Below are 144,179 nucleotides of genomic sequence, written 5' to 3'. Positions count from 1 at the left end.
TCGGCCAGTATAAGGGATATGTTCTTGTAGACAAAGGTATCCTTTACTGTACCCGTCATCTGTCTTCTTATTTCTTCCTCTCCCCTAATATTAAGCAGCTCTCTTATCTCACTGTCTGTCCAACTATGGCTAGACATGGTTTGCTGTCCAAATACCTGCAGTGCCCAGCGTTGTAGGTAATGCTGTGATGGCTGCTTGGGCCCAGCGTCGCAGGGATTGTGGCTGTGATGGCTGCTTGTGCCCAGCGTAGGTAGGAGGCAATGTGCTGCAATGGCTACTTGTGCCCAGCGTGGCCAATGTGCTGCGATGGCTGCTTGTGGCCAGCGTGGCCAATGTGCTGCGATGGCTGCTTGTGCCCAGCGTGGCCAATGTGCTGCGATGGCTGCTTGTGGCCAGCGCCGGAGGAGCTGCTGCTGGGAAGCCTCCTCGTGGTCAGCGTCTCCCAGCGTCTTCCGGCGCGTCTCCAGCAGATGACATCATCTTCTGGTGCCCCTGAAGAACCAATTACCGGCCTCAGAGTGTTACCCGGATCTAAAACACGGGTAATGTGTGTTTACACTGCGCACAGACCCGTGTCATTGCCGTGTTTTACCCTGGTAGATACCAGGGTAGAATTCCCTGGTCTCTCTACCCGTGTTTTGTGAAAAGGACACGTTCACACTGACAAAAAACCCGTGTCGGTGCGCGTCCTCGAGCAAAAACCCGGGTAGAATTTGCTAGTGGAAAAGGGGTATTAGACACTGTAGATATATTAAACAGAAACTCCCCAGAAGCAAACACAACATATACTGTAGGTGGGTATTCAATGTTTTGGAACGTTCGACGATACATGTGTATTTGTTCAAAAATGGTCACAGATTCCACAATCCATCGCCCATTTTTGACAATGCAGATTTGTCTTTTTAAAAAAGTAAAAAAAAAAAAAAATTGAACAGAAATCTATGCCTGCAAAACTGTACAGAAAGCGTTCAGCGCTGCGGAAAATCAGATGCATTGTGTGAAAAGAAAGCTAACAAACAAATAAATATAACTACACTGCAAACAATATTGTACAATATAACTCCTCAATGATTAAAAACAAAACTGCAACGAGCGGAAATGCAGTTAGCATAAAAAGACAAAAAACATTTAATGAACAATTTAATTAGCTTCACATTGTTGAAAAACCTAATAATGTCCATTATGCAAATGCTGCGTATATGTAAAACCATATATTACTATCGTGTTACAACACTTCTTTGCAGTGTGCAATTTGTTAAAAGAAAAATTATTTTATATTAAGTATCTTAAGACAATTAAAATCCAATTAAATTTATAATTACGCGGAAAGCAGATTCTTGCCACTGAGTTCATTACCACTGCTGGCAAAATTAGCAATGGTAAACTAATATAAGCATTACTGCAAAGGGAAAGTATTTATTATTATTATGACGGAACTTGGGAGATAAAGTTATATTTAAAGAGACACGAGAATTATCCTGAAAAACCGAGTTGTTTTTTCCTCCCTTTCAGATTAAGGGGGTATTCAATGTGAGGGTCACGGTGGTCGAGCTTGCTCAACCGCCGTGACCCAGTCCCGTTCTCGGTCAGCTCGACCGAGAACATGCAGACGGGATTCAATGTCCCGCCTGCCGGGAAGCAAGAAGGGGGCGTGGCCGCGAGTTGCGGCCGGGAAGAGGCGAGCTGCAGCCGGCAGCTCGTCACTTCCTGGCCGCTCTCGGCAGAATGAGCCCGACAGCTTGTGAAACCCTGCTCAATGCTGTCGGGGAAGACAGCGTTGAATAGGGCCCGGTGATTGAATATCCCCTAAATAGAGGTACTGACATGTTTCAGAGAGTTTTTACAAAACATAATTAACATTTCGGGTTAGATTGGCATTTTAGTCTATGGATCGGCATCTTGGTCATTGTTCTGTAGACCGTTTATATTAATTGAGTTCTTAAGTTTTAAAAAGTACATAATTAGTAAATAAATGATATAATAGTTTGGAAATTATGTTTGTTTCAATGTATCCAATGTACCGTCGGCACCCCTGCTATGCCAACACCTCCAGCACTCCTGCACTGAGGACACCACCGACACGTCGTCGACCCCAGAGTAAGTGCAGTGTTGGTGTATCTAACCTGCAAATTATCCAATCTGAACTGTTTTCATCCCACACTGTATCCCATCCTTTATCCGACCTGCTCTGTATCAATCTTGTCCTGTATCCCACATTGTATCTGACCTGCACTGTATCCCACACTGTATCTGACCTGCGCTGTATCCCACACTGTATCTGACCTGCGCTGTATCCCACACTGTATCTGACCTGCGCTGTATCCCACACTGTATCTGACCTGCGCTGTATCCCACATTGTATCTGACCTGCGCTGTGTCCCACACTGTATCTGACCTGCGCTGTATCCCACACTGTATCTGACCTGCGCTGTATCCCACACTGTATCTGACCTGCGCTGTATCCCACACTGTATCTGACCTGCGCTGTATCCCACACTGTATCTGACCTGCGCTGTATCCCACACTGTATCTGACCTGCACTGTATCTGACCTGCACTGTATCCTGTCCGAACTGTATACTGCCTGCACTGTATCAGACCCGTAGTGTACCCTGCAGTATATCTGGCCTGCATTGTCAATATCAGGGGTGCTGACAGGTTGGCCTGGCCCCGGTAAAATGAAGGGGGTGTGGCCACTGGATGTGGAGGGACTCCATGAGTGGGCGGGGCCACACCCCCGTGACAAAAATTAAAGGAGAGCGAGAGAGATGACAGGCTGCTGCAGCTTTCCATCTCTCCAGCTCAGCACACGGCACTGAGCAGCCTGCGCTAAGCTGGGGAGAGAGGCTGTGCTGCGGTAACAGCTTGTCATCTCTTTCCCCACTGCCCGGCTTCCTGCAATGGGGGAGTGGGATCTGCCTGCACGACCGCCCCCCCCCCCCCCCCCCCAGCACGCCGATTTTTCCATACGCATTTGAATGGATGTTCAGCATAAACATCCATTTGCGGTCTGGCATGCGCGGGGGGGGGGGGAATCATTAGATGGTCAGGGAGCAGATCTAAGACACCTCTCTGGTGTCTTAGAACTGTGGCTTCCCTGTGCGCAAAGTGGATGGGCAGCTGGCATCAGCTGTCGCTCCCCAGCACCCGCGTCAAGGGCGGATTTCCATTAAATGCTGCCCTCGCTGCCCCCACCTGCACTGCTGCCCCACACCCCCATAAGTCATTTGCTGTGCCAGCTCACGCCAAGCGGCTGCATATGCGCATAAATGTTTAAGGGTACTACTGTGTGGTATAATATGTATAAGGGTACTACTGTGTTGTTAACATGCATAAGGGTATTACTGTGTTGTGTACCATGTATACTGTATGTGAACTACTGTGTTGTGATACATGTATAAGGGTACTACTGTGCTGTGTAACATATATGAGTACTACAGTGTGGTATAATATGTATAAGAGTTCTACTGTGTTGTGTAACATATATGAGTACTACTGTGTTGTGCAACATATATGAGTACTATTGTGTGGTATTATATGTATAAGGGTACTACTGTGTTGTGTAACATATATAAGAGTACTACTGTGTAGTGTAACGTGTATAAGGGTACTACTGTGTTGTGTAACATATATGAGTAATACTGTGTGGTGTGACATGTATAAGGGTACTACTGTGTTGTGTAACATATATGAGTACTATTGTGTGGTATAATATGTATAAGGGTACTACTGTGTTGTGTAACATATATAAGAGTACTACTGTGTAGTATACTGTGTATAAGGATACTACTGTGTTGTGTAACATATGTGAGTAATACTGTGTGGTGTGACATGTATAAGGGTACTACTGTGTGGTGTAACATGTATAAGGGTACCACTGTGTGCTTTAAAATGTATATGGGTACTACTGTGTGGTGAAACATCTATAAGGATACTGCTTTGTGCTGTAGCAGAACTAATGGGCACTATTGTGCAGTGTGCTGTGGATTTGTGCCGCTGCTCTGTCACTTAGGGCCTTATTCTTGTTGAACCGGATGGACGTGTCTGTCCATATGCCTCGCTAACTCGTTCAGTGAGCGTGAGTACGCCCACAAAACATCAATCAGAACAACCCCCTTAGTGTCACCCGCCAACTCACTGCCACCTTTGAGCATATTTATGAAACATAGAAAACAATATTGTGAGCTGTGAGGTGTTCAAAATAGACTGAAAAATAGTGGAAAATAATGTTATTGAGGTTAATGATGCCATAGGTACAGAAACCGGCCAAGATGCTGTGATTTTAGCAGTTTTAATGACTAATGCAAAAAAAAAAATACAGATACAAATCGAAACCAATGACGGACAGTGCCAGATTAAGGTGTAAATGGGCATTGAGCTGAAAATTATCAAGGGCCTATTATGCGCAATAATAGGGGTTGCGGCCAGCACCTAATAATGTGGGGGGTGTGACCAGTGTTCTGGTTGGGTGGTCTGCTCATGGGTGTGTTTCTATTTGTGTAAACACTTTCAACTAATTATATATGCCTGGAAAAGGCAGGGGGCTGGCATACAAAAAATGCAGGGAGATATATTGGCGGGTGCACTCCAAAGGTACACACGCAGGACGCCGATGTCCTAAAATACTTGCGGGGTGAGGCAACACTCCAGTCATAAAAAAAAATACTGAAAGCCAAAACTTGGTAAAACTTAGCACCTTTTATGTGGACACCTAAGTTTACTACATCCTATACCCCTTATACAAATCATGCAACACAATAGTAACCCCCTTACTAACTAAGCCAAAATTTATACTATGGCACACATAATGAGTCAAAATTCACGTTATGCCACACAGATTAAGGCTAAATCCACATTTTGCCACATGGATTGAGCCAAAATACACACTATGCCAAACGTATTGAGCAAAAATTCACAATATGCTTCACAAACAGGGGTATTGCGCGCCAAAGGCACGCATTATAAATTTACCCCATAATGCCCATTACATGTTAAGCCACAGACCATAATGTCCATTACTTATTATGCCAAACACCATAATGTCTATTAAAAATTATGCTACATAAGTGCTGCTTACCTACATGCTCATTGCCAGGGGTTCCATGCTCTTTGCCAAGGGGGAATACATGTTCGCGGTAACTGGGGGACAGCTGCTGCCGGGCACAAGTGACAGCTATTGACAGCCGGGCAGAGAACAGGGGGCTGCCCGGCTGTATTCAGAGCACTGCAGGTCCCGGCTATTTGAAATAATACCCCTTACACACCCGAAAATGCAGGGACTTATCCAGGAATATGGTCTTAGGATCATGCAGGGACATTCCTGAGCTGGCCCCTTTTACATCAGCCTAGTCCCTGCATTTTCTGGTGTGAGAGGGATAGAACCCCCCCCCCCCCCCCCTTTAACCAACCGGCTATATCTTCGTAACCAACTGACCCATATACAGGTACATGAGACCAGTATAATATTGAAGAACTTTTGAGTTGGCTTTGATTGATTTTGGTCCCGTGAAACTGGGCTGTTTGGTTCCAGAGAAATCTGCCCTCAAACATGGACAGCCATGAAATTACATTTCAGAAATTAAAAAATTGGTTTTCCCACAACATCTCTGGAACCAAATAACCCATATGGATCCAGCCTGGTATCAGATTGAAGGCCCAGCGATTTGGGTTAGACTGAGATCAACCTCGAGCTTCTGTGATGCCACATGGGGAACTGGCAGCCTTTGGAACTGGGTGGGGGTCGGAATTAGCCGGTCCCATGTTATCCTATGGGGAAAACTTTCTAGATTTGCCCGGCAGTATCTCTGGTTCCTAGGGGGCTAGCGACACAAGGCTGGGCTTGTTGGAAAGCCCTGTTCCTCAGCTACAAAATGGGTATATTTGGATAGTGGGCCTGGAGCTACAGCTCCATCAGGTCCATTGTTAATCCGGCCCTGATGACGGAGTCTGGCGCATATCAGCAACAAATGCACCTATTACTGTAAAATCCTTTTCCTCGGTAACAATTTATAATCATACATTATTGACTTACTGTTCCAACTTCTGCAAAAGAAACAAAAAGTCTCCATCCTACAATGCAGAATCCCTGCGTGAGCTGTAACTGTAACCTACAGGTGTACGTCTCCGAAAGTCATATGTTCAATCTCAACAAAATATATCTGTGTTATATTAATAATCTTTAATGCTTCCGCGCAACATTAAATTGAATTATCTTTCCACTTTTGATTAAACACCTTGAAAAATATGTTTTTATCCAGCTATCAGCTGCGTGCGGAGGAATGACAGGATTCTCCTTAATGGTGTCTCAGATGTCTGTCTGTGATTTTAAATGCCAGCCAGCTGACCTTGGGAAGATTGGTGGCAGCGCATAAAAACTGGCATTTAGTAGCCGTAATTCTGAGTATCTACGGGGAAACAAGAATGCAGCAGGGTTTTATTTAATATGTGCTGGATACAAGGCTGTTTGACGATAATTGCAGCCACTCTCCAATTCCAAAGCACAATTAATTACAAATATCTCAACAATGGCAGAAGCTGAATTTTCTCTTTTACTTCAAACTTATTAGAAACAATATTCCTGCCTCCGCCCGTATCCACGAAACGTGGACGGATTAGCATTATATCTGGGATAAGCACGGCACGAGGAAGCACTGTTACATTGGCCAACTGTCGGACTTGCAGTGGTTGTCGTAGAGGCAAAAATAAGCGGAAAGTTCTGGGAAGCTCACAGACAACTTTGCTCACGTGGTTTCGATCCAACATAATGGGCACACAGTTAGTTTTTGTTACTTAAAGGATGGAATATTTACTCTGATCTATGCAGCAAATTGCAACTAAAGTCAGGACACTAAAAGACATTCAGATGGACCTGTGAGAGACAATGCTCCCAAAATCCAGCCCATAATGTAAAGGTAAGCAGTGCAAGATAGAATTATCTTTACACCCACCTTTGTGTTTAAAAAGACTTGTACAGTTTAACAAACCAAGCACTTCAGCAACAGGAACCACCTTTTGTGGCTAAAGTGCTTGGTTTATTTGCAGGTGAGCGGTATCTTCTGTTACTATGAGGGTTATTCTGCTTGGTACGGTGGGACCGTATACGGGCGGATCTGTTCTTTTTTTCCATGTGCGCATGCGTAGCTTTCGCAATGCACATGTGCGGTGACCTCACACCGCTCACGGGCGGGTCTCTCCGTGCGAAAAAACCTGTCCGCAAGAGCACGGTCATTGTGGGCGGCAAGTGGGCGGTTTTATGGGAGCAGCTGGAATAATGAGGAAAACTGGGCATAAACATGGGCGTACACGGGGGTCTGCACACAAAATGCACGGTGCCACAACCGCCTCCATCGGCGAACTCACCATGCATTTTGGCCCAAAAACAGGCGGACGCCAAAGATAGCTCCAGACCACCCCTAGAGATACCGTATGAGATGCCTGGGTCTGCTAATTAACGCTGATTACTACACCTGAATGTAATAAGCAATGCTGCAGGCTATTAAGTGGAAACCATTATTTCACTACCTGCAAGCCACACACAGCCCTCAAACACATTGGAAGCTTATCTTTCTACACTTCTCTACATGTAAAGGTTGGTTTAATTTTAGGTAAGATTCATTCTAAGACCTGCTTATATATGCCCAGATAGTTATTTTATAACCATCTACACCCAATCAGAAAGTGTTTTTGCATACTTTAAAAAGCAGGACACTCAATTCACAGAAGTCGACATGTGTCAACTTTTTCACTTTAACACATACATACCAGTTTTTTCTTCGGAAAAATACACATAAACCACTTCTAAGAGCAACAATGATGTTTTTGGACTCAATTTCTACTTGCACTGTGGCGTACGCTCAGATATACGTAAGGTGTCGGTGTGAAAACGGACGAGACCCATCCGTATACGGTAGCGTACGCTCTGATGTACGCCAGGTATCGGTGGCTAAGAGGGAGATCCGTCCGTACACGGTGGCGTATGCTCAAGTGTACGCCACTCCCCATTGTCGGTGTCTGTGACCGTCCGTGTGCGGCTGTTCAGTGGGCGGACTTTTGCTTACCGCGAGCGTATGGGAAACGTAAGGTGAGACAGACCGTACATACGTTTCACCGACCTAACCAGAATAAGGCCCTATGACCAGCAATTTTTCCACAATCCCCAGCCGTTTTCGTCGATCCACGGACTTTCCAACACACCACCATCAGAACATTGTTTTCCGACTATCGAGTTACTGTCGGATAATATAAAACCGTCCCGGATTCCGACTTTCTGGGAAGTACCGACAGTCAGAATTTCGGATTGAATACCCCCTAAGAATGGATAAAGAGGAACAGACAGATTTTTTTAATGATCTTTCTGTGGTTTTTCTGCTAAGTGTTGGTGGTTTGGCTGGCCGTGGGGCTTTGCTTTTTTAAGGTTCAATGTATTGCTGTGACTATGGAGGTTATTCTGGTTGGTGCAGTTATGTCCGCGTGCGGTCGGCGTGTTTTGTGTTTGCCGGATTGACATTGCCGGATGTCAGCTGCCCACCCAGATCCCTGCTTTTGCAAGGAGAAATGCCCGAGTGGTCTGAGCACTCGGGTGCTGCCTGACCACTGCGACCATCGAATGATGGGGGAGGTTCCCAGAGATGGAGGAGGTGTTCACATGAGAAATTCACTCGTGCTCCGTGCGGTCATCGGCTTACCGCATTCGGACACAGTGAGCGATCCGTACGAAAGGCGGGGTTTAGGACGCTCGGTCCTGGCCGCATATTCGGATCCGGCCGCACCAACCAGAATAAGGCCCTATGTTATACAATGGTTGTTTAACAGTTAATTGGTTTAAAATGACATTGAAAAATACAATTGGGCTGGTGCAATATATATATATTTTTAAAGTAATTCAATGAGAACATCTAAAGATAAAGAGCAAATTCCAGCCGTATCATTCATCAAATTTGCACAAACAAAGTGTCAGAGTTATTCTTACTCCGCATCCTGTTGCAGAATGTCAGCCTGAGTGAGATGAATGTGTGCAATATGCAAAGATCCGGATAATGCACAACGCAGACTGTGAATACTGATTCTGTAAGTTCGCCTGCCCGAGTCTCTAGTTTCTGTGACTGTTAGGCGGGCAGCCCCCTGCAGGACACATCGGGGAACTGCAACTGGCATAATTTTAAATATTAATTCCCAGCTTATTAAAATCAGTCTGACTATTTTCTATGTGACAGCAACGTACATACTGTACATGGTACACGGGTTCTTCTGTGCGGGATGTCTGGGGCTCACTGCTACTGTAAGTACTATATATTTTTAGAATTTTTTAGGACTTTACATGCTAAGTTCATTATTAAAATGACAATGTAAACAAACATTGTGCAACATTTAATACATTTAATAACATAATGCCATTGACTGTAGAGATGTATGGGTTTGAGATGATCCCAGTCCCGTCTTCTTTTCCAGGTGTCGGACCTCAAGTCGTTTGCTTTCTGTCGGATCCAAACAGTGGATGCTACCATGATAACAAAATCTGGTTGGCTGATAATGGCTGTCTCTCCGCAAATCAGCTCTTCCACATTGGCCTTCAGTGAATACAATGAAGATTATGAGGATGCGCTGATTGGCTGAGAGATAGCCAACCTCAGCCAATCAATGATCTATGATCATGGTAGGAGGCACTGATTGGTTAGCAGAGTGCCAAGTGCAAGATCATATGTGAGTTTTGTCCCTATTGGGAGCAGTGTTACAGTATACATACAGTATGTACAGTACATATATATATATATATATATATATAGATATATATATATATATATATATATCTATATATATATAGAGAGAGAGAGAGAGAGAGAGAGAGAGAGCACTGCTATGTACACACGGTTTGAGTGACATTCACTTTATTTAACTCACTTTGGATTCCCTAGAGGAAAGGACTGATCTCCACCTTGCATTCTACTGGACAAGTACACTGACCGATGTCGGTATGTAGAGTGCGTGTGAACGAGCGGGTGAGTATGCATTAAAGGACTCATACAGTGTATCAATAGGTCATTTGTTACTGCTGTATTAGGCTATGTAACATGTATAGGAAACAATAAGTAAATTATAGATGAAATATGATATCTGGACTTTAGGTCAACAGTAATAAGGTGGACAGCCAATACGTTGACCCATGTTGGTCGCTGTCAGGTGGCTATACACTACTGCGAGAAGTGGAACCAGTGTACTGCCATCCGATCCCCCTTGAGATGCTCGGAACCTTCACATGCGGTGCTTTGACATGTGATGTTTTGCATGCAACACCGTTCCTCGCCGCCGGGAGGGGTTCATCAGAGGTCGGACGTGCAGGCAGATGGCTCCGTTCCGATGCACACAGGGCCGCACATTGGATTAGATGGGATTGCAAACAGGTGATTTTGGCCTGTTTCACGTGATTTCTTGGCCCGATCTGTTGGAATCGGGTGAAATCGGCCCAAATCGGAGAAGTGCATGGGGGCTTTGTGGTCAATATGGTCAAAACCTCAACGTGGTCAAAAGGTCGTCATGAAAATGGTCAACACAGCATATGGTTGACAATCATTTTTTGCAATTTGTTTATTTTTTTTTTAATTTTTCATACCATCCAATCAGCCAATTATGTGCCACGGACAGCTGTAGCTGAGAAAGGCGCCTTGCGCTGAAGCAGAAAGTCAATAAAGAAGAAGAGAAGGATTTGCGCTATGGATGCAAACCTAAAAAAGAGGTGAATTTAAAAGAAAATACTTTATTAGGTTTTCTTTTAAAAGATAAGGAGGAGTTGGGTCTGTGTTCTTTTAATCTATAGGTCCACGGGTACTATCTCTCCTTATGGGTTGTGAAAATGTTTGAGAGGTTTAAGATTTTAAGACACACATTGGACAAACATACATATAGGGCGAAATGTAATAGGGTGTGATTTTTTAGACATGTGCGATTTTTGGTCAAAAACGGCCGAAATCGCACATTTTCCGAAAATCGCACATTTAATAGGTTGAAAATCGCGGTAAAAAATCGCACTTTTTACCGCGAAATCGCACTTTTAGAAGTGCGATTTTTAGTCACATTTCAATTCGCATCCAGATGTTTTCCCATTATAAAGTATACAACTCGCAAATGTAATAGGGTGCGATTTTTGGTCAATGTTACCAAAAATCGCAAAACAAATAGACCAGGTTCTGACAGGCGAATTTGACAGAACCATGCACAGATCATTGAGATCTGTGCATGGTTCTGTTAATAAAAATGTGTAAAAGTGTTTTTATAAAAAAAAAAACGGTGTGGGGTCCCCCCTCCTAAGCATAACCAGCCCCGGGCTCATTGAGCCGGACCTGGTTCCAAAAATACGGGGGAACAAAAAGCATAGGGGTCCCCCGTATTTCTGAAACCAGCCCCGGACTCTTGGACCGGTCCTGGTTCCAAAAATACGGGGGACAAAAAATCTGGGGGTCCCCCGTATTTTGAAACCAGCACCGGGCTCCAACAGCCCGCGGTGTCATTCCACAGCCGGGGGACACTTTTTATACAAGGTCCCCCGGCCAAAACATGAGCACCGTGGCTGGTCAGCCTTGGACGGGGTACCTGGAGGAGTGGGGACCCCCCCAATAAAGGGGTCCCCCCCCCCCAGGCTTCACCCGTCCAGGGCTGAAGCCCGGGGCTGTCACCGGCGTCCGTGGCCAGTGGACGCCGGCCTGATAGGGTTAAATCCATCATACATATCATTACATTGCTTTTTACCGGCGAACTACAAGTGCCAGCAGACCTCCCCCGCATGCTGGGACTTGGAGAACCACAAGTCCCAGCATGCAGGGCATTAATGGGCCCGCTGGGACTTGTAGTCCACCTGTAAAAAGAATGTTTATAAAAAACACACACACAGAGAAGTACAAGTTTATTACACACACACACCTCAATTTTACACCAGCATACTTACCATTCCTGGATCCAGCGCTGGTCTGGCTGCTTCACAGCCGGCTCCCCCCGCACTGACAGGCAGCGGGGAGAACCGGCTTTCTCCGTTGCCTGTCACCGGCTTTCTCCGTAGCTTCTGTAGCGCTGTCCCAGTGCTACAGAGGCTGAGAGCGTGACTGGCTGAGCTACAGTATGCGTCTCCATGGAGACGCATAGCTCAGTCCTGATTGGCTGAGCTATGCGTCTCCATGGAGACGCATACTGTAGCTCAGCCAATCGCGCTCTCAGCCTCTGTAGCACTCGGACAGAGCTACAGAAGCTACGGAGAAAGCCGGTGACAGGCAACGGAGAAAGCCGGTTCTCCCCGCTGCCTGTCAGTGCGGGGGGAGCCGGCTGTGAAGCAGCCAGACCAGCGCTGGATCCAGGAATGGTAAGTATGCTGGTGTAAAATTGAGGTGTGTGTGTGTAATAAACTTGTACTTCTCTGTGTGTGTGTTTTTTATAAACATTCTTTTTACAGGTGGACTACAAGTCCCAGCGGGCCCATTAATGCCCTGCATGCTGGGACTTGTGGTTCTCCAAGTCCCAGCATGCGGGGGAGGTCTGCTGGCACTTGTAGTTCACCGGTAAAAAGCAATGTAATGATATGTATGATGGATTTAACCCTATCAGGCCGGCGTCCACTGGCCACGGACGCCGGTGACAGCCCCGGGCTTCAGCCCTGGACGGGTGAAGCCTGGGGGGGGGGGACCCCTTTATTGGGGGGGTCCCCACTCCTCCAGGTACCCCGTCCAAGGCTGACCAGCCACAGTGCTCATGTTTTGGCCGGGGGACCTTGTATAAAAAGTGTCCCCCGGCTGTGGCATGACACCGTGGGCTGTTGGAGCCCGGTGCTGGTTTCAAAATACGGGGGACCCCCAGATTTTTTGACCCCCGTATTTTTGGAACCAGGACCGGTCCAAGAGTCCGGGGCTGATTTCAGAAATACGGGGGACCCTATGCTTTTTGTTCCCCCGTATTTTTGGAACCAGGTCCGGCTCAATGAGCCCGGGGCTGGTTATGCTTAGGAGGGGGGACCCCACGCCGTTTTTTTTTTTACTTTTTTTTTTTTGCACAAAAGCGCATTTATAAAAATGCGCACATTTTCATGACTGAAAATGCGCACATTTTCATGACTAAAAATCGCGGCAAATCGCGGCAAATCGCATTTTTTTGCCGCTAATTCGCATCTCATTACATATGCGAATTCGCGGCAAAAAATGCGATTTTTAAAGGTGCGATTTGGTGCGATTTTTTTTTAGTCTAAAAATCGCACCCTATTACATTTCGCCCATAGTGTGAAGTGCCACCGCACTTATAAAGATTTGGAAAGGTGTGTTTATAGATTTAAGAAATAGGCCTTTGGTTCTAAGTCTGTTAATCACTGTTTGCCACACAGTATCAATTTACCTCTATTCCTCTGTGATTTATACCCCTTTCACATCGCACTTTTAAAACGGTATATTGCTGTTTTTTTTCCATTTTAAAACGTTTAAGGCTGCAATGTGAAAGTGCCAGAGTTGATTTACCGGTTAAAGATAACCGGTATTTCAACACGGTTAAAAAGCAGAGTCCTACACGTTTTAAAGCCGTTTTTTGGCAGTTTGAATGGCTCTATTTCAATGGCTTGAAACGTGTCCCTTGGGGGTTAAACGGGTTGAATGTTTGAATGGTATTAAATGATTTTTAAAACGGTTTTCACCTGCAATGTGAAAGGTCTCAAGGCTCAGACCCGTTTTAAAGTCCCATTTAAGAATACCGTGTCATTACCCATTTCTGCAATGTGAAAGCAGTATTAGAGTAATATACTGTTTTTAATTGGTGTTATGCAGCTCACAGGAGTGTCTATTGTATTATTTATACATTTAGATACTTTTGCCTTAACTTTCTTGTTGCTGTTTATTTTGTAACAATTTTAGCAAAGTGTGACGTTCATATGGGCATTCAGAAAAGGTATATATATATGGAGATTGCTCACGGTGTAGTTAGGTACATTACATACACCGTGAGCAATCTCCTGTATATATACCTTTTCTGAATGCCCATATGAACGTCACACTTTGCTAAAATTGTTACAAAATAAACAGCAACAAGAAAGTTAAGGGAAAAGTATCTAAATGTATAAATAATGCCCCTTTCCCACTGCAGCTAAAAAACGGTAATTTGCTGATTTTCAGCGCAATTTACCGTTTAAGGCTGCAGTGGGAAAGTGCCAGAGTTGAAATACCGTTTAAAGCTAAATGGTATTTCAACACGTTTTTAAGCAGAGTCCTACACGTTAAAATAACGTTTAAGAGGCAGTGGGAATGCCTCTTAAACGTTATTTAGCCTCCAGGCAGTCCCAGTGCCTGATGAGACCTAGTAGTTCTCACTTTGTGCACGTGTAATGAGTGCACGTGCATAATAAAGAGCTGCTCATTACATATGCGCATATGTAATGAGCGGCTCATTAGTATGCACGTGCACTCATTACATATGCGCAAAGTGAGAACTACTAGGTCTCATCAGGCACTGGGACTGCCTGTATCCTGCATGGACCCCCGCTGCCTCCCCACTGCCCACAGGTAAGTACAAGGGGAGGGAAGGTGGGGGCACAGGGCAGGTACGGGGGGTTAGGCACTCTTTACACTTGGGGGGGGGGATTAGGCACTCTTTACACTGGGGGAAGGGGGGGGGTTAGGCACTCTACATTTTACACGGTTCACTGCAATGGGAATGGTACTTAAATGGTATTTAAAACGGTAATCTGCTGCAGTGGGAATGCTAATACCGTTTTAAATACCATTTAAGATTACCAGTACTTTAAACTGGTCTGCAGTGGGAAAGCAGCATTATACAATAGACACTCCTGTGAGCTGCATGCCACCAATTAAAAACAGTATATTACTCTAAATCACAGAGAAATAGAGGTAAATTGATACTGTGTGGCAAACAGTGAATTAACAGACTAGAACCAAAGGCCTATTTTATAAATCTATAAACACACCTTTCCAAATCTTTATAAGTGCGGTGGCACTTCACACTATATGTATGTTTGTCCAATGTGTGTCTTAAAATCTTAAACCTCTCAAACATTTTCACAACCCATAAGGAGAGAGAGTACCCGTGGACCTATAGATTAAAAGAACACGGACCCAACTCCTCCTTATCTTTTAAGAGAAAACCTAATAAAGTATTTTCTTTTAAATTCACCTCTTTTTTAGGTGTGCACCCATAGCACAAATCCTTCTCTTCTTCTTTATTGACTATACCCAGCGTGCCAGGATAGCACCCCCGCCACAGAAAATGTCTAAAACAGGCGGCCTTAAAAATCCCACAAATTAGTAGGATTTAAATCAATAGTGTGCGGATTATCACTCTCCCTCCCCTCGCATCCCTTACAATGCTGAAGCAGAAAGCCATGCAAGGGGACGCGGTAACGTAATTGGGTGTCCACATGCTGCGAGATAAAAACTGACACCCCAAAAACGTTTTAAAAAACTCACGTTGATCTTTTACTGTGTGGATTATTTTGAAGTGGGCTTTTTCTCGTGTTGACCTTTTTTCCATGTGGACCATGTGCATTTTGACCTTTTAACGGTTGACCTAGACATTGTCGACATTTTCACTGTTGACATAACAAACCATCTGTGAGTGAGATAATTGCTATTGAGACACAAAATACAACAGAGGGAATTTACTTTGATGGAAGATCTGTTTCAGATGGGATGTTGCCATGGGCAACCAATCAGATATTATCTATTATCTTCTAGAAGGTGCTAAATAAATGAGAAGTAGATTCTGATTGGTTGCCCATAGCAACACACAAATAGAATTCCCATCTTAGTCATTTTCCACCAACAAGTCTTCTTCTTCATCCTGGAAAGAGTTTCCTTCAGGTACTGATTAAGGAATGTGATAATTTGGTCTACAGCAAGTTGTTCGACAATCATTAGGTCGACACCATTATATCAACATGGGCATAGGTCGACATGGCTCTAGGTCGACATGGCTCTAGGTCGACACAAGCATTAGGTCGACATGGTCTAGGTTGACAGTCAAAAGGTCGACATGGGGTTTTTCACAGATTTTTTAACCAAAATGTTGACACAGTCGACATGGACACTAGTTTAAGTGCACCGCGTCCCCTCACATGGCTCACTGCACTCGGCACACTATTTTATTCTCCCACCACGCCCTAGTGGATGGTAGGGCAACAAATACTGTGTCGACATGGACATTGCAACGTAGCACTGCGTCCCCTCACATGGCTCACTTCGCGTGCTATGCTTCGGGCGCGGTGCCTCGGTATGCTCAGCATATTATTGAATTCTCCCACCATGCCCTAGTGGTGATGGTAGGGCATGAAATACCACCTTTCGGCACATGTCGGGTCAAAAAACAGTCAAAACCCCATGTCGACCTATTGACTGTTGACTGTCCTAGACCATTTTGACCTAATGCTTGTGTTGACATAATGACCTGTCGACCTAAAGCAATGTCAACCTAGAACCATGTCGACCTTGATCCAGGTTGCCCTAGAACCATGTCACCCTATCCCCATGTTGGCCTAATGGTGTTGACCTAATGATTGAGGACTAACTTGCTGTAGACCAAATGACCGTATCCCCCAATTAAAATGTGACGAAAACAAAACAGTTAAATATGAAAAAAAATAAGATTTAAAAATAAACTGGTCCCTGTGTCAAAAAATGGAACACGGAGGGCCAGTTTCATTAGTGATTGGTCCCCAGCTTATTGGCACTGGGGACCGATGGTGCGGCTCTGTGAATGCGTATGTGCCTATTTGCGTGTGTGCAGCGCCGCTGTACGGATGTCTTTGGCAACTGTCACAGTTAATGAAGCATTCGTACAGGTAGGGGAGGGGGGCAGGCAGGGGGGCGTTTGGAGGGGAAGGCACAGCGTATTATGGGCATCACCATGAAAAGGCTAGGCATTCCCCTGGGGGGCGGGCGGCTGACATCGGTGGACACCGATAAATTTCAGTATAGACTGACTTTTACTTCCATGGATATCATTTCATGGTTGGCGAAACCATCTTTCAATGGTGTGTTTGCGTGCATCCCCTCGCATGGTACCGAGGGGGTGGGCGTTCGGCCGGGCGGCGGGTGGCGTGAAGCCTCTCACTAAGCCGTGAATAACTGCTGCTTAGCGAGCGGTCCTGAATCACCCGCCGAGTCTGCAAATATGTCTGCGGTTAGGTAAGATTGGTTGCAGATCAATATTTTGCTAAAAAAGTTTCCAAGTTTGTTACTAAATATCCGTAATATGGGCTGGAAACATGAATCCTACATAAATAAATAAATAAATAAATAAAAACCTAATGCTGCTCCTTGACTCTATGGTACAAATTCAAGTGTTTTGTGTCCACTCGATGGCACAGGAGAGAGCAGAGACATCACCATTATGTTGTTAAGTCATTATGACGGGCTAGTAGCTACTGATGTCATAATGAACTGTTACTTCCATCTGCCCCCTCCTCTCCAGTATTGTGCCTAGATCATATTGCGCTGTAATTATCCTAGAAGGATCTGCAAACATTTATTTTCAAATAACGAGCAGCTCCCTCATAAATCTAACAATGAATGATTTTACAATTAATTAAATGTATGTTTACATCAAGGAAAAGTTCATCGCTCTTAGAAGGAAAATGTCAGAATCTTTCTGTAGCTAAAAGCTCTTTGGACAAATCTAGATTAATGAAAAACAGGAGGAAACATTAATATTTACAAATCCCGGAGAGAACAAAACACATTTCCAACATTTGCTGCATAGAAAATCTTCATATTTATACAAGTTTTAAGACCAGTGGTAGGAACCCGAAGCCTCTGGGCGCAAGAGCTCACACTTACTGCGGAACTGCATCTTACTTTCCAGAAGGAATGATACACAGTACATGAATATTATATTGTTGGTTTGTATTTGCTTTGAACAGATTCTTATTGTGATACATGTACAGTATCTGTATGACCGCTGGTAGGTTAGCAGCAATGATAAATACACTAGGAGTGGGGAGGGGAGATCCAATCAGCTGCCATCATTTTTATCTGAAAGAAAAGGTCTCTTTCCATTTTTGCCCAATGGTCATTATCGACACATTCAATGCTAGCCAGTTTTTTCTTTTCAGGAGAAAAGGGTCCCATTTTCGTCCCCCGAAAACCCCTAATGCGAACACACTCTCTGAGCCTTTTTGGGGATGCCTGCCCAGGCTCGGACGCCATCTTCACTCCAGACAGGCTGGAGAAAATGAAGGAGGAGCTAAAGGGTGCCAATTCCACAAAGCATGTAGCTCTTGTGGAGGACGCCCTCCATACGCTTTGCCAGGATACCAGGGTGGTCAGTCTGGTAAAGTCAGAGCATTACATGTTGGCCACCGTGCTCGATCTTTGGTTTAAAGTGTATGTTGTGTCTCTGTTTCCAGCAGACACAAGTCTACAAAGGTGCAAAGACAATGCTGGTCAGGTGATTGTCATTTGAAACGGAATTTTCTCCCACAACTGGGACTGCGGGGAAATAACTACAAGTCCTGCTGGCGGGGATGCAGGGCAGGCAGGAGCATGTGTGACCTCTAGTCCAAACTGAAGGACCTGCCAACAATTGCTGACATGTCTACTGTCGATGCATTGGATGCTGTCACCATTGAAAAAATGATGGAGGATTACTTTGGTGACAGCATCCAAGTTGACATGTCAGACAGTCCTTATCTGTACTGGCAGGAAAAAAAGGCAGTGTGGAGGCCCCTGTAAAACTGGCACTATATTACCTGAGTTGTCCCCCCTCCAGTGTGTACTCTAAAGAGTTTTTAGTGCAGCGGGGAACCTGGTCAGTGATCGGCGTAGGACGTTGCTTCCGCAAAATGTGGAGAAGATGATGTTTATCAAAATTAATTATCAATTCTTGAATGAAGACACTGAAGGGGGGCGAGGAATCGGAGGATGAGGATGACATCTTTCCTCTGTAGAGCCAGTTTGTACAGGTAGAGATGATTTGCTTCTTTTTTTTGTGGGGGCCCAAACAAACCAATCATTTCAACCACAGTCGTGTGGTAGACCCTGTCGCTGAAATGATTGGTTTATTAAAGTGTGCATGTCCTATTTACTATACATAAGGGTGGGAGGGCCCAAGGACAATTCCATCTTACACCACTTTTCGTTGCATTATGGGCCTTATTCTATTTCATTTTTTCTGACAAAATTCTTCTTAGATGGACAAAACCATGTGCACTGCAGGGGGGGGGGCAGATGTAAAATGTGCAGAGAGAATTAGATTTGGGTGAGTTATTTTGTTTCTGTGCAGGGTAAATACTGACTGCTTTATTTTTACTCTGCAATATAGATCTCACTTTGAAGTAAAACCCCACCCAAATCTAATTCTCTCTGCACAAGTAACATCTGCCCCCCTGTAGTGCACATGGTTTTTGTCCATCTAAGAAGAGTGTACAGAAAGAGTGAACCAAAATAACCCCCTATGTGCTCTTTGGGGCCTAGTTTTTTTCAAACTGCCATCCTGTCTGCTGCTGCAGTGCCACTCCTAGATGGGCCACATGTTTTTGGCGCCCACTTGTGTGGCTTATCATAGTCATCCAGCTACCTTGGTGCAACCATTTGCCCTAAAAACAATATTTGAGGTGTGAGGTGTTCAGGATAGACTGGGAATGAGTGGAATTTAATGTTTTTAAGGTTAATAATAGCACAGGAGCAAAAAAAATTTTTTTATATTCTTAAAAAAATGTACAGATCCAAAAAATGAAACACGAACAGATCCAGACCCAAAAATGGTCGGAGATGAGACCTGAAACACAAAAAGTGGTCCAAGTGGTCTGTGTGGTCTGTGCACATGCCTAGTTTTCATGCAATAACACATTGAATCTGGGATATGTTCCCGAACTCATGTGTAATCACTGAGGGCTGATTATTGTGGGTTATAATCCCCAATAAATGCAAGTGACTACAGGCCGCATGCATACCTCCAAACTTTCTTGTCGCCGGACCCGGGACACTGCTGATGCGTGCCGAGGGCACCTCGGAAATTTCGGGGGGGCCGCCCTAATTTAGGGGGCGTGGCCTATAATTGCGGCTCTCCCACGAGGCCACGCCCCCATTTTGCCGCTATGGGGGCATGACCCAGAGGCTCTCTGAGCCTCTATCCATGCCCCCAGGCTGCGGTAATAGACGCTTTGCGCACGCGTACAGCGTTTATTCCCCGCTGCTTAGCAGCCGACAGGGGGGACCCCCAACAGCCCCCCCCCCTCACCACGGGACACTGCCGCCTGCGGGTGGGACAGCGGGACAGGCCCTAATAATCGGGACTGTCCCACTAAAATAGGGACTGTTGGGAGGTATGCGATTGCTGCAGGGGTTGTGGATGCTGCATGGGCAGTGGGTCTGTATTTCAGTGGTGGGGAGGGTGGGTAGCAGGGTGGTGAGTAAGAGGGAGCAGCAGCACAGTGGGGGGGGGGGGCAGCTCAGGTAGGAGAAACAGGTAGCAGCATGGTAGAGGGACAGTAGGCATTGGGGGATAATTGTTGCATCAGGGCTAATAGGTTAACCCCTGGCATTCATTGGCAATAGTAAATTACTGTTGCTAATTGGATACACCCCATAATATACAGGGTCTGCCCAGAAAGTAATGAGACTAAATCTAGGAAACATAGGGTTACATAGGGTTAATAATCTTAAAAGTATGACCCTTGGGCATCGATATACACCATTGCCAGAGTGTCTTCCAAACTTGGTACGCCTCCTGGAAGGCATTAATCAGAACATCCTTGAGTGGTGATTCCACTTGAATGGTCTGAAAATGGTGTCCTTTCGGTCAGCATTTGAGCAGGGGGAACAAAAATAAATCTTCCGGGCCAGATCCAACTCTAGATTGGTTGAGGCAAAGTTGTCACGTTGTGCTTGGCCAAAAACTCCCTCACTTGCAGTGATGTGTGCCTTGGAGCAGGGGTGGGATGTAATGCCATCCCGGTTCGGCCTCAGTGCAGACGATATTTTAAAGAGGCAATCACTGTGTGTTTTGAGGCACATGCCTCTGTCCTTTGCCGTCCCCGGGTACTCTCCATGGCAGGATCTGAGTGACATTACCCTGAATTTTTGCCAGCGTCCCACGCTGGTCCCAGGCCAGGCCCACGCCACATGGGCGCCGCCATGACACCTGCAATCACATGACTCTGTTGTCCAATGCTTTCCCTGTGACCTTGATGCTCTGACTTTTGCACTGACCCATGTGACCAAAGGTGTGCACAGGTACTTCCTGGACTTAATTGCTGCTGCAGCTTGCAGCCAATCATAGGCCAGCAGGGGGGATAAAGCAGAGGCCTCTGGCACATTACCCCAGCCTTGAACAACTTGTCTGATTCCTGTGTATATCCAGTCCTCAGCATTCCAAGGCTCCAGGATCCTGTCCAGAGTCCCTGTGGTTACCCTGTGTAAAACCCAGTGCAATCTGCTGCTGTCATCTGCTGCTCCCCGGCTCCTCACCTGCCAGGTTACCTTCCTCACTGTCTACTATTTCCAGCTCCCAAGGGAAGAGGATAGAGCACTACATCATCCCTCAGCAGAGTTTGCTGCTGCCCTTAAAGGGCCATACCATCTGCGACTCCCAAGTCAACACAGGCATCAACTCTGCAGTTCTTGTATCTCCCTTGTCGACTCCCAGGTCATCAACAGCCATGTTGGCTCCCAGGCCGTCAACTCTAGTGTCGACTCCCAGGTCATCAACAAGCTCCTGTTGACTCCCAGGTCATCAAGACCCCTCTAGCTCCCAGGCCATCGACTTCCCTCTGGCTCTCAGGCCGTCTACAGTACCATGTCGACTCCCAGGTCGTCAACACTCCATGCCGGCTTCCAGGCTGTCAACCCTCCATGTCAGCTCTCAGGCTGTCGACTACCCATCGGCTCCCAAGCCACTGTCATCTCTCTGGCCTTCCAGGCCAGCGCAGATCAAAGTTCCAAGCTCACTGCCACTAGTCACTCTCCATCTCAGGTCAGAGGTCAGCAACCTTACCACCGAAAGCAGCCAAACCTCCTTGCGGGGGTCCCTGGTGAAAACCATCGGTGGTGGTAGACTCTGCGCCGCTGACCAGAGTCTCGTCAACTCCCCCCACCTAGCTGCGCCCGCAGTGTCAGTGTTCCTCCTATGAACTGTCCTTACCTAAAGCCTCCCGTGTTCCAGTTCCCAGCATCAACCACTGGCCCACTGCTGCCACAGCCGGGAACACCAGATACCTGACACCTCGTAAGTGATTGCTCCTTTAAAAAAATGTCCGACTTAGGCCGGCATCCTACACTGCCACCAAACTCGGGGGGGGGGGGGGAGGATTTCATTCCACCCATTGTCTTGATGGAGGACCCAGGTAGTAGCAATCTCCTTGCTGATGCGGATGACCCTGTTTTTTAAGCAATTGAGCACTTCCGTGTAAAATGCACTATATGTAACCTGTGCAGAGAAAGTTAGATTTGTGTGAGTTATTTTGTTTCTGTGCAGGGTAAATACTGGATGCATTATTTTTACACTGCAATTTAGATTTCAGTTTTAACACACCTCACCCAAATTGATCTCTCTCTGCACATGTTACATCTGCCCCACCTGCAGTGCACATGGTTTTGCCCATTCTTGTATCCCAATCTGCCAAATCAACACTTCATACCTAGATGGGAGGCCTTCTGCCATCGCATCATACAACATCCAAATGATCAAACTCCCCTCCCACTGATACAAGACATAAAGCCCACCAGGACTGGTGGAGACGTTGACCCTAGTAGAGTAGAAATCAGCCTTGCCCATTTATTGGCAGACATTCTTTCCCTGACAACACAAGTCAACAACTAGCGAAGGAGGATGGGATGTCCAATAGACGAGGAGAAATGGTATATTGAAGACACTTAGGGCCTTATTCTGATCGGTGCGGCCAGATCAGAATATGCGGCCGCAACCGTGCAGGCGAATCCCCGCCTTCCATACGGATCGCCACCTGCCGTCCGTACGCGGATATGTGGCGATCCGCATGAAATTGGACGGGGATACGCCTCCTCCGTCTTGGGAGCAGCCCCTGCATTCGATGGTCGCCGAACATCGAATGCAGGGCCGCACGCTCCACCAGGTCCCGCAACACAAGACCACACGGACACTTGTCCGTGTGAAATCATGTATGGGGGCGGGCAGCTGACATCCGGCGATGTCAGATGCCCGCCCCGTACCCACGCGTCACGGCCTCATTACCATGCATACGCCCCGCGTTTGCATGGGAACGCCCATGAAACGCGGGGCGTATGCATAGGGTAATGAGGCTAAGTAGCCCCTCACGCCCCCTGTGCGGCGTATAAAGAATCCGTGCGGCGAAATCGCCTGCACATGCGCAGAGTGACATCTGCACATGCGCAGACGATCAACATCGGCGGTCCGTCCGCATGCGGGAATATCCGCACCGATCAGAATAAGGCCCTTAGCCACATCTCCACCTCTGTAGCATTCAAACAATTGCCAGGAATGTAAATACAACTACAATAGAACCATCATCCCAAATCTTCCCTCTGTGTTATCCATGACAGCTGACTCAGACTAATGGGTTCTACAAACCTTCTGTCACTCAAATAACTGTGGGCCTGATTCAGGATCGCTCGTAGTGAAGTGGAATTCAATTGCCACAAAATCCATTGGCCCATCCAAACCAGCACAGCAATAGCCGCACTGTACGGAAATCTGCTACTTTAGGTAGCCAAATTTGCACTTTTGTACAAATTTAGCATTTGGGAAGCCGGGTGGCCGGTGCGAGATAGGGTGACGTTGCCAGCATTTAAATGCCGCGGCTACGGCAATAAGAACCCTCTTCGCCCGGAATTGAATCCCCCCCTAGGCTTGATGCATCCTTCCTCCATTTCTACTGCTCATTGCTAAATGTCATTGATTTCTCCTTTCTGTTGCTGTTGGCAGAGCGGTTGTTTAGTAACGTACCCCAGAGATAATAGGGTGAAAGGCCCAATCAGAGGTTGCAGGAATATTGCTTCTTCGTAAGAGGTCAGCTGTATGTTTCCTGCAAGACGGATGCAATTGAATTACACAGAGATGACCCTGTGTCTCTCATTTCCTCCAGAGACACCTCCTGCGTGCCGTTATTACATGTAATGGTCTTATATTTCCCTGGTAGCTTCTCCTCTGCGCCTGACAGGGCCGCCGGCTCTCGGAACCCGCAGGTTGATAAGTGAGATACACATTTAAGTGAACTTATCACACTTGGCAAGTGCAGATTTACGGAGTGGAATAGACCGGCTCGGGTTTTTTTCACAGGGAGAGATGATTTTCATTCCGACACCCAGTCTGGGTATTTTAAATCCAATAAAATGTGATGGAAAAGCCGGGTATAATTTTGTGCTCCATATATTTCTTCGTAGCAGACATTTAACATAGCAAAAGTGCCAAAAAGAGTATTTGCCATCTATTCAGTTTAGTCCCCTGTCAATGTTTTTTAGGCGATATAAAAGGATGTGAAATGTGTAGAGGAAGGTGGGTAAGCCCGGCCGTTCATACTGTCAGACAGGAGACTCGCACAGAGAATTCCCCCATCACACTGCTGTGAACCGATGAAGAAGTCAAGATTCCGGGGCTGGGCCTAGCATTAAGAAGCTCCGGAGGGGCTTCTGAATCTGAGGGGCGCCCCTGAGCCTCACTATCACAGAATGAAGGATGACTCTGAGAGAGACTTCCTTGTTAAAAATTACTGCAGGGATTGAACTTCTAAGACGCCACCTCCACACGATCACCTTAGGTTCTGGTAAGTCAGTATCAGTATGTGGGTGGTGTTGGTTGTAGTGAGCTGAGGCTTTGCCTAGGGTGCCAAGAAAACCTTGCACCGGCCCTGCGTAATTATAAGAGAACCCAATGCACACCCACTGGGAACCTATGCATTGACCGGACACCTACCTTTTCTCTTTTGCAGTTTGTGAAGCATGAATAGGATCAGTTCCTGATATTGGGGTCCTTCCAATGCCATGTTGGAGGCTCGTGTGGTCCCTCTGGATGAGTTGGCTCTACATTTCAAAAAACATACTGTATGACCCAGTATAGGTAAGTGAATACAAGGAGGTAAGTGGTCATGATGATAAGTAGAGGAGTCAGTACATTGGGAGAGGCCAAGAGAGAGTGAGGAGTTGGAGGCGCCAGAAGAATGTGGACTACCTACAGTGATGTTCAGGCAAGGATGGGTGGAATATCAGAGGTTAAAAGATGAAGGGGCCGGACAATGAAATGTTGGTGTGGCTCAGGTGTAGGATATATCACAGCAACAGTAATATTCCAGCCATTGGTGCAGCAGGTGCACTGGGGCCCCTGAGGACTGAGGGCCCCACTGCTGCTCAGACCAGCAACAACTTACCCCCTAGTCCTCTCGCACACCATTTTGAGCAATGTTGGATGAGTGGCCCAGTGCAGAGAGCAGGGTGGGCCTCATTGCCTGGGGAACTGCCCCTTACCTTGGAGAGGAGGGGCTAACTAGGAGGGGGCGGGACTGATAGAGGATTCCTGCCACCTATGAGCACTGATGATCACAGTCACATGCTGCCTCTGATTACCAAAGAGCTGGACATTTTTTTCACTGCTGTCTGAGAATTAAAGGCAGCTGCTCACAACCTGTGTAACTGGGACTGGAAGAGTCTGTCTGACCAGGTGCAAAACTAAGGAGAGCCAAGGGGTGGGGGCCTGTCACAGACAGAGAAGAGTGTTCCTGCCTCCACCAAGGTACATGCCTCCTTTTATCCGCACCATGCAGGCCATTGTGCTTGTACCCATCACCCACCGTCTCTCCCTGTCACACCTGGCAGCTCTGCTTCTTGTTGCCTTCCATCCTCTGCATATCTATGTTATACTGTCTCCCCCTGCTTTACTCTGTCACCCAATGCCCCCCTGTCACCCTCTGCCTCCCCTGTCACCCTCTGCCTCCTCCTGTCACCCTCTGCCTGTCCCTGTCCCCCTAGGCCTCCTCCTGCCTTCTGCTGCCACCCTCTGACACCCATTGCTTTCCATTGCCACCCTATGCCTCTCTATGTCTCCCTCTGCTTTACTGTCTCTCACTGCATCCCAATGCCTCCCTGTCACCCTCTGCCTCCTCCTGTCACCCTAGTCCTCCTCCTGCCACCCTCTGACTCCTGTTGCTTTCCATTGCCACCCTATGCCTCTCTATGTCATACTGTGTCTCCCTCTGCTTTTCTCTGTCACCCACTGCTGTGCGGCATATTGTGAACTTGGGTTGGGTCTGAGAAGGGGGCCAATGTATATTTATGCACCTGGGCCCGCCACTCACAAGTTCCACCACTGATTCCTGCTACACCTTATTTGCTGTTTCTAGGCCTGGAGGGGTGGGTGAAGCGGAGTCCACCATCTAGGCTGCTGGATAATTATAGGTGTGTAAGAATCTGCATAGGAGTCCGTACAATGAAGGCTTCGAAGACCATAACCCACCCACCTATCCCCCACTGACACCCTCCTCTAGACTACCCCCTCCCCTCAGGTGCATGTTCATCTTGGATTTCTATCTATCATTAACCGGCTCCGAGTTATCTTTATATTTTACTTTTTTTTTGCACAAATTCCCTTTCTAAAAAATAATGTGATCTGCATTTTCCACTCACAAAAGTGACCAGGACACACAGTGATTGCAGTGAGTCATAACAATAATAACTGCTCGTTCCCTAATTCTGGATGTTCCAGGCTGCCTTCTGACAGCCGAGGGCTCCATTGTTTTAGGACCTCTCTGTAAAATGTCCTTAGCGTTTATTTACATTGGACGCGGCAGCAGATAAACTGGTTCCAGCTAGTTTTAAAGCTTCTCAATCTACAGTAGTTCATTATTATTTCCTGGGTGCTTTAATGACGGACTCTGCATTGCCCGACTGTCTGCTGAGGCATCAACCTGTGAATGACTTGAGATCAGGCTTCTAGATTACGCTACGACTTTCATCCATTGACCTTCGTCTGGGCAGCTGCCAGTTAGTACATTGTGCCCTGGTCGGGGCTGTTCATCAATATCCTATACTGTGGTATAGAGGGCGCTGGATTTCAGCCATCTAGTCTTGACTCAAGGACGGTATTTGCTGAATCCAAATAGGAAGGTTTCTCGCTTTCCCCTCCAACCACAATGCCAAAGTGACTCCCGCCAACCATGCCAACGTTTTTGGAGCCATATTTGAGTCTACAATAGGTTCCACCTGCTAAAATACATGGCTGCCTGTGTATGCTTATAGTAATGAGAAGCTTGTCTGGTTCTAAAGCTCTGTACACACCAGGATATAAAAGGAGCAATAGCGCTCATTATATCACCCAGGGGGTTATTCTGGTTCACTCCGGAAGGCACAATCACTCTCTAATATACAAAACCATATGCACTGCAGGTGGGGCAGATGTAACAGTGTAAATGTGCAGAGAGAATTAGAGTTGGGTGTTTTATTGTTTCTGTGCAAGGTAAATACTGGCTGCTTTATTTTTACACAGCAGTATAGATATCAGGATACTTGTGTATTATCACGGCGACCGATTTAAACTAAATCGCATACGATTTAGCGGCCGATTTGCGACTGATTCGATCCGCGATGCGAATTAGCGGCCGATTTTCTGCTATTTCCTGCCGATTTGCATGCTATTCCATTCTTGCACACACCCACTATCCAAGTTAGCCCGAAGCGGGGCGAGCGGACGCGGTACGTGTCCTCCCAACCTGTTCAAACCCCCACTATTCACGTCGGCGTGGAGTTGATTTTATAAAGCGTGGCGAGCCTGAGCACGAAGCGTGGCGAGCGCAGCGAGCCCTGCAAGGGGACACGGAAAACGATCCCGAAGCTTGGCACTGCGCTCGCCACACTTCGGGATGGTTTTCCGCGTGCGATCGCCACACTTCGGGCTACGTGGCTCGCTGCGCTCGCCACGCTTTATAAAATCAACTTCTCGCCGACGTGGAGAGTGGGGGTGTGCAAGGATGGAATAGCAAGCAAATCGGCGGGAAATAGCGGAAAATCGGCCGAAAATCGGCCGAAAATCGGACGCTAAATCGCATCTGATTTTTGCATGCGATGGCCTACTGTGGCATACCGGCTGTCACTCAGCAGCTGCTGTAACACATAAGACACATTAACTATAAAAACAAGTTTGTTAACTTTGTATTTAAACCCCCCGTACGCTTCTCATTTTCTCATCTTTTGTATTATAACGATGTAATTATTGGTAGTTTGAGTCACACGCAGATAAAGTGTAATTATACATATTTTTCTTGTGCATGTTTTTATAATTTTCCAGAATAATACAGAGATTAAACCCAGAGTGAGGATAATTAGCGTCACGCTTCCAACGAAAAAACAAAGCACATTGCAACAAATTGGAGCCTTCTATTGCCGGATAAAAGATTGAAAGTCACGGCAGAGAGAATCAGCTGAGACATACTGTACAGGTAAACTTCCCTGACCCAGCCTCCCACTGTGCCTCGTGCCTCCAATCCTTTCTGTGAGGTGTTTTGTCCTGAAAATAAAATGCAGAAATTGCCTTTCCTGGGAGGCGACAATGGGCGAGTGATATCCATTTTTACCCTAAAAGCATCAAAGAGAATACTGCAAAGTGATGCTAAGAGCAGGGTCCCCCAGCAGCACAGAGTATATCAGGAGATGAGGGATGTGTCAGTGAGGACAGGGCTGCATGTGACAGGGGCAGTGACATGATGTGAGGAGGGGAATGGAGGCAGCAGGAAGCCACAGACTGAGAGTTATATAGTGGGAGGAGCAGGGTCCCCGGCAGCACAGAGTATATCAGGAGATGAGTGATGTGTCAGTGAGGACAGGGCTGTATGTGACAGGGGCAGTGACATGATGTGAGGAGGGGAATGGAGGCAGCAGGAAGCCACAGACTGAGAGTTATATAGTGGGAGGAGCAGGGTCCCCAGCAGCACAGAGTATATCAGGAGATGGGGGATGTGTCAGTGAGGACAGGGCTGCATGTGACAGGGGCAGTGACATGATGTGAGCAGGGGAATGGAGGCAGTAGGAAGCGACAGACTGAAAGTTCTATAGTGGGAGGAGCAGGGTCCCCAGCAGCACAGAGTATATCAGGAGATGAGTGATGTGTCAGCGAGGACAGGGCTGCATGTGACAGGGGCAGTGACCTGATGTGAGGAGGGGAATGGAGGCAGTAGGAAGCCACAGACTGAAAGTTATATAGTGGGAGGAGCGGGGTCCCCAGCAGCACAGAGTATATCAGGAGATGGGTGATGTGTCAGTGAGGACAGGGCTGCATGTGACAGGGGCAGTGACATGATGTGAGGAGGGGAATGGGGGCAGCAGGAAGCCACAGACCGAGAGTTATATAGTGGGAGGAGCAGGGTCCCCAGCAGCACAGAGTATATCAGGAAATGAGTGATGTGTCAGTGAGGACAGGACTGCATGTGACAGGGGCAGTGACATGATGTGAGGAGGGAATGGAGGCAGCAGGAAGCCACAGACTGAGTTATATAGTGGGAGGAGCAGGGTCCCCAGCAGCGCAGAGTATATCAGGAGATGAGTGATGTGTCAGTGAGGACAGGGCAGCATGTGACAGGAGCAGTGACATGATGTGAGGAGGGGAATGGAGGCAGCAGGAAGCCACAGACTGAGTTATATAGTGGGAGGAGCAGGGTCCCCCAGCAGCACAGAGTATATCAGGAGATGAGTGATGTGTTAATGAGGACAGGGCTGCATGTGACAGGGGCAGTGACATGATGTGAGGAGGGGAATTGGGGCGGTACTTATGTATTATCTGGGCTCCCATGTTAAATGCACCCCATTTTTTCATACCCCTACTATCCAACTACGCATGGAGTTGATTTTATATAGTGTGGCGAGCGGACGCGGTCTCATAAGAAAAATGGGAGCCCAGATATTACATAAGTACCATTGGGGCTATTGTAAATAAGTAGAAAGAGTACAATAAAGTCATATGGGGCTTACTACCAAACATTGACACTGTATGACTGTGGTATGAAACAAACTTCAGTTATCAAACACTCATATAAAAACAGTGGGGTATTAAATTGCTGCATTCTATTATTCTAGAATAATAAATGTCCCCCCACAGACAAGAAAAGCTAACAGGGAAGTTAAAAAGAGAAAATGGCATTTCTGGGAATTTGTGTAATTCCCACAATTGTATGCCAAACAAAAATAAGATAATTAATAGTTGTAATGTCAGCGGAGGTTATAGGAATAGTTCTGAGCATGACATATATCCCCCCTCACAGGGAATACATTTATCTGGCGTTATTAATGTGTGTCCTCTTACAATCACAAAGCTTAGGTAAAGTGTAGCGCGGCAGAGATGAATTTGGGTATTTATGCAGGACGCAAGCAGAGGACAAAGCTGTTACATTTCATGGTAATAGGCCTCTTATCCAGACTGATCATCTCCACCTCTGATTGTAAATTCTTTGCACACTTTTCGGAGCTTTTTTGATTTTTTTTTCTTTTCATTGATCTTCATCTCACCCTAACAGTCCACTGACCTTGCCAGCTCTGCAAACAGGTGTAATAATTCAGCAAATAGGTTATAGATCCCCAGACTCTCCAATGAAGAGAATTAATACGACCTGCTTCGTGTTAGTGCCAGAGGTCGGGTGACGTGCATGAAATGAACTGTCTGCACCCTGGGGAACCATCAGAAACGTTCTCACTGGTAATGAGGTATTACCTACAGTATATAGTCTATATGGCCTATATAATAAAATAACCATTTTTGCATTAACACTGTGTAATTATTTTTTTTTTGCAGCCTCTCAGAGCAAATGGTCCTTGTGTAGTTTCTTGGCGGCAGTTACGTTGTTAGCAGGGGCGGATCCAGGATAAAATGACAGGGGGGGCACCATGATAAAAGAGGGTTTAGGTGGGGGAGGGGCAGTGTTAGTGCTGGCAGTGTACATGCTAAGAGAGTGGCAGAGAGAGGGTGAAAATGGGATTAAAAATAGGCCCTGGCATTTAAAATACGCAGGCCCACCATGGTGACAAAAGTGAAGGATGTAGTTGTACGTGCGCCAAAGGCGCGCTCCAGAAAAGGGGGTGTGGCCACTCAACAGGGGGCATGTCCTTGAGTGTAGTGTACAACACCATATACAACTTCTACACATTATGCAACAAAATACTAGACCCCATTATACTTGCCCCTTACACATGTTGCCAAATGGATTGAGCCAAAATTCACATACAGTAATGCCACACGGATTGAGACAAAATTCACATAATGCCACACGGATTGAGACAAAATTCACATAATGCCACACAGATTAAGCCAAAATTCACAATACGCTTCATAAACAGGGACATTGTTCACCAAAGGCGCGCATTAAACATTTACACCATAATGTCCATTACACGTTAAGCTACACGCCATTATGTCCTTTCCTATTAAAAATTATGCTACATAAGTGCTGCTTATCTACATGCTCATTGCCAAGGGTTACTTGCTCATTGCCAGAGGTTCCATGCTCGTTGCCATGTGGGATTACATGCTCATTGCCAAGGGGGAATACATGCTCACGGTAAATGGGGGACAGCCACCGCAGGGGAGAAGTGATAGCCACTGAACGTGGCAGAGCCTGGCTGTATTCAGAGCACTGCAGGTCCCGGCTATTTGAAATAATACCCCTTTCACACCAGAAAATGCATTCCCATTAAGACCCCTTTTACACCAGCCTAGTCCCTGTATTTTCTGGTGTGAGGGGGAGAGAAAACCATCCCTCCCCCCCTTTAACCAGTTATCTAATTTAATCGGCTATATTTTCGGAACCAACTGACCCATTTACATGAGACAAGTATCATATTGAAGAACTTTTGAGTGGGCTTTGAATGATTTTGGTCCAGTGAAACTGGGACGTTTGGTTTCAGAGTAATCTGCCCTCAAAAAACATGAAAATGTAATGAATTACATTTCAAAAATAAAAAAAATCGGTCTACCTGCAATATCTCTGGAACCGATTGACCGATATGGACCAGCCTGATATCATATTGAAGGCCCAGCGATTTGGAATTGAATGAGATCAAACACAAGCTTCTATGATGCCAGGGGGGAAACTGGCAGCCATCGGAACTGGGTGGGGGTCGGAATTGACGGCTCCCATATTATCCTATGGGGGAAAAAAAGTTACAGCTTTGCCAGGCGATTTCTCCGGTTCCCGGGGGGCTAGAGACACGGGGCTTGGCTCGTTGGAAAGCCCTGGCCCTCAGCTACAAAATGAAATGACAGGGGGGGCACGTGCCCGGGTGCCCCCCCCCTGAATCCGCCACTGGTTGTTAGCGTAGCGTCCCTGTCAGAATCAGCATAGTGTTACCGCGGCCGCAGCCGTTGTGCTACGCTAACAGCATAGCTTTAGCTGCCACTGTGAAACTACACAAGTAGTCAGTTAGGCTTCCCTGTTAGTATCAGCGCCGTGTTCCCACCCGTTCGCGGGCAGTCGGAGCTTACGTAGTTAGCGTAGTCAGTCAGCGTTACGCAGTTAGCGTAGTCAGTCTGCGCTTATTACATTATGTGGGAACCATTGACCATTTTAACCCGCCTGTGTCCCTGAAACACCCCCACTATCCACACCAGCCCGAAGCGTGGCAAGCACACGCGGTCTGCGCCCTCCCTTTTCATACCCCCACTATCCACGTCGATGTGGAGTTGATTTTATAAAGTGCAGCGAGCCACAGAGCCTGAAGCGTGGCGAGCGCAGCAAGCCCTGTGACGGGACGCAGATTACTTTACATGTATTCTGCTGCGCTCGCCACGATCTGGGCTCGGTGGCTCGCTGCGCTCGCCACACTTTATAACATCAACTCCACGCCAACGTGGATAGTGGGGGTATGAAAAGGTCTGGAGGACGCGTAAAGCATCCCCTCGCCATGCTTTGGGCTGGCATGGATAGTGTGGGTATCAATGGAGGCATTTGCCAGTATGTAACATGGAGCACTGGCAAATGCCTCCTTCATTGTGAATGAGACGCACTTGCGTCCTCACCGCCTCTTTGGACAGGAGTCACACGCGCTACAGACCCCCTAACCCTGTCGGCAGGGTTGCTGTACCCTGCCGCAATAGCTCCTGCATCTCAAACAGATGGAGTGTCCCTCCACCGGCGCTAGCATGATCCCCTCTCCACTAAAGAGAGGGGATCATGCTGGCGCCGGCGGTGTGAGAGAGGCGCTGACTAGGCTTGCCGGGGACGCCGGGGACAGAGATGCAGTTCCCGGCAACAGTACGGTAGTTACTTGTGTAGTTTCATGGTGGCAGCCTACGCCGATAACGCTGATAACGTAGCTGACGCTGCCGCCGTGACACTACACAAGTACTGAGCAAATCTTCAGCTTACTGCAGAAATATCTGCCATTGTAAAAAACAGTTGTAAGGTCGACACTATTAAGGTCGACATGCATGTCTACCAATTTCTGGTGTCGACCTATGCCTTGTGGACCTTAAGTGGTAACCCCAATGCATGTCGATCTAACTAGTGTCGACCCAGTGGCCCATATCCCTTTTTATGGGCGTATCGGGGCCAGCAACTACGTCTCCCTATACAGTAAAGGTTCCGGCGGTGTTCTTGTGAAGGACATTCCATAGTGTTTCTCAAGGGTCCAACATTGCGACCAGTGTTGTGATCCAGAATTCCTCCAATATTTTTATTGAAACCAGGGTGTGTTTGACGACGGTAGCCCCTTTTCCCTTCCCTGCTGGACAGCTGAGCACATACAAGCCCCCTTCACCCTGCTGGAGGATCGGGTCATTCACAGAGGACAGAACATGAACCTGCTTCCTGATCCCCCGCAGCACATTGCAGCTGCCACTTGTCAATTGGGTCACAGAAGAAAGGACATCGCCTCCCCACTTCCCATTATGACATCACAGACGCCGCCGATAGCACCCTTACCCATCCTGCACCCTCTTTCCCGGCTGGAGGATGGGTAAGGGCCCCAGCACAGGGGCCTACACTAATGTTAACTTAAGATGTCCACGATTGGCCGTATAGCATGTGCACTGCTGTGTGCCGGGCTGTGGAGGGTCCGGGGGAAGTCTCCAGATGCAGCGGCTGTACTGTTATACACCTGCCAGCACAGGGGACTACGCTAATGTTAACTTAAGATGTCCATGATTGGCCGTATAGCATGTGCACTGCTGTGTGCCGGGCTGCGGAGGGTCCGGGGGAAGTCTCCAGATGCAGCACTTGGGGACAGGTGGAAACTGTTACAGATGATGGATGGGGGAGGGGAGTCTAACTCATCCCCAGTGGCGGATCCAGGGGTGGGGGATGCAGCAGCACAGTTTAAATTTCAAATAGAGGGTAACTCTTGTTGGTGCTGGATGCTAGTCAGATGCTTCTGATTTGCTGACTGCATGTCAGCCCTTTCTGCTGTATATTCCCATCCATTCAGACTGCGGATTAGTTTACGCGCCACACCAATTGGCCGACCATGTGCCGAGGTGTCCAAAATTACACCAGAAAATTGTTAAAAAAAAACTTACGTTGACCTTTTGTCAATGTCAACACAGTGTGCATGACGACTTTTTTCTCAATGTCAATCTAGTGCATGTCAACCTCTTGTTAACATTGACTTAGTGCATGTCGACCGGTTGTCAATGGTTACCTAGTGCATGATTGGATTGTAAGGTGGACAAGATTTAGGTTGACAGTCATTGGGTCGATCACTTTTGGTCAACACGTGGAAAGAGGTTGATGTGTATTAGGTCAAAATGTCAACACATGCAAAATGTTGACATAAAAATGTCAACTTGAGGTTTTTAGGTGTCTATGTCGACACCATATTGACCTAATGACAACATAGGGTGCCTGTCGACCTTTAGTATTCAGCCTAGTGTATGCCGACCTATGATAAGATCACCCTGTCCCTATCACTACAGCGAATCCCCGCGGTGCGTTATACAGAGAGCAGCGGTGACTCCTGGAAGGAATTACCTGTAATACGGTTTATGATTATTGAGATTTGGGATTGGGTAACATTACAGGGCAATCACCGTGCCCGGCCGAGTCTGATATTATGGCATAACTGATTATAAGTGCCATCATGCAGCAGCGTCTCTGTGGCAGAGCGCCAGGCCCCGGCCGCTCACTCCGTTCCCTGACACCAAATCCATCTACATCAGGGACAGTATCTGGTATTACTGCGACCGAGGCCTCTTCCAGCTGACAGCCTCAGACAGGGATAAAAGTGGAGCAGAATTGTTAAGTTTGTTCATCAGAAATGTAAATCTAAGGTCACAGAATGGGAAAGGACGGACGTGCGTGAGCCTGCACCCAAGGGGGACTTTTCTCAGACAAAAACGTGGATTGGGGCCAAAAAACGGCAGCAAACACCGGCTAATTGGCTCAATTAATTCCGAGGCTTAGAGACATCCTGGCAGGATGGCATGGAACCTGTCAGACGCTTAAAGGGGTAAAGATCTTCTGATAGTGCGGAGAGGAGTCTGGCATATATATATTTCCTGAGACGCTGCTCTTATTTCTACAACCAATGTTCCTGCTTGGTTCTTACGGCTCTGGTAGTGACCAGGGACATAACCCAGTACTGCGGCGAGGTGGAAGCCAGGCGGCGTGCTCCATCCTATGCACATAATTACTGTTACGGGGGCTGAGGGGGCAGTGCGCTAAGTCGTCTCAGCACATGATGTTTTCTCAGCAGCTCTGATGGTTGTACAGGCGCGGTGTGGTTGCCAGGTCGTTAATAAAAACATTGACCGTCAATTGGTGGGGTTGGGATCGTTTGGTCTACAACAAGTTGGTCGACAGTCGTTAGGTTAACAACATTAGGTTGACATGGGGAAAGGTTGACATGGTTCTAGGTCGACATGGGACAAGGTCGACATGGGTCTAGGTTGACAGTAAAAAGGTTGACATGGGGGGCCAAATGTAATCGGGTGAGAGTTTCAGAAAGTGAGAGATTTTGGGAGAGTTTTCCCCTGTTTTTTAAAGCGGCAATCATTTACATGGCAAAATCAACCTGGTTTCGCAGTGTAATTGATTGCTGCTTTAAAAAATAGGGGAAAACTCTCCCAAAATCTCTCACTTTCTGAAACTCTCACCCTATAACATTTGGCCTGGGGTTCTTCACTGTTTTTTGACCCTAGTGTCGACACAGTCGACATGGACATAGTTTCCAGTGCACCCCATCCCCTCGCATCGATGTCTATTCTTCAGTCACGGTGCCTCACTGCGTTCGGCACACTATTTTATTCTCCCACCACGCCCTAGTGCAGGGCTGGGCAACAGTGGCCCTCCAGATGTTGATGAACTACACATCCCAGGATGCTTTGCTATGTGGCCATGCTGAAACTGATGCAAGGCATGCTGGGATGTGTAGTTCATCAACATCTGGCGGGCCGCTGTTGCCCAGCCCTACCCTAGTGGATGGTAGGGCATGGAATACCACCTGTTGGCACATGTCGGCTCAAAAAACAGTGAAAATCCCCATGTCGACCTTTTCGACCTAACGCTTGTGTCGACCTATTCACCTGTCGACCTAAACCCCATGTCGACCTTAACCCATGATTACCTTGACCCATGTCAACCTTGACCAATGTCGACCTAGAACATTGTCGACATATCCCCATGTGGACCAAACGGTGTCGACCAACTTACTGTAGACCAAATTACCGTATCCCAATAGGTAAATCACTGTTGGTCGACAGGCCATAGGTCTTCACATGAAAAAGGTCAACATACCTTAGGTTGATGAAGTTGACACATGCAATAGGTCGACATGAAAAAGGTCAACATGAGTTGTTTTTTTAAAGAAATCCCCAAAACAGGTGGTTTTTCATACTTTACTCACCAAGTGGTGGTAGAGTTAGATTATAATATTAGTGATTCTGTACGCTGACACGGTGTCCATGTGGATGTAGGTCGACACAGACGCAAAATCAGTGAAAACTCACGTCAACATTTTCCATGTCGACCTTTCCCATGTTGACCTATTGCTTGTGACAACCTTTCAACCATGTCAACCTAAGACATGTCGACCCTTTTCAAGTGTCGACCTTCTTATTGTCGACCCTATGACCCATACCCACCCAGGCAGAACGTCTCCACCTTTCAGCAATAAACCATTGAATCCAGCTCGGTAGCAGCAGGCGGCTTCAGTATATATAGGAAAAATGGGGTTTAAAAATTGTTTTGGTACTTGTGGATTATCACGGCTCCCATCGCATGCCATCGCATGCCATCGCATGCCATCGCATGCCATATATAGTGGCATGCGATGGCATGCGATTGGATGTGATTTTTGCCGTTTTTTACCGGTTTTTTTTACAAAACTATCCAAATGCATTAAAATTAGTATCAAACATGTTCAATTGCCCCCAAATGTAATTTTTGAGGCTGTACCACCCCCACTATCAACGCGAACCCGAAGCGTGGCGAGCCCGCGAGGGGCGGCGGTACGCGTCCTACAACCTTTTCATATCTCCACTATCCACGTCGGCGTGGAGTTGAGAATAGAAAGTGTGGCGAGCGCAGCGAGCAACCGAGCCCCGTGAGGGGACGCGGACACCTGTGAAGCCCGCGAGTGGACACGGATACCTGTGAAGGTATCCGTGTCCCCTCGCGGGGCTCGCTGCGTTCGCCACGCTTCTGGCTCGGTGGCTCGCTGCGCTCGCCACACTTTCTATTCTCATCTCCACGCCGACGTGGATAGTGGAGATATGAAAAGGTCGTAGGACGCGTACCGCCGCCCCTCGCGGGCTCGCCACGCTTCGGGTTCGCGTTGATAGTGGGGGTGGTACAGCCTCAAAAATTACATTTGGGGGCAATTGAACATGTTTGCTACTAATTTCAATGCATTTGGATGCTTTTCTGTTAAAAATCGCATGCGATGCGATTTTTTCCCGTGCGATGGCCATCGTGGGAGCCGTGATACTCCACAAGTACCATTGTTTTTAACTGACATGGAAACAGGGTAGCCGAGAGGTATGCCGGGCCCTGGTAAAATTTTGGGGGCGTGGCTAAGCGCGGGAGATATGGCCACCTCCCACTATTACACCATGCCCCAAAATATTTAAGGTGGGTGAAAAAACACTCTTCAGCATACCTCCCAACAGTCCCGATTTTAGCGGGACAGTCCCGATTATAAGGGCCTGTCCCGCTGTCCCACCCGCGGGCGGCAGTGTCCCGCGGTGTGGGGGGGCTGTTGGGAGTCCCCCCTGTCAGCTGCTAAGCAGCGGGGAATAAACGCTGTGCGCATGCGCACAGCGTCTATTTCCGCAGCCAGGGGGCTGGGAGCATGGCTAGAGGCTCACAGAGCCTCTGGGTCATGCCCCCATAGCGGCAAAATGGGGGCGTGGCCTCGCGGGAGAGCCGCGAGTATAGGCCACGCCCCAAATTAGGCCACACCCCGAAAATTTTGGCACGCCTTCGGCGCGCAGCAGCAGCGTCCCGCCTGCTGAGCTGCCAAAGTTGGGAGGTATGCTAAAGTCATCCCTCAACCCCCCACCCCCACCTCAGCAGCAGCACACACCTACAGCATGTGCTGTGCTGACAGCCGTCAGTGAGATGCTCATGCTGAGCCTGCTGTCCGCACAGAACATGCTGTAGGTGTGTGCTGCTGTCCGGGAGGGACGGAGGGGGAAGGTATGGGGGGGGGGGGGGTGGGTTGGACCAGGGCCCCCCCGGGCCCCTCCAGCAAGCTTGGGCCCGGGTAATTTGTACCCGCTCCCCCTCCCTCTCGGCGGCCCTGCATGGAAACGCAGGGTATGTACAGGGGCGGGCGCAATGCCTGCATTAGGAACAAAGCAAAGCACTGACAGGGGAAACGCAGGGTATGTACAGGGGCAGGCGCAATGCCTGCATTAGGAACAAAGCAAAGCACTGACAGGGAAACGCAGGGTATGTACAGGGGCGGGCGCAATGCCTGCATTAGGAACAAAGCAAAGCACTGACAGGGGAAACGCAGGGTATGTACAGGGGCAGGCGCAATGCCTGCATTAGGAACAAAGCAAAGCACTGACAGGGAAACGCAGGGTATGTACAGGGGCGGGCGCAATGCCTGCATTAGGAACAAAGCAAAGCACTGACAGGGGAAACGCAGGGTATGTACAGGGGCGGGCGCAATTCCTGCATTAGGAACAAAGCACTGACAGGGGAAACGCAGGGTATGTACAGGGGCAGGCGCAATGCCTGCATTAGGAGCAAAGCACTGACAGGCACAATAAGCACCAAAAAAGAGAAATGGGGTGGAGAGCTGCGCTTTCAAATTAAAATATAAAAATATATACCTTAAATAAGGAATTCTACAGATAAAAAGGAATAATGGATTGGTTGATCTAGTACAAAGAAAATTTATTATCTAAAAATTAGCACATAGCCAAAATACAATAGTGATAAAATATATTATATAATATATTACATATAAAAATTCATCTCACCAGATACAATTGGAATAAGGGTGGAGCCCGGAAAGTCCAAAAAAGTCCTGTACAGGGCTGAGGTGGTACACGTCCTGTGTGGGGTTAGGAAATAGTCCCCAAGGAGAGCAGTAGGGAGGGAGGACCGGGTGACGATGTAGGAGTGGCTCGGGTTGACACAATGTGCCGACTCCCTCCGCCAGGTTCACTAAGGCGGGGTATGGTCCTCAACCTCTACCTTTCCTGCTATTAATTGTAATCCAATGGCAGGCCGGTTGGAGATGGTGATGCCGAACTACAGCTTTGTAGGTGGCCCAATTGGGATCCACAATTAGTGGGGCTTGGTTGGTGTCCCTGTTATAGCAGATGGTGGGGAGGACTCGATGGTATTGAACAGGAGCGGCCCAAGGTGGCACAAATAACCGTCTCCCTCCGCTGGATGTAGTGATGCGGGATGTGGTCCTCAACCTCGACCTTGCTGCTAATGCTGGGTGGTCCAGTGGGACAAAGGTGGTAAGAAGCAACTCAAACCAGCGCTTCCGGGTTCTTTAATGCTACCAGTTGGAATTCTGGATAGAGATGAACAGCCTGTGTCCTGACCGGTTTCGCTGCTCCAGGCAGCTTTATCAGAGGATGAGTTGCTTCTTACCACCTTTGTCCCACTGGACCACCCAGCATTAGCAGCAAGGTCGAGGTTGAGGACCACATCCCGCATCACTACATCCAGCGGAGGGAGACGGTTATTTGTGCCACCTTGGGCCGCTCCTGTTCAATACCATCGAGTCCTCCCCACCATCTGCTATAACAGGGACACCAACCAAGCCCCACTAATTGTGGATCCCAATTGGGCCACCTACAAAGCTGTAGTTCGGCATCACCATCTCCAACCGGCCTGCCATTGGATTACAATTAATAGCAGGAAAGGTAGAGGTTGAGGACCATACCCCGCCTTAGTGAACCTGGCGGAGGGAGTCGGCACATTGTGTCAACCCGAGCCACTCCTACATCGTCACCCGGTCCTCCCTCCCTACTGCTCTCCTTGGGGACTATTTCCTAACCCCACACAGGACGTGTACCACCTCAGCCCTGTACAGGACTTTTTTGGACTTTCCGGGCTCCACCCTTATTCCAATTGTATCTGGTGAGATGAATTTTTATATGTAATATATTATATAATATATTTTATCACTATTGTATTTTGGCTATGTGCTAATTTTTAGATAATAAATTTTCTTTGTACTAGATCAACCAATCCATTATTCCTTTTTATCTGTAGAATTCCTTATTTAAGGTATATATTTTTATATTTTAATTTGAAAGCGCAGCTCTCCACCCCATTTCTCTTTTTTCGTATATTCATTACAGGACTAACTACCCTGTTTCAGAGCAGCAGCTAGGGATACACAGCTCCGGCCAGGCGCACCTGCACCCCGACCCACTCCGTGTGGTCGAGGTCACCTCTATTTTCACAATAAGCACCAAGCAGCCCATTGTTTTCTACTGTATTTAAAGGACCAAAGTGTTGCTTTCTTGCACAGTATTTCCTAATAACTGTATTTAAAAGGCTGAAATGTTTTGTGACATTATAACTAGAGATGAGCGGGTCCGGATCTCCGGGATCCGACAGATCCGAATATCGCGATCCGAGTCTGGATCCGAGCCGGCTCGGGAGTTCACGCCTAAATTCCGGACCGAAAAAGAGGCAAAACGTCATCATCGCACTGTCGGATTCTCGCGGGATCTGGATTCTATATAAGACGCACGCGCGCCCCGCCATCTTTACTCCAGCATAGGAGAGGGCAGAGGGACGTTGTGCTCTGTGCTGTGCTATAATAATAATATATTATTTTGCTGCTGCTCACTTGATTAGGGTCTGCAGGGGCTGCTGTACACAAGTCCAGTGTACAGGGGCTGCAGTGGCCAGTGTACAAGGGGCTGTACAGGGGCTGTGTTCAGTGTGACAGGGCTTGTGTCCAGTGTGACAGGGCCTGTGTACAGTGTGACAGGGTCTGTGTCCAGTGTACAGGGGTTGTGTCCAGTGTACAGGGGCTGTGTCCAGTGTACAGGGGCTGTGTCCAGTGTACAGGGGTTGTGTACAGGGGCTGTGTCCAGTGTACAGGGGTTGTGTCCAGTGTACAGGAGCTGTGTACAGGAGCTGTGTCCAGTGTCCAGGGGCTGTGTCCAGGGGCAGTGTCCAGTGTGACGGCTGTGTCCAGTGTACAGGAGCTTTGTCCAGGGGCGGTGTCCAGAGGCTGTGTCCAGTGTACAGGAGCTGTGTCCAGAGGCTGTGTCCATTGTCCAGGGGCTGTGTCCAGTGTGACGGCTGTGTCCAGTGTACAGGAGCTGTGTCCAGAGGCTGTGTCCATTGTCCAGGGGCTGTGTCCATTGTCCAGGGGCAGTGTCCAGGGGCAGTGTCCAGTGTCCAAGGGGCTGTGTCCAGTGTGACAGGCTGTGTCCAGTGTCATACTTGCCTATTTTTGAAAAGTAGTTTCAGGGAGATTATTGATTGGCGTTGAGGGGGCGTATCACATTCTACACAAGGGGTGTGTCTATCCCCACCTATGGGCGTGTCTACTGTCACTCAGGGGTGTGTTCTGCCGTGCAGGTAAAAACTAAAGTACAAAGTGCAGTACTGGCTCCAAACTGATATCTCTGCTACATTACACAGCATCACCCCAACATCACATAGCAGGCCGATAATTGACATCACACAGGAGGGCTACACACTGATGTCACAGCTACGTCACACAGCAGGGCTACACACTGACGTCACAGCTACATTACACAGCAGGGCTACACACTGACGTCACAGCTACATTACACGGGAGGGCTACACACTGACGTCACAGCTACATCACACAGCAGGGCTACACACTGACGTCACAGCTACGTCACACAGCAGGGCTACACACTGACGTCACACCTACGTCACACAGCAGGGCTACACACTGACGTCACAGCTACATCACACTGGAGTGCTACACACTGACGTCACAGCTACATTACACAGCAGGGCTACACACTGACGTCACAGCTACGTCACACAGCAGGGCTCCACACTGACATCACAGCTACATTACACAGCAGGGCTACACACTGACGTCACAGCTACGTCACACAGCAGGGCTACACACTGACGTCACAGCTACATCACACAGCAGGGCTACACACTGACGTCACAGCTACATTACACGGGAGGGCTACACACTGACGTCACAGCTACATCACACTGGAGTGCTACACACTGACGTCACAGCTACATTACACAGCAGGGCTACACACTGACGTCACAGCTACGTCACACAGCAGGGCTACACACTGACATCACAGCTACGTCACACAGCAGGGCTACACACTGACGTCACAGCTACATCACACTGGAGTGCTACACACTGACGTCACAGCTACATTACACAGCAGGGCTACACACTGACGTCACAGCTACATTACACAGCAGGGCTACACACTGATGTCACAGCTACGTCACACATCAGGGCTACACACTGACGTCACAGCTACATCACACAGCAGGGCTACACACTGACGTCACAGCTACATTACACGGGAGGGCTACACACTGACGTCACAGCTACATTACACAGCAGGGCTACACACTGACGTCACAGCTACATTACACAGCAGGGCTACACACTGACGTCACAGCTACATTACACAGCAGGTCTACACACTGACGTCACAGCTACGTCACACAGCAGGGCTACACACTGACGTCACAGCTACATTACACAGCAGGGCTACACACTGACGTCACAGCTACATTACACAGCAGGGCTACACACTGACGTCACAGCTACGTCACACAGCAGGGCTACACACTGACGTCACAGCTACATCACACAGCAGGGCTACACACTGACGTCACAGCTACGTCACACAGCAGGGCTACACACTGACGTCACAGCTACATTACACAGCAGGGCTACACACTGACGTCACAGCTACATTACACAGCAGGGCTACACACTGACATCACAGCTATGTCACACAGCAGGGCTACACACTGACGTCACAGCTACATTACACAGCAGGGCTACACACTGACGTCACAGCAACATCACACAGCAGGGCTACACACTGACGTCACAGCTACATCACACAGCAGGGCTACACACTGACGTCACAGCTTCATCACACAGCAGGGCTACACACTGACGTCACAGCTACGTTACACAGCAGGGCTACACACTGACGTCACAGCTGCATTACACAGCAGGTCTACACACTGACGTCACAGCTACATTACACGGGAGGGCTACACACTGACGTCACAGCTACATTACACAGCACTGCTTAACACTTACAACGTTATACATGGCCCCACCCCCATATTACACACAGCACATTGCACACACACCATTGTACATTATACACAGCCCCTCCACGTTACACCCAGTACACACAGCACATTGTACAGTATACACAGCCCCTCCACGTTACACCCAGTACACACAGCACATTGTACACAATCCCATGGTACAATATACACTACACCATATGTTATTACACCCAGTACAGACACTACTGAATATTACACACTGCCCCTACTCCCCCAGGACATACACCACTAAATTGCATTACATATAAATACCCCCCCCCCCTCATTCCCCTTATATTGCAGCCATGCATATACAGCTCCCACCCCCCTCCAAACGCACACATTACATGCAGGCAGCCCCCAGTGCACACACAGCACTAACCTGGCTGTGTTACTCCTGGCTGGGGGTGCAGGATTCCGGCAGTGTGTGGAGGGGGAGGCAGATCACTGCAGGCTGAGGAGGAAGGAAGGAAGAGCTGGCAGCAGGCCTGATGCACGGAGCTCACTGTGGTGGGCGGGGCCAGCTGGAGTAAAGCAGAGGCCTGGCTGCCGACTCTCCTGCTCCTCCCAATACACTACAGTGCAGACTGACTGCTTCCTGTCAGCGCGTACACACAACAGCAGCAGCCTCGGCTGTGATGTGCTCCCTGCACGCTCCGCCCCCCACCAACTCCGGATGCGCGCATGCGCAGTCCATATTTTAATGGACGGGACCCAGAAACCGGGAGAACTGTGGGGCTTTGCGGGGCAGCGGGAGGCTCTTGTGAAAGTCTGGAGCCTCCCGCTAAATGCGGGAGTGTAGGCAAGTATGGTCCAGTGTAAAGTAAGAAAAATAAATAAAAGTAATAAATAAAATAAAAACAAATTTTTGGAGGATGATGGAGGAGGAAATAGTGGAAGATTAGCAACCTGATAGAAGTGCTGAAGCTGCTACCACCAGTCATGACAAGGCCGATACCTCTTTGTATTTTTTGCTCTTTGGAGCATTTCTCTTTTTTTGGCATTGTTTATTAAACTACCACCCTGTCTGCCCCTGCAGTGCCGCTCTGCTTCCAAGATGTGCCAGGTTGGAAGTGTAAGGTCCACATGTATGTGATGCCCACTGCTGTCGCTTAGCTCAGTAAATGAAAACAATTTTGTAAGCTGTGAAGTGATCAAAATTGACTAGAAATGAGTGGAAACGAATGTTATTGAGGTCAATAAAACTTTAGGGGCAAAAGCAGGCCCAAATTCTGTTATTTTAGCCATTTTTAGCATTTTTTCTTAAAAATCCAGATCCAAAACCAATACCAATCCAGATCCAAAACACGGAGGGAGATCCAGATCCAAAACCAAATCCCGAAAAAGTGGCCGCCGCACATCTGTAATTATAACATCTTCCCTGCAGTGACGTTATCTGCGGCATTGTCCCCATTTACTACTGTGCCTTATAAATAAATGAAAGTAATTGTACTGCAGTAAGAACACAGCTAGTTACATGATTTACCATAGGGACAGGAGCGACTGATGCTGCTGACCTGACTGTCAGTACATGCTTATGGTCCGCAGGACCTGCTTAGGGTTAGCTAGTGTGTTTCATTGGTTTGATACTGTGAACAAACAGATTTATGGGCACATGGTCAGAATTAAACACTGCATTATATGTACACACAAATTAGAGGTCTACCCAGTGGTGGGCAGTTCCTCTGCATCATAAAAACACCAAAGTTTACGCAGATTTACTGACAGACCGACAGACTTGGAAGAAAACTCACTGACAGGACAGGGAGAAAGTCTGATGGAAAGGACAGGCGGGCACACTGACAGGTCCGACAGTCGCAATGACAGAGCAGATAGAAACACTGACAGGTCAGACAGGCACACTAACAGGACGGACCGATACACTGACAGGTTAGACATGTATGCTGACATGACAGAAAGAAACAAACACTTACAGGTCAGACAGGCACACTGACAGGACGGACAGAAACACTGACAGGTTAGACATGTGTGCTGACATGACAGAAAGAAACAAACACTGACAGGTCAGACAGGCACACTGACAGGACGGACAGAAACACTGACAGGTTAGACATGTATGCTGACATGACAGAAAGAAACACACACTCACAGGTCAGACAGACACACTGACAGGATAGTCATATATGCTAACATGATAGAAAGAAACAAACACTGACAGGTCAGACAGGCACACTGACAGGACGGACAGAAACACTGACAGGTTAGACATGTATGCTGACATGACAGAAAGAAACAAACACTGACAGGTTCGACAGGCACACTGACAGGACGGACAGAAACACTGACAGGTTAGACATGTAAGCTGACATGACAGAAAGAAACACACACTCACAGGTCAGACAGGCACACTGACAGGACGGACAGAAACACTGACAGGTTAGACATGTATGCTGACATGACAGAAAGAAACACACACTCACAGGTCAGACAGACACACTCACAGGTTAGTCATATATGCTAACATGATCGAAAGAAACAAACACTGACAGGTCAGACAGGCACACTGACAGGACGGACAGAAACACTGACAGGTTAGACATGTATGCTGACATGACAGAAAGAAACACACACTCACAGGTCAGACAGACACACTGACAGGTTAGTCATATATGCTAACATGATAGAAAGAAACAAACACTGACAGGTCAGACAGGCACACTGACAGGACGGACAGAAACACTGACAGGTTAGACATGTATGCTGACATGACAGAAAGAAACACACACTCACAGGTCAGACAGACACACTGACAGGTTCGTCATATATGCTAACATGATAGAAAGAAACAAACACTGACAGGTCAGACAGGCACACTGACAGGACGGACAGAAACACTGACAGGTTAGACATGTATGCTGACATGACAGACAGAAAGAAACAAACACTGACAGGTCAGACAGGCACACTGACAGGACGGACAGAAACACTGACAGGTTAGACATGTATGCTGACATGACAGAAAGAAACACACACTCACAGGTCAGACAGGCACACTGACAGGACGGACAGAAACACTGACAGGTTAGACATGTATGCTGACATGACAGAAAGAAACACACACTCACAGGTCAGACAGACACACTGACAGGTTAGTCATATATGCTAACATGATAGAAAGAAACAAACACTGACAGGTCAGACAGTCACAATGACAGAGCATATAGAAACACTGACAGGTCAGACAGACACTGACAGGACAGACAGAAAAAGTGACAGGTGAGACATACTTTATGGTGACATGAGAGAAAGAAACACTGACAGTCACAATGACAGAGCAGATAGAAACACTGACAGGTCAGCATGGCTATTATCAGAAATAATAGTGCCTGGGACTGACAAATAGGCAGAGCCCCCCCCCCCCCCCATCCTCAAAAGGAAGAATGTAGAGAGAAACAGAAGGAATAGATGAAGACAGAGAGAACGAATAGGGGGCAATCAGAGAGTGAGAATAAGAGGAACTGTGTGTATGTGTGTTTTGTGACTGACTGAGTGTGTGAGATGGAGAGTGAGAGAGAAGAGGAGAAGATGGAGGAGTGTGAGGAAGAAAAGTTCTGAAAGCAGACAAGTACATACCCTCCAACTGTACCGATTTAGCCGGTACAGTACCGTTTTTTAACAGTCTGTACCGGCTAAATCAATGTGTACCGAATGTACCGGTTTTCTTTCGTTTTCAGGTTATTCCAGCTCGCCATGTGCCGGGGGAGGGATATCCTCATACTTATATCTGCACACCGCTCCGTTTCTGACTACCGTCCCGACTATCCGAGTAGCCGGGAGCTTCCGTCCGCCTGGCGTCACCGACGCATCACCTGCGCGTCACCCCTGAGCCCCGCCCACTCACCCCGGCGTCATCGGCTCTCTCCGGTCGGCTCCTCCGTGACACCAGAGTGTGAGTAGCTGCGGCCACTAGGAGCGGGTGAGGGTCGGGGCACCGGGGCAGGGTGAAGGAGCAGCCTGGGCTGGCACTGTCCAGAAACACTGCTACCCAGCATTCCCCACGGTGCAAATGGCGATGGGACGATTACTTTCTGTTCTCTGACTATGGTAATAGTAGTGTGCCCATGCAAAGTATGTGTGTGTGACTAAACTCAGCACATGTACTGCTGCATCTGAACATGTATGTAACTAACATCACCTGTGTTGTGTATAACATGACACGTGTGTAAAACACAGCATATATGTAAGTGTAGCAAAAACAGTGTGGACTGGTTGGACCCCCATCTACACCCCTCCAGTATAAAGGTGTATTGGTAACACTCAGCTGGGTACACACTAGCCAATAAAGGACCTTATTCTGGTCTGTAAGCATTGGGCTGATGACATCTCGCTCCCTTCCACCCTTGTTTATATCTGCCAGTGCTCGCATTCGGAAAGGGGATGACCACACCCCCTTTACACATGACCACACCCCCATTTGCATGTGGCCACGCCCCCTTCTGGGGGTGTACCGATTTCTGCCCTTCAAATGTTGGAGGGTATGCAAGTACTCACCTTGGTGGGGGCTGAGTGGTTCTTCCTGGTTCCCCTTTTGCCCTGTGCCTCCGCTTTGGATCAGCATATTTTCATGCTGGGTCCTCCTCTTCTCCTCGCAACCATCGATGGTGACTGCACTGAAGGCCATCCCTACTTCTTACAGCATTCCTTTCTTCCTGAGATTCCGGCATCGTCTAATCTAGTCTGGTGCCAGACAGCGGGGGCTGCAGGGATATATACCTCCAGAGTCTAGTGAACCCCTTCTCTCTCAGGGCCCGGGACTCCAAACCTGAGAGACTCCCCCCTGGTGGTGGCCCTGCAGGTCAGACAGACACACTGACAGATCAGACAGAGACGCTGACAGGACAGACAGGTATACTGACAGGACAAACAGAACCACTGACAGGTTAGACATAAATACTGACATGACAGACAGAAGCACTGACAGAGCAGACAGACACACTGACTGGACAGATACACAGACAGGTCAGGCATATATACAGACAAGACAGGAAGAAACACCAACAGGTCAGACGAACACACTGACAAGTCATAGAAACAAAAGAAATGGATGGAATTCAGATACTAGGCGCTCTTCATATGGACATACAGGGAATCTGAGGATGATCAATCAAAAATATGCTGTATAGAAAATTACTTCCCTTGGTTACAGATGGTGCTCTTCTGTCAGTTTAGAAGACGTCTTCTTTCCAGTTTTTCCCTCGTGTCCTCCAATGGGTTTATTTGGATATATGTAAAAAGAATATACAGGCAATGTGTTATATCCTTCGCTTTTAACATGCAAAACGTGTTCACAGTTCTTTCGGAAATTCACAAGCGTACCAAACTCACTATAGATAGTGGTTGGACACACATATCAGGGTGTCTTTCTACTGGGTGACACGCACCCGTACTCACGATGTTATCTGCTATGTGAAGCTCATAAAGGTATCTTTTCTTTCTCAATTTCTTCAAAAAGCTTTTTATTGGTACACACACAGTGATGCAAAAACAGGTTAAAAATATTTCTCCAGATTTGAGACTGTTTGAACCACCAGTTTAGAACAGGGAGCCCTGATGAAGAGACACATAGGGGGAAATTTACTAAAGGAATTTTTTTTAAAAATAGGTGTATTTGTATCCAGAAATACACTTATTTTTGACATTTACTATCCCAAAAATACGGCAATTCGTAGTCGTATTGATGTGCTATCAATACGAATACGAAATGACGTATTTTCGGGATAGTAAATGACAAAAATAAGTGTATTTCTGGATACAAATACACCTATTTTTTACAAATTTCCTTTAGTAAATTTCCCCCATAGTCTCGAAACATGTCGACTCAGATCTGAATGTGCAAAGACTGGAGGACCACAGCTAGGATCGGGTGAGTGTGTATGTGTTAGTCCACTACCATTTGGGTCCGGAATACCATCTGGGAGTGTTGATTGGACATTATCACCATCTGTTCTAAACTGGTGGTTCAAACAGTCTCAAATCTGGAGAAATATTTTTAACCTGTTTTTGCATCACTGTGTGTGTACCAATAAAAAGCTTTTTGAAGAAATTGAGAAAGAAAAGATACCTTTATGAGCTTCACATAGCAGATAACACCGTGAGTACGGGTGCGTGTCACCCAGTAGAAAGACACCCTGATATGTGTGTCCAACCACTATCTATAGTGAGTTTGGTACGCTTGTGAATTTCCGAAAGAACTGTGAACACGTTTTGCATGTTAAAAGTGAAGGATATAACACATTGTCTGTATATTCTTTTTACATATATCCAAACAAACCCATTGGAGGACACAAGGGAAAAACTGGAAAGAAGACGTCTTCTAAACTGACAGAAGAGCACCATCTGTAACCAAGGGAAGTAATTTTCTATACAGCATATTTTTGATTGATCATCCTCAGATTCCCTGTATGTCCATATGAAGAGCGCCTAGTATCTGAATTCCATCCATTTCTTTTGTTTCTATAATCTGTGGGGTACTTTAGGGTAAGACCCCAAGGAATTCAGAAGGGCGAACTCCAAATTCATCAGGCGCCACATTTACCTTCATTCCAATTTCTGTTACACTGACAGGTCAGACAGATACACTGACAGCAACAAAGGAAGAAATGCAAGGAAGTCAGTTTGCATGTGGCGAACTTGTATAACTTTCTCTCATATCTCTCTCTTTACATTACCACAAACCTACTGTGATTTATTCTATGACAATATATAGCTCCTTACATACTGTATATTGCTTTGCAACTTTTAAAAAAAAGGCCTCAAAAGCTACAGTAAAGCATTCTGCAGGAACCGCGCTCCTCTCTGATCCACTGTACAATGCTGCAGAGACATTCGTCGTATTCCTCGTACACGGCTCTGTTGCTTCCTCCCTGTGGCTATGTATTTCTGCATCGGACGCAGCAGAACACGAGTGTCAGCGTTGCTCAGGGAATACAATGTACGATGACTGTTTTCTGCCCAGTGCCTAAAAATAAAATAAAACAAATTGATGTTTGTTACTTTGCTCAGAAGCCAAGAGTTTCAGCCTAAGAGCCGATATTCAGATCATGTTGTATATCTGGCAAAAATAAGCCAAACCGTTTGCAAGCAGACGCTGTATGTGGGCTGGGAGTTATATACATAACGGGGAAAATTTACTAAAGGAAATTTGGAAAAAATAGGTGTATTTGTATCCAGAAATACACTTATTTTTGACATTTACTATCCCGAAAATACGGCAATTCGTATTCGTATTGATAGCACATCAATACAAATATGAACTGCCGTATTTTCGGGATAGTAATTGTCAAAAATAAGTGTATTTCTGGATACAAATACACCTATTTTTTTACAAATTTCCTTTAGTAAATTTCCCCCAACATTTCAGGACTTTATAGTACACCAGGGAGCGTAATACATGTTTACATTTCTGTACTGACCGCATGCTCTCATGTCATTGCTTCTAATTGGTGAGTTCATTATGGCCAAGAGGTTGACATTGTAGTGGTTGACATAGCATAAGGTCGACATGCGAGGGGATGCGGCACGCTAATTGGGGTTCCATGTCCTGCATGATATAAATTGAAACCACAAAACCCTAAAAAACCCATGTAGACCTTTTCATGTCAACATTTTGCTTGTGTCAACCTAACTGTCGACGTTATGAACCAAACCCTAAATAGGTGCCATCATTGCACCACCTGTCTCAATATAACGGTTGGCTCTACTTTTGTTCCTCCTCACACAGGCCAAGTCTTCAGACCATTAGAACTGGGGTTAGTGTTTTTATATGTCCTGTCAGTGTGTCTGTCTATCCTGTCAGTGTGCCTGTATGTGCTGTCAGTATATTAGCAATAGAGAGATATCGTGCACCAAGAACAACCATTGAAAAGCATAATTTTTTTGGGAACAAAGGAATCTACCAATTGTTCTATAGAAGGGAGGAATTATTTCATCCCCACTGTATATTGGAAGTGCTCTATGTTCTGACACCTTGGAGAAAAGAATTGGGTGGTTTTACAGTATGTTATCAGTGTTGGGAAACCATCTGGTTCTCCTCCATTGGGGGCATTACATTTTTATTATTGGACACAGACCATTGATGATTCTGAATCAAAGGTCGATGGCAATCCGTACTGTGCAGATGACGAATATCCAAGGCTATACATCTAACAATGTCAGGCATGATATACAATGTAATCCGGCATTGGATAATTCTGGGCTGACATTTTTTTACAGTATATTATGAATCAGAGATCACTGGCCTTAAGATATATTGATATATGCTACATAAGAACCAAAACTAGGCACGTGTTATTTGATGAGGTGCAGATATATGTTCCCCCTCATAAAACATTTATCAAGGCAATATAAATCTCAATATTGATCTACTGTAAGATAAGTGATCATGTGTTAACCCAATGCCACCATCTCTGTGAGATGTTCAGAATGTCCGCTAAAAACGCCAGCGCCGCTCACATTTGTTATAATATGTAAATATATAAATTCAATAACAAATGTTGTGTAAAAAAGATTCTATTTCCGATATAAGGTAACAATACAGGTAATTGTGATGCTTTCCTGGGCAATTTTTACACCTTTTTTGACAAATTCACTTGGCACTCAAAGAGTTAAATCTCACCAGGATCGCTGAGAAACAAATATGCCGGTAATCATACAAGTAGGTTATGGTGGACCGGGTGTGGATCATTGGGTAGACAGTATGTAAGTCAACAAGCATTAGGTCAACACCACTAGGTCGACATGCATTAAGGTCGATATGACTCAAGGTCAACATGACTGAAGGTCGACACGGGTTGACAGGGCTCAACATGGCTGACAGGGTCATTAGGTCGACACAAGCATTAGGTCAACATGGGGAACGAGGACAGTCCAAAGGTCCACAGGGAGTTTTGTCACTTTTTTTTGTCCCGAATTTCGACACAGTCGACATGGACACTGAAACGCTTGCCATGCTTGGGCACGGTTCCTCGTTACGCTCGGCACACTAGTTCATTCTCCCACCACACCCTAGGGGATGGTAGGGCATGAAATACCGCCTGTCGGCACATGTTGGCTCAAAAAAAAAGTTGGTCGACCCAACCAATTAGGTGACAGTGTACTCACTGCTCCTTCCTACAGTATATCACTTATAAATGGACCTTTATATTGGGGTATGTTCACGGAGACCCCATGGCAATATATAAAAAATATTAATATATAAGCGTATACGGGTGAACTGCGCCACCAGGGAGCCGGGCTGCCCATCAAAAAGACAGATTGATCAGGGCTTTACATGGGCACAGATTGCCGGTCATCAGTACCACAGAAGGGGGTTACAGATTGGGCACTGAGAATAGGCATGTGCTGGGGGCATGCGCACCTGTGTAGGGGTATCCACGTCTACTGCTGCTATATTACACATGGATTACTACTACTATAGAGCAAATTCCACACACAATGATCTACTGTGCTCTGTGCACCCACATCAACCCCCCAATTCCAGCCCCACTCCTGAGAATAAAGGCCCCCATACATCGAGGCGATTTGGTCCGATTTCGGCCGATTGCGACCAATCGGCCCGTTAAATTGGACCAAATCTCCTCTCCCTGACATGCAGTCAGGTCCGATGCTCAGTCCCATGCGCATCGGACCCGACTAGGTGGTCGGACCGGCTGGCCGTCCGACCACCTGTTCTGGGGCGGGTGGGAAGCAGGGATGTATGTGATCCATCACAACGGATCGCATGTGTTCCTGCCGTCGGGAAGGTCCCGGCGGCTCCCACTCCGTCGGGTGTCCGTACACTGCTGCGAGACGTCCCGTATGGCAAGGAAGCCGTGCAGCACACAGCAGTTTAGAATGGAGGGGATGGCCACAGCCCGGCAGCCGACCCTTCCAGTGGTGGGATACGGCTGCAACCGGTGGGCGTGGCCGTGGCTGTCCTGTCTGAATGGACACAATCGTGTCCATCAGTAACTACTCTGCATGGCACGGCTTCTGGCTGTGCGGGATTTCACCGCCCGGCAAGAGCCAGAGTGTGTGAAATAGCCCTTAGTCTTACATTAAACAAGGGGGCTGCTTAATCACCTGGTTACTGTGATTACTCTGTTTTTTACTGTAACCCCAATTACGCCCTGTTCCTGTATGATCCTTTCAGTGATATTCTGTACTGAGATGACTCCGAATCGTTTCTATGTGACACAGACTGGGAAAAGTCACCTATAATCCCCCAATCCTTTCCCTGTAACATCGCTGGGGCCGATTAGCGGACTCATCACCAAGGTCATTTCTCCGCAGCCAGTGATTGCTATTAGGAACAGAATCCTGCCCACTCCCTGCACTTTCCTGTCTCACTTTGTTTGGCAATCAAGTGCCGGCTGTCATTTGCAATGTGTCGCTGGGTCTTATTTGAATAATGACTCTGACCAGAGCGCTGGTAATGATGAAAAGAGTGACGAGTCGCTGGCTGGCGGCTGAGAGATCAATCTTCCCATCAATCAGCTTGTGAAGTGGACAGCGAGAGGGAAAACATACTGGAATTACAGGCATTGAAGTAAACTTCACTGGTCACATACAACCTCTCCGCTTAATGAATAATTTGATCCACAATCACGCAGTCGCTGCGCTGAATAGAAAACAGGCGGGATATTACCGAGTGACTCATGTAGGACGCAGATAACCAAAACATTATATAGTTTACTTTAGTTGGGAGGGGGGCGGGTAAAATCATTATCTTTAATTATATATTAAACAAGGAGGATGCTCTTTATATCATCACAGTTTTGTCCTCTTTCACCCTTTGGCATGAGACACATGGAGGGATTACATTGCTGCACCAATGGTAGCCATCCTCAGACTTTCATGCGTATATATTAATATAACAGCTGTGTTGCTTGGCAGCTGCATCCAAAGCCTCTTATGGGCTAGTCTACAGATGAAGCCGCCTCCTCTGAGCGGCTCCAGGGCCAGATCGTCATCTGCCAAATGGGGTGTGAGCACGTGGAGATGCTCCCATGCCCCATTCTCAGCAATGGACGCACAAGCGTGTGAGGTGCTCGCATGTCTGCCGGCTCGCCATCCAACAGTTACCAGCGGATGGCACTCTGGCGGCAACGAAGAGGCCGCCCCCATCTTTATTTATAGTGGGTACGGTGTGAGCAGTGGACCTGGGCCTCCTCCTCTATAAAAGTTCCACTGTTATCAGGGGTATGAGTTATTAGGTAGACACAAGTATTAGATCAACATTCAAAATGTCGACACGAGTTTCACGTTTATTTTGGCAACATGGATACCGCCAAAGTGTAGCGCTTCCCCTCGCATGGCTCGCTGCGCTCAGCACACTTCTCCCACCACATCTTAGTGGAGGAGTTGGGTTGGTAGAGAGTGCAGGACAGGAGTTGGGTTGGAAGAGAGTGCTGGGGAGGAGTTGGGTTGGAAGAGAGTGCTGGACAGGAGTTGGGTTGGAAGAGAGTGCTGGACAGGAGTTGGATTGGTAGAGAGTGCTGGACAGGAGTTGGGTTGGCAGAGAGTGTTGGGGAGGAATTGGGTTGGTAGAGTGTGCTGGACAGGAGTTGGGTTGGTAGAGAGTGCAGGGGAGTAGTTGGATTGGTAGAGAGTGCTAAGGAGGAGTTGGGTTGGTAGAGAGTGCTGAGGAGGAGTTGGGTTGGTAGAGAGTGCAGGGGAGTAGTTGGATTGGTAGAGAGTGCTAAGGAGGAGTTGGGTTGGTAGAGAGTGCTGAGGAGGAGTTGGGTTGGTAGAGAGTGCTGAGGAGGAGTTGGGTTGTTAGAGAGTGCTAGGGAGGAGTTGGGTTGGTAGAGAGTGCAGGGGAGGAGTTGGGTTGGTAGAGAGTGCAGGGGAGGAGTTGGGTTGGTAGAGAGTACTGGGGAGGAGTTGGGTTGGTAGAGAGTGCAGGACAGGAATTGGGTTGGTAGAGAGTGCTGGGGAGGAGTTGGGTTGGTAGAGAGTGCAGGGGAGTAGTTGGATTGGTAGAGAGTGCTAAGGAGGAGTTGGGTTGGTAGAGAGTGCTGAGGAGGAGTTGGATTGGTAGAGAGTGCTAAGGAGGAGTTGGGTTGGTAGAGAGTGCTGAGGAGGAGTTGGGTTGGTAGAGAGTGCTGAGGAGGAGTTGGGTTGTTAGAGAGTGCTAGGGAGGAGTTGGGTTGGTAGAGAGTGCAGGGGAGAAGTTGGGTTGGTAGAGAGTGCTGGGGAGGAGTTGGGTTGGTAGAGAGTGCTGGGGAGGAATTGGGTTGGTAGAGAGTGCTGGGGAGGAGTTGGGTTTGTAGAGAGTGCTAGGGAGGAGTTGGGTTGGTAGAAAGTGCTGGGGAGGAGTTGGGTTGCTAGAGCGTGCAGGACAGGAGTTGAGATGGCAGAGAGCGTAGGGGAGAAGTTGGGTTGGTAGAGTGTGCTGGGGAGGAGGTGGGTTGTTAGAGAGTACTGGGGAGGAATTGGGTTGGTAGAGAGTGCTGGGGAGGAGTTGGGTTGGTAGAGAGTGCTGGGGAGGAATTGGGTTGGTAGAGAGTGCTGGGGAGGAGTTGGGTTTGTAGAGAGTGCTAGGGAGGAGTTGGGTTGGTAGAAAGTGCTGGGGAGGAGTTGGGTTGCTAGAGCGTGCAGGACAGGAGTTGAGATGGCAGAGAGTGTAGGGGAGAAGTTGGGTTGGTAGAGAGTGCTGGGGAGGAGTTGGGTTGGTAGAGAGTGCTGGGGAGGAATTGGGTTGGTAAAGAGTGCTGGGGAGGAGGTGGGTTGTTAGAGAGTACTGGGGAGGAATTGGGTTGGTAGAGAGTGCTGGGGAGGGGTTGGGTTGGTAGAGAGAGCTGGGGAGGAGTTGGGTTGGTAGAGAGTGCTGGGTAGGAGTTATGTTGGTAGAGAGTGCTGGGGAGGAGTTGGTTTTGTAGAGCATGCTAAAGAGTTCAGTTTCTAGAAGGCAGTATCACACTCGAGGGTTGAGGTTAACCCCGGCAAGCCTCAGGTGTTGGGGAAGGAGTGTTAATAAACCGGAGTGCCCGTATTGGGTACTTAGACATACAATCAGGGCCGGCGCCACCACTAGGCAGCTCTAGGCATTTGCCTAGGGCGCCGGCACCTGGAGGGCGGCAGTTCGCCCCTCACCCCCTGCACTGTGGTACCTGCGTAAAAAAAACTTCTGTCCCCGGCGTCCCTGCTGAGTGCTGGTGTAGGGGTGTCCGTGCCGCCGGGGGAGCCTGCGGCGCTGTTATCGTGTATACGCTTGTCGCGCCCGGCGGGGTCCCTACAGAGCATAGAAAATAACGCCGCGCGCATAGCGCTAGTTATTTTCTATGCACTGTAGGGACCCCGCCGGGCGCGACAAGCGTATACACGATAACAGCGCCGCAGGCTCCCCCGGCGGCACGGACACCCCTACACCAGCACTCAGCAGGGACGCCGGGGACAGAAGTTTTTTTTACGCAGGTACCAACCAAGACACCCCCCCCCGCCCGGCACCGGGGCGCCCCCACCCCGACTCGCCTGGGGCGCTCCGGTGCCTTGCACCGGCCCTGCATACAATACACAACTGAGTCTGAGGCAAGAGCAGGACAAAAAGGTAAGTTTGATAGAAGAAATGTCTTATTTAGTCACCCACAGATGATAACAGTGGCAGGTGGGAATGACTTTCTGTAAAAGACATCCACGTAGAAACACACAATTGAGTACAGTCTGTACAATATAACTCTACACACGAGGTCAACCTTTTGCTTGTGTTGACTTGTTCATGTTATCTTTTTTTCAGTGGTGACTTTGTGTATGTTGACCTGTCAGTCTATAACTAATTTTTGGGTTTCTGTTAAGAGCGCTAAAAATGGTGATTTTTGTTTACTGGAGGTATAATGAAAAAGGGAGGAGAGTAGGGCTGTACATAAAAATGTAAATATAAAAATATATATAAATGTTGGGGATGAAATTATTGATAAGTGGTACCTGTAAGGAAGGAAAAAGGTTAGTAAAAATGTTTAAGCCCTTCTGGGGAAAACTTGAATTTTTTTGTAAGATTGCCGTTTGTGTGTTTCCGTTGAAGCGCTGTCCCTATCTAACCCTGCAATGAAGATGGTACCTTTTCGCCGCTTCTTCCGGCTTTCCTGCGGTGTCAACTGGAGGGCTTCTAAGCGCAAAGACTATCTGAGTGATAGCCGTTTGCGCTGATGCTCCGTCCGTGGCGTGTAGCCCGGAAGTTGGCGGAAGGCTTGTATTGCGGCTGCGGGTGTAGGGGACGGCTTCTCCGGTGGTAGTCTCTGTAAGGCTCCAACGCGTTTCGTACGCCAAGCGTACTTTTTCAAGGATAAAAGATTCTGCCAACTCTGTGGCTATTTATAGGGAAAAAACTTTAATGGTAAAACGGAAGTAACATTCCGGAAGGAGGGTGAAAGTGGTGGGAATCGCGTGCTTTTCTAAACTGCTGACTCCATCTTGGATTTTGATGTTGGTTACTTGATCCACCTTGGTTTTAATTTCGTTTGTATTTCGATATTCTGTTGCCAGCAGCTGCAGAGTCCTCTGCAGCTGCTGGCAACAGAATATCGAAATACAAACGAAATTAAAACCAAGGTGGATCAAGTAACCAACATCAAAATCCAAGATGGAGTCAGCAGTTTAGAAAAGCACGCGATTCCCACCACTTTCACCCTCCTTCCGGAATGTTACTTCCGTTTTACCATTAAAGTTTTTTCCCTATAAATAGCCACAGAGTTGGCAGAATCTTTTATCCTTGAAAAAGTACGCTTGGCGTACGAAACGCGTTGGAGCCTTACAGAGACTACCACCGGAGAAGCCGTCCCCTACACCCGCAGCCGCAATACAAGCCTTCCGCCAACTTCCGGTCTACACGCCACGGACGGAGCATCAGCGCAAACGGCTATCACTCAGATAGTCTTTGCGCTTAGAAGCCCTCCAGTTGACACCGCAGGAAAGCCGGAAGAAGCGGCGAAAAGGTACCATCTTCATTGCAGGGTTAGATAGGGACAGCGCTTCAACGGAAACACACAAACGGCAATCTTACAAAAAAATTCAAGTTTTCCCCAGAAGGGCTTAAACATTTTTACTAACCTTTTTCCTTCCTTACAGGTACCACTTATCAATAATTTCATCCCCAACATTTATATATATTTTTATATTTACATTTTTATGTACAGCCCTACTCTCCTCCCTTTTTCATTATACCTCCAGTAAACAAAAATCACCATTTTTAGCGCTCTTAACAGAAACCCAAGTATTGCAAACCCATAGGAGCTGCTTAGCATATCAAGCGCGGAAACCAAATAATTCTCCTAGTCTATAACTAATGTCTGTTGACATTTTAGTGGCTGCTGAAAAAAAAGGAGATTCCCTTTTGGTCTTATTTCGTGTTTGGATTTTGTTAATTTTTTTTTCTAAAAATATAATTGTCACATCACCAAAGTCATCGTTCTCCGCTGTGTGTGTGACATGACCCCGCTGTGTGTGTGACATGACCCCGCTGTGTTTGTGACATGACCCCGCTGTGTGTAGGACATGACCCCGCTGTGTGTAGGACATGACCCCGCTGTGTGTAGGACATGACCCCGCTGTGTGTACGACATCACCCCGCTGTGTGTAGGACATCACCCCGCTGTGTGTAGGACATCACCCCGCCGATAAATGCTTTGGCTGGGGGAACTTGTATAAAAAGTCTCCCCCAGGCTGTGGCATTACCCTGCTGGCTGGTTGGGCTCGGTGCTGGTTCTTAAAATAAGGGGGACCCCTAGTCATTTTCTCGCCCGTATTTTGGGAACCAGGACCGGCCCTTGAGCTTGGTGCTGGTTTTGTAAAATCCAGGGAACCCCAACATGTTTGGCTCTGTGATTTTAAGAAACCAGGACCAGCTCTTTGAGCCCGGAGCTGGTTATGCTCAGGAGGAGGGACCCCACGCTGATTTTTTTTTTTTTTTTACACAAAATTGCATGACTTAAAATGCGCACATTTTCAAGTCTAAAAATCGCACTAAATCGCACCATATTGCACTTTTTTGACGCAAATTCGATTTTTGCACATGCGATTTGGTGCGATTTTTAAACATGTCCAAAAATCGCTCCCTATAACATTTCGCCCGTGGACTCACAGAGGGGCCACAGCCTTATCTCATGTGGTAGTAGGAGCCAGGCAATGTACACGATGCAGGCCCAGGTGCAGGGAGAAGATGCATTGTCCTCAGCATTTATAGCGAGACTTAAATAACTCTCTGTCTACAGCTGCAGGAATCTATGGCAATGGGGATCGATCACTTGGATAATCTACCAGCAGATGTTCTAGAGAGTTATACTGTGAATTATTCCAGAATCCATAAATCACATATACAGGATGGCTATTTTAAGGACTGGAAAAAAGGTACTTATGTATTATCTGGGCTTCCATGTTAAATGCTCCCGATTTTTTCATACCCCTACTATCCAACTACGCATGGAGTTGATTTTATATAGTGTGGCGAGCGCAGCGAGCCACCATGCCCGAAGCGTGGCGAGCGCAGCGAGCCCCGCGAGGGGACGCGGTCTCATAAGAAAAACGGGAGCCCAGATATTACATAAGTACCGGAAAAAATAATGAAAAATCTAAATTGCAAAAGAGGTGGAAACAATAATTACTGCAACTACGTGAGCTTTGCTTCTGATCGTGTTTAGCACCGGTAGCAAATATTGGTTTATATGTTTACACCTACTCTTAGTGGGTGTGGTATTCCGAGCCGACAAATCCGGATTCCAATGGTCTGTATGCATGCTGGCACTCCGACCAGAGAAGACGGTCTGTATAATGCTGGCACTCCGACCAGAGAAGACGGGGTCTGTATGCATGCTGGCACTCCGACCAGAGAAGACGGTCTGTATAATGCTGGCACTCCGACCAGAGAAGACGGTCTGTATGCATGCTGGCACTCCGACCAGAGAAGATGGTCTGTATGCATGCTGGCACTCCGACCAGAGAAGACGGTCTGTATGCATGCTGGCACTCCGACCAGAGAAGACGGTCTGTATGCATGCTGGCACTCCGACCAGAGAAGACAGTCTGTATAATGCTGGCACTCCGACCAGAGAAGACAGTCTGTATGCATGCTGGCACTCCGACCAGAGAAGACGGTCTGTATGCATGCTGGCACTCCGACCAGAGAAGACGGTCTGTATGCATGCTGGCACTCCGACCAGAGAAGACGGCCTGTATGCATGGTGGCACTCCGACCAGAGAAGACGGTCTGTATGCATGCTGGCACTCCGACCAGAGAAGACGGTCTGTATGCATGCTGGCACTCCGACCAGAGAAGACGGTCTGTATGCATGCTGGCACTCCGACCAGAGAAGACAGTCTGTATAATGCTGGCACTCCAACCAGAGAAGACGGTCTGTATGCATGCTGGCACTCCAACCAGAGAAGACGGTCTGTATGCATGCTGGCACTCCGACCAGAGAAGACGGTCTGTATGCATGCTGGCACTCCGACCAGAGAAGACGGTCTGTATGCATGCTGGCATTCCGACCAGAGAAGACGGTCTGTATGCATGCTGGCACTCCGACCAGAGAAGACGGTCTGTATAATGCTGGCACTCCGACCAGAGAAGACAGTCTGTATGCATGCTGGAACTCCGACCAGAGAAGACGGTCTGTATAATGCTGGCACTCCGACCAGAGAAGACGGTCTGTATGCATGCTGGCACTCCGACCAGAGAAGACGGCCTGTATGCATGGTGGCACTCCGACCAGAGAAGACAGTCTGTATAATGCTGGCACTCCGACCAGAGAAGACGGTCTGTATGCATGCTGGCACTCCGACCAGAGAAGACGGCCTGTATGCATGGTGGCACTCCGACCAGAGAAGACAGTCTGTATAATGCTGGCATTCCAACCAGGGAAGACGGCCTGTATGCATGCTGGCACTCTGACCAGAGAAGACAGTCTGTATAATGCTGGCACTCCGACCAGAGAAGACGGTCTGTATGCATGCTGGCACTCCGACCAGAGAAGACGGTCTGTATGCATGCTGGCACTCCGACCAGAGAAGACGGTCTGTATGCATGCTGGCACTCCGACCAGAGAAGACAGTCTGTATGCATGCTGGCACTCCGACCAGAGAAGACGGTCTGTATAATGCTGGCACTCCGACCAGAGAAGACGGTCTGTATGCATGCTGGCACTCCGACCAGAGAAGACGGTCTGTATAATGCTGGCACTCCGACCAGAGAAGACAGTCTGTATAATGCTGGCACTCCGACCAGAGAAGACAGTCTGTATAATGCTGGCACTCCGACCAGAGAAGACGGTCTGTATGCATGCTGGCACTCCGACCAGAGAAGAAGGTCTGTATAATGCTGGCACTCCGACCAGAGAAGACGGTCTGTATGCATGCTGGCACTCCGACCAGAGAAGACGGTCTGTATGCATGCTGGCACTCCGACCAGAGAAGACGGTCTGTATGCATGCTGGCACTCCGACCAGAGAAGACGGTCTGTATGCATGCTGGCACTCCGACCAGAGAAGACAGTCTGTATAATGCTGGCACTCCGACCAGAGAAGACGGTCTGTATGCATGCTGGCACTCCAACCAGAGAAGACGGTCTGTATGCATGCTGGCACTCCGACCAGAGAAGACGGTCTGTATGCATGCTGGCACTCCGACCAGAGAAGACGGTCTGTATGCATGCTGGCATTCCGACCAGAGAAGACGGTCTGTATGCATGCTGGCACTCCGACCAGAGAAGACGGTCTGTATAATGCTGGCACTCCGACCAGAGAAGACAGTCTGTATGCATGCTGGAACTCCGACCAGAGAAGACGGTCTGTATAATGCTGGCACTCCGACCAGAGAAGACGGTCTGTATGCATGCTGGCACTCCGACCAGAGAAGACGGCCTGTATGCATGGTGGCACTCCGACCAGAGAAGACAGTCTGTATAATGCTGGCACTCCGACCAGAGAAGACGGTCTGTATGCATGCTGGCACTCCGACCAGAGAAGACGGCCTGTATGCATGGTGGCACTCCGACCAGAGAAGACAGTCTGTATAATGCTGGCATTCCGACCAGGGAAGACGGCCTGTATGCATGGTGGCACTCTGACCAGAGAAGACAGTCTGTATAATGCTGGCACTCCGACCAGAGAAGACGGTCTGTATGCATGCTGGCACTCCGACCAGAGAAGACGGTCTGTATGCATGCTGGCACTCCGACCAGAGAAGACGGTCTGTATGCATGCTGGCACTCCGACCAGAGAAGACAGTCTGTATGCATGCTGGCACTCCGACCAGAGAAGACGGTCTGTATAATGCTGGCACTCCGACCAGAGAAGACGGTCTGTATGCATGCTGGCACTCCGACCAGAGAAGACGGTCTGTATAATGCTGGCACTCCGACCAGAGAAGACAGTCTGTATAATGCTGGCACTCCGACCAGAGAAGACGGTCTGTATGCATGCTGGCACTCCGACCAGAGAAGACGGTCTGTATAATGCTGGCACTCCGACCAGAGAAGACGGTCTGTATGCATGCTGGCACTCCGACCAGAGAAGACGGTCTGTATGCATGCTGGCACTCCGACCAGAGAAGACGGTCTGTATGCATGCTGGCACTCCGACCAGAGAAGACAGTCTGTATGCATGCTGGCAATCCGACCAGAGAAGACGGTCTGTATAATGCTGGCACTCCGACCAGAGAAGACGGTCTGTATGCATGCTGGCACTCCGACCAGAGAAGACGGTCTGTATAATGCTGGCACTCCGACCAGAGAAGACAGTCTGTATAATGCTGGCACTCCGACCAGAGAAGACAGTCTGTATAATGCTGGCACTCCGACCAGAGAAGACGGTCTGTATGCATGCTGGCACTCCGACCAGAGAAGACGGTCTGTATAATGCTAGCACTCCGACCAGAGAAGACGGTCTGTATGCATGCTGGCACTCCGACCAGAGAAGACGGTCTGTATGCATGCTGGCACTCCGACCAGAGAAGACAGTCTGTATAATGCTGGCACTCCGACCAGAGAAGACGGTCTGTATGCATGCTGGCACTCCGACCAGAGAAGACGGTCTGTATGCATGCTGGCACTCCGACCAGAGAAGACGGTCTGTATGCATGCTGGCACTCCGACCAGAGAAGACAGTCTGTATGCATGCTGGCACTCCGACCAGAGAAGACGGTCTGTATAATGCTGGCACTCCGACCAGAGAAGACGGTCTGTATGCATGCTGGCACTCCGACCAGAGAAGACGGTCTGTATAATGCTGGCACTCCGACCAGAGAAGACAGTCTGTATAATGCTGGCACTCCGACCAGAGAAGACGGTCTGTATGCATGCTGGCACTCCGACCAGAGAAGACGGTCTGTATAATGCTGGCACTCCGACCAGAGAAGACGGTCTGTATGCATGCTGGCACTCCGACCAGAGAAGACGGTCTGTATAATGCTGGCACTCCGACCAGAGAAGACGGTCTGTATGCATGCTGGCACTCCAACCAGAGAAGACGGTCTGTATGCATGCTGGCACTCCGACCAGAGAAGACGGTCTGTATGCATGCTGGCACTCCGACCAGAGAAGACGGTCTGTATGCATGCTGGCACTCCGACCAGAGAAGACAGTCTGTATAATGCTGGCACTCCGACCAGAGAAGACAGTCTGTATGCATGCTGGCACTCCGACCAGAGAAGACGGTCTGTATGCATGCTGGCACTCCGACCAGAGAAGACGGCCTGTATGCATGCTGGCACTCCGACCAGAGAAGACGGTCTGTATAATGCTGGCACTCCGACCAGAGAAGACAGTCTGTATGCATGCTGGCACTCCGACCAGAGAAGACGGTCTGTATGCATGCTGGCACTCCGACCAGAGAAGACGGCCTGTATGCATGCTGGCACTCCGACCAGAGAAGACGGTCTGTATAATGCTGGCACTCCGACCAGAGAAGACGGTCTGTATGCATGCTGGCACTCCGACCAGAGAAGACGGTCTGTATGCATGGTGGCACTCCGACCAGAGAAGACGGTCTGTATGCATGCTGGCACTCCGACCAGAGAAGACGGTCTGTATAATGCTGGCACTCCGACCAGAGAAGACAGTCTGTATAATGCTGGCACTCCGACGGGAGAAGACAGTCTGTATAATGCTGGCACTCCGACCAGAGAAGACGGTCTGTATAATGCTGGCACTCCGACCAGAGAAGACGGTCTGTATAATGCTGGCACTCCGACCAGAGAAGACGGTCTGTATGCATGCTGGCACTCCGACCAGAGAAGACGGTCTGTATGCATGCTGGCACTCCGACCAGAGAAGACGGTCTGTATGCATGCTGGCACTCCGACCAGAGAAGACGGTCTGTATAATGCTGGCACTCCGACCAGAGAAGACGGTCTGTATAATGCTGGCACTCCGACCAGAGAAGACGGTCTGTATAATGCTGGCACTCCGACCAGAGAAGACAGTCTGTATAATGCTGGCACTCCGACCAGAGAAGACAGTCTGTATAATGCTGGCACTCCGACCAGAGAAGACGGTCTGTATGCATGCTGGCACTCCGACCAGAGAAGACGGTCTGTATAATGCTGGCACTCCGACCAGAGAAGACGGTCTGTATGCATGCTGGCACTCCGACCAGAGAAGACGGTCTGTATGCATGCTGGCACTCCGACCAGAGAAGACGGTCTGTATGCATGCTGGCACTCCGACCAGAGAAGACGGTCTGTATGCATGCTGGCACTCCGACCAGAGAAGACGGTCTGTATGCATGCTGGCACTCCGACCAGAGAAGACGGTCTGTATGCATGCTGGCACTCCGACCAGAGAAGACAGTCTGTATGCATGCTGGCACTCCGACCAGAGAAGACGGTCTGTATAATGCTGGCACTCCGACCAGAGAAGACGGTCTGTATGCATGCTGGCACTCCGACCAGAGAAGACGGTCTGTATAATGCTGGCACTCCGACCAGAGAAGACAGTCTGTATAATGCTGGCACTCCGACCAGAGAAGACAGTCTGTATAATGCTGGCACTCCGACCAGAGAAGACGGTCTGTATGCATGCTGGCACTCCGACCAGAGAAGACGGTCTGTATGCATGCTGGCACTCCGACCAGAGAAGACAGTCTGTATGCATGCTGGCACTCCGACCAGAGAAGACGGTCTGTATAATGCTGGCACTCCGACCAGAGAAGACGGTCTGTATGCATGCTGGCACTCCGACCAGAGAAGACGGTCTGTATAATGCTGGCACTCCGACCAGAGAAGACGGTCTGTATGCATGCTGGCACTCCGACCAGAGAAGACGGTCTGTATGCATGCTGGCACTCCGACCAGAGAAGACGGTCTGTATGCATGCTGGCACTCCGACCAGAGAAGACGGTCTGTATGCATGCTGGCACTCCGACCAGAGAAGACGGTCTGTATGCATGCTGGCACTCCGACCAGAGAAGACGGTCTGTATGCATGCTGGCACTCCGACCAGAGAAGACAGTCTGTATGCATGCTGGCACTCCGACCAGAGAAGACGGTCTGTATAATGCTGGCACTCCGACCAGAGAAGACGGTCTGTATGCATGCTGGCACTCCGACCAGAGAAGACGGTCTGTATAATGCTGGCACTCCGACCAGAGAAGACAGTCTGTATAATGCTGGCACTCCGACCAGAGAAGACAGTCTGTATAATGCTGGCACTCCGACCAGAGAAGACGGTCTGTATGCATGCTGGCACTCCGACCAGAGAAGACGGTCTGTATAATGCTGGCACTCCGACCAGAGAAGACGGTCTGTATGCATGCTGGCACTCCGACCAGAGAAGACGGTCTGTATGCATGCTGGCACTCCGACCAGAGAAGACGGTCTGTATGCATGCTGGCACTCCGACCAGAGAAGACGGTCTGTATGCATGCTGGCACTCCGACCAGAGAAGACGGTCTGTATAATGCTGGCACTCCGACCAGAGAAGACGGTCTGTATGCATGCTGGCACTCCAACCAGAGAAGACGGTCTGTATGCATGCTGGCACTCCGACCAGAGAAGACGGTCTGTATGCATGCTGGCACTCCGACCAGAGAAGACGGTCTGTATGCATGCTGGCATTCCGACCAGAGAAGACGGTCTGTATGCATGCTGGCACTCCGACCAGAGAAGACGGTCTGTATAATGCTGGCACTCCGACCAGAGAAGACAGTCTGTATGCATGCTGGAACTCCGACCAGAGAAGACGGTCTGTATAATGCTGGCACTCCGACCAGAGAAGACGGTCTGTATGCATGCTGGCACTCCGACCAGAGAAGACGGCCTGTATGCATGGTGGCACTCCGACCAGAGAAGACAGTCTGTATAATGCTGGCACTCCGACCAGAGAAGACGGTCTGTATGCATGCTGGCACTCCGACCAGAGAAGACGGCCTGTATGCATGGTGGCACTCCGACCAGAGAAGACAGTCTGTATAATGCTGGCATTCCGACCAGGGAAGACGGCCTGTATGCATGGTGGCACTCTGACCAGAGAAGACAGTCTGTATAATGCTGGCACTCCGACCAGAGAAGACGGTCTGTATGCATGCTGGCACTCCGACCAGAGAAGACGGTCTGTATGCATGCTGGCACTCCGACCAGAGAAGACGGTCTGTATGCATGCTGGCACTCCGACCAGAGAAGACGGTCTGTATGCATGCTGGCACTCCGACCAGAGAAGACGGTCTGTATGCATGCTGGCACTCCGACCAGAGAAGACGGTCTGTATGCATGCTGGCACTCCGACCAGAGAAGACAGTCTGTATGCATGCTGGCACTCCGACCAGAGAAGACGGTCTGTATAATGCTGGCACTCCGACCAGAGAAGACGGTCTGTATGCATGCTGGCACTCCGACCAGAGAAGACGGTCTGTATAATGCTGGCACTCCGACCAGAGAAGACAGTCTGTATAATGCTGGCACTCCGACCAGAGAAGACAGTCTGTATAATGCTGGCACTCCGACCAGAGAAGACGGTCTGTATGCATGCTGGCACTCCGACCAGAGAAGACGGTCTGTATAATGCTGGCACTCCGACCAGAGAAGACGGTCTGTATGCATGCTGGCACTCCGACCAGAGAAGACGGTCTGTATGCATGCTGGCACTCCGACCAGAGAAGACGGTCTGTATGCATGCTGGCACTCCGACCAGAGAAGACGGTCTGTATGCATGCTGGCACTCCGACCAGAGAAGACGGTCTGTATAATGCTGGCACTCCGACCAGAGAAGACGGTCTGTATGCATGCTGGCACTCCAACCAGAGAAGACGGTCTGTATGCATGCTGGCACTCCGACCAGAGAAGACGGTCTGTATGCATGCTGGCACTCCGACCAGAGAAGACGGTCTGTATGCATGCTGGCATTCCGACCAGAGAAGACGGTCTGTATGCATGCTGGCACTCCGACCAGAGAAGACGGTCTGTATAATGCTGGCACTCCGACCAGAGAAGACAGTCTGTATGCATGCTGGAACTCTGACCAGAGAAGACGGTCTGTATAATGCTGGCACTCCGACCAGAGAAGACGGTCTGTATGCATGCTGGCACTCCGACCAGAGAAGACGGCCTGTATGCATGGTGGCACTCCGACCAGAGAAGACAGTCTGTATAATGCTGGCACTCCGACCAGAGAAGACGGTCTGTATGCATGCTGGCACTCCGACCAGAGAAGACGGTCTGTATAATGCTGGCACTCCGACCAGAGAAGACGGTCTGTATGCATGCTGGCACTCCGACCAGAGAAGACGGTCTGTATAATGCTGGCACTCCGACCAGAGAAGACGGTCTGTATGCATGCTGGCACTCCAACCAGAGAAGACGGTCTGTATGCATGCTGGCACTCCGACCAGAGAAGACGGTCTGTATGCATGCTGGCACTCCGACCAGAGAAGACGGTCTGTATGCATGCTGGCACTCCGACCAGAGAAGACAGTCTGTATAATGCTGGCACTCCGACCAGAGAAGACAGTCTGTATGCATGCTGGCACTCCGACCAGAGAAGACGGTCTGTATGCATGCTGGCACTCCGACCAGAGAAGACGGCCTGTATGCATGCTGGCACTCCGACCAGAGAAGACGGTCTGTATAATGCTGGCACTCCGACCAGAGAAGACAGTCTGTATGCATGCTGGCACTCCGACCAGAGAAGACGGTCTGTATGCATGCTGGCACTCCGACCAGAGAAGACGGCCTGTATGCATGCTGGCACTCCGACCAGAGAAGACGGTCTGTATAATGCTGGCACTCCGACCAGAGAAGACGGTCTGTATGCATGCTGGCACTCCGACCAGAGAAGACGGTCTGTATGCATGGTGGCACTCCGACCAGAGAAGACGGTCTGTATGCATGCTGGCACTCCGACCAGAGAAGACGGTCTGTATAATGCTGGCACTCCGACCAGAGAAGACAGTCTGTATAATGCTGGCACTCCGACGGGAGAAGACAGTCTGTATAATGCTGGCACTCCGACCAGAGAAGACGGTCTGTATAATGCTGGCACTCCGACCAGAGAAGACGGTCTGTATAATGCTGGCACTCCGACCAGAGAAGACGGTCTGTATGCATGCTGGCACTCCGACCAGAGAAGACGGTCTGTATGCATGCTGGCACTCCGACCAGAGAAGACGGTCTGTATGCATGCTGGCACTCCGACCAGAGAAGACGGTCTGTATAATGCTGGCACTCCGACCAGAGAAGACGGTCTGTATAATGCTGGCACTCCGACCAGAGAAGACGGTCTGTATAATGCTGGCACTCCGACCAGAGAAGACAGTCTGTATAATGCTGGCACTCCGACCAGAGAAGACAGTCTGTATAATGCTGGCACTCCGACCAGAGAAGACGGTCTGTATGCATGCTGGCACTCCGACCAGAGAAGACGGTCTGTATAATGCTGGCACTCCGACCAGAGAAGACGGTCTGTATGCATGCTGGCACTCCGACCAGAGAAGACGGTCTGTATGCATGCTGGCACTCCGACCAGAGAAGACGGTCTGTATGCATGCTGGCACTCCGACCAGAGAAGACGGTCTGTATGCATGCTGGCACTCCGACCAGAGAAGACGGTCTGTATGCATGCTGGCACTCCGACCAGAGAAGACGGTCTGTATGCATGCTGGCACTCCGACCAGAGAAGACAGTCTGTATGCATGCTGGCACTCCGACCAGAGAAGACGGTCTGTATAATGCTGGCACTCCGACCAGAGAAGACGGTCTGTATGCATGCTGGCACTCCGACCAGAGAAGACGGTCTGTATAATGCTGGCACTCCGACCAGAGAAGACAGTCTGTATAATGCTGGCACTCCGACCAGAGAAGACAGTCTGTATAATGCTGGCACTCCGACCAGAGAAGACGGTCTGTATGCATGCTGGCACTCCGACCAGAGAAGACGGTCTGTATGCATGCTGGCACTCCGACCAGAGAAGACAGTCTGTATGCATGCTGGCACTCCGACCAGAGAAGACGGTCTGTATAATGCTGGCACTCCGACCAGAGAAGACGGTCTGTATGCATGCTGGCACTCCGACCAGAGAAGACGGTCTGTATAATGCTGGCACTCCGACCAGAGAAGACGGTCTGTATGCATGCTGGCACTCCGACCAGAGAAGACGGTCTGTATGCATGCTGGCACTCCGACCAGAGAAGACGGTCTGTATGCATGCTGGCACTCCGACCAGAGAAGACGGTCTGTATGCATGCTGGCACTCCGACCAGAGAAGACGGTCTGTATGCATGCTGGCACTCCGACCAGAGAAGACGGTCTGTATGCATGCTGGCACTCCGACCAGAGAAGACAGTCTGTATGCATGCTGGCACTCCGACCAGAGAAGACGGTCTGTATAATGCTGGCACTCCGACCAGAGAAGACGGTCTGTATGCATGCTGGCACTCCGACCAGAGAAGACGGTCTGTATAATGCTGGCACTCCGACCAGAGAAGACAGTCTGTATAATGCTGGCACTCCGACCAGAGAAGACAGTCTGTATAATGCTGGCACTCCGACCAGAGAAGACGGTCTGTATGCATGCTGGCACTCCGACCAGAGAAGACGGTCTGTATAATGCTGGCACTCCGACCAGAGAAGACGGTCTGTATGCATGCTGGCACTCCGACCAGAGAAGACGGTCTGTATGCATGCTGGCACTCCGACCAGAGAAGACGGTCTGTATGCATGCTGGCACTCCGACCAGAGAAGACGGTCTGTATGCATGCTGGCACTCCGACCAGAGAAGACGGTCTGTATAATGCTGGCACTCCGACCAGAGAAGACGGTCTGTATGCATGCTGGCACTCCAACCAGAGAAGACGGTCTGTATGCATGCTGGCACTCCGACCAGAGAAGACGGTCTGTATGCATGCTGGCACTCCGACCAGAGAAGACGGTCTGTATGCATGCTGGCATTCCGACCAGAGAAGACGGTCTGTATGCATGCTGGCACTCCGACCAGAGAAGACGGTCTGTATAATGCTGGCACTCCGACCAGAGAAGACAGTCTGTATGCATGCTGGAACTCCGACCAGAGAAGACGGTCTGTATAATGCTGGCACTCCGACCAGAGAAGACGGTCTGTATGCATGCTGGCACTCCGACCAGAGAAGACGGCCTGTATGCATGGTGGCACTCCGACCAGAGAAGACAGTCTGTATAATGCTGGCACTCCGACCAGAGAAGACGGTCTGTATGCATGCTGGCACTCCGACCAGAGAAGACGGCCTGTATGCATGGTGGCACTCCGACCAGAGAAGACAGTCTGTATAATGCTGGCATTCCGACCAGGGAAGACGGCCTGTATGCATGGTGGCACTCTGACCAGAGAAGACAGTCTGTATAATGCTGGCACTCCGACCAGAGAAGACGGTCTGTATGCATGCTGGCACTCCGACCAGAGAAGACGGTCTGTATGCATGCTGGCACTCCGACCAGAGAAGACGGTCTGTATGCATGCTGGCACTCCGACCAGAGAAGACGGTCTGTATGCATGCTGGCACTCCGACCAGAGAAGACGGTCTGTATGCATGCTGGCACTCCGACCAGAGAAGACGGTCTGTATGCATGCTGGCACTCCGACCAGAGAAGACAGTCTGTATGCATGCTGGCACTCCGACCAGAGAAGACGGTCTGTATAATGCTGGCACTCCGACCAGAGAAGACGGTCTGTATGCATGCTGGCACTCCGACCAGAGAAGACGGTCTGTATAATGCTGGCACTCCGACCAGAGAAGACAGTCTGTATAATGCTGGCACTCCGACCAGAGAAGACAGTCTGTATAATGCTGGCACTCCGACCAGAGAAGACGGTCTGTATGCATGCTGGCACTCCGACCAGAGAAGACGGTCTGTATAATGCTGGCACTCCGACCAGAGAAGACGGTCTGTATGCATGCTGGCACTCCGACCAGAGAAGACGGTCTGTATGCATGCTGGCACTCCGACCAGAGAAGACGGTCTGTATGCATGCTGGCACTCCGACCAGAGAAGACGGTCTGTATGCATGCTGGCACTCCGACCAGAGAAGACGGTCTGTATAATGCTGGCACTCCGACCAGAGAAGACGGTCTGTATGCATGCTGGCACTCCAACCAGAGAAGACGGTCTGTATGCATGCTGGCACTCCGACCAGAGAAGACGGTCTGTATGCATGCTGGCACTCCGACCAGAGAAGACGGTCTGTATGCATGCTGGCATTCCGACCAGAGAAGACGGTCTGTATGCATGCTGGCACTCCGACCAGAGAAGACGGTCTGTATAATGCTGGCACTCCGACCAGAGAAGACAGTCTGTATGCATGCTGGAACTCTGACCAGAGAAGACGGTCTGTATAATGCTGGCACTCCGACCAGAGAAGACGGTCTGTATGCATGCTGGCACTCCGACCAGAGAAGACGGCCTGTATGCATGGTGGCACTCCGACCAGAGAAGACAGTCTGTATAATGCTGGCACTCCGACCAGAGAAGACGGTCTGTATGCATGCTGGCACTCCGACCAGAGAAGACGGCCTGTATGCATGGTGGCACTCCGACCAGAGAAGACAGTCTGTATAATGCTGGCATTCCGACCAGGGAAGACGGCCTGTATGCATGGTGGCACTCTGACCAGAGAAGACAGTCTGTATAATGCTGGCACTCCGACCAGAGAAGACGGTCTGTATGCATGCTGGCACTCCGACCAGAGAAGACGGTCTGTATGCATGCTGGCACTCCGACCAGAGAAGACGGTCTGTATGCATGCTGGCACTCCGACCAGAGAAGACAGTCTGTATGCATGCTGGCACTCCGACCAGAGAAGACGGTCTGTATAATGCTGGCACTCCGACCAGAGAAGACGGTCTGTATGCATGCTGGCACTCCGACCAGAGAAGACGGTCTGTATAATGCTGGCACTCCGACCAGAGAAGACGGTCTGTATAATGCTGGCACTCCGACCAGAGAAGACGGTCTGTATGCATGCTGGCACTCCGACCAGAGAAGACGGTCTGTATAATGCTGGCACTCCGACCAGAGAAGACGGTCTGTATGCATGCTGGCACTCCGACCAGAGAAGACGGTCTGTATAATGCTGGCACTCCGACCAGAGAAGACGGTCTGTATGCATGCTGGCACTCCAACCAGAGAAGACGGTCTGTATGCATGCTGGCACTCCGACCAGAGAAGACGGTCTGTATGGATGCTGGCACTCCGACCAGAGAAGACGGCCTGTATGCATGGTGGCACTCCGACCAGAGAAGACAGTCTGTATAATGCTGGCACTCCGACCAGAGAAGACGGTCTGTATAATGCTGGCACTCCGACCAGAGAAGACAGTCTGTATAATGCTGGCATTCCGACCAGGGAAGACGGCCTGTATGCATGGTGGCACTCTGACCAGAGAAGACAGTCTGTATAATGCTGGCACTCCGACCAGAGAAGACGGTCTGTATGCATGCTGGCACTCCGACCAGAGAAGACGGTCTGTATGCATGCTGGCACTCCGACCAGAGAAGACGGTCTGTATGCATGCTGGCACTCCGACCAGAGAAGACAGTCTGTATGCATGCTGGCACTCCGACCAGAGAAGACAGTCTGTATGCATGCTGGCACTCCGACCAGAGAAGACGGTCTGTATAATGCTGGCACTCCGACCAGAGAAGACGGTCTGTATGCATGCTGGCACTCCGACCAGAGAAGACGGTCTGTATAATGCTGGCACTCCGACCAGAGAAGACGGTCTGTATAATGCTGGCACTCCGACCAGAGAAGACGGTCTGTATGCATGCTGGCACTCCGACCAGAGAAGACGGTCTGTATAATGCTGGCACTCCGACCAGAGAAGACGGTCTGTATGCATGCTGGCACTCCGACCAGAGAAGACGGTCTGTATAATGCTGGCACTCCGACCAGAGAAGACGGTCTGTATGCATGCTGGCACTCCAACCAGAGAAGACGGTCTGTATGCATGCTGGCACTCCGACCAGAGAAGACGGTCTGTATGGATGCTGGCACTCCGACCAGAGAAGACGGCCTGTATGCATGGTGGCACTCCGACCAGAGAAGACAGTCTGTATAATGCTGGCACTCCGACCAGAGAAGACGGTCTGTATGCATGCTGGCACTCCGACCAGAGAAGACGGCCTGTATGCATGGTGGCACTCCGACCAGAGAAGACAGTCTGTATAATGCTGGCATTCCGACCAGGGAAGACGGCCTGTATGCATGGTGGCACTCTGACCAGAGAAGACAGTCTGTATAATGCTGGCACTCCGACCAGAGAAGACGGTCTGTATGCATGCTGGCACTCCGACCAGAGAAGACGGTCTGTATGCATGCTGGCACTCCGACCAGAGAAGACGGTCTGTATGCATGCTGGCACTCCGACCAGAGAAGACAGTCTGTATGCATGCTGGCACTCCGACCAGAGAAGACGGTCTGTATAATGCTGGCACTCCGACCAGAGAAGACGGTCTGTATGCATGCTGGCACTCCGACCAGAGAAGACGGTCTGTATAATGCTGGCACTCCGACCAGAGAAGACAGTCTGTATAATGCTGGCACTCCGACCAGAGAAGACGGTCTGTATGCATGCTGGCACTCCGACCAGAGAAGACGGTCTGTATAATGCTGGCACTCCGACCAGAGAAGACGGTCTGTATGCATGCTGGCACTCCGACCAGAGAAGACGGTCTGTATAATGCTGGCACTCCGACCAGAGAAGACGGTCTGTATGCATGCTGGCACTCCAACCAGAGAAGACGGTCTGTATGCATGCTGGCACTCCGACCAGAGAAGACGGTCTGTATGCATGCTGGCACTCCGACCAGAGAAGACGGTCTGTATGCATGCTGGCACTCCGACCAGAGAAGACAGTCTGTATAATGCTGGCACTCCGACCAGAGAAGACAGTCTGTATGCATGCTGGCACTCCGACCAGAGAAGACGGTCTGTATGCATGCTGGCACTCCGACCAGAGAAGACGGCCTGTATGCATGCTGGCACTCCGACCAGAGAAGACGGTCTGTATAATGCTGGCACTCCGACCAGAGAAGACGGTCTGTATGCATGCTGGCACTCCGACCAGAGAAGACGGTCTGTATGCATGGTGGCACTCCGACCAGAGAAGACGGTCTGTATGCATGCTGGCACTCCGACCAGAGAAGACGGTCTGTATGCATGCTGGCACTCCGACCAGAGAAGACGGTCTGTATGCATGCTGGCACTCCGACCAGAGAAGACGGTCTGTATGCATGCTGGCACTCCAACCAGGGAAGACGGCCTGTATGCATGCTGGCACTCCGACCAGAGAAGACGGTCTGTATGCATCCTGGCACTCCGACCAGAGAAGACGGTCTGTATGCATGCTGGCACTCCAACCAGGGAAGACGGCCTGTATGCATGCTCGCACTCCGACCAGAGAAGACGGTCTGTATGCATGCTGGCACTCCGACCAGAGAAGACGGTCTGTATGCATGCTGGCACTCCGACCAGAGAAGACAGCCTGTATGCATGCTGGCACTCCGACCAGAGAAGATGGTCTGTATGCATGCTGGCAATCCGACCAGAGAAGACGGTCTGTATGCATGCTGGCACTCCGACCAGAGAAGACAGTCTGTATAATGCTGGCACTCCGACCAGAGAAGACGGTCTGTATGCATGCTGGCACTCCGACCAGAGAAGACGGTCTGTATGCATGCTGGCACTCCGACCAGAGAAGACGGTCTGTATGCATGCTGGCACTCCGACCAGAGAAGACGGTCTGTATGCATGCTGGCACTCCGACCAGAGAAGACGGTCTGTATGCATGCTGGCACTCCGACCAGAGAAGACGGTCTGTATGCATGCTGGCACTCCGACCAGAGAAGACGGTCTGTATGCATGCTGGCACTCCGACCAGAGAAGACGGTCTGTATGCATGCTGGCACTCCGACCAGAGAAGACGGTCTGTATGCATGCTGGCACTCCGACCAGAGAAGACAGTCTGTATAATGCTGGCACTCCGACCAGAGAAGACAGTCTGTATGCATGCTGGCACTCCGACCAGAGAAGACGGTCTGTATGCATGCTGGCACTCCGACCAGAGAAGACGGCCTGTATGCATGCTGGCACTCCGACCAGAGAAGACGGTCTGTATAATGCTGGCACTCCGACCAGAGAAGACGGTCTGTATGCATGCTGGCACTCCGACCAGAGAAGACGGTCTGTATGCATGGTGGCACTCCGACCAGAGAAGACGGTCTGTATGCATGCTGGCACTCCGACCAGAGAAGACGGTCTGTATGCATGCTGGCACTCCGACCAGAGAAGACGGTCTGTATGCATGCTGGCACTCCGACCAGAGAAGACGGTCTGTATGCATGCTGGCACTCCGACCAGAGAAGACGGTCTGTATGCATGCTGGCACTCCAACCAGGGAAGACGGCCTGTATGCATGCTGGCACTCCGACCAGAGAAGACGGTCTGTATGCATCCTGGCACTCCGACCAGAGAAGACGGTCTGTATGCATGCTGGCACTCCAACCAGGGAAGACGGCCTGTATGCATGCTGGCACTCCGACCAGAGAAGACGGTCTGTATGCATGCTGGCACTCCGACCAGAGAAGACGGTCTGTATGCATGCTGGCACTCCGACCAGAGAAGACAGTCTGTATGCATGCTGGCACTCCGACCAGAGAAGATGGTCTGTATGCATGCTGGCACTCCGATCAGAGAAGACGGTCTGTATGCATGCTGGCACTCCGACCAGAGAAGACAGTCTGTATAATGCTGGCACTCCGACCAGAGAAGACGGTCTGTATGCATGCTGGCACTCCGACCAGAGAAGACGGTCTGTATGCATGCTGGCACTCCGACCAGAGAAGACGGTCTGTATGCATGCTGGCACTCCGACCAGAGAAGACAGTCTGTATGCATGCTGGCACTCCGACCAGAGAAGACGGTCTGTATGCATGCTGGCACTCCGACCAGAGAAGACGGTCTGTATGCATGCTGGCACTCCGACCAGAGAAGACGGTCTGTATGCATGCTGGCACTCCGACCAGAGAAGACGGTCTGTATGCATGCTGGCACTCCGACCAGAGAAGACGGTCTGTATGCATGCTGGCACTCCGACCAGAGAAGACAGTCTGTATAATGCTGGCACTCCGACCAGAGAAGACGGTCTGTATAATGCTGGCACTCCGACCAGAGAAGACGGTCTGTATGCATGCTGGCACTCCGACCAGAGAAGACGGTCTGTATAATGCTGGCACTCCGACCAGAGAAGACGGTCTGTATGCATGCTGGCACTCCGACCAAAGAAGACGGTCTGTATAATGCTGGCACTCCGACCAGAGAAGACGGTCTGTATAATGCTGGCACTCCGACCAGAGAAGACGGTCTGTATGCATGCTGGCACTCCGACCAGAGAAGACGGTCTGTATGCATGCTGGCACTCCGACCAGAGAAGACGGTCTGTATGCATGCTGGCACTCCGACCAGAGAAGACGGTCTGTATGCATGCTGGCACTCCGACCAGAGAAGACGGTCTGTATGCATGCTGGCATTCCGACCAGGGAAGACCCCCATGTGTCGGGCATTTAGCAGTTGGGATTCCGATATATACAGGTTGACTATCCCTTATCCAAAATGCTCGGGACCAGGAGAACTTTAGATAACGGATTATTACGTATTTCAGAATATTTTTATATTTCAATGATGTATCTTGAGGTATTTTGCATTTATGTTGTATGAACACATCAAATACACACAAATATATTTTATTTGTTCATGAAACAAGGGGTGACATTTAATAGAGGTCGATTTGGGATTTTTGGCGATAAATAGGAAACAAAATGGCGTTTTCGCATGTTTTCCACAAATCGTCCATTTAATAGGGTGCGCAACGGGAAGTATTTCGCATTTTTTGTGCGATAATTCGCACTTTCTAAAAAAATCGCATTTATTTCGCATTCATATGTTTTTGCACAGAAAAGTATACAAATCGCTTATTTAATGGCATGCGCAAACGGAAATCACACTTTTGAGGTGTCTATAAATTGCACTTTTTTCAGACCAGGTTCTGATGGGCGAATTGGCCCAAAACTAACTTTGGTGAAGTGCACAAATGGCCTTTTTATGCCTTTTTATGTCGTTGAAACGTTTCTTGACATTTCTGACGACACGTTTATGGTTGCTGACTGCGTTGACCGCCTGTGTTATGGCATTCCACATGGCCCTCTTGTGCTGTGCAGTGGTTCGGTTGCTATGTTTGTCCAGCAGCCTGTCATATACAGGGATAATTGCCCTGACTAGTGTGGCATTTTCTTCATAAGAAAAACGCACCTTCCGGCCACTTTGCGGCCACTTTCTACCTCCTCCAGCTCCTCTATGGCCATGTCCCCCTCCTCCTCCTGGCCAGTCTCAGCATCCTCCTCCTCCTCACCTCCATCTTCATCCACCTCAGGCCAGTTGAGGTCAGAGATGTGGCCCTCCTGCAGCTCCTCCTGGGACTGTGTATTGAAGAGGTCCTTTGTTAGGGTATGGGATGGGAATGCAAGAGGATCCTCCACCTCCTCCTGCTGGGCCTGCTCCTCCAGGGTCCGGGCTGGGCCTGGCATTGCTGTGGCCATGCTGCCTGCCACACTGCTGCCTCTCCCTCTGAATGTGCTGGGTGTCAGCATTCCTCTGCTGCCTCTCCCCCTGGCTCCTCTTGCGCTGCTGCTGCCTGTCGGTGGGCCACTGCTCAATCTGCCACCACCACTTGCTGCCACTCTTCCTCTGCCAAGCATACCTCCTCTCCATCTCCATCTCCTTACTCCCTATCAAAGATTAAAATGGTGCCAGTGCCCCTTTATATAGGGGCTGTGATGCATAATGTAGGGGACTTAGGTGGGCCAATTGGTTACGGGGTTATTTGTCATGCAGAGGCAGTTTTGTAATTCGCACTCCGGTTGGCCCTAAACTCGCACATGACCGGCGGGACAAATCGCACTTTTATGTGTCATAATATCGCACCACATCGCATCTCTTCGCACTTTATCGCACTTTTTAGGCGCTGGCATCCCATTAAATATGCGAATTACACAGGAAAAATGCGGAAAAAGTGCAATGTGCGGCGATATGGTGCGATTTCAAAAATTTTGAAAAACTTGCATTCTATTAAATGCCACCAAAGGTTTCAAAACATGAAACAAAGTTTGTGTACAATTTCAGGCACTGAATTTGAATGCCAAGCAATCATTGTCTTGCACATATTTATTGCCAGTTACATATAGGGGGAAATTTACCAATATGAAAAACCTAGTTTTTCGTATTGGTTGTTTCCCTACGACTGCATACGACTGTTTAAGTCGTATGCAAAGTCGTGTTCCGGAGGGGGATTTACAAAGCAGTCAGATACGACTGCTTTGTAACCCTCCGATGGTGTAATGATTCGTATTAGCGGCCGTATATACGGCCGCTAATACGAATTATTTCTAGCAGTCTGCACGGATCAAGTCAGATCCGTGCAGGCTGCAAGGTGTAAAAAAAAATAGAAAAATAAATAAATAAAAAAAAAAACGGCGTGGGGTCCCCCCCACAGCCGAAACCAGCACCAGGCTGAAGGAGCCGGGGCCGGTAATTAAAAATCAGGGAACCCGACAAATAGGGGTTCCCCGATTTTTAACAACCAGCCCCAGGCTCCAGGTCCGGGGCTGGTTCCCAAAATACGGGGGACAAAATGAGTAGGGGTCCCCCGTATTTTAAGAACCAGCCCCAGGCACAACCAGCCGGCAGGGTAATGTCACAGCCGGGGGACACTTATAATATAAGGTCCCGCGGCCAAAACATTCTCCCTACCGACCAGTCAGCCTGGCCAGGGGCCCTGGGGGAGTGGGGACCCCCCCAATAAAGGGGTCCCCCCCCTCCAGGACTTACCTGACCAGGCTGAAGCCTGGTGCTGTCCCCGGTGACCCTGGAGCGGTGGTCACCGGGCTGATGGTATTGTGTAAAAAATAGATAAACCATTGTTTTTTACTGTGGCACTACAAGTGCCAGCAAGCCTCCCCAGCAAGCTGGGACTTGGAGAACCACAAGTCCCAGCCTGCTGGGCATTAAAGGGCCCGCTGGCACTTGTAGTTCTACAGTTAAAAAAATAGTGCACAAAACACACTGACACACTTTTAAAATAAAACTTTATTACACACAAAGCCCACACATACTGATACTTACCTATCTTCTTCCCATAGGTCGCCCTGATGTCCTGTGTCGTCTTCGGGATCCATGTCGACGTCCTTCTTCATGTCGACGTCGCTGTCGGCGATGGTGTCCCCGTCCGGATCCGAAGAAATCCATTTGGGAAGCTGTGGAAGGAAACCATACTCACCTGTCCCAGCGCGACGTAGTCCAGGTAAGGGTCTTTGCAAAAAAACAAACCGACAGCCCCGAAACCAAACCGGACACGACGGAGACACACGGTGTGTTTACATCGTGCGGCTCCGCCTCCCGAATGCCGCTATTGGCCGCCTTGCGGCCTAGCGGCCAATCAGGAGCCGCTAGGCCGCAAGGCGGCCAATAGCGGCATTCGGGAGGCGGAGCCGCACGATGTAAATAAACACACGTGCGTCTCCGTCAGAGTCCGGTTTGGTTTCGGGGCTGTCGGTTTATTTTTTTGCAAAGACCCTTACCTGGACTACGTCGCGCTGGGACAGGTGAGTATGGTTTCCTTCCACAGCTTCCCAAATGGATTTCTTCGGATCCGGACGGGGACACCATCGCCGACAGCGACGTCGACATGAAGAAGGACGTCGACATGGATCCCGAAGACGACACAGGACATCAGGGCGACCTATGGGAAGAAGATAGGTAAGTATCAGTATGTGTGGGCTTTGTGTGTAATAAAGTTTTATTTTAAAAGTGTGTCAGTGTGTTTTGTGCACTATTTTTTTAACTGTAGAACTACAAGTGCCAGCGGGCCCTTTAATGCCCAGCAGGCTGGGACTTGTGGTTCTCCAAGTCCCAGCTTGCTGGGGAGGCTTGCTGGCACTTGTAGTGCCACAGTAAAAAACAATGGTTTATCTTTTTTTTACACAATACCATCAGCCCGGTGACCACCGCTCCAGGGTCACCGGGGACAGCACCAGGCTTCAGCCTGGTCAGGTAAGTCCTGGAGGGGGGGGATTTTTAATTACCGGCCCCGGCTCCTTCAGCCTGGTGCTGGTTTCGGCTGTGGGGGGGACCCCACGCCGTTTTTTTTTTAATTTATTTATTTTTTCTATTTTTTTACACTGCAGCCTGCACGGATCTGACTGATCCGTGCAGGCTAAAACGCAAATAGAACAGGAAAATGGTGTTCTATTTTCCTGTCGTATTTGCGTGGGTGTTTCACACCACTAAGCAGCCGTATTGTCAGTACGGCTGCTTAGTAAATCAGAAACCACCATTCTTTTGAATGGTGATTTCTGTCGTATCCTATCGATGGTGTAGACATTCGTATTTGTAACTACAAATACGAATGTTCCATCTTTAGGACTACGAATTGTTGTATTTTTGGGATTGTAAATCCCGAAAATACAAATTCGTAAAAAAAAGGTGTATTTCTCCCTACGAATACACCTTTTTTCTACGAATCCATTTTGGTAAATGTCCCCCATAATGTCATCAGTAGTGCCAGTTACATATTATGTCCCCAGTAGTGACAGTTACATATAATGCCCCCAGTGGTTCTGTTACCGATGTCCCCAGTATGTTTTTAGCAAAAAACTTTCTGGAATGTATGGTTTTTGAAATAATTTGGATAAGGGATACTCAACCTGTGACTGCACAGTGCTCAGACTCTACTGCCCATGTGCAGCCTCCTCTCTGCTAGGAGCAGCACACTACTGCACAGTGCTCAGACTCTACTGCCCATGTGCAGCCTCCTCTCTGCCAGGAGTAGCACCATACTGCACAGTGCTCAGACTCTACTGCCCATGTGCAGCGCCATACTGCACAGTGCTCAGACTCTACTGCCCATTTGCAGCCTCCTCTCTGCTAGGAGCAGCACCATATTGCACAGTGCTCAGACTCTACTTCCTCTGTGCAGCCTCTTCTCTGCCAGGAGCAGCGCCATTCTGCACAGTGCTCAGACTCTACTGCCCCTGTGCAGCCTTCTCTCTGCTAGGAGCAGCGCCATACTGCACAGTGCTCAAACTCTACTGCCCCTGTGCAGCCTCCTCTCTGCCAGGAGCAGCGCCATTCTGCAAAGTGCTCAGACTCTACTGCCCGTGTGCAGCCTCCTCTCTGCTAGGAGCAGCACCATAATGCACAGTGCTCAGACTCCACTGCCCCTGTGCAGCCTCCTCTCTGCCAGGAGCAGCACCATACTGCATAGTGTTTAGACTCCACTGCCCCTGTGCAGCCTCCTCTCTGCTAGGAGCAGCGCCATACTGCACAGTGCTCAGACTCTACTGCCCATGTGCAGCCTTCTCTTTTCTAGGAGCAGCGCCATACTGCACAGTGCTCAGACTCTACTGCCCATGTGCAGCCTCCTCTCTGCTAGGAGCAGCGCCATACTGCACAGTGCTCAGACTCTACTGCCCATGTGCAGCGCCATACTGCACAGTGCTCAGACTCTACTGCCCATTTGCAGCCTCCTCTCTGCTAGGAGCAGCACCATATTGCACAGTGCTCAGACTCTACTTCCTCTGTGCAGCCTCTTCTCTGCCAGGAGCAGCGCCATTCTGCACAGTGCTCAGACTCTACTGCCCCTGTGCAGCCTTCTCTCTGCTAGGAGCAGCGCCATACTGCACAGTGCTCAAACTCTACTGCCCCTGTGCAGCCTCCTCTCTGCCAGGAGCAGCGCCATTCTGCAAAGTGCTCAGACTCTACTGCCCGTGTGCAGCCTCCTCTCTGCCAGGAGCAGTGTCATACTGCACAGTGCTCAGACTCTACTGCCCCTGTGCAGCCTCCTCTCTGCCAGGAGCAGTGCCCTACTGCACAGTGCTCAGACTCTATTGCCCCTGTGCAGCCTTCTCTCTGCTAGGAGCAGCACCATACTGCACAGTGCTCAAACTCCACTGCCCCTGTGCAGCCTCCTCTCTGCCAGGAGCAGTGTCATACTGCACAGTGCTCAGACTCTACTGCCCGTGTGCAGCCTCCTCTCTGCCAGGAGCAGTGTCATACTGCACAGTGCTCAGACTCTACTGCCCCTGTGCAGCCTCCTCTCTGCCAGGAGCAGTGCCCTACTGCACAGTGCTCAGACTCTATTGCCCCTGTGCAGCCTTCTCTCTGCTAGGAGCAGCACCATACTGCACAGTGCTCAAACTCCACTGCCCCTGTGCAGCCTCCTCTCTGCCAGGAGCAGTGTCATACTGCACAGTGCTCAGACTCTACTGCCCGTGTGCAGCCTCCTCTCTGCCAGGAGCAGTGTCATACTGCACAGTGCTCAGACTCTACTGCCCCTGTGCAGCCTCCTCTCTGCCAGGAGCAGTGCCATACTGCACAGTGCTCAGACTCTACTGCCCGTGTGCAGCCTCCTCTCTGCCAGGAGCAGCGCCATTCTGCAAAGTGCTCAGACTCTACTGCCCGTGTGCAGCCTTCTCTCTGCCAGGAGCAGCGCCCTACTGCACAGTGCTCAGACTCTACTGCCCATTTGCAGCCTCCTCTCTGCTAGGAGCAGCACCATATTGCACAGTGCTCAGACTCTACTGCCCCTGTGCAGCCTCCTCTCTGCCAGGAGCAGCGCCATACTGCACAGTGCTCAGACTCCACTGGCTCTGTGCAGCCTCCTCTCTGCTAGGAGCAGCGCCATACTGCACAGTGCTCAGACTCTACTGCCCCTGTGCAGCCTCCTCTCTGCCAGGAGCAGTGTCATACTGCACAGTGCTCAGACTCTACTGCCCCTGTGCAGCCTCCTCTCTGCCAGGAGCAGCGCCCTACTGCACAGTGCTCAAACTCTACTGCCCCTGTGCAGCCTTCTCTCTGCTAGGAGCAGCGCCATACTGCACAGTGCTCAGACTCTACTGCCCCTGTGCCGCCTCCTCTCTGCCAGGAGCAGCGCCATTCTGCAAAGTGCTCAGACTCTACTGCCCGTGTGCAGCCTCCTCTCTGCCAGGAGCAGTGTCATACTGCACAGTGCTCAGACTCTACTGCCCCTGTGCAGCCTCCTCTCTGCCAGGAGCAGCGCCCTACTGCACAGTGCTCAAACTCTACTGCCCGTGTGCAGCCTCCTCTCTGCTAGGAGCAGCGCCATAATGCACAGTGCTCAGACTCTACTGCCTGTGTGCAGCCTTCTCTCTGCCAGGAGCAGTGTCATACTGCACAGTGCTCAGACTCTACTGCCCGTGTGCAGCCTTCTCTCTGCTAGGAGCAGCGCCATACTGCACAGTGCTCAGACTCTACTGCCCCTGTGCCGCCTCCTCTCTGCCAGGAGCAGCGCCCTACTGCACAGTGCTCAGACTCTACTGCCCGTGTGCAGCCTTCTCTCTGCCAGGAGCAGTGTCATACTGCACAGTGCTCAGACTCTACTGCCCGTGTGCAGCCTTCTCTCTGCTAGGAGCAGCGCCATAGTGCACAGTGCTCAGACTCTACTGCCCCTGTGCCGCCTCCTCTCTGCCAGGAGCAGCGCCCTACTGCACAGTGCTCAGACTCTACTGCCCCTGTGCAGCCTCCTCTCTGCCATGAGCAGCGCCATTCTGCAAAGTGCTCAGACTCTACTGCCAGTGTGCAGCCTCCTCTCTGCCAGGAGCAGCGCCATTCTGCAAAGTGCTCAGACTCTACTGCCCCTGTGCAGCCTCCTCTCTGCCAGGAGCAGCGCCCTACTGCACAGTGCTCAGACTCTACTGCCCATGTGCAGCCTCCTCTCTGCTAGGAGCAGTGTCACACTGCACAGTGCTCAGACTCTCCTGCCCATGTGCAGAATAATGGAGTGGCGGACATTTTTCCTGGGATTCTGGTAGCACTGCTGCCTTCAATGCTGTACTCCTGAGGGTGCGTGTGCGATGTGGCCCCCCATGGGACTCAGGAGCCCGTGTTCACTGCGCACATTGTACCCGTTATAAATGGTATACGGTCATTAGGATGTCATCCATTGGGTCGACCACTGAAGGTCGATGTGGTTTATGTTGACGCCTAAAATAGGTCAACAGGGTTTGAAGGTCAAAACAAACATTTGGTCAACAATGGGAAGGTCGACAGTCTAAAGCTCGACACAAGTTTAAAAAAAAAAATTGAACCGACGTGTGCCGACAGGCGGTATTTTATGCCCTACCATCCACTTCCACGCAGTGGGAGAATAAAATAGTGTACCGTGGCACCGTGCCCAAAGCATGGCGAGCGCAGTGGCACACTATGCACAAAATGTAGTATCGGTATAACTGCGCCAAACCTGACTGCCGCAACTTATACCCCCTTGGGATACCAGCCCCAAAATTCAGATACAAAGAAAACACAAAGCGGGAGTATATTGCTGCGCTGTCAGAGAATGAAGTGTGTTGATCACTCCTCCTTCCTTGGTCCCGTGTATTGTCCAAGGCTTAGATACTCATATGGAAAAGACAAACAGATACACACAATCGGTGAGTCTGGCATTCTAATATGGGAGAATATCCACGTATTGGTCACAAACACTGACCTGTACAACAGGCCCTATATGCCTGTAAAGGTATCTTTAAAGCACCCACGTGTTCCAATTCCCATGTAGTGAATGCTCACCTTCTGGCAGTGCCCTATGTGCACACAAAGGTTTCTTTTTGTTTCCAGGTTTTCCAGATCTCCCGAAAAAGCTGTAGCCTCAGACTCGTAGGTAGATGGCGTTACAACAACGTTTTATTTTCACAGTCCATACAACGATAAAAGATCCAGACAGGAAACAAAAAACGACATAATAGATAAAAAAATAATAAAGGTGTTCCAGGTAATACTTCACCTCCTATCCCTGCCAACTCAGCACTCACCCGGGTCTAGAGGAAAGTTGGTGCCCAAAGAGTCACACAAAAAAGGGGGCCAGAGGGGATGGATCTGCAGTACTGGAAACACCACTCCACAACACCGATGCGTTTCGGACCTATGCTGGTCCTTTTTCAAGGTGGCACACTAGGTCAACACACTAGGTCAACATTCAGGACAAAAAAATGTAAAACGCTTGTCGACCTTTTATCTCTCGACCTTCTCATTGTTGACGTAATGCTTGTTTTGACCCTCCAACCCTGTCGACCGTAGCCATATTGACCTATTTTATGTGATGACCTCAGTCATGGCAACCTTCAGTGTTTGACCCAATGCGTGTCAACCTGACCTGAGTCAACCCTATGACCCCTACCCTTATAAATACACCACTGTTCCCCATATGTCTGTACAGGGGTAGCTGAGTAGAGTCTCAGGAGCCTGTGGTGCTTGGCCAGCCCACGTTTCTTTTTGTTGGCTGGACCAGCCCCTCACCCCAATGGCCCTTCGGGTTTTTGCCAGGTGTACAGTCCGGCCCCACATTGTGGAAATAACTGCAAAACCTGATTGGCTACTGGTCAAATACAACTTCAAAATAAAAACGTAAATGTAACCTAAACATTCTATTACAAAGCGATGCGCAAAGCCGCGATGCGTAAAGCCGCTGTGCAGCGGTGTTCTTGTAGGAGCTGTGAATGTTTTATAACCCTGCATACAGTACCGCGCTTAGATTCTTGTTTGTTTCTCCTTAGAAGAGGACAACACTTTGGGGGAAATTTACTAAAGGAAATTTGTAAAAAAAATAGGTGTATTTGTATCCAGAAATACACTTATATTTGACATTTACTATCCAGAAAATACGGCAATTCGTAGTCGTATTGATGTGCTATCAATACGAATACGAATTGCTGTATTTTCGGGATAGTAAATGTCAAAAATAAGTGTATTTCTGGATACAAATACACCTATTTTTTACAAATTTCCTTTAGTAAATTTCCCCCTTAGGGGGAAATTTACTAAAGGAAATTTGTAAAAAATAGGTGTAAAAATAGGTGTATTTGTATCCAGAAATACACTTATTTTTGACATTTACTATCCCGAAAATACGGCAATTCGTATTCGTATTGATGTGCTATCAATACGAATACGAATTGCGGTATTTTCGGGATAGTAAATGTCAAAAATAAGTGTCATTCTGGATACAAATACACCTATTTTTACACCTATTTTTTACAAATTTCCTTTAGTAAATTTCCCCCTTTATCTTGTTTGTCCTGGCCGCGCTCGGAACCATTAATCAAATAAAATATCTATCACTCGTTCCTTCAGGCTCTGTTAGAGCTCAGCAGAAAGCGGCGCAGCAAAGTTTAATAATAAGAGCAATTAAGCAGCATTGATGAGAAGCCAGGGATTTCCTCAGCCCCTGGCCCTCTGCTATCAGTGGGACGGGGGAGCTGAGAGCTGCAGTGTCCATTATAAACAATATACCCAGTAGGATTTACATTCACCAACTGAATTTCTCAACACGTCCAAGCCCCAGGTCAAAATCAATCCCATCCGTTTTACTTCCACCATTCTCTCCTTTGGGTGTGTGAAGTAAAAATGTTTCTATAATTGGTACGGGCACTACCCTCCAGATACACAAGTGTTGTTACCTGGGAGATTGATGCCTCCCTCTGTCATTGATAAAACTTATACTCTCTCTTTGCAAATAACAAATTGCTCTTGACATTAACGTTATTGTATGCAATGGCAGATTAGATATTAATCTCCACATTGCAGACATTTATTTTAGATAAATCACAAACGGTAACAGGACACACTGATTGCACCATCTGTGCTTAACCACTGGAGTATAGTTGAGAGTGCAGGCAGTGTCGTAACTACTGTAAGGCAGCCCCAGCAGCCGCTTGGGGGAGCAAGCTGCAGCAGGGTCTGTGTGGGCACCGGCACCCGCTCGACACACTGACATACTGCTGCCTGCCGCTGCCCACTGTATGAGCACCGGAGGCGAGTCAGCTGCCGTGCGGGTGCGGCCTTGGCAGAGACAACAAATCCCTCCACTGATTCAATTGACTGTACACAGAGCCGGCTATTGGCTACTGTGTACAGGATGGACGGGCGGATGGGTGTGCTAGGGCGGCCTGGGATGCTCCAGAGCCAAGGGTAGCAGCAGTGTCTGCTGGTCTCTCTTCCTCTATCCTGCGTCAGCTTCTCCATTATGCGTGTGATGTCATCACGTCACATGCTGGGGATACACGCTGGAGAGGAGCCCGGGGGGGTGGGGGGGGGGGGTTACAAACTTTTTGGCAGGGGGGAGAAAAATTTATAGTTATAGTTATAGAGTGCAGGGTTATGGCACCTAGGTTGCCAGATACTGCTAATAATGATCTATATTACACTGTGTGTAATTTGTTTAACGGCAAATTTGTGCAAGTTGGTACAGTAGGTGTGCATGTGAGCAAAGAGGTTAGTCCACACATTGATTCAAAACCAGTGTAAATTTTTTGAATATAGCGGGCACACGTGTAGAAGACACAGTCGACCATGCGATAAGGTATCACTCTCTCTTCTCAAAAGTACTGTAGAGACGTATGGCCAAATGTAATAGGGTGAGAGTTTCAGAAAGTGAGAGATTTTGGGAGAGTTTTCCCATGTTTTTTAAAGTAGCAATGAATTACACTGCAAAACCAGGTCGATTTTGCCATGTAATTGATTGCTGCTTTAAAAAACATGGGAAAACTCTCCCAAAATCTCTCACTTTCTGAAACTCTCACCCTATTACATTTGGCCCGTATAGTGCTGTGATGCTCCAGTAACACAGAGACAGACTTGCACATGCAGATACTTTTATAGAGGCATGTAAACAAGTCTTGCACCTGGAGGTTAGACAGTATGACCTTTGAGCTGTGAGTATATAGAGAGTGGGCAGCTTGGTACTGTGAGTATATAGACAGCAGGCAGTTTGGTGCTGTGGGAATATAGAGAGCAGGCCGCTTAGTAAGGTCACATACTTTTGACACTCACTTATATGTGATATTGGATCATTCTCTTTAATAAGCAAATGAGCACATCCAATATTATTTTTTGCATTTGTGTGATTTGTTTCTCTTTATTCACTTTTCCGGTTTCCAAACTCTCAGGCACCTCTATAGAATGGCGCACAATAGGCTTGGCGGACTCTGCTTTCCTTGCGCAGCGTGTCTAGTACAGATGTAGACAGAGATATCTGAAAGTTATATTTCAAGCTAATCAATACAATTAATTCTAAAACAAATTTGCTAAACTGCATTCCTCAGTGTAATTAGATTATAATGGCACAAGAGAAAATACATTTAATTTGGGATAATATTGACTGCATCTGTAACTACTGCGGCCCGGGGCAAAGCCATTTCCTAAAAGGATTTCATTAGGTCAGTCAATGTGTCATTTGTCTTCTTTAATCAGCAAAAAGTAACTACAATAGTCTATGCTTAATCTGGGTACACACTTTACGATATATCGGAAGATGTTGTGACCTTCGATGGATCGCAACGACGTTCGTATAAATTGTCCTCTTAAAATCATCTGCTGGACATCTAATGGGATGAATCTTTTGCCAACGTGGTGTCATTACACGCAGCATATGACGATACATAGTGCGGCAGCATCACTGAGTCTTTCCTTCGTCAGGTTTGTGTGGACACAGCTGCAGAATGAGCCATTGCCTAATATTCTGCAGTGCTGTATCTTGTGTATGAGGCGTGGCAATTGGAAGGGGAGGGGTCTAGTGCCTATAATGATTACATGGGCTTGTGAGAGGGTATGGGTCATTGGGTTGGCAGTCATTAGGTCGACCACTATAGGTCAACAGGTAATAGGTCGACACATGGAATAGGTCGACATGGGGTAGATTTACATTAGTTTTCACGGTTTTTAAGGTGTAGGTGTACAACGTCCCCTTACAAGGGTCGCTGCATTCACCAAGCTTCAGGCACACTATTATATTCTCCCTCTATGCCCACTGGGATGGTAAAGTTTAAACAAGTTGGTTTAAAAAAAAATCATGAAAAACTTAATGCCTGTCAATTAGGGATGTCAGTTTTTCAATCCCAGGATTCAGAAATGCTCAATCCCAGGATTCCCAGGATCCTGAGATTTGCCTTAATGATTAACCCCCCCCCCCCCCATGCTGCACATTTGCTTACATACGAAGCCTCGGAGCGGGAGGCAGGGTTGCTGCCAAAAAGCAGGTAGATGGCCAGGTGTGGGCTTGACCGTGATGACTGATGTGGGCGGCAGTTGCATGGCCGATTTTCCTTGAGCTCCCCCGGCAGCTCCCTGGGAGTGCCAACATGTGACTTGGCACTTGATGTGCCATTTTTTACATGCGGTCAACACAGTGGTGTTGAGAATACCAAAAGAGGAATCCCAGCGGTCTCGATGGATCCGGCTGGTAAGTATCGGTGGTTATGGTTAGGCAACAGTGGGAGGGATAGGATTAGGCTGCAGGGGAGCGGAAGATAATGCTTACACTGTGGGGGTGCTTAGGGTTAGGCTGCATGAGGGGACTATTAGGGTTAGGCTGCATGAGGGGACTATTAGGGTTAGGCTGCATGAGGGGACTATTAGGGTTAGGCTGCATGAGGGGACTATTAGGGTTAGGCTGCATCAGGGGTGGGTTAAATGTAGGATTTAAATACTTTATCGCCATCCGTCTAGATTTTGACATGATGTTGTTATCGGCATCCTGACCGCCGGGATTCAGACAGCTGGAATTTCATACCTAACCTACTGTACTTGAAATTTGCAGATATCACCCAAAAATAGTTGTCGCCATAGGATAAATGTGATAATATGGCCCATATTAGCCCAGTGTTGTTATTATGGGTTGGGTTCATTTGGTCTACAGCATTAAGTTCGACAGTCATTAGGTCGACATGGGTAAAAAGGTTGACATGGGTCTAGGATGACATGGCAAAAGGTCGACATGGTTGTAGTTCGAAAGGTCATTAGTTCGACAGGTCCTTACTTCGACAGGTCATTAGTTCGACATTGTCTAGGTCGACAGTCAAAAGGACGACATGGGTTTTTTAACTCTTTTTTTTTACCTGAATGTCAACACCGTCGACATGGACACAGTTTAAAGTGCACTGCATGCCCTCGCATCGCTTGCTGCGCTCGGCACACTATTTTATTCTCCCACCACGACCTAGTAGATGGTAGGGCATGAAATGCCGCCTGTCGGCACATGTGAGTTAAAAAAACAGTGAAAACCCCCATGTCGACATTTTGACTGTCGAACTAGACAATGTCGAACTAACGACCTGTCGAACTAATGACCTTTCGACCTAGAACCATGTTGACCTTTTCCCATGTCGACCTAATGGTGTTGACCTAATGACTGTCGACTACTATTATAGCCCATTTTTGCTGTGTGGTAAACTACAACTGCATACCTCCCAACTTTGGTAGTTCAGCAGTCGGGACGCTGCTGCTGCGCGCCAGAGGCGTGCCAAAATTTTCGGGGGGGGGGGGGGGGTGGCCTAATTGGGGGCATGGCCTATACTCGCGGCTCCCCCGCGAGGCCACGCCCCCATTTTGCCGCTATGGGGGCATGACCCAGAGGCTCTGTGAGCCTCTAGCCATGCCCCCAGCCCCCTGGCTGCGGGAATAGACGCTGTGCGCATGCGCACAGCGTTTATTCCCTGCTGCTTAGCAGCTGACAGGGGGGACTCCCAACAGCCCCCCCACACTGTGGGACACTGCCGCCCGCGGGTGGGACAGCGGGACAGGCCCTGACAATCGGGACTGTCCCGATAAAATCGGGACTGTTGGGAGGTATGCAACTGCCCTCCGATCAAACATGGGAACTAGTAAATAAGTAAAGGGACCCATGATGTGTTATTGCTGCCAAAACGGGTCTCCTGGGGGTGCTATCCCAATATATGTCGGCATTGGGGAATCAACACGTCGGTATCGGAGCTTGTAGGATAACCCTTCGGTGAACTTATCACCAGCTGTAAATTACTGCCCCTTATAGGACACTAAACAGCCTCTTTATAAGCCCCCCTCAAAAGAAATTACGTTATACATCGCAGCCTCAAACTGTGCATTACGATAAAGAATCATTTCAACGAGATTGATGAAAAGCTTAATTTAGGTTAAAACAAATATATAATATTAGCCGGGACATGTTTGAAAGTGACATGAAATGATATTAATTCGTCCAGCAGCCATTATACCCGTCCCCGGCTCAGACACTGGTCGATTCAAATTGAATCCTCTTCCCTTTGAAAAATACAAAAGGAGAATATTTAATAATTCAGCTCTGTATCGCAATCATCTCCCAGACTGCAAAAGTCTCAGCGGAACAATGTTAATTAATTGATGGCTAAGAACATATGTCACAAATATTTAACAATATGATTAGCTTCTCGAAATGAAATTAAATGAAATAAAATGTAATGTAATATCTGGGGCGGCTCGAGTTCCTGAGACAATATTGTTTCTACCCAGAGATACATACATAATTCTCTCCCTTCTATTAAACCAATATTGTACTTCCAAATTGTGTACACTGAATATGCATACATTTCTCTGCGCGACCTAGTTTTACACCTAGTTTTACACCCATTCTGCTGTGTCATTAGCACTTTTATGGTACCTGTGATGGGAGACATTGTAGCTGGTGGGAGAAGAGGGGGTAGATACTGTACCTCACCAGCTGATATATGGAAGCAATGGGGGGTACACAGCTGGGAAGGGGGGCATCTCAGGACTGGATTTAATACATAGGGTATAAAACATAGAAACATGCCAATCAGATAGGTATTATTATTATTGAATACCTTCTAGAGCAGGGCTGGGCAATTGCGGCCCTCCAGATGTTGAGGAACTACACATCCCAGGATGCTTTGCATTAGTTTTGCTATGTGGCCTTGCTGAAACTGCTGCAAGGCATGCTGGGATGTGTAGTTCCTCAACATCTGGAGGGCTGCAATTGCCCAGCCCTTTTCTAGAGCAACGGTTCCCAACCTCTTTTCTCTCCCATACCTCTTGATAAGGCTTTTCATTTATGAGTACCCCCTTCTCTCATTTTGAAATATCCACAGTACTTACGAGTGGAGTGGAAGTGAGCGGTATGCGTGTCCTTATATTAAGGAGTAGCAGAGGAGTAGTATGCAGTCAGGAATCGGGCCCCTCTGTGTCTGGCCACTGGCCGTGTACTGTCTCCGGTAGCGGAGGAGTAGTGTGAGGTCAGGAATCGGGTCCCTCTGTGTCTGGCCGCTGGCTGTGTACTGTCTCCGGTAGCGGAGGAGTAGTGTGCGGTCAGGAATCGGATCCCTCTGTGTCTGGCCGCTGGCTGTGTACTGTCTCCGGTAGCGGAGGAGTAGTGTGCAGTCAGGAATCGGGTCCCTCTGTGTCTGGCTGCTGGCTGTGTAATGTCTCCGGTAGCGGAGGAGTAGTGTGCGGTCAGGAATCGGGCCCCTCTGTGTCTGGCCGCTGGCTGTGTACTGTCTCCGGTAGCGGAGGAGCAGTGTGCGGTCAGGAATCGGGTCCCTCTGTGTCTGGCCGCTGGCTGTGTACTGTCTCCGGTAGCGGAGGAGTAGTGTGCAGTCAGGAATCGGGCCCCTCTGTGTCTGGCCGCTGGCTGTGTACTGTCTCCGGTAGCGGAGGAGTAGTGTGCAGTCAGGAATCGGGCCCCTCTGTGTCTGGCCGCTGGCTGTGTACTGTCTCCGGTAGCGGAGGAGTAGTGTGCAGTCAGGAATCGGGCCCCTCTGTGTCTGGCCGCTGGCTGTGTACTGTCTCCGGTAGCGGAGGAGTAGTGTGCAGTCAGGAATCGGGCCCCTCTGTGTCTGGCCGCTGGCTGTGTACTGTCTCTGGTAGCGGAGTAGTGTGCGGTCAGGAATCAGGTCCCTCTGTGTCTGGCCGCTGGCAGCGTACTGTCTCCGGTAGCGGAGGAGTAGTGTGCAGTCAGGAATCGGGCCCCTCTGTGTCTGGCCGCTGGCTGTGTCCTGTCTCCGGTAGCAGAGGAGTACTGTGCGGTCAGGAATCGGGTCCCTCTGTGTCTGGCCGCTGGCTGTGTACTGTCTCCGGTAGCGGAGGAGTAGTGTGCAGTCAGGAATCGGGCCCCTCTGTGTCTGGCCGCTGGCTGTGTACTGTCTCCGGTAGCGGAGGAGTAGTGTGCGGTCAGGAATCGGGTCCCTCTGTGTCTGGCCGCTGGCTGTGTACTGTCTCCGGTAGCGGAGGAGTAGTGTGCAGTCAGGAATCGGGCCCCTCTGTGTCTGGCCACTGGCTGTGTACTGTCTCCGGTAGCGGAGGAGTAGTGTGCGGTCAGGAATCGGGTCCCTCTGTGTATGGCCGCTGGCTGTGTACTGTCTCCTGTAGCGGAGGAGTAGTGTGCGGTCAGGAATCGGGTCCCTCTGTGTCTGGCCGCTGGCTGTGTACTGTCTCTGGTAGCGGAGGAGTAGTGTGCGGTCAGGAATCGGGTCCCTCTGTGTCTGGCCGCTGGCTGTGTACTGTCTCTGGTAGCAGAGGAGTAGTGTGCAGTCAGGAATCGGGTCCCTCTGTGTCTGGCCCCTGGCTGTGTACTGTCTCTGGTAGCGGAGGAGTAGTGTGTGGTCAGGAATCGGGTCCCTCTGTGTCTGGCCGCTGGCTGTGTGCTGTCTCTGGTAGTGGAGGAGTAGTGTGCGGTCAGGAATCGGGTCCCTCTGTGTCTGGCCGCTGGCTGTGTACTGTCTCCGGTAGCGGAGGAGTAGTGTGCGGTCAGGAATCGGGTCCCTCTGTGTCTGGCCGCTGGCTGTGTGCTGTCTCTGGTAGCAGAGGAGTAGTGTGCGGTCAGGAATCGGGCCCCTCTGTGTCTGGCCGCTGGCTGTGTGCTGTCTCCGGTAGTGGAGGAGCAGTGTGCGGTCAGGAATCGGGTCTCTCTGTGTCTGGCCGCTGGCTGTGTACTGTCTCCTGTAGCGGAGGAGTAGTGTGTGGTCAGGAATCGGGTCCCTCTGTGTCTGGCCGCTGGCTGTGTACTGTCCGGTAGCGGAGGAGTAGTGTGCGGTCAGGAATCGGGTCCCTCTGTGTACTGTCTCCGGTAGTGGAGGAGTAGTGTGCGGTCAGGAATCGGGTCCCTCTGTGTATGGCCGCTGGCTGTGTACTGTCTCCTGTAGCGGAGGAGTAGTGTGTGGTCAGGAATCGGGTCCCTCTGTGTCTGGCCGCTGGCTGTGTACTGTCCGGTAGCGGAGGAGTAGTGTGCGGTCAGGAATCGGGTCCCTCTGTGTCTGGCCGCTGGCTGTGTACTGTCTCCGGTAGCAGAGGAGTAGTGTGCGGTCAGGAATCTGGTCCCTCTGTGTCTGGCCGCTGGCTGTGTGCTGTCTCTGGTAGCGGAGGAGTAGTGTGCGGTCAGGAATCGGGTACCTCTGTGTCTGGCCGCTGGCTGTGTACTGTCTCCGGTAGCGGAGGAGTAGTGTGTGGTCAGGAATCGGGACCCTCTGTGTCTGGCTGCTGGCTGTGTACTGTCTCCGGTAGTGGAGGAGTAGTGTGCGGTCAGGAATCGGGTCCCTCTGTGTCTGGCCGCTGGCTGTGTACTGTCTCTGGTAGTGGAGGAGTAGTGTGCGGTCAGGAATCGGGTCCCTCTGCGTTTGGCCGCTGGCTGTGTGCTGTCTCCGGTAGCGGAGTAGTAGTGTGCGGTCAGGAATCGGGTCCCTCTGTGTCTGGCCGCTGGCTGTGTACTGTCTCCGGTAGCGGAGGAGTAGTGTGCGGTCAGGAATCGGGTCCCTCTGTGTCTGGCCGCTGGCTGTGTACTGTCTCCGGTAGCGGAGTAGTGTGCGGTCAGGAATCGGGTCCCTCTGCGTTTGGCCGCTGGCTGTGTGCTGTCTCCGGTAGCGGAGGAGTAGTGTGCGGTCAGGAATCGGGTCCCTCTGTGTATGGCCGCTGGCTGTGTACTGTCTCTGGTAGCGGAGGAGTAGTGTGTGGTCAGTAATCGGGTCCCTCTGTGTCTGGCCGCTGGCTGTGTACTGTCTCCGGTAGCGGAGGAGTAGTGTGCGGTCAGGAATCGGGACCCACTGTGTCTGGCCGCTGGCTGTGTACTGTCTCTGGTAGCGGAGGAGTAGTGTGCGGTCAGTAATCGGGTCCCTCTGTGTCTGGCCGCTGGCTGTGTGCTGTCTCCGGTAGCGGAGGAGTATTGTGCGGTCAGGAATCGGGTCCCTCTGTGTCTGGTCGCTGGCTGTGTACTGTCTCAGGTAGCGGAGGAGTAGTGTGCGGTCAGGAATCGGGTCCCTCTGTGTCTGGCCGCTGGCTGTGTACTGTCTCTGGTAGCGGAGGAGTAGTGTGCGGTCAGGAATCGGGCCCCTCTGTATCTGGTCGCTGGCTGTGTACTGTCTCCGGTAGAGGAGGAGTAGGGTGCTGTCAGGAATCGGGTCCCTCTGCGTTTGGCCGCTGGCTGTGTGCTGTCTCCGGTAGCGGAGGAGTAGTGTGCGGTCAGGAATCCGGTCCCTCTGTGTCTGGCCGTTGGCTGTGTACTGTCTCTGGTAGTGGAGGAGTAGTGTGCGGTCAGGAATCGGGACCCTCTGTGTCTGGCCGCTGGCTGTGTACTGTCTCTGGTAGCGGAGGAGTAGTGTGCGGTCAGTAATCGGGTCCCTCTGTGTCTGGCCGCTGGCTGTGTGCTGTCTCCGGTAGCGGAGGAGTATTGTGCGGTCAGGAATCGGGTCCCTCTGTGTCTGGCCGCTGGCTGTGTACTGTCTCAGGTAGCGGAGGAGTAGTGTGCGGTCAGGAATCGGGTCCCTCTGTGTCTGGCCGCTGGCTGTGTACTGTCTCCGGTAGCGGAGGAGTAGTGTGCAGTCAGGAATCGGGCCCCTCTGTGTCTGGCCACTGGCTGTGTACTGTCTCCGGTAGCGGAGGAGTAGTGTGCGGTCAGGAATCGGGTCCCTCTGTGGCTGTGTACTGTCTCCAGTAGCAGAGGAGTAGTGTGCGGTCAGGAATCAGGTCCCTCTGTGTCTGGCCGCTGGCTGTGTACTGTCTCTGGTAGCGGAGGAGTAGTGTGCGGTCAGTAATCGGGTCCCTCTGTGTCTGGCCGCTGGCTGTGTGCTGTCTCCGGTAGCGGAGGAGTATTGTGCGGTCAGGAATCGGGTCCCTCTGTGTCTGGTCGCTGGCTGTGTACTGTCTCAGGTAGCGGAGGAGTAGTGTGCGGTCAGGAATCGGGTCCCTCTGTGTCTGGCCGCTGGCTGTGTACTGTCTCTGGTAGCGGAGGAGTAGTGTGCGGTCAGGAATCCGGTCCCTCTGTGTCTGGCCGTTGGCTGTGTACTGTCTCTGGTAGTGGAGGAGTAGTGTGTGGTCAGGAATCAGGTCCCTCTGTGTCTGGCCGCTGGCTGTGTACTGTCTCCGGTAGCGGAGGAGTAGTGTGCGGTCAGGAATCGGGACCCTCTGTGTCTGGCCGCTGGCTGTGTACTGTCTCTGGTAGCGGAGGAGTAGTGTGCGGTCAGTAATCGGGTCCCTCTGTGTCTGGCCGCTGGCTGTGTGCTGTCTCCGGTAGCGGAGGAGTAGTGTGCGGTCAGGAATCGGGTCCCTCTGTGTCTGGCCGCTGGCTGTGTACTGTCTCAGGTAGCGGAGGAGTAGTGTGCGGTCAGGAATCGGGTCCCTCTGTGTCTGGCCGCTGGCTGTGTACTGTCTCCGGTAGCGGAGGAGTAGTGTGCAGTCAGGAATCGGGCCCCTCTGTGTCTGGCCACTGGCTGTGTACTGTCTCCGGTAGCGGAGGAGTAGTGTGCGGTCAGGAATCGGGTCCCTCTGTGTATGGCCGCTGGCTGTGTACTGTCTCCGGTAGCGGAGGAGTAGTGTGCGGTCAGGAATCGGGTCCCTCTGTGTCTGGCAGCTGGCTGTGTACTGTCTCTGGTAGTGGAGGAGTAGTGTGCGGTCAGGAATCTGGTCCCTCTGTGTCGGGCCGCTGGCTGTGTCCTGTCTCCGGTAGCGGAGGAGTAGTGTGTGGTCAGGAATCGGGTCCCTCTATGTCTGGCTGCTGGCTGTGTACTGTCTCCGGTAGCGGAGGAGTAGTGTGCGGTCAGGAATCGGGTCCCTCTATGTCTGGCTGCTGGCTGTGTACTGTCTCTGGTAGTGGAGGAGTAGTGTGCGGTCAGGAATCTGGTCCCTCTGTGTCGGGCCGCTGGCTGTGTCCTGTCTCCGGTAGCGGAGGAGTAGTGTGTGGTCAGGAATCGGGTCCCTCTGTGTCTGGCCGCTGGCTGTGTACTGTCTCAGGTAGCGGAGGAGTAGTGTGCGGTCAGGAATCGGGCCCCTCTGTGTCTGGCCGCTGGCTGTGTACTGCCTCCGGTAGCGGAGGAGTAGTGTGCGGTCAGGAATCGGGTCCCTCTGTGTCTGGCCGCTGGCTGTGTACTGTCTCCGGTAGCGGAGGAGTAGTGTGCGGTCAGGAATCGGGTCCCTCTGTGTCTGGCCGCTGGCTGTGTGCTGTCTCTGGTAGTGGAGGAGTAGTGTGCGGTCAGGAATCGGGTCCCTCTGTGTCTGGCTGCTGGCTGTGTACTGTCTCCGGTAGCGGAGGAGTAGTGTGCGGTCAGGAATCGGGTCCCTCTTTGTCTGGCCGCTGGCTGTGTACTGTCTCCGGTAGCGGAGGAGTAGTGTGCGGTCAGGAATCGGGTCCCTCTGTGTCTGGCTGCTGGCTGTGTACTGTCTCCGGTAGCGTAGGAGTAGTGTGCGGTCAGGAATCGGGTCTCTCTGTGTCTGGCTGCTGGCTGTGTACTGTCTCCGGTAGCGGAGGAGTAGTGTGCGGTCAGGAATCAGGCCCCTCTGTGTCTGGCCGCTGGCTGTGTACTGACTCCGCTAGCGGAGGAGTAGTGTGCGGTCAGGAATTGGGTCCCTCTGTGTCTGGCCGCTGGCTGTGTACTGTCTCCGGTAGCGGAGGAGTAGTGTGCGTTCAGGAATCGGGCCCCTCTGTGTCTGGCCGCTGGCTGTGTGCTGTCTTCAGTAGCGGAGGAGTAGTGTGCAGTCAGGAATCGGGTCCCTCTGTGTCTGGCCGCTGGCTGTGTACTGTCTCCGGTAGCGGAGGAGTAGTGTGCGGTCAGGAATCGGGTCCCTCTGTGTCTGGCCGCTGGCTGTGTGCTGTCTCTGGTAGTGGAGGAGTAGTGTGCGGTCAGGAATCGGGTCCCTCTGTGTCTGGCCGCTGGCTGTGTACTGTCTCCGGTAGCGGAGGAGTAGTGTGCGGTCAGGAATCGGGTCCCTCTGTGTCTGGCCGCTGGCTGTGTACTGTCTCCGGTAGCGGAGGAGTAGTGTGCAGTCAGGAATCGGGTCTCTCTGTGTCTGGCCGCTGGCTGTGTACTGTCCGGTAGTGGAGGAGTAGTGTGCGGTCAGGAATCGGGTCCCTCTGTGTCTGGCCGCTGGCTGTGTACTGTCTCCCGTAGCGGAGGAGTAGTATGTGGTCAGGAATCGGGTCTCTCTGTGTCTGGCCGCTGGCTGTGTACTGTCTCCGGTAGCGGAGGAGTAGTGTGCGGTCAGGAATCGGGTCCCTCTGTGTCTGGCCGCTGGCTGTGTGCTGTCTCTGGTAGTGGAGGAGTAGTGTGCGGTCAGGAATCGGGTCCCTCTGTGTCTGGCCGCTGGCTGTGTACTGTCTCCGGTAGCGGAGGAGTAGTGTGCGGTCAGGAATCGGGTCCCTCTGTGTCTGGCTGCTGACTGTGTACTGTCTCCGGTAGCGGAGGAGTAGTGTGCGGTCAGGAATCGGGTCTCTCTGTGTCTGGCCGCTGGCTGTGTACTGTCTCCGGTAGTGGAGGAGTAGTGTGCGGTCAGGAATCGGGCCCCTCTGTGTCTGGCCGCTGGCTGTTTACTGTCTCCGGTAGCGAAGCAGTAGTGTGCGGTCAGGAATCGGGTCCCTCTGTGTCATGGCCACCAGCTGTGTACTGTCTCCGGTAGCGGAGGAGTAGTGTGCGGTCAGGAATCGGGCCCCTCTGTGTCTGGCCGCTGGCTGTGTACTGTCTCCGGTAGCGGAGGAGTAGTGTGCGGTCAGGAATCGGGTCCATCTGTGTCTGGCCGCTGGCTGTGTACTGTCTCCGGTAGCGGAGGAGTAGTGTGTGGTCAGGAATCGGGTCCCTCTGTGTCTGGCCGCTGGCTGTGTGCTGTCTCAGGTAGCGGAGGAGTAGTGTGCGGTCAGGAATCGGGTCCCTCTGTGTCTGGCCGCTGGCTGTGTGCTGTCTCCGGTAGTGGAGGAGTAGTGTGCGGTCAGGAATCGGGTCCCTCTGTGTCATGGCCACTGGCTGTGTACTGTCTCCGGTAGCGTAGGAGTAGTGTGCGGTCAGGAATCGGGCCCCTCTGTGTCTGGCCGCTGGCTGTGTACTGTCTCCGGTAGCGGAGGAGTAGTGTGCGGTCAGGAATCGGGTCCATCTGTGTCTGGCCGCTGGCTGTGTACTGTCTCCAGTAGCGGAGGAGTAGTGTGCGGTCAGGAATCGGGTCCCTCTGTGTCTGGCCACTGGCTGTGTGCTGTCTCTGGTAGCGTAGGACTAGTGTGCAGTCAGGAATCGGGTCCCTCTGTGTCTGGCCGCTGGATGTGTACTGTCTCTGGTAGCGGATGAGTAGTGTGCGGTCAGGAATCGGGTCCCCCTGTGTCTGCCCGCTGGCTGTGTTCTGTCTCAGGGGTTCCCGCTAACGCCTGTAGGATTAATGCTGTTGCTTCCTCCACATGTGTCAGTGTGGGGCAGATGATCCACCAGACAGATTGGACTGATAAATCTTTGTGTGTGTACCCAGCTTAAAATACCCCATACACATAAGTATTAAGGATATCGTCGGTGCCATGAAAAGCACAAACCTCTGGTTAAACACTGAACGATATTGTTAACGATATCATCAGTGCCATCACTGCCAAACATGCAGTTTCTGACGATATCATCGGTTTGGACTGCACGTTCAGATGATAGGGATTTAACGATCCGCTGGATTTTGATGTTTGTGATTAGCATAATTCATGTTTAGATTTTGCATTTAATATTTTTTTTTTTTTTTTTATGATATGACCCAAAACACTAAATATTAAAGTACGTAAGGAGCGCTGCGTCCTAGTGACAAGATAATAACACTTTCTTGGCGCAGATTTCAGAGATGACACCGATGTTGATCTGTTCAGCGTAGTGTAAAAGCAGCTGAGGCCCTAAATAACACGCGCGGTCCACAACGGCGACCTGATCATACTTATTAGCGCCGCTGATGGCGAGCTTGTCTGTCTGCTAACAGCATCCCCGTCAGACAGGAGTCATCTGTACAGGCTGCAGAACAGATGAGCGCCTTCCGCTGGTGACAGTTTGGAGCAGAGTTCCAGCAGGAGTGACACAATCAGCTGTAAACCCTAACGAGCTGGGAAAGAGCGCAGCCGCTTGCTCTGAAAATCCAATGTTAATAGGGAAATAGGACACTCAAAGCAGATAGAAATCAACTAAACTTTGGAGCGTTAGAACAAACTACTGTTCAGTGTGACTCTTGTACCAGTGATTTCACTCCAGACTTTCTGTCAGCAAATTAGTTTTCCAATTACAGGCTTTAAATAGTTATGCAGTTAATGAGGTTGAAAGTTGATTCTTTAATTCATAAAAATAGATTATTTATATTAGAGAGAAGGAAAACAAACCCACAATATGGCAGTTGCCAAATTAATGCTTCCATGTACTGTATGTTATACATAGTTGCCTACCTACCCTCCCCATCCTGCAGGAGGCTCACGTTTCAGTCCTAAATCTCCTGCAGCCCTGCATTGTTCTCTAGATCTCCCATGTTTTCACATTCTGTCATGGGGGGCCACTACGGAGTTTCTTTTCAAAGACAGCGATTTGCTGTAACCACTGTGATTTGCTGAAGCTGCTCAGGAATCCCTGCTAACGATTGACCGGGTCAAGGCCTGTTGTTCTGAGTGGCGATATAATACATAGAACACTACAGTAGGGGATTAGCAGAGTAATCCTATGAAAGGGCTAGATGAGGATGCCTCCATTCGTACATGATCAAACAGAATATCTATGCTGGTGTGCACTCACCCATAGCACGCTGTTGCTGTTTGTAGTGAGCTGTGATTTAGGATAAGAATAGTTGTTAAAAATATATCTTTAGTTAAACACATCAAAGTATCTGGTGTCCATACTATAATGGTATGGAAAACAGCACATCCTATAAATATGTAGGTTGGTAGTGCCTACCAGTTGTAGACGGATTCGGTATGAAATCCCGACGGTTAAAATCCCGACAGGGTCAAAATCCCAAATGGGTCATAATACCGACACGGACAAAATCCCGACAAGGACAAAATGCCGACATTTGAATTCCCGACATTTAAAATCCCGACAGGGTCAAAATACCGACATAAGAATGTACAGGTGAAACAGTCAACATGACTTTCCGTCGACAGGTTGTGAGGTCGACATGGGTTTTTTCACTGTTTTTTTACCCGAATGTCGACACAGTCGACATGGACACAGTTGGAAGTGAATCGCAGCCTCTCGCATAGCTTGCTTCGCTCGCTTTGCTTCGTACACGGTGCCTCGCTGCGTTCGGCACACTATTTTATTCTCCCACCGCTCCCTAGTGGATGGTAGGGCATGAAATACCGCCTGTCGGCACAGGTCGGGCAAAAAACAGTGAAAAAACCCATGTCGACCTTGCGACCTGTCGACGGAAAGTCATGTTGACTGTTTCACCTGTACATTCTATATGTCGGTATTTTGACCCTGTCGGGATTTTAAAGGTTGGGATTTTGTCCTTGACGGGATTTTGTCCTTGTCGGTATTATGACCCATTCGGGATTTTGACCCTGTCGGGATTTTGACCGTCGGGATTTTGACTGCATCCCGTTGTAGACCGTCCACAATAAAATAACATTAAATATACACTGAAAACATACGCATATGCTTAGGGATGAATTCACACAAGGTCAAATTGCATTTGAAACGTATTGCATAGACATCCCATTAATCATTTATACTGTGCTGAGTGAAAAGAAAAGAAACCTATATATATAGTTAGTATGAATACTTGCAAAACTTCCCAAAATATGGGGGAAATTTACTAACATGAAAAACCTAGTTTTTCGTATTAGTATTTCCCCTAAGACTGCATACGACTGTTCAGTCGTATGCAAAGTCGTGTTCCGGAGGGTCATTTACAAAGCAGTCAGATACGACTGCTTTGTAACCCTCCGATGGTGTAACCATTCGTATTAGCTGGCCATATATACGGCCGCTAATACAAATTTTTCTGTCAGTCTGCACGGATCAGTCAGATCCGTGCAGGCTGCAGTGTGTAAAAAAAAATAGAAAAAAGAAATAAATAGAAAAAAAAAAAACGGCGTGGGGTCCCCCCCACAGCCGAAACCAGCACCAGGCTGAAGGAGCCGGGGCCGGGAATTAAAAATCAGGGAACCCGACAAATAGGGGTTCCCCGATTTTTAACAACCAGCCCCAGGCTCCAGGTCCGGGGCTGGTTCCCAAAATACGGGGGACAAAATGACTAGGGGTACCCCGTATTTTAAGAACCAGCCCCAGGCCAAACCAGCCAGCAGGGTAATGCCACAGCCGGGGGGAGACTTTTTATGCAAGTCCCCCCGGCCAAAGCATTAACCCTCTGACCAGTCAGCCTGGCCAGGGTCCCTGGGGGAGTGGGGACCCCCCCAATGAAGGGGTACCCCCCCTTCAGGACTTACCTGACCAGGCTGAAGCCTGGTGCTGTCCCCGGTGACCCTGGGCTGTGGTCACCGGGCTGATCTTGGTGTAAAAAAAAAGAATAAACTATTGTTTAATACTGGTGAACTATGAGTCCCAGCAAACCTTACCCGCAAGCTGTGACTTGGAGAGCCACAAGTCCCAGCCTGCGGGGCATTAAAGGGCCCGCTGGCAATTGTAGTTCCACAGTATGAAAAATAGTAAAAATAAACACACACTGACACACATTTAAAATAAAACTTTAATACATCCAAAGCCCATACATACTGATACTTACCTATCTTCATCCCATAGGTAGCCCTGGTCCTGATGTCCTGGTCTGTGTTGGCATCTGTATCCATGTCGGCATCCCTGTCGGCGATGGCGTCGGCGTCCGGAGTCCGACGAAATCCATGGTGGAAGCTGTGGAAGGAAACTATACTCACATGTCCCAGGGCGACGTAGTCCAAGGGGGTCTTGGCAAAATAACAAAGCGAGAACGCGAACCAGACGAACAGCTGAGAGCCGCACTGTATTGTGTACATGTGCGGCTCCGCCCCCGAATGCCGCTATTGGCTGCCTTGCGGCCTAGCGGCCAATCAGGAGCCGCTAGGCCGCAAGGCGGCCAATAGCGGCATTCGGGGGCGGAGCCGCACTGTACTTTGTACTCAGCTGTTCGTCTGGTTCGCGTTCTCGCTTTGTTATTTTGCCAAGACCCCCTGGACTACGTCGCCCTGGGACAGGTGAGTATGGTTTCCTTCCACAGCTTCCACCATGGATTTAGTCGGACTCTGGACGCCGACGCCATCGCTGACAGGGATGCCGACATGGATACAGACGCCGACACAGACCAGGACATCAGGACCAGGGCTACCTACGGGAAGAAGATAGGTAAGTATCAGTATGTATGGGCTTTGGATGTATTAAAGTTTTATTTTAAATGTGTGTTAGTGTGTGTTTATTTTACTATTTTTCATACTGTGGAACTACAATTGCCAGCAGGCCCTTTAATGCCCCGCAGGCTGGGACTTGTGGTTCTCCAAGTCCCAGCTTGCGGGGGAGGCTTGCTGGGACTCATAGTTCACCAGTATTAAACAATAGTTTATTCTTTTTTTTTACACCAAGATCAGCCCGGTGACCACAGCCTAGGGTCACCGGGGAAAGCACCAGGCTTCAGCCTGGTCAGGTAAGTCCTGGAGGGGGGGACCCCTTTATTGGGGGGGGGGGGGGTCCCCACTCCCCCAGGGCCCCTGGCCAGGCTGACTGGTCAGAGGGTTAATGCTTTGGCCGGGGGGACTTGTATAAAAAGTCTCCCCCCCGGCTGTGGCATTACCCTGCTGGCTGGTTTGGCCTGGGGCTGGTTCTTAAAATACAGGTGACCCCTACTTATTTTGTCCCCCCGTATTTTGGGAACCAGCCCCGGCCTTGGAGCCTGGGGCTGGTTGTAAAAAATCAGGGAACCCCTATTTGCGGGGTTTCCTGATTTTTTATTACCGGCCCCGGCTCCTTCAGCATGGTGCTGGTTACGGCTGTGGGGGGGACCCATGCTGTTTTTTTTCTTTAATTTATTTATTTTTCTATTTTTTTAACACTGAAGCCTGCACGGATCTGACTGATCCGTGCAGGCTGAAGCCAAATACGACAGGAAAATAAGGTGTATTTTCCTGTCCTATTTGGCCGGGCATTTCACGTCAATTAGCAGCCGTATTATCAATACGGCTGCTTAGTAAATCAGGAACCACCATTCTTTTGAATGGTGATTCCTGTCGTATTCTATCGATGGTGTAAACATTTGTATTTGTAAAATCAAATACGAATGTCCCCTCAATATGAATACGAATATTTGTATTTTTGGCATAGTAAATGCCAAAAATACAAATACACTCAAAATACGATTTTTTTCCACGAATCCATTTTAGTAAATTTCCCCCTATATGTTTGCTTGTCAATTTTCCCACCTATTTTGACAAATTCACCTGCCACTCAGAGGGTTAAAGGTCTATATTTGATCACAACTCCCATACATGCTAACCAGCTCTATGGGGGCCGATTCAGATCTTATCATTTGGATCTGAATTCATAACCCGTCCTCGATGTTCTGGGGTTTCTGCAAGTGCGATTATACGCGTGCGCAAACCACGGGAAATATTCACACTTGCCGAGCCGTTCGCTCGAGGAGGGGAGGGAAGGGGTGGGCAGCGGGCCATAGCAACGGAATGCTCAGTTTTTTTTATGGGCGTGACCATAAAAATGTTGGGCGTTCCCCTGCAGGTGCAGACGTGGGGGATGCCTGCTTGGGCCGGGCGGCTGATGTCACATGATGTCAGCACCCATCCTAAATCAGACAATGTGGGAACACATCCACGCGCATGCTAGCGAGTGTGGCTGCGAGTATAAGTACCCTAGCAATCAGGTCTGAATCAGGCCCTATGTGGGTCATATACATATACATGGTGTATTTAATTTCACCCCGTTTGTCTATAATGGTATTAAACATATGTCCTTTGATTTGACCTAGTTTTGAAATTTGAATCATTAAATATTAAAAGTTAAGTATCTTTCTCTTCTTTTCTATTCATTAATGCCTTCTACTAATTATCTCGAATGTCCTCTACTAATTATGGCTACAGATACCATTTGTTTAATTATCTTAGTGAATTTTCCATCACACCCTTTGGTGCATCGTGCGCAGTTTAACCGTCATTACAGGTAATAGTTCAGGGGTCAGTTCTCTCTGCTCCGCTAACCCCGCCTTCCTTTAACCCTTTGAGTGCCAAGTTTGCTAGTGAGCGATCCTCAAAATAGCTGCTAAAAATGCCGGCATCGCTCCCAGCAACTGTATATAAATAAATACAAATACAGCCAAGTCAATTATTTGAGGTTAAATATTGCGCCCAATTTAACACTTGACCCTTTGTTGAGGGTATTACAGAATTGGCCAATATTTTGGGGCATTAGTTCTGGGGACAAGGAACTGAAGATATCTGCCTTTGCAGATGATGTTCTGTGGTTCATATCCTCCCCGAAACGATCCTTGAGACCATTAATTGATCTTATTAAAGAGTTTGGAACAGTCTCAGGGTTCGAAGTGAACTTAGAGAAATCAACAGCCCTTTTTCTAAAACCAGACTATGTGCGTCCAGCATGGCATCCGCTGGCATCCGCTGATACACCAATTTGATGGGTCAAGAGAAAGATTACACACTTGGGCATTCAATTGCCGAAAAATATAGACAAATTATATGATCTTTATATGAGAAATATAATTAGACAAATAAAATATGATATTGACAGTTGGAAACACCTAAAAATATCGTATTTGGGTTGAGCTAATTTAGTTAAAATGATCCTTTTCCCGAGAATTTTTTACCCTCTTCAATCTCTCCCGATTATATTGACAAGACGAGACGTATTAGAAATGAATAAAGTCATACGTACATTCATCTGGAATGGTAAAAGGGGGAGGATTGGTCTAATACAATTATTATTATTATTCAGGCTGCTCATTTACGTTATCTTCGGGATTGGATACATGGTAAAAATATGTATGCAAATACTATAATAGAGTTTGGCATATATAACGACATAATCAACTATTAAACCCATATATTTCTTTACATCTTCTTCTGGTGTCTAACCCGCAGTTTCAACATGGTATAGCTCAATACCCATTTACTTTATGGCAGCGCCATGGAAATAATAACTTGGGACAATTTGTGGACAAGGATTCTACAAAACCATTAACATTTGTACAAGCGATAGAAAAATTCCCAATTTTGCAGTCATTCCCCCTTGCATTCTTTCAGGTACAGCATTACGTGGCTAGTCTCACCAGGGTGCTATCTCCTAAAAATTATAATACTCCACTGGATAACATTCTAAGATGTGAAATTTGTACCTTTTAAGGCAATTTCGAAGCCTTATTTATTTCTTCACACTCCTTATCAAGATGATAAATTAGATACAGGGATAGCACAATGGAGAGATAATCTACCTATGTTAACTGTAAGAAAGATGCTGAAAATACTTGAAGTTTCCATCAAACTTGTACCAGCAGCCTCCTATATAGAGTTATTCCTGACTGTTCTATATAGGAAATGCTTATCACCACATCGTAGATATTTGATGGGTCTAATATCTGATCATCGGTGTCTTCAATGTGGATCTCAGGGGGCTGAGTTGTATCATTGTTAGTGGAAATGTACAGTTATAACAGGGTTTTGGAACCAGGTTTGGAGATATACACTACACAACACCTAGTATCTGTATTCCTACTGACACCAGAATAAGCGATATTTGGCATTTTGCCCAGAGATATATGCGTAAAGCACAAAGGCTTCGCAAATTATTGATTATTGTGGCTGCGATTGCCAAGAAACGTATACTACAATTTTGGATGAGTTCCACAATACCCCCATTCTCGCTTTTTCTTAATAAGCTACACCATATCTTTAAAATTGTATGGTTGGAAACAACTTTAAAGAATGATATATATATATATATATATATATATATATATATATATATATATATAATTTGTATTTATATATTTTTTTGTATTTGTTACTTGTTAATTGCGCTTCAATAAAAGAAAATGGTAAAAACAAGATTGCACCCAAAATAATATCTCCTTCCACTTTATCCCCACTTTATATCTTCACCAGGCTTAATACATGTGCCCCATTTCGGATGGTACTTTATCACCAGCCAATCAGCTCCTATCATTTTACAAATGCAGGGTGTGATTCAGACCCACTTGTAGCGGCCGAATTCGGTCCCCCAGCTGTTGGTGGGGTCTACGCATGCGCGAATATGCGATTGTGCAAACACACTGTGTCTGATCGCCTTTGTCGAATTTCACACTCACCGAGGCTTTATAAATTGAGGGGTATGAAGGGGGATGTCTATTCGGAATCTCTAATCTCCCCCCGTGTCATCATTGTTGTTACTATAAGTAAGGTTCCCCCTGTACGATCACTTGTTCTGATTACTGGGCTTTGGCTGTTACACACAGGAGTGGGACTGTCTAATGCTAATTGCAGCATTATAACAACCTTTTTGATACAGTTATTGAATATTTTCAGCCACTTCATCCAAACCGTGAGCAATGAGATAAAATCGCGCCAGCAGATGTTACCCATCTAACAGACATCTCGGACTAATTGAACGGAGTAAATAACGAGGTTCTGTAAGATGAAATGAAATCGGATCAAGGCCAAAGGAATAATTACTGCATTTATCGCCAAGCTGGGCCGACTGAAGGGCCATCATGAGATTTAGCAATTCCCCGACCTTCACATTCTAGTCAGGATTCCTAGCACTGATGGCGGTTGCAAGATAATGACCTAGGTATATTTTCTTTGCATCCAACAAAAGTTACAAGGAAATTCCAGATTAGGGGGTTATTCTAGTTCACTCCTTCTGGCAAATTCCTTCTTAAATGGACAAAACCATGTGCACTAGAGGTGGGGCAGATGTAACATGTGCAGAGAGAATTAGATTTGGGTGAGTTATTTTGTTTCTGTGCAGGGTAAATACTGACTGCTTTTTTTATACACTGCAATATAGATCTCACTTTGAAGTAAAACCCCACCCAAATCTAACTCTCTCTGCACATGTTACATCAGCCCCACCTGCAATGCACATGGTTTTGTCCATTTTGAGAAGGAATTTGCCATAAGGAGTGAATCAGAATAACCCCCTAGCTGCCGTATTGTCGATGGGCCCGATGGTTTTCATACATCTCTGATGGCGGGGCGGCTGAGCAGATTGGGTCCTACACGCACGCAGTGCCCTCATGCCACAGTTTGAGTGTGGCCGCAGTGTAAACGCCATTTTCAGAAAGTGCTAAAGCCATGAACTGCGTCTTTGGATGACGATTTCCTGGGCCCAGTTAGCAGTTCCAGCTGTCATTCCGATGGTTGCAATAGTATTCCGATGGTGACTATTTGGATGCTGGGGTGGGAGCATACATTTATCACAAAGTAGAACACATTCGTTATATTACCTTGTAGGAGTACGCATCACCTTGTTATACCCACCATTCAACTGTAGAAAGGGGAATGTACAGTAGGGGCAATCCCCCTATTGACACCATTACACTTTGTGAGCCCCAATACCCCCCCCCCCCCACACACACACACACATGCACTTTTTCCTGACCCCCCTTTCTCTCAGGTCTATATTCAGCAAAGAAAGCCATATATACAATTTTCAGTATTACATGTTCAGTATTACACTGAATGCAAGTGAACAAGGGTAGGAGAGTGCATCTCCACTTTTGTTCTTTCCTTAAGATAAATGCAGTATTGGGAGGCCTATAACTATTGTACAGCATAGTTGCCTACCCTCCTGCATTCTGCAGGAGACTCCCTGACATAGCAGCAATCTCCCTCTCTCCCTCATTAGTCTAGCAATCTCCCTCCCTCATTTAAATTTTTTTGGGAAAAAGGAATGAGAGATAGATACATTTACATTGAATCATTTGCCAAGTATAGTAGCTCTTACTAAGTGCTTTAGGGCTCATCTACATTTGGATATAAGCCATTTTAAAAGATTCCTTTCAGATGTAGCAGCACACACCCACAGGTCTAGGTGCCACATTCACAATCTCTTTTCACAATCACTCCATATAGAACTAGACACGCCCTTTGGGTGGAGCATGACACGCCCCATCAATGGGGCGACGCGCAAAATTCTACTACCAACTATAATCTCCCTGAAACTGGTTTTCAAAAGTAGGCAAGTATGTTGTACTGTAGTTATGCCAATGGGTACTTATTTAGGATAAAGTATTGCAAGGTTTGGGGTGCATGTATTGCAAGGTTTGGGGTGTCTGCAAACAGCCTCTTCTCCTGAACCTTTGCAGGATGTTCTTGGAGATCACCCTGTTGCACATTGCACCACATTTATTTACTGTACATTATAATTTATTTTAAACAAACACATTGCTTAACATTCATACCAAGGATTAGAACCTGGGACCTGTCTCCCTGGAGGCAGACACCTTACTATTCTGACTATTAATAAGTGTTAGTTTAAAACAATAATTATTTTTAGGCAGGGGAGGAGAGGTGCCCCCTTAGGAGCAGGACTACGGTGGCACATGACCCTTGGCCTCTCTCACTCAGTACTAATAAGATGCACAACCAGGGAAAGCAAAAAATGACTTACAAAAAATGAACTAGAACTGTTTAAAAATGGATTTTAGGCAGATGAGCATTGTAACCAGGTGTGCACCCTTCTTCCAGGACGCCAGCCACCATGTGTGTGGTGCGGTATATAAAACAGGATCCTAATAAAATACTGCAATTAACTTGCGCTGTTATTCTCACCATTGTCTCGTCTAATCCTATTCAGTAGATCACTCTGTGGCCAGGGAGAGAAAACTAAAATACAATGCACCAGGGAATGCATCTTGTAATCATGCAATAATAGAGACTTCACAATATAATTAGACTCTTAAGAAACAGCCTAAGTATCCGTGTCATTCTCCATATTTCCAGAATAAATTACTCCCGTTCGTTTTCATTTTCACTTGGATATTTTTTGCACTAATACTTTATAACTTATTTAAACGTTGGGCAGGACGGGTTACCATCTGCATGGCCTGAATTACAGCCAATTTCTCCTAGGGCTAATTAGTTTTATGTCTTGTGACCATTAGTGAAGTTTGCAATTGAAGAGTCCTTCTCATGGAGTGGATTGGAAATTTAAAGTGGTCTTCGTAATATTTGCCTTCATGCCCAATCGCCAGCCTGCCATCCTCTCCCCCTAACACATCACATTAACATGAGGCAAAGCAACAATTCACTCAGCTGCCAAGACTTGGCAAACCAGCAATTCACACAGCTGACAAGACTAGGCAAACCAGCAATTCACTCACCTGCCTAGACTAGGCAAACCAGCAATTCACTCAGCCGCCAAGACTAGGCAAACCAGCAATTCATTCAGCTGCCAAAACTAAGCAAACCAGCAATTCACTCAGCTGTCAAGACTAGACAAACCAGCAATTCACTCAGCTGACAAGACTAGGCAAACCAGCAATACACTCACCTGCCTAGACTAGGCAAACCAGCAATTCACTCAGCCGCCAAGACTAGGCAAACCAGCAATTCATTCAGCTGCCAAAACTAAGCAAACCAGCAATTCACTCAGCTGCCAAGACTAGACAAACCAGCAAGTCACTCAGCTGCCAAGACTCGGCAAACCAGCAATTCACTAAACTGCCAAGACTCGGCAAACCAGCAATTCACTCAGCTGTCAAGACTAAGCAAATCAGCAATTCACTCAACTGCCAAGACTAGGCAAACCATCATTTTACTCAACTGCCAAGACTCGGCAAACCAGCAATTCACTCAGCTGCCAAGACTTGGCAAACCAGCAATTCACTCAGCTGTCAAGACTAGGCAAACCATCATTTTACTCAACTGCCAAGACTCGGCAAACCAGCAATTCACTCAGCTGCCAAGACTTGGCAAACCAGCAATTCACTCAGCTGCCAAGACTAGGCTAACCAACATTCACACCAAAATGCCACCTTCTTCCCCATAACAGAATGCCACCCTCTACACCTGAATATACCCACACCATCAGTCTCTCACCCTCTACCTTCTCCTAGCCATAGGAGGTTTCACAGTTGCGTTGGCCTAACAACAATCCTTCATTTGGTGTCTATTGCCAATCCACCCTCTTATTACTTTATTTACCAGCAAACAGACTTGTTAAAAAGAAAGAACAAAGAGGCTGTTTGTTCATTGTCTTCCAGCCTTGAACAGGGAATTGCTTCATGTTCTATTGTACATAATGATCTTAATTTTTTAAAATTCAATTGCAGGGTTCTGTTGTTCCCTGACCTTTTGCAACGAAGACAAATGTTGGGAACGCTCTCGACGTTCTACACGGAACATTCCCATCACTAATCCCAGGTCTGCTGTATTTTCTGCAGATACACAACATCTCTTCCACTAAAAGTTAATTAGTTTTAAATGTTAACTTTATACATTGTTAAGGTCATTTTGCTAATTCTAAAAACAGACTATAAAGGCATCTTAATACGTCTTACTCCTTGTACCTTATTAAATTATGCTTAACCTTAATGAAACTTGCTGTTCCAGCCTATGCAGCCCCACATTACAGTACGCACATGAGCACTCTCACCTTTCATTTCTAAATTATATCTAATTATAAGAAAGTTTTATTTACCTGTTCACAGATATGAACAAACTGGTTTGGTTCTGTATGTTATTTTGACTTTTAGCATATTATAGTCTAATCCTAACCCTAAATGTAACCCCAAACCTAAATGTAACCCTAACCCTATCCCTATCTTCAACTTTAAAAAACCCTACACCTAACCCTAATCCTAACCCAAGACCTACACTCATCCCTAATCCTAATGCAAACCCTACACCTAACTCTAATTAACCCAAAACTACATCTAATCCTAACCCAAACCCTACAACTAAACTAATTCTTAGCCCAAACCCTACACCTAACTCTAATCCTAACTCAAACCCTATACTTTAACCATAATCCTAACTCAAACCCTGCACCTAATCCTAAACCAAACCCTATATCGTAACCCTAATCCTAACACAAACCTTACAACTAAACTGGATCCTAACCCAAACCCTACACCTAATCCTAAAATACTTTGCTGGCCTATTCATATGTCGATTATTTTCATGTTGACCTATTGTACTGTACTGCTGGTGTTGACTTTCTGTCTGTTGAACTTGTCCATATCAAACATTTGCGATGTCATCTAAGCAATAGTGAGAACTGATGTTAGAGCCACAGATGGAACCCTGGAACCCTGACACCTGACACAAGGAACCCTGACACCTGCTAGATGAGAATACTAACCCCCTCCCCATCACTAACCGTCCCTACCTGCAGCCTAACCCTTCCCCATAGCAGTCGTCCCTTAGTATCTAAAACTGACCCTCTCCCTGCAGTCTAAACTTAGCTGTACCCCATTAGTGCCTAACCCTTCCCCGTGCTGGCTATGCCAACCCCCCCTGAACATCCCATCCCTATCTCTGGCATTGTCAGTGGTGTCAGAGTTCCAGCATCGGCCTCCTTGCCAGATTCGAGAATATTGCCTTGGGATTCCCTATCTGATGTCTGGTAACCAGGGTTTAAAGTGGTCCAGGAGAGGTGGTGGAACTCATGTGAGTACCAAGAGGGGTGGGCCACAGGTGGAAGAGAACCATGAAGCCACCAGGTAGGTGGTTTTCGGATGTGGCTGCATTGCGTATTGAAGTAGGTGGTGATTTTCTGTTGGAATTACTGTCTAGGGCCATGACGGAGGTAAAGCTAGTTCCACCAACTATTGCAGGTGGTGGAACTCAGTTTCACCCTGTTTCCCCCACTGTAACCAATTTTTCCCTGATATTTTGAATAATGTGACTCCTTATAGCACGGCTAGTTCTTCTTGATGGGGGTGTGACCCTTTTTTGAGGGATACAACCTTCCTTAGACTTACACCGTAAGTTGTCCGCCATAGAGAAGGTAGCACTTTAGCAAATTGACCAAGTCGCTCATACTATTTGAACCGTAAAGCTGCAAAATGTGAAGCTTTGCGGGTCATCTAAACACTGCCCGCCGCCAGCTCAAAGGTCCGTCCGCCGTATGCACCGCAAATCTCCCTGCATGCATGCGAATGGATATTTTGCATAACTGCGTATGCAAACCATTGCTCCCCTGTGTGAAAGCGCAGGAGAGTGTATGTATCAGAGTGCACTGTTTTTTAGCTACCAGTGGAGGCTTTAAGGCCTAGTACTGGGAATAAATGGAGTCAGGGGCATCTTAAGAAAGGAGGAGGCCTATAAACAGTCTTCTTCTGGTCACTCTCCTCTCTAGCCGGCAGCGCTCTTGACTCTGGGCACCAGGATCACTAGGGGACTCTAGCGCTGTCCCAGAGAAAATGCTGCAGCGCGTACCTCCGGAGGGTAAGGATTCAAAGAAATGGGTGCAGGGTGTGCGGTGTGAGTCCTTCAGGACCCAAGAGTCCCGTGTGCACTGCACACACTGCACCCATTACACAAACGCCAGTAAATAGTGTCCATGCAGCACTGTTTGTGCTGGTTTAGAAACTGATGGACACCGACAATCTGCGATGTTGTCTATTGCTTTTCAACTGAGCTGAATCTGTCGCTGAGTATATTTTCCCAGAGTCATTTGTTTCATTAGCACCTATCCCCTTGGTGGCAGAAGTCAATGAGAACAGCCCAAGGTCCCTACTGTATTTGGCATTAGATAATAATGTCAGAGAAGATTGATTGAATCTGACAAGGGAATGGAAGGTGCATAATGTTGCCAGATGGCCAGAAAATGTCTAAAAATGCACAAGTTCTGCGTTGGTCAATCTGTCCGGAGCAGAAGCTGATTAGGGAAAGAAACGTCTGCTGTATATATAATGATACAGTCAGTGCACAGTTACTGTGGGAAAAGGATTAACCTTTAATTGTTAGATGGAAGAGTTAAAGAGAGACGCAATGTCCAGTATACACTCATTGCCCAAGCTGTACTGGGTGCCATCACCCAGAACGTCAAAAAGCTGGTGGCCAGTCAGGAGCGGAGAAAGCCGGCTCCTGATGGGCCGCTAGGCGGCCAATAGAATCATTCGGAGGAGAGGCACGGAAGATGAAACATCTCTGCATCTCTCCTCAGTCCGTCTCGGGTACTGCCGGAATCGCCGGTGTTTGTTATTTTCAGAAGACCAGGGCTACTTCGGACAGAAGAGGACGTGATCTTCGCCGGAGGACCTTGGTGAGTTGGATTTCCTTCCACAGGTCCTCATATGGATTTCTTCAGATCGTGGACCTGGGACTCTTCAGCCCTGGAGCCCCAGACCAGCCCAGGAACCAAGGCACTGGACCCCGGAGCCCCGGACCCAGGGACCTACCAATGGGCTCAAGATAGGTAAGTATCAGTATGTGTGGGCTTTGGATGTATTAAAGTTTTATTTTTCATGTGTCAGTGTGTGTGTTTATTTTACTATTTTTCATACTGCGGAACTACAAGTGCCAGCGGGCCTTTTAATGCCCCACATGCTGGGACTTGTGGTTCTCCAAGTCCCAGCTTGCGGGGGAGGCTTGCTGGGACTCATAGTTCCACAGTATTAAACAATAGTTTATTCTTTCTTTTACACAAAGATCAGCCACCGCACAGGGTCACCGGGGACAGCACCTGGCTTCAGCCTGGTCAGGTAAGTCCTGGAGGGGGAGGGGCTTTATTGGGGGGGTCTCCACTCCCCCAGGGCCCCTGGCCAGGCTGACTGGTCGGTAGGGTGATGTTTTGACCGCGGGACCTTATCTATTAAGTGTCCCCCGGCTGTGACATTACCCTGCTGGCTGGTTTGGCCTGGGGCTGGTTCTTAAAATACGGGGGACCCCTACTCATTTTGTCCCCCATGTTTTAGGAACCAGCCTCGGACCTGGAGCCTGGGGCTGGTTTAAAAAAATCGGGGAACCCCTATTTGCCGGGTTCCCTGATTTTTTATTACCAACCCTGGCTCTTTTAGCCTGGTGCTGGTTTGGGCTGTGGGGGGGACCCCACAACATTATTATTTTTTTCGATTTTTTTTTTAACACTGAAGCCTGCACGGATCTGACTGATTCTTTTGTATGGTGATTTCTGTCATATTCTAACGATGGTGTAATCATTCATAGTTGTAAAAACAAATACGAATGTCCCATCAATACGAATACGAAAATTCTTATTTTTGGCATTTACTGATACACCAAAAAAAATATCGTATTTTCATATTCAAATACGATTTTTTTTCACAAATTTAGCTTAGTAAATTTCCCCCCAAGTGTCCTGCTTGTGCGCAGTTTTCAGACCATCGGGATACTGCGCTGCGGATCGTACAAGCGACCTTAAGTGAATCAGGAGCATAATACATTTTTTGTAGCTATTTCCGAAGTCCAAGACTGGAGCCCTCTAATTATTCTGTAGAAAAGTATCAAACAGGGCTATTACTTCACCAGTGACCCTGTGTTCCTGTGAATAGGGAAAAAAGCAAAATGGCAAATTATTTCTATAGTTATCTCCATGATAAGCCACAATATCATAGATTGGACGCTGCAAAGAAGCTAAATACCAACAAGTTTGTCAGCGGAGACGTGCAGAATCTGCAAACATCCGAGTATAACAGGTGCCATATAGGTTGCAAGTAATTTAGGGATATGTATGCCCCCACTGTTACTGTTCCTGTGCTACTCCTCGCGGCAATCCAGCAGATTTGCATCTTCTGCCAAGATCGCTGAAGATCTAGAAATCACAATCCCTGTATTGCTGGTTACCTTCCCTGCTTCATGGAAAATATCATGTCCGCGGAATGACAGATTACCAGGTAGCAGCAATGTCAATGATCCTGAGGCTGCTTTCAAACTAGGCCGGTAACAGAAATATAAGATACAGTATCTCTTTATTTGATTCAATAAAAATGTCTGGGAGATGGATGGACGCTGGACGTGGTTAGTATGGTGAAGCCACTCCATCATTATGCGTGCCGTCATCTCACAGATCCTGAGACTTGGACGGGCCCCATAGATGGAAACTCAGATCTGCAGACAAGACGCATTAACTGGCAGAGAACTCGGAGCCGTAGAGGACAAAACAATATAAAACAATGTGATAGCTGTAGACAGCTTCTCAGTCTCTATCGGAAGAGCACTTCTAATGGATCTAGAAGTCGTATATGATATTATGAGGGTCACAAGTTTGAATGATGCTCATTTACGCTTTTATAGAAAGTATTTAAAGGTAACTTGGGGTTTGTGTTGATGCTTATGTGTGTCAGATTGTACGGCGCTGCAGAAATTCTGTTATACAGGTTGTTTACAGACATTGGTTGAGCGGTATCAACAGCGGCGTAACTATAGCACCACAGCCACCGCGCGGGGGGGGGGGGGGGGGGCGCTGTGCATGTGGGGGTGCCGGGGGCTGCGGTGCTATAGTTAAACTCCCCCCTCAATCCCCTGCAGACTTACCTATAGCGCTGGTCGTTCTTCTGCTGAGGACCACCAGAAAATGGCCGCCCCCATATAGCACACAGTTCTCTGAAACTGTCTGCTGTATGGGGTCGGCCATTTTCTGGTGGTCCTCAGCAGAAGAACGGAGCCGCCGGGACCAGCGCTATTGGTAAGTCTGTGGGGGATTGAGGGGGGGTTTGCATGGGCGGTGGGGTGGCGGGGTAGGGGTGCTCGGCGGGGCGGGGCGGAGACGGGGGGGCGCCCAAAACGTAGCTACGCTACTGGGTATCAAGCCTTCTAAAGGAAAGAAGACAAGAGTAATCAGCTTTCAATTAACATTTACCAAGTGCATGCAGTCAAAACCAAATGGTCGACGTAGACAAAAGGTCAACACAAGCAAACCGTAGGCGTGGCAACGGTCGACACATGAACAGATTGACAATTCCCAATCAGCATTCACGTAAATGGTAAAGTTTAATTTTTTTTTTTTTAAATCCATAAAGAACTTCGAGCCATCCTCATCTAGCCCTTTAATAGGAATAAGTGAGCCAGAGCTGTTGGACTTAATCCTTTGCTAATCCCCTACTGTATTGTTCTATGTATTATATTGCAGGTGAGAACAATAGGCCTTGGTGAGCCATGGCTCACCATGGCTATCCGGAGATGGCTACTTGAAGAAGCCTCCATCTGTATGTCAACTTTCTCATGTATCAACCATCACCATCTCAACCTATTTGTCTATGGTGACCATGTCACTGTCAACTTATTGAATGTCTACCTAAACACTGATGACCTACGGACCAGACACGAATTATGGTAGAACCATCAGAACTGCCATGGACATTGAAGGAACATCTGTTCCCCACATTGGTGGGACTTCTGTGCCCTATCACCAAGCAGCTGGCTTGAATGCGCAGAAGAGGGGTGGGGGCCTATTCTATGCTGTAGCTGGCATCCTCTGGGACAGTTAATAGCCGGGTACTGGGACCTTTTGTGGTTGGGTGGTGGCCAATTCTACCGAATACCCACATTGCACAGTAGGTGAACTAGGTCCTAAGTCGCAACATTACGTACGAAGTAGCTGGAAAATCTGGAGAGTGCAAAACAACTTTCTGTCCACCAGATGTCACTTTTCCTAAACTGTTCAGTGCTATCTATTACTCCTTCATTAAAGCCAGGCAGTCACTCTTATCTTTATTATATGAATGCCAACAACCTGACACCCCTGCAGCATCTTAGAGTGTGTCTCTGTGACTGTGGTGTACTGAATGGACATGTAACACTTGTCCATTCAGGGAGGTAGCACCAAAGATACCACAGATACCACCCCTACTGCTATCCATAGTTTCCTTTCCTCTCACATCCACTAAGGAGTTTCTTTGCATGGACAGTGATTTGTTGCAATCATGTGCAAGTGTTAACTCATCCATAGTGTGCTGCTGCTGCTGCTGCTAGAGTGACAGAGTAAGATTTTTTGCTAGTAATTTTTCTTTAGTTAAACATATTTATCTAATTAGAGTATTTGGTATATATATACTAATTTGGCTAATGCTATAATGGTATATAAAACACCACATACAATAAATAAAGGTAGTACTTACAGATAGGGCTGCTTTCATTGTTGTTGCCAGATCGCCATCCAGAGGTTTCTGGCAGATGGGTCGCAGATGCGTGATCATCTCACACATTCGCACATCCATTGCCAAGAACGAGGCGTACGAGTTTCTCGATGTGTGCGTGCCTCATTCTGGCAGATGGTGGTAGTCGCAATGAGAGCCACTCAGATGAGTACGGCCCATCTGTACAAGTAGGAGACAGTCCATGGTTCACAATAAAATAACATATAATACTCTGAAAACATAGTTACATGCTTCTGAAAACATACTGTACTTTTATGCTTAGGGATTAATTCACACAAGGTCAAATTGCATTTGTAATTTATTGCATAGACATCACATTAATGATGCGCAATATACTGTGCTGAGTGAGGAGAAAGGAAATATCATAGGGAATATACTGTATAGTTGCAGACAAGAAACCCCATATTGCAGTTAGCAGTGTTAGTATCAATACTTACAAAACTTCCCTAAATATATTGTTACTAATGTTATATAGAAATATCTCGCAACAAGTGTGTAAGCATAGACACACCCCTAGGTGCTGCCAGACACGCCCTATGAGCAAAATATGACACACACCCTTGAAGGGGTGTAATCTCCCCAATTCTAGTTTTTAAAAGTCTGCAAGTATACTGCTAGCGCTGTACCTGGCAACGGGATGCGGTCATTTGGTCTACTGCATTATGGTAGACAGTCATTAGGTCGAATCCATTAGGTCGACATGCTAAAAGGTCGACATGACTCTAGGTCGACATGGGAAAAGGTCGACATGATTCTAGTTCGAAAGGTCATTAGTTCGACAGGTCATTAGTTCGACAAGGTCATTAGTTCGACATTGTCTATGTCGACTTTCACAAGGTCGACATGGAGTTTTTCACTGTTTTTTGAGCCAACATGTGCCGACAGGCGGTATTTCATGCCCTACTATCCACTAGGGCGTGGTGGGAGAATAAAATAGTGTGCCGAGCGTAGCGAGGCACCATAGCGAGCGCAGCGAGCGATGCGAGGGGATGCAGTGCACTTTAAACTGTGTCCATGTCGACTGTGTTGACATTCAGGTAAAAAAAAACAGTGAAAAACCCCATGTCGACCTTGTGAATGTCGACATAGACAATGTCGAACTAATGACCTTGTCGAACTAATGACCTGTCGAACTAATGACCTTTCGACATAGAATCATGTCGACCTTTTCCCATGTCGACCTAGAATCATGTCGACCTTTTAGCATGTCGACCTAATGGATTCGACCTAATGACTTTCTACCATAATGCAATAGACCAAATGATCCCAACCCAGACTGCTTGGCCTCAACTCCCTTTCACCTTCAGCTGATACCTATTGTTCTACACCAACAGGAAATATGAACAATATATCCATATACCATTAGCTCACAATAGAGGTAGATGTAACCTTATGTCTGTAGGTGTTACCCGCCATCATTAACATGCTGGATTTTAATGTATCTTTCAGCTCATTATTATTTCTCTGACCAGGATTATTGGTAAGAAAATGTTGTTTTTCTCCCTTAGCGAGCACTGATGAGGTAAAGCCGGGTCTGGGGCTGAGGGTCATTTAAATATCTGATAAGTAATTATTGTGATAACGCTGAATAAATTGTGGCACATCTTGAAAGGGCAGAGAAGGTGCTTTGTTATTAAGGTGCCCGTATTATGAGTTAAGTCATTCTGTAGAACGCAGACCTTTCAGTTTCATTTACATATAAATAAGCAGCTTATTATTTTCTTCCAAAGCTTTCTCTGAGAACTCGGCTGGTGTTACCAGATTCCAGTATATAAATGACTAATCACGGAGCAGGTCACCAAGAATACAGAACTTTGCTGCATAAATACTTCAAGGGGGTTTGAATTTGAGAAATGATTGACACTCTGATAGGCAGAATCCTGGGACCAAACCAGATGGCTGTTACCCATATTGTACATGGTACCAGCTGCGTGGCAGTATTAATGTATACGACGCGTATACAACAGCGAAAAACACTTGCTATAGGTGCTAATAATAGAATACGTAAAATCTGTCTGTATCGGGATTTTATAGGGATTTTGTTCACATTTTAATCAAAACAAGAACTAGGTGGACAATGGGAAGAGCTTCAGTCGGCATGCGGTCATTTGGTCTACAGCATGATGGTCGACAGTCATTAGGTCGACACCATTAGGTCGACACGGGAAAAGGTCGACATGGGTCTAGGTCGACATGGTTCTAGGTCGAAAGGTCATTAGTTCGACAGGTCATTAGTTCGACAATGTCCAGGTCAACAGTCAAAAGGTCGACATGGGGTTTTCCACTGTTTTTTGAGCCCTACCATCCACTAGGCCGTGGTGGGAGAATAAAATAGTGTACCGAGCGCGAGCGGATGCGGTGCACTTGAAACGGTGTCCATGTCGACTGTGTTGACATTCAGGTAAAAAAAAACTGTGAAAAACCCCATGTCGACCTTTTCAACATAGACATTGTCGAACTAATGATCCGTCAAACTGACGACCTGTAGAACTAATGACCTTTCGACCTAGAACCATGTTGACCTTTTCCCATGTCGACCTAGACCCATGTCGACCTCTTCCCATGTCGACCTAATGACTGTCGACCATCATGCTGTAGAGCAAATGATCCCATGATCCCAACCCCTTCAGTCAAAGGGTCGACATGTTTTTGCGTTATTTTTTCTCAAAACAGGCGGTACTTCATACACTGCCGTCCACTAGGGTGTGGAGGGAGAATATTTTACAATATATAACTGTGCCCGAAGTATGGCGAGCACCGTGAGCGCAGCGAGGGGATGCGGTACACAGATACGGTGTCCATGTTGACTTACGTTGAAATTCAGGACAAGAAAAACATGTGAAAAACCAATGTCTACCTAGCATTGCAGAATTGGCTGATTCTGGACGTCCTTTCTTTGCCACCATACTCTTTACGGTTAATAATATTTTGCCATTTAAAAAATTAGTTAGAAGGCCACTATTGGCTTTCTAGCGTGCGGCATAGCGGTTCCTGATTGGCAGCAGTCGGTAGGAGGAGCCACATAATGACAAAATCATTGTGCGGCTTCTCCATTGTCCGTGGGTTTAGGTTTTTTGTTTTTTGTTTTGCCAAGTCCCGGGAATCTACACCGGAGAACCGGGTGAGTATAATTTCCTTCCACAGGCAACCCTATGGATTCCTTCAGGACTGGACGGATGGCGACTTACCTACAGGTGCAAGGGGTGTGGATCAGTTGGTAACCAGCAAGTTGTTAGACAGTCATTAGGTCGACACCATTATGTCGACATGCAGTTAGGTCGACATATGTCTAGGTGTGGCATTAGCGATCTATTCATAAATTTAAATGGTCGACTGCAACTTATTAATCAGCGGTCCATGATGAATTACGCCCTAAGACTGCGTAGAGACTAAACAGGGTCGCCTCTACCATAAGGCAGCTGCCTAGGGACTCCACATTCTGCAGCGCGTCCCTGAGTGTGGGTGTTGGTGGTAGCAGTGAGCTGAGGTTCGGCAGGGTGGCGGTTCAGTCCTTGGTAAGCAGCAAATTTCATTGCTTACTGAGCCCTAAGGAAACATTTATTAACCCTCTCCATGCCTGATTAGAAGTGTAAAAGCCGCCTGATCTATCAATCCCTCTGTTGTGCGCAGTAACATGGACGGGGGTATTAGCGTTCTCCCACGTGATGCCTCCTCACAATAACAATGCCATTTAGTAACAGGTTTATTGTGAGGATAAAATGATTACGCCGAATCGCAACTCGCACTGTGACGCTCGGGGACCCTGTCACCACTTTATAAAAATCAATTTTGTTCCATTTCTTTCTAGCTATTAAAGCAACTAAATAGTGTTTACTACATAAACACCGACCGCACCAGCTTACAACTGGGGATTACACACTCGTGACTCTGACGCTCGCAAGACGTAAACCGTACGTATTGTATATATTATTTCTCCATGCAGAAGCTGAATCTCGCTTGGAAGCACGTCGGAATAACTGTAAGTTATGTAGATATTGGAGAAGCAATTGCAGATGTTTGTGAGTCATTGTGTTTGACATTAGCAAACAGAAGATTTGATCATTAATGCGGTAACGGCAGAACCTGCTCATTATTACATGAGTCACCGCCTGTGACATTTAGCAATAAGGAGTTTAGAAACATTCTTGAGATTACCCAGTTATTAAAACAAAGTATAGGTGTGATTTGGTGGCAAATACTGTGGGAATAACTCACCGACCGGCACATAGGCTTCATGGAGGACATTGTGTGGGGAATGTGTCCTGATTTCAGGGCGAGGGCCTATCCCAGGATCCATAACAGCTGAAGGTTTGTTCTGGAGACTCCATGTTGGATGTGAGCGTTCCTGCGCTGTCTCCACCCATAGCGCCAAATTGAGCCAGACCCACCAAAGTTTACCAGGTGACCTGAACTCTGACATGTGCTACTGTGCATGCACGCCATGTTCTCGCGACTTTCCTCCCGGGCATTTAGGGATGGCCTTTGTTGTGGCTGCCATCGATGGCGGTATAATATCTAATGGATGACTACAAATTTTTTTGACTATTGATGGTCATCTATTTTCTTTGACTGGCTCATCGGCCAATCAAAACATGGAGGTGTGGCTGCAGGTGTCAGGGGCGGAGCTATGTTCTGTGTCTCTGCACCTTTGGTTATGCTGCACCATCAATGGGGAGGAACCATCTGTCTCCCCCATCGATGGCAAAACTATTCTACATCAACCATAAACCACCAATGACTGTGATTCATCGATGATTGATCTCTACTGGAATTCCCGGTGAATGCACGCACCTGTGAGACAATGATACAAGCTACGAAGAACCCTACAAGTGCTCTCGGGTTACAAATGGGCACAGTGCTACCTACCACATTTGCATTTAGAACAAGACAATTCCCAGAGATACTCTTAAGCTCCAGGCAGCATCAATACTACTATATATCCCTGTGTTATATCCCTGTGTTATATCCCTGTGTTATATCCCTGTGCCTTGCGCTACTTGTTCTTCTATTTGGTTTAATAAACGTACAGTAATAACATTCTCGTCTACGCTTCTAGAACCGGACATGCCTGCATCCTCTTCCGGAGATACCTGGGGAGGAGAATCACATGGGCAGCGATGGAGGTGGGCCTGGGCTAATTGCATCATTAGTCCCCACCCCCACGGTTGGAAATTGATGCGATTGTAGAGAATTTACATAGGGGCAGGGCTGAAATGGTGCCATTAGCATATGAACGCATCATCAGTCCCTGCTCCTGCCATTTGGTTTGTGATAAAACTGAATTCATTTCCCCATTATATCACTAGGATTTTGTGCCTGCGCTCCCGGGGCTGCTGATGACGCGATTTGAGATGTTGTTTTGCAACTGTGCATGCACATAAACTTTTATGCGCATGTGCAGCGGCTTTGTGCAAGTAGGCGCTGCAAAACTGCTTATACGCCAGCCCGTTCGCACCTACAAGTGTAGGCGGGTGGCGCGGGGTGGCAACTAGGGGTAGCGCCCATGTGAAACCCCAGCATTTCATGGGCGTTCCCATGAAAAAGCTGGGCATTCCCATGAAAATGCACCCGTAATGCTGGTGCCGGTGGTGGGCAGCTGACGTCACCGGATGTTCGCTGCCCGCCCACTTCCCCTACAGGGAGCCTGCAGATCAAAGACACCAGAGAGGCGTCGTAGATCTGTGAGCGCTGTGGAAATCATTCAATGATTTAATTCCCGCAGGCAAGGCTGCAAATGGATTTATGCTAAACAGCCATTCGCACGTGTGCGGAGAAATCGCCGTGCGGGGTGGGGTCCGGCGTTAGTGTCCCGCTGTGTCTCCCGTGAGTCACAGTGTCCCGATGACTCTCCCATGAGTCGCAGTGTCCCGCTGTCTCTCCCATGAGTCACAGTGTCCCGCTGTCTCTCCCATGAGTCACAGTGTCCCGATGTCTCTCCCATGAGTCACAGTGTCCCGCTGTCCCATGAGTCACAGTGTCCCGCTGTCCCTCCCATGAGTCACAGTGTCCCGCTGTCCCTCCCATGAGTCACAGTGTCCTGCTGTCCCTCCCATGAGTCACAGTGTCCCGCTGTCCCATGAGTCACAGTGTCCCGCTGTCCCTCCCATGAGTCACAGTGTCCCGCTGTCCCTCCCATGAGTCACAGTGTCCCGCTGTCTCTCCCATGAGTCACAGTGTCCTGCTGTCTCTCCCATGAGTCACAGTGTCCCGCTGTCTCTCCCATGAGTCACAGTGTCCCGCTGTCTCACCAATGAGTCACAGTGTCCCGCTGTCTCTCCCATGAGTCACAGTGTCCCACTGTCTCTCCCATGAGTCACAGTGTCCCTCTGTCTCTCCCATAAGTCACAGTGTCCCGCTGTCTCTCCCATAAGTCACAGTGTCCCTCTGTCTCTCCCATAAGTCACAGTGTCCCGCTGTCTCTCCCATGAGTCACAGTGTCCGGCTGTCCCTCCCATGAGTCACAGTGTCCTGCTGTCTCTCCCATGAGTCACAGTGTCCCTCTGTCTCTCCCATGAGTCACAGTGTCCCGCTGTCTCTCCCATGAGTCACAGTGTCCTGCTGTCCCTCCCATGAGTCACAGTGTCCCTCTGTCTCTCCCATAAGTCACAGTGTCCCGCTGTCCCTCCCATGAGTCACAGTGTCCCGCTGTCCCATGAGTCACAGTGTCCCGCTGTCCCTCCCATGAGTCACAGTGTCCCTCTGTCTCTCCCATAAGTCACAGTGTCCCGCTGTCTCTCCCATGAGTCACAGTGTCCCGCTGTCCCATGAGTCACAGTGTCCCGCTGTCCCTCCCATGAGTCACAGTGTCCCTCTGTCTCTCCCATAAGTCACAGTGTCCTGCTGTCCCTCCCATGAGTCACAGTGTCCCGCTGTCCCATGAGTCACAGTGTGGACGGTTGGAAATTGATGCGATTGTAGAGAATTTACATAGGGGCAGGGCTGAAATGGTGCCATTAGCATATGAACGCATCATCAGTCCCTGCTCCTGCCATTTGGTTTGTGATAAAACTGAATTCATTTCCCCATTATATCACTAGGATTTTGTGCCTGCGCTCCCGGGGCTGCTGATGACGCGATTTGAGATGTTGTTTTGCAACTGTGCATGCACATAAACTTTTATGCGCATGTGCAGCGGCTTTGTGCAAGTAGGCGCTGCAAAACTGCTTATACGCCAGCCCGTTCGCACCTACAAGTGTAGGCGGGTGGCGCGGGGTGGCAACTAGGGGTAGCGCCCATGTGAAACCCCAGCATTTCATGGGCGTTCCCATGAAAAAGCTGGGCATTCCCATGAAAATGCACCCGTAATGCTGGTGCCGGTGGTGGGCAGCTGACGTCACCGGATGTTCGCTGCCCGCCCACTTCCCCTACAGGGAGCCTGCAGATCTAAGACACCAGAGAGGCGTCGTAGATCTGTGAGCGCTGTAGAAATCATTAAATGATTTAATTCCCGCATGCAAGGCTGTAAAATGGATTTATGCTAAACATCCATTCGCACGTGAGCGGGGAAATCGCCGTGCGGGGTGCGGTCCGGCGTTAGTGTCCCGCTGTGTCTCCCGTGAGTCACAGTGTCCCGATGACTCTCCCATGAGTCGCAGTGTCCCGCTGTCTCTCCCATGAGTCACAGTGTCCCGCTGTCTCTCCCATGAGTCACAGTGTCCCGATGTCTCTCCCATGAGTCACAGTGTCCCGCTGTCTCTCCCATGAGTCACAGTGTCCCGCTGTCTCTCCCATGAGTCACAGTGTCCCGCTGTCTCTCCCATGAGTCACAGTGTCCCGCTGTCTCTCCCATGAGTCACAGTGTCCCGCTGTCTCACCCATGAGTCACAGTGTCCCACTGTCTCTCACATGAGTCACAGTGTCCCGCTGTCCCTCCCATGAGTCACAGTGTCCCGCTGTCCCTCCCATGAGTTAGAGTGTCCTGCTGTCCCTCCCATGAGTCACAGTGTCCCGCTGTCCCATGAGTCACAGTGTCCCGCTGTCCCTCCCATGAGTCACAGTGTCCCGCTGTCTCTCCCATGAGTCACAGTGTCCTGCTGTCTCTCCCATGAGTCACAGTGTCCCGCTGTCTCTCCCATGATTCAAGGTGTCCCGCTGTCTCACCCATGAGTCACAGTGTCCCGCTGTCTCTCCCATGAGTCACAGTGTCCCACTGTCTCTCCCATGAGTCACAGTGTCCCTCTGTCTCTCCCATAAGTTACAGTGTCCCGCTGTCTCTCCCATAAGTCACAGTGTCCCTCTGTCTCTCCCATAAGTCACAGTGTCCCGCTGTCTCTCCCATGAGTCACAGTGTCCGGCTGTCCCTCCCATGAGTCACAGTGTCCTGCTGTCTCTCCCATGAGTCACAGTGTCCCTCTGTCTCTCCCATGAGTCACAGTGTCCCGCTGTCTCTCCCATGAGTCACAGTGTCCTGCTGTCCCTCCCATGAGTCACAGTGTCCCTCTGTCTCTCCCATAAGTCACAGTGTCCCGCTGTCCCTCCCATGAGTCACAGTGTCCCGCTGTCCCATGAGTCACAGTGTCCCGCTGTCCCTCCCATGAGTCACAGTGTCCCTCTGTCTCTCCCATAAGTCACAGTGTCCCGCTGTCTCTCCCATGAGTCACAGTGTCCCGCTGTCCCATGAGTCACAGTGTCCCGCTGTCCCTCCCATGAGTCACAGTGTCCCTCTGTCTCTCCCATAAGTCACAGTGTCCTGCTGTCCCTCCCATGAGTCACAGTGTCCCGCTGTCCCATGAGTCACAGTGTCCTGCTGTCCCTCCCATGAGTCACAGTGTCCCGCTGTCCCTCCCATAAGTCACAGTGTCCCGCTGTCCCTCCCATGAGTCACAGTGTCCCGCTGTCCCATGAGTCAGTGTCCTGCTGTCCCTCCCATGAGTCACAGTGTCCCGCTGTCCCATGAGTCACAGTGTCCCGCTGTCCCTCCCATGAGTCACAGTGTCCCTCTGTCTCTCCCATAAGTCACAGTATCCCGCTGTCCCTCCCATTAGTCACAGTGTCCCGCTGTCCCATGAGTCAGTGTCCTGCTGTCCCTCCCATGAGTCACAGTGTCCCTCTGTCTCTCCCATAAGTCACAGTGTCCCGCTGTCTCTCCCATGAGTCACAGTGTCCCGCTGTCCCTCCCATGAGTCACAGTGTCCCTCTGTCTCTCCCATAAGTCACAGTGTCCCGCTGTCCCTCCCATGAGTCACAGTGTCCCGCTGTCCCATGAGTCAGTGTCCTGCTGTCCCTCCCATGAGTCACAGTGTCCCTCTGTCTCTCCCATAAGTCACAGTGTCCCGCTGTCTCTCCCATGAGTCACAGTGTCCTGCTGTCCCTCCCATGAGTCACAGTGTCCCTCTATCTCTCCCATAAGTCACAGTGTCCCGCTGTCCCTCCCATGAGTCACAGTGTCCCGCTGTCCCATGAGTCACAGTGTCCCGCTGTCTCTCCCATGAGTCACAGTGTCCCGCTGTCTCTCCCATGAGTCACAGTGTCCCGCTATCTCTCCCATGAGTCACAGTGTCCCGCTGTCTCTCCCATAAGTCACAGTGTCCCGCTGTCTCTCCCATGAGTCACAGTGTCCCGCTGTCTCTCCCATGAGTCACAGTGTCCCGCTATCTCTCCCATGAGTCACAGTGTCCCGCTGTCTCTCCCATAAGTCACAGTGTCCCGCTGTCTCTCCCATGAGTCACAGTGTCCCGCTGTCCCATGAGTCAGTGTCCTGCTGTCCCTCCCATGAGTCACAGTGTCCCGCTGTCCCATGAGTCACAGTGTCCCGCTGTCCCTCCCATGAGTCACAGTGTCCCGCTGTCCCTCCCATGAGTCACAGTGTCCTGCTGTCCCTCCCATGAGTCACAGTGTCCCATTGTCCCATGAGTCACAGTGTCCCACTGTCTCTCCCATGAGTCACAGTGTCCCGCATGGGGGGGGGCAGCTATTGATCACTGAGGAAATGCTGTGTGCATGCGCATGGCATCTCTTCACTGCAGGGGGAGAGACAGGGAGCGCTATGCATGGCCCCAAAGTGACAAAAAACAGGGGTCCCAGCATTAACAAAAATGGGTGTTCCTCTGAACAAAGTGAAACCCGCGGGAGCGGATGTGTGTGTGTTAAAACCTATAATTGCTATGACAATAGCGGAACGTGACGGTAGGACGTGAAGGACGGAAGTGTTTGTACTGCAGCGACCCCACTTTCTAGGTGCGCAGATGGAGCACATGCTGTTACTGAAAGCAATGTCGGCCTTGTATGACCCATGAGTGCAGGAGTAATAGCGCATATACTGTATAAGTGCGTCGGGCTAAGTGCTGCTCTTCGCACGTGACCCTACCAGTCAGCCAGACACATTCCTGTTGGATGTTTTATTCTTCGTGGATCGTGGCTCTGTAATAATATTGTGCACTTAGACCTCTGAATACATTCTGTTCCAGCCCTGTAATGAGTTTCCTGCTTGGAGAATTTACATATGTGTTCCGTAGCGACATCTCCTGCATTAATAGAACCGACTCTCTTGTGGCTGAATGTATTGTGTGGACAGAGAGAATGGGATTCCCAGCAATGTAATAAACAGCGATGACATATTATTAGGGTCCGGCACATGTCATTTGCTTTATAACTCAATAATAGCATCCTATGTGCAGACAGGGGAGCCTGATGCATATACAGTAGGAGCTGCCAACCCGTACTGTGGGTGCACAATTCACAGGGAGAATTACATTACTGTCATCGCAAAATGCTTGTATACCTGTTTCTAGCTGCACAGAGCAGTCTGAATGAGTCCCTGCAGACATTTGTACACCAGTTGGTTGCTCACCCTGAAAAGTTTCCTACTTGGTGAAACGCGTTGATGACATTCCCATTTGCCCACTTATAACTGTTTATTGCATGTTTGTTTTCACGTCTATACCGGTTTCTTGCTCGATGGAGCAGTCTGAATGAGTCCCTGCAGACATTTGTACACCAGTTGGTTGCTCACCCTGAAAAGTTTCCTACTTGGTGAAACGCGTTGGGCCACTCACGGGAATAAAGCGGAGGCTGCCTGCTCAATGGGCTCCAAACATTTGCAGCCCGGTCAGCAGGCCTGAATCAGTCCCCTGATCACAGGACACATTTGTTCTTGACATGGATAAAACCATTGTGCACCCAGGGGCGGGCTGGGCCGGGGGGCAGGGTGCCATTGTCACAACTGAAGGGCTGGATGAAGTCGTGTGGTGTGTAGCAACCGGAGACGGACCAGAGGAGGAAGGATTAAATCGTGCAGGTTTAATAATAGAATTCATCAATAGAACAATACACGCTTGAATACTTTAAGTGGCAGTTTAGCAGTAATAAGAATTGAGCCGGCACGGCACTTGTTAAAGAAGAAAAAGTTCATTTAAACAATGACAGTTCAAGCACTGCGGACTGCAGGTTGGGGTCTTGGGAAATGAAGAAATCCGGAAAGAGAATGTACTTGATGGTAATGAGGGATCCTTGAAGACTGAAAGAAGATGGATGATGACAGAAGAATGGGAAGTTGCTTGGAAGCAGACACCTTGAAGAGCTTAGGCCAGGAAGCTCAGGGATGCAGGCAGAGACCAGGCTGTGGAGAGATCTGGCAGCGATGGGGTTAAGCTGAATCGAGACCAACACAGAGCACTGAAGCAAGGCACCAAGTCAGGAGAGGTGAGTCAGAGAGCCGGAGTCAGCTGGGAGCTGTGAACGCCTCTGGAGACTCTTTGTACTGACACTGAACAGGCCTAGGCAGATCCCCTATATCCCTAGAGGGCGGCTGCCATTGGCTGTCAGGTCAGTATGGGCGGAAACCTCAGACAAGGACCAATCTGCTATTTGCCCTTAATCAAGATGGCGACGCCGGCCTCCCGGCGCCCCTACAGCACATACCGCTACACTTGCTGGCGTCCCACGCTGCCTGCTGCCCACCAGACTGCCGCTGCCTGCTGCCGCTGACCTGGAGACCACTACACGCTAGCCGACGGCGGGCGCGAACGGGTGAGTAGTAAGCCCGCCGCGCACCGCCGCGGCTGCGTGTGACAGTACCCCCCCCTTTCTGGGTGACCCCAGGGCACCTACGCACCTTGTGTGGATTTCTTTGAAAGAACTGTCTCACCAGACGAGGAGCATGAAGATCTGCAGCATCAACCCAGGAATTCTCTTCAGGACCGAATCCAAGCCACTCTACCAGATACTGAAGATGGGTATTGCGGCAACGTGAGTCGATAATGCGCCTCACCTCGAACTCTGCTTCTCTTTCCGAGCCAATCTTGGGCGGTTTAGGCACCTTCTTCTGATATAAGTTCAAACGCAAAGGTTTCAGAAGAGACACATGGAACGAATTTGATATTTTTAAGGAAGGAGGGAGCTGTAGTCTGTAGGCCACCGGATTAATCACCTGAGTGATCGGGTACGGCCCGATGAACCGAGGAGCCAGCTTCATGGACGGTAACCGAAGGCGTATATGGCGGGTAGACAGCCATACTCGATCTCCGACCTTCAACTTAGGAGCTGCTCTTCTTTTCCTGTCCGCCATCCTTTTATATCGAGCGGATGCTTTAAGGAGAGCTGTATGGACGTCTGACCAGATCTTTGCAAACCGTTGTAGGGAAGAAGCAGCTGCAGGGACTTCGGACAATGATAGATCTGAGAACTCCGGAGATCGGGGATGCTTGCCAAAGACAGTGAAAAAGGGAGTGGTGCCGGAGGAAGAATGATAAGAATTGTTGTGCGCAAATTCCGCCCAAGGCAGAAGGTCTACCCAGTCGTCTTGAGAGGAAGAGATGAACAAACGAATAAAGGCCTCCAAGTCTTGGTTGACTCGTTCTGTCTGCCCGTTGGTTTGTGGGTGGAACGCAGTGGAGAACTTGAGCTTGACTTGAACAGCAGAACAGAGGGCCCTCCAAAACTTTGCGACGAACTGCACGCCACGGTCAGAAATAATCTCTTTGGGCAACCCATGGAGTTTGAAGATGGTGGAAATGAAGAGCTGAGCCAACACTGGAGCAGATGGAAGACCTTTCAATGGGAAGAAGTGCACCATCTTTGAAAAGCGGTCGACCACCACCCAAATTACTGTATGCCCTTTGGAGGGAGGAAGTTCGCAAATGAAGTCCATAGACAGGTGGGACCATGGTTCTGTTGGTATGGCTAGAGGTAGAAGAGGACCGACAGGAGCTGTTCTGGAGGACTTATGCTGAGCGCACTTTACACAGGAAGCGACAAAGGAGTTTACATCGCGACGGATGGTAGGCCACCAGTATGACCGCAACAGGAACATTAAGGTCTTCTGTGCCCCGGTATGCCCTGCGAAACGGGAAGCGTGTGCCCAGGACAGCACTCTCTTTCGGAGATTGAGAGGAACGAAGGTCTTGCCTGGTGGAGGTGAAGGCTGGACTGTTACTTGAGCAAAGACCAGAGGATCGAGGATGGGTCGAGGAGGAGTCTCAAGATCAGCGGAAGTCTCAAAAGAGCGTGAAAGGGCATCGGCCTTGGCATTCATCGTCCCGGGTCTGAATTTGATTTGAAAATCGAAGCGTTCGAAGAACATGGCCCAGCGGGCTTGACGAGCTGTAAGACATTGGGCCTGCTTGAGGAATGAAAGGTTCTTATGGTCGGAGTACACCGTAATTTTATGTCGTGCCCCCTCCAGGAGGTACCGCCACTCCTCCAACGCTGATTTGACTGCCAGTAACTCCTGCTCTCCAATGGGGTAATTCTTCTCCGCTGGAAGAAACTTCTTGGAAAAGAAGGCGCAGGGATGAAGCACCTGGTCCTCCCCTCTCTGCGACAAGATTGCCCCTACCCCCTCTGAGGATGCGTCCACCTCAAGAATAAAGGGTTTGTCGAGGTTTGGCTGGAGAAGGATTGGGGCGGAGACAAAAGCATCCTTTAGTTGTTGGAAGGCTTGAGAGGCTTCAGGTGACCACCGACTCGGATCAGAACCCTTACGGGTTAGAGCAGTAAGAGGTGCAGCAAGGGTGGAGAAGTTTCGGATGAAACGACGATAGTAATTTGAAAAGCCCAGGAACCTCTGGATGCCTTTGAGCGTGGTGGGCGCTGTCCAGTCTAAGATGGCTCTTACTTTCTCTGGATCCATCTCTATCCCAGTGCTGGAGAGGATGTGGCCAAGGAATGGAATGGAGGTGACCTCAAAGACGCACTTGTCTAACTTGCAGAACAATTTATTTTGGCGAAGGCGCCGCAAGACCTCAGCTACTGTTTGCCGATGGAGATGGAGGTTCGATGAGAAGATGAGAATGTCATCGAGATACACCACAATGGAATGATACAATAAGTCTCGAAATATGTCATTTACAAATTGTTGGAAGACGGCTGGAGCGTTGCAAAGACCAAAGGGCATCACCAGGTATTCATAGTGGCCGTCTCGGGTGTTGAACGCCGTCTTCCACTCATCTCTAGATCGTATACGGATCAAGTTGTACGCCCCTCTTAAATCCAGTTTAGTAAAGATGGAAGCCCCTCGGATCTTGTCGAATAATTCGGTGATCAGAGGCAAAGGATAGCGGTTCTTGATCGTGATATCGTTCAGACCCCTGTAGTCGATACACGGGCGGAGGGTTCCATCCTTTTTTTTCACAAAGAAAAACCCCGCTCCGGCTGGCGAAGTGGACGGGCGAATGAACCCCTTATCTAAGTTCTCTCGAATGTAGTCAGACATGACTTTGGTCTCTGGCAGAGACAAGGGGTAGATGCGGCCCCGCGGTGGGAACTTCCCAGGTATCAACTCTATTGGACAGTCCCAGGAACGATGAGGCGGCAGGGTATCGGCACCTCCTTTGCTGAAGACGTCAGAAAAAGAAAGATATGGTGTGGGTATCGACAAGGGTGGAACTGGTGAAGACGAAAGACTGGAACTTCCTACTTCTTGAGGATTAGTTTGATGGAGTGGAATGACACGAGGCATGCACGTAGTTAGGCAGTTCGTACCCCAGGCTGTGATCTCCATACTGGTCCAATCAATATGAGGGTTGTGCTTAGTAAGCCATGGTAGGCCCAGGACTACCTGGTGTGAGGACTGAGGAAGGACAAAAAATTCTAGAGTCTCTTGATGTAAGGCACCGACGAGAACTGTCACTGGATCGGTTTGAAGGGTGATTTGCCCGCTGCTGATGCGACTCCCATCTACTGCAGTGAGAGCCAATGGATGGACCAAAGGTTGCACCGTCAAGGAATGTTGAAGAACGAAAGAGGAAGAAAGGAAGTTCCCGGCTGCTCCGGAATCTAGTAGAGCCTGGACCTTGATTTTTCCCTGAGGGCACACAAGAGTAACAGGAATGGTGGGCACAGTTGAAGAGGGAGATGAAAGCAGAACTCCTAACCTGGCCTCCCTCGGGGAGGTTAGGAGCGGTCGTTTCCCGGACGCAGTGGGCAGGAAGACAACAGATGAGCGGAAGAACCGCAGTACATGCAAAGATTCTCACGACGTCTACGGGATTTTTCTTCAAAGGAAAGCCGAGAGCGGTTGATCTGCATGGGTTCGTCTGGTGGTGTGGTTGTGGAGGGCCCAGGTCTAGGGACAGGAACAGCGTTGGTGGTGAAACGAGGGCGGAGACGGTCGGAGCGATTTCTCTCTAGTTGACGCTCCTGCATCCGTAGATCTACTTTGTTGCACAAGGAGATGAGTTCAGCCAAAGTAGCAGGAGAGTCATGGGTAGTTAATTCGTCCTTGATACGACCTGCCAGCCCATTCCAGAAGGCGGAGACGAGAGCCTCTTCGTTCCACTTTAGTTCCGAAGCCAGAGTCTGGAACTGCACAGCATATTGTCCCACTGAGCGACTACCCTGGCGAATTCTCAGGATCTCAGTAGCGGCAGACGACACTCTGCCAGGTTCGTCGAAGATGTGACGGAAAGAGGTAATAAAAGCTTCATAGTCATTGAGCAGGGGATCAGCACGTTCCCAGAGAGGGGACACCCAGTCCAAAGCTGACCCTGCTAGGAGAGACACAATATAAGCCACCTTAGCCTTGGAAGTAGGGAAGTGAGAAGGCTGTAAGGTGAAATGCACATCGCATTGGTTCAGAAACCCACGGCATCCTTTCGGAGAACCATCATATTTGCTGGGGGTTGGTAATTGCATGTGATGAGGAACTATTGGTCCAGGTGTAGGACCAGGGACTGGAACCTCTGGAGCTGGAGCCACAGAAACTGAGGGAGCCGCCTGGGGCGGAGCCAAGACCTGAAGGAATTGAGCCACTTGACGTTGGGTAGCCTCCACTTGCTCCAGACGAGCCATGATGCTGTGAAGTGCGTCCGCCATGGAAGCCTGTTCTTCACCCGACTCCATCGGGTCAGTACAAACTGTCACAACTGAAGGGCTGGATGAAGTCGTGTGGTGTGTAGCAACCGGAGACGGACCAGAGGAGGAAGGATTAAATCGTGCAGGTTTAATAATAGAATTCATCAATAGAACAATACACGCTTGAATACTTTAAGTGGCAGTTTAGCAGTAATAAGAATTGAGCCGGCACGGCACTTGTTAAAGAAGAAAAAGTTCATTTAAACAATGACAGTTCAAGCACTGCGGACTGCAGGTTGGGGTCTTGGGAAATGAAGAAATCCGGAAAGAGAATGTACTTGATGGTAATGAGGGATCCTTGAAGACTGAAAGAAGATGGATGATGACAGAAGAATGGGAAGTTGCTTGGAAGCAGACACCTTGAAGAGCTTAGGCCAGGAAGCTCAGGGATGCAGGCAGAGACCAGGCTGTGGAGAGATCTGGCAGCGATGGGGTTAAGCTGAATCGAGACCAACACAGAGCACTGAAGCAAGGCACCAAGTCAGGAGAGGTGAGTCAGAGAGCCGGAGTCAGCTGGGAGCTGTGAACGCCTCTGGAGACTCTTTGTACTGACACTGAACAGGCCTAGGCAGATCCCCTATATCCCTAGAGGGCGGCTGCCATTGGCTGTCAGGTCAGTATGGGCGGAAACCTCAGACAAGGACCAATCTGCTATTTGCCCTTAATCAAGATGGCGACGCCGGCCTCCCGGCGCCCCTACAGCACATACCGCTACACTTGCTGGCGTCCCACGCTGCCTGCTGCCCACCAGACTGCCGCTGCCTGCTGCCGCTGACCTGGAGACCACTACACGCTAGCCGACGGCGGGCGCGAACGGGTGAGTAGTAAGCCCGCCGCGCACCGCCGCGGCTGCGTGTGACAGCCATGTGCCCCCCGGGCTGCTCTATTGAGTACTGCTGCGGGCCGCCAGGTGGTCCAGCTTATTGTTTACCTCCTCCTCCTCCTCCTGTGTAGGCGGCACCGGACGCGGCTTTGAGTGTACGGCTGCGACTACAAAAAAATGGCTGCCATCCTCCTGCATGAGGACATGTCCAGGGACCAGGTAAATATGAGAGACTGGCATCAGTCAGGCCCTCTCATATTTACCTGGTCCCTGGACATGTCCTCATGCAGGAGGATGGCAGCCATTTTTTTGTAGTCGCAGCCGTACACTGAAAGCCGCGGCCGGTGCCGCCTACACAGGAGGAGGAGGTAAACATTAAGCTAGCTGTTGCTTATCATGCGGCATCGCATGAAGTGGCGTGGGGAAGAGCCGGCGGGCGGAGGATGGAGGAAGCCTCTGTTATTTGACTTCCGACCCCTCTTCCGACTCCTGAAGTAGTGCTGCTGCCTGCCAGTATTACAAGCTCAGTGTAGTAGAGAGGGGGAAGCACCGCAGGGCGTGCTGTGCGCCGGAGCCTCCACCCACCTGACTGCGTGCTGCTGAAAAAGAGCAGCCGCGAGAAGAGCACCGCAGGCACCGAACTGTCATCAATTCTGCATGCTGTAAGTAGTTGTTCAGAGTAGTGGGTGGGTGGAGGCTCCGGCGCACAGCACGCTCTGCGGTGTTTTACCCTCTCTACACTAAGCTTGTGCTGGCAGCGGGTTGCGTGCAGAGGCAGCACTGCCCGAGTTACATAACAGCGGCACTGCAGCCAGTAAGTGTATAACGTTGGCATAAAATATAGGGGGGCAGAAATCATATAGTGAGGGGCGGCTGATCTAAGTGTATAAGTGGTGAAGTGTGAGTGGCCTAATATATAAATGGAGTGAGGAGGGTGTTGGTGGGCTCAAATGTAGGGGGTGGTAATCTAAATGCATAAAGGTTGGGGGTGTTAAAATATAAAAGGGGTCTACACAAATTACTAACAAATGTATAATAGAAGGGGTGTAAGGGGCACAAAATGAATATTAAATTATTTTAAGGGTACTTGTTTCCTAGCACGGCTCCCACGATATTCAGTCGCATGGCATTTTTTTTCATCGCATCGCACGCCACAAGCCCATATGCGATGCAATGCGATTTTAAATTGTATAAGCCCCCTAATGGGTTTATTCAATGTTAAATGTCCCCCAAATACGATTTTCAATTGTATAAGCACCCTAATGGGTGCTTACAATGTTAAATACACCCCCACGCCACCCCCACTATGAACGTCAGCCTGAAGCGTGGCGAGCTGCGACGGTATGCGTCCTCTGACCTTTTCATACCCCCACTATCCACGTCGGCGTGGAGTTGATTTTATATAGTGTGTCGAGCCACCGAGCCCGAAGTGTGGCGAGCGGACGTGTATTACTTTACATGTATTCCGCGTCCCCTCATGGACGCACCGAGCTTCGGGCTCGCTGCGCTCGTCACACTATCTAATGTCAACTGGTTGTGGGGGTATGAAAAGGTCAGAGGACGCGTACCGCCGCCCCTCGCAGGCTCGCCACGCTTCGGGTTGACGTTCATAGTGGGGGTGCATTTAACATTGAAAGCACCCATTAGGGTGCTTATACAATTTAAAATCGCATCGCATTGTATGGCATTGTATGCCATATACAATTTTAAATTGTATACCATCGGGAGCCCATTGTATTGCTTATGGTATGGCGCCGTGCTAGGAAACAAGTATCATTTTAAGTATATATACACATGAGTGATAAATACAGTATCCCAGCGGTCAGTTTGCCGGCAGTCAAAAGACAGATCCGGTATCCTATTCAGAGCCGGATTAACAATGGGGCTGATGGAGCTACAGCTCCAGGCCCACTCTCTAAATAGGCCCATTTTATAGCTGAGGGTCAGGGCTTTCCAACAAGCCTAGCCCCGCGTTGCTAGCCCCCCGGGAACCGGAGATACCGCCAGGCAAAGCTGGAACGTTTTCCCCATAGGATAACATGAGACCTGCTAATTCCGACCCCCACCTGGTTCCAACGGCATCACGAGGTTGATCTCAGTCTAACTCAAATTGCTGGGCCTTCAATCTGATACCAGGTTGGTCCATATGGGTTAATTGGTTCTAGAGATATTGCCGGTAAACCGATTTTTTCATGTTTGAAATGTCATTTCATGGCAATTCATGTTGTTTGAGGACAGATTTCTCTGGAACCAAATGGCCCAGTTTCACAGGACCAAAATCATTTGAAAATCATTCGAAGCCCACATGTAAATGGGTCAGTTGGTTCCGAAGATAATGCTGGTTAACTACCCCTAAAGTTTAAAGGGGGGGGGGGGGGTAGTTTTCTCTCCTCACACCAGAAAATGCAGGAACTAGGCTGGTGTAATAGGGGCCAGCCCGGGTAAAACCCTGCATTTTCTGGTGTGAAAGGGGTATTATTTCAAATAGCCGGGACCTGCATTGCTCTGAATACAGCGGGGCAGCCCCCTGCTCTCTGCCCAGCTGTCAATGGCTGTCATTTATGCCCGGCGGCGGCTGTCCCCCAGTTACTGCAAGCATGTATTCCCCCTTGGCAATGAGCATGCAATCCCAAATGGCAATGAGCATGTAACCCCTGGCAATGAGCATATAGGTAAGCAGCACTTATGTAGCATAATTTTTAATAGGCATTATGGTGTTTGGCATAATACTTAATGGACATTATGGTATGTGGCTTAACATGTAATGGGCATTATGGTGTAATTTTTAATGTGCACCTTTGGCGCGCAATGCCCATTTATGAAGCATATTGTGCATTATTGCTTAATCTGTTTGGTATAGTGTGTATTTTGTGTATTCCATGTGGCAAAATTTTGCCTTAATCTATGTGGCATAACGTGAATTTTGGCTCAGTCGGTGTGAATTTTTGCTCATTCCATGTGGCAAGTACAATATAAAGGGGTTACTCTTTTGTTGCATGATTTGTATAAGGGGTATATGGGGTCCGGTATGATATGCTGGTGGTCGGAATTCCGGCGGTCAAAATACCGACGCCGGAATCCCGACCTCCGCAATGCCGACAAGTCTCCTTGCGGGAGACACCCATAAAGGGACAAAGTGCATTGCAGTGGTCGGGATTCTGGCATCGGTATTTTGACTGGGATTTCGACCACCGGCATGTTGACCGCATCCCGGTATATGGTGTGGTAAACTTAGATGACCACATAAAAGGTGCTGAAATGTTGTCTATCAAGTTTTGTCTTTTAGTATTATTTTTATGACTGGAGTGCCGCCTCACCCCGCAAGTATCTTAGGATTTTAGGACATCGGCATCCTGCGGTTGCACCTTTTGGAGGGCACCCGCCAATATATCTTCCTACATTTTTCCTATGCCAGCCTCCTGCTTTTTCCAGGCATATATAATTAGTTGAAAGTATTTACACAAATAGAGACCCATGAGCAGACCACCCAACCAGAACACTGGTCAAGCCCCCCACATTATTAAGTGCTGGCCACAACCCCTATTATTGCGCATAATAGGCCCTTGATAATTTTCAGCTCCAGGCCCATTTAGACCTTAATCTGGCTCTGATCCTATTATAGATATTCCTGACAGGGGCCCTGTAAGGGATCTTACCTTTTCCCACTACCCCCCAACCCTCTCCTCTAATGCCTAACCCTAACTCCCTGGCAGCTACAGAAGCTCTGCAGGTCCAAAATAGCTACAAAGCAAAGTGATACGGCCATGCTGCCATGCATAGGCGGCTGTATCATAGTCAGTGAAACTTGCTTGAGCAAGTGACAGCTGAGCTCAATCAAGTATCTATGGTATTATCAACTCCAGGCCTAATATTTTTTTTAATTAATACATATTTATTAAACAAAAAAAAACCTTCATTTAATGATGCGCTGTTACTTATGGGCCATTGCTCTGGACTTGCCCCCCAGGCTAAAAGTTGCCAGCCAGCCCCTGTGTGCACCGCATGTGCAGAGAGAGTTAGATTTGGGGGAGTTATATTTTTCTGGTAGTGCCTTCCCCTGTGCTAGAGGCCTCGTATGACCTCTAGCATCTGTCTCCTAGAAGGTGGCAGCCATTATTGGGAGGCCGTTTTTGAAGATTTGTTGTAGTCTGCACGGAATCTGACCCTTCCCCCCATCCCTTTTGATCAGGCCCTGCTTAACTGAGATACAGTACGTTGAAACATAAAAAAGAACCCACACAAAAGAACCTTGTGTCGACCATTTTTATGTTGCGCATTTCCTTGTCAACCTTTTTGACTCTTTTGACCCTGATGATCTTTTCTATTGTCTACATATTCTTTATTCTATATTGACCTTTTGTATGTTGATCATTTGGGGCGACCTATTGACTCCTTGCTGTAGATCTATTGAACCACATACGGAAGCCGCTTATACACCTCACTGGGCAGTATTCAATGAGGATAGTTCGCCCTGTTTCACTGCGAATTTGTGCTATTTTCACGTTGGAAGGTGATTTTTTGGGTCAGAAAGTGAATCACCCTATTCAACGTGCACTTCTCGCCGTCTTTCTAAGTGATTTTTGCCGTGTGTCGCCGTGTAGCAAATCGCCATGTTTTCATGGAGAAGTGGAAAGTGAACTTTTAAAATAAAGTTGTTGTTTAACATTTGGTGTCAAAAAATCAGGAATTTTATTCTGAGGAGGGGCATGCTATTTTTATTCATGTGCGTATAGCACATGAATATATATTGAATTTAAAAATATTTTTTTTTTTTACACAGAGCAGCCAGCAGGGGGCCAGGGCGGGAGCCGAGAGCCGCTCATTAGATATTCATATATTCACTGCACCCGATCATTACATATGCATGATCGGGTGCAGTGAATACCTGGCCCCCTGCTGGCTCTCCCGGGGGGGCAGCCTGTGCTGCCTGGCTCCTGGGGAGCCCACCTCCCCCCACATACGTTCTGGGGCAGGCAGGGAGACTTCCATCTCCCTGCCTGCCACCGTCCTCAGGCTCCCTGCGGCGTCCACCGCAGGGGTACACACTCGCCGTCAGGGGCAGTGAGCCCCTGCGACTTTGAATAGGGGGGACAGCGAGGCTCCAGAACACGGCGGGCAGTGGCGACTGTGCAGCGAATCCTAAACAGGATTCGCTGCACGCCGTGAATATTTTCATTGAATACTGCCCACTGAGTCCATGCGACAAATAACATGTGACAGGGAAAAGTTGGGTAGATTTATTACATAAATGGACATCTGGAAATATATAGTGGGTAATGGCAGTTAGGGAGTGTTCCATTCATCTACAGAATGCTCGCTAGTCGGAAATATACCACTAATTGTCATGCACAAAGTCATTATCCCAGAATAAAGGGTATTAACAGGGGATTACAATAAATGTCAATTTTGGGTTTATTGGCAGTTTAATTGCTGGATCAAAGTCAATGATAAAATTAAAATAATTGTGTTGTCAGCTTCTATTCAATCAAACTCAAGCTGTAAAATGCGTATTTACATATCAGTGTTATGTGGCCTGATTCAGAGCTTGTCGCTGCTTAAAGAATCTGCAAATCGAGCAATTATCGAACGACTGCCCATGCATACCGTACGCAAGGGTAAACACAAAGCGGGCAGAGGTTGGCGATTGTTTCCTAGGAAAGTCAGAAAAAATGCATGTGTGCCCATTTGTTTTAAGGGAGGGTCTCCGATGTTGGCGCCGGCCCCGTTCAGTCTGGGTCGCAGATTACTGGTAGGGTCAGAGTTGCTGTGCTCACATTTGCACAGGTGGCAAAAACTGTTGGATGGTTCAGGAATCGGGGGGGGGGGGGGGGGGGGTGTGGGTAGATAGTGATCTGCAGTATTTTCGCAATTCATCTGCAGATTTGCAAGGGGCGTTTTCTCTTTCTGACTGAGTGGCGGCGATCTACTCGCAGTAATCTGAAACTTTGCAGATAAATGATCAAGTATGAAGCAGGTCCTATATCGTTAATGATGTGCACTTCCGCGGGTTGTTAATGACCCCCCCACTAAACTTTCAGACAAATCTGCCTACAATATATCAATGACTGCATGTCCAGAGGGGGCCAGGGGACATCTCCGAACCAAGTGTGTATGCCCTATATGGTTTATCTGGGAGCAATATCACTATCGATATCGGCAGTGCCACGAATCGCATAGGTTGCATAGCACTTGGGAGGTCTTATCTCTGCCTGCTCTGTACAGCTTGTTAGTGCCAAGAGAGGCAAAGAGAGAAAGGAAACTCTTTGTGGGTGCACCCTTATATCACAGAAGGGAGTCAAAATTGAATATTGTTATTAAAATAGAATACATTTTAATAGTAATATATTAAAATGTAATTGAATAGTGCTGTTTGTACAATAAACTTTAAAAAAGCGCTTCAAAAATATGTGTGTAATTTATGACAATTATGTCATATAGAAGGCTTTTAGGAGGCAGGGTTCCCTGACGTACGTTTCGCTGCGCTTCGTCCCCCAGGATGAAGCACAGTGAAACGTACATTGGAGAACCCTGCCGTGTCACGTGGTGCACACACGTGACCGGCACCCAGGCTGGTAAGAGTCGGAAGCGAACAAAACAGGAAGCCGAGCAGAGTTTTCAGACTGCGGGGAGACCGGACAATACAGATAGCCTTCCAGACGCTGTCTTTTGCCTTCTTACCCAGGTTGGCACCTGAGTCATACACAGCAGTTGCTTGCAGTGCCAGTTCCCGGTGCCCAGGGGGTGCCCATTACGGCAATTTTGGTGCATTAGCGATGCAAATAATGTTATGCGAGAAAGTTTGCGGCAGCCAGACAGGTTGATGTGAGTACATGGAACCATCTGTATTACCTTAGGGATAATTCAGACCTACTCACTAGTCTGCGTATACTGTTTTCGCTGCCTATTGAGCAGTTAAATGTGGCCCAGCCGAACACACACCCATCCAGCCGCCCGAATCCCCGTACTATGATGCAAGCGGCTGTGTACATCCGCACGCCTGCGTCTGCACAGAGGAAAAATTATCCGATGGATACTCAACATCTAATGATTTCTCTGCTGTTCGTAGTTAAGCCTGCACTTATTTTTCTGATGGATGCTAACATCATGTGACTTCATCCACCCGCCCGTAGCAGACAGGGACACACCTGTGTTTCAACTGGCCCACCCAGCCTTTCTATGGTTGTTCCCACCTTGGATGCTCCCTGCCCTGTCAATCATTGAAAAATTTGCTGAAGGCACTTGGTTCGCACATACATACGGACAGACCCTCACCATCGGGGATGGGGATGAATTCGGACCTGTGCGAACAGGACTGAAGTGGTCCCTTAGTATTATTTTGAGAAAATACAGGGACAACAGTTCTTGCTTGCTAACGCAGGTGACCTGCATTTTTGTATAATATACTCATGTATTGCACAACACCCTACAGAGAATAATCATTCACACCAGCTCCTGTTACATCAGAGCTTACAGTTTGAGGGGGTACATTTACTAAAACTTCTACAAAGGAAAACTGCAAGAATGATTATAACTTCAAACTGCCCCGCCGGCTGCACTGCAAAGCCCAGCATCTCCAGGAGTGCTGGGCACAGCCCAGGAGGGATGAAAATAGGCGTGTAATGAGACCACACCCCTTTCATCGAGGTCCACGCCCCTTTTTCATCCACACATCTTCAGAATGGGCAACGAGTCACTGATTTGAAATCCCATGTGTTGGTTCATCATGTCGGCGTTTGGGATGTTGGGCGGTAGGGATGACTACTGCATTGGAGACCAGCCCCAGAATCCCAACATCAGTGAGGACGGGGAGGGATTAGA

General features: G+C 49.1%; 1 long non-coding RNA gene across 1 annotated transcript; it reads right to left on the bottom strand.

Annotated features, from left to right (window-relative positions):
* Positions 1-50,375: 50,375 nt before the first annotated feature.
* Positions 50,376-123,602, bottom strand: LOC146079790 (uncharacterized). Its single transcript, XR_014474753.1, has 3 exons — positions 123,464-123,602; positions 119,210-119,407; positions 50,376-50,647 (listed from the first exon to the last, which is right to left on the bottom strand). It is a non-coding gene; the product is annotated as an uncharacterized LOC146079790 (long non-coding RNA).
* Positions 123,603-144,179: the final 20,577 nt, after the last annotated feature.

Source organism: Crinia signifera, chromosome 5 (assembly GCF_055691185.1).
Source record: "Crinia signifera chromosome 5, ASM5569118v1, whole genome shotgun sequence".
Lineage (NCBI taxonomy): Eukaryota > Metazoa > Chordata > Amphibia > Anura > Myobatrachidae > Crinia > Crinia signifera.
Note: the sequence above shows the minus strand (reverse complement) of the source record. Positions and strands in the feature narration are given on the sequence as shown.